At 38.2% G+C, this 144,179-nt stretch overlaps 3 protein-coding genes across 4 annotated transcripts in view; 1 reads left to right on the forward strand and 2 right to left on the reverse strand.

The window, feature by feature from the left end:
• Positions 1-19,466: 19,466 nt before the first annotated feature.
• Positions 19,467-116,535, forward strand: MMS22L (MMS22 like, DNA repair protein). Its single transcript, XM_032683930.1, has 24 exons — positions 19,467-19,648; positions 21,785-21,910; positions 25,104-25,156; positions 28,309-28,396; positions 28,493-28,670; positions 29,859-29,952; positions 31,949-32,079; positions 36,002-36,115; positions 37,877-38,056; positions 45,206-45,268; positions 51,948-52,067; positions 52,486-52,706; positions 55,143-55,652; positions 89,004-89,194; positions 91,570-91,720; positions 95,278-95,420; positions 96,182-96,324; positions 96,482-96,641; positions 100,974-101,143; positions 107,917-108,128; positions 110,480-110,646; positions 112,039-112,135; positions 113,294-113,461; positions 115,786-116,535. Exons 1-24 carry the CDS (start codon positions 19,476-19,478, stop codon positions 115,868-115,870), a joined length of 3,738 nt encoding a protein of 1,245 aa, XP_032539821.1. The 5' UTR covers positions 19,467-19,475; the 3' UTR covers positions 115,871-116,535.
• A 7,568-nt stretch (positions 116,536-124,103) lies between these two features.
• The window catches only part of LOC116785023 (kelch-like protein 32), a 38,800-nt gene continuing 18,724 nt past the window's right edge, over positions 124,104-144,179 (reverse strand). The window contains exons 1-5 of one of the 2 annotated variants that reach the window (XM_032684174.1): positions 142,952-142,985; positions 132,548-132,606; positions 129,929-130,121; positions 127,260-127,354; positions 124,104-125,451 (exon numbers count right to left, since the gene is read on the reverse strand). In XM_032684174.1, the coding sequence (XP_032540065.1) occupies positions 125,290-125,451; positions 127,260-127,354; positions 129,929-130,121; positions 132,548-132,568 (471 nt within the window). In that variant the 5' untranslated portion in view covers positions 132,569-132,606; positions 142,952-142,985 and the 3' untranslated portion in view covers positions 124,104-125,289. Of the gene's footprint in view, positions 125,452-127,259; positions 127,355-129,928; positions 130,122-132,547; positions 132,607-142,951; positions 142,986-144,179 lie in introns of those variants that run through there. The other variant, XM_032684175.1, reaches the window with a different exon arrangement.
• The window catches only part of LOC116784054 (kelch-like protein 32), a 56,853-nt gene continuing 42,748 nt past the window's right edge, over positions 130,075-144,179 (reverse strand). Inside the window, exons 3-5 of the mRNA XM_032682234.1 lie at positions 142,952-143,704; positions 132,548-132,606; positions 130,075-130,121 (exon numbers count right to left, since the gene is read on the reverse strand). Of these exons, the coding sequence (XP_032538125.1) occupies positions 132,598-132,606; positions 142,952-143,704 (762 nt within the window). The 3' untranslated portion in view covers positions 130,075-130,121; positions 132,548-132,597. The remainder of the gene's footprint in view (positions 130,122-132,547; positions 132,607-142,951; positions 143,705-144,179) is intronic.

Consider the following 144,179-nt stretch of genomic DNA (forward strand, 5'->3'; position numbering starts at 1 on the left):
ACAACCCCCTACATTTTTCTTTCAGAGTAACTATATCACAGATTATGCACATGGAATATATTTAATTTTTGAACATCATTGATTAACAAGGTGTTATAAGGACACTTCTTGTATTATACTGACACTTTGAGTTACATTTATTATGATTTAAGATTTTTATGAAAGGGCTCTGATTACTAGACAGGCATTCAGTATGAGGGTGTGAAAATAACTGAAGTAAACAAAATACTTTTTGTATATCCAATATTGCAAACTGTGCTTTGTACAATGAGTATTCCAAAGAATTAGTGCTTGATATATGAGTTAATTAGATAAAAAGAACCATTCAATTTACCTTATAATAAATATATTTTATTCAAAGTGCTTTTGAAAGCAACTATACACATCCTGAGTGTTCCTTCCTATGTAATCTCTAATCCTTGCCAATGAAATTAGTCTTCATTGATTTCCTAGCTCACTAACAAAAATGTCAAAATAGAGAAGATAAATGAAAACAGTACTGACCTCAGTTTTGTACTTCCTGTTCCACTTTACATATATGGCAACTTTATTCATAAAGTCACTTTTGGTGCCTTTTTTTTTTTTTTTCCCAGATGTTCCAGTCTGTCTAACACAGTATTTAAGTACATCAGGATCTCACTACGGTTTTAGTATTACGTGCCGAAGCTTATCTTTTTTTAGTTTAACACAACTTAATACTGCACAGACCAGAGTGGAACTACCCTGCAAATTTTAGGTTTTTTCATCATATGTACGTTCCACCTCTCAGGAGGCAATAGCATGTGTGGTCTGTACGGCAGCCATCCCTCCCAGAGCCAGACAGGTAAATGAATAATGATTTCTAGAAGTAGTATGGTTATAGGAATACTGAACTTTTTCTGTCTTCCCTTTACATGGGATGACAAAATAAGTTTTAAATTTAGGAACTTCTGGCATTGATTAACACAGTAAATATATATAAGCAGTAGAATGAGACTGAATCACAGAATAATTGACTAGTGTGAGTTGGAAGGGACCTTTAAAAGTCATCTAGTTCATCCTGCAATGAGTGGGGACATCTTAAAGTAGATCAGATTGCTCAGAGCCCTGTGCAGTATGACCTTGAATGTCTCCAGGGATAGGGTACCCACCATCTCTCTGGGCAACCACCCTCACCTTAGTGTTTCACCATGCTCATTGTAAAAATCTTCTTCCATGTATCTAATCTAAACTGACCTCAGTTTAAAATCGTTAACCCTTGTCCTATCACAACAGGCACTGCTAAAGGGTTTGTCCCCGTCTTTCGTGTAGGCTCCCTTTAAGTACTTGAAGGCTGCTACAAGGTCTCCCCAGAGCCTTCTGTTTTCCAGGCTGAAAAATCCCAATTCTCCCACCCTTTCCTCATAGGAAAGGTGCTCCATCCCTCTGATCAACTTGGTGGAGCTCTTCTGGACCTGCTCAAACAGGTCCATATCTTTCCTATGCTGAGGTTCCCAGAGCTGGATGCAGTACTCAAGGTGGGGTCTCATCAGAGTGGAGTAAAGGGGCAAAATCCCTTCCCTCATTCTGCTGGCAACACTGCTTTTGATGCAGCCCAGGATACAACTGGCTTTCTGGGCTGCAAGTGCACATTGATGGTTCATGTCCAGCCTCTCATCCATCAGCACCTCCAAGTCCTTCTCAGTGGGACTCCTGTCAATCTGTTCATCCCCCAGCCTGTACTGATACCAGGCGTTGCCCCAACCCAGCTGCAACACTTGGCCCCATTGAATCCCATGAGATTCCCAGGGGCCCACTCCTCGAGCTTGTCCAGGTCCCTCTTGGTGTCACCTGCAAACTTGCTGAGGATGCACTCATTCCTTTGTCTATGTCGTTGATGAAGAGACTGAATAGGACTGGCACCAGTACAGACCCCTGAGGGACATCCCTTGTCACCAAGCTCCTTGCTCAAGCAGGGTCATTCTAGAGCACATTGCACACAGTTGCATCCAGACAATTCTTAAATATCTCCAGTGAGGAAGACTCCACAACCTCTCTGAGTAATCAGTTCCAGTGCTCAGTTACCCACACAGTAAAGAAATTCTTCCTCATATTCAGGTGGAACTTCCTGTGCATCAGTTTCTGCCTCTTGTGCTATTGTTCAGCACCACCAAGAAGAGCCTGGCTCCCTCCTCTTGACACCCTCCCTTCAGATAGTTATATACTTTGATGGGGTTCCGTCTCAGTTATCTTTTCTCGAGGCTGAACAGGCCCAGTTCCCTCAGACTTTCCTCATAAGAGAGTTCCAATCTCCCAATTATCTTTGTTGACCTCCACTGGACTTGCTTCAGGAGCACCATGTCTCTCGTGTACTGAGAAGCCCAGAACTGGACACAGAACTTGAGATGTGGCCTCACCAGGGCTGACTAGAGAGGGGCAGAATCACTTCCCTCAACCTGCTGGCAGTGTTCTTCCTAATGCACCCCAGGATACCATTGGTCTTCCTGGCCACAAAGACACACTGCTGGCTCATGGACAGCTTGTTGTTCACCAGGAACCCCAGGTCCTTCTCTGCAGAGCTGCTTTCCAGCACCTGTACTGGTGCCTGGGGTTATTCTTCCCCAGGTGCAGGATCCTACACTACCTACTTTTCTGCAGAAGATTTTCTTGTGTGGATTTGCACCAAGTCACACACATGTGCTACTGAGATTCAAGAATGAAAGCTCAAACAGGATTTAAATATTACTCCTTAGTACAAAGTTTGTATACTTTTTTTTCCTCCACCCTTCCCTTTGATTCAAAAAAAAATGCATACTTTGACAGACTAAAGGGGTTATTTGTTTCTAAGTGTTGAAGCATTTGAAACAGGTAAAATCCCAATACATATTAAAAGATTTATTTATTTTAGTTTCCAGTATATCTGATTTTTATGCCCACCAGAAGGCAGGTTGGAAGAGCTAGAAAAAAAAAGGCATTCAAAGATCAAAAAGAGTAACTGTGGCAAGTATACAAGATTTCTCAAGATTTCTTAAGTCATAACCTCAAAATTATTTCTAAAAAAATAACTGGAAAAGTTAAAAGGCATAAGATGGAAAATAACGGAAAACTTAGATTTTTTCCTTGGAAAATTTATTTCAACAAAATTTATTTCAACATATAGCATATAAAATACTCTACCAAAACAAACTGTAAATGCCTGTGATGTTGTAAAAGGAATATTTCTTTAAGTGTTGTTTAGGTGAAGAATTCTAGAAAATGTGAAGAATCTGGAATATGAACAGGTCCTGTATGTAGAGTTTTATTACTCTATAAAATTTACACATGCATGCATTTGTGAATCCAATTTTAAATCAACACATTTTTCTGCCTATTTTTTCAGGGCTACATTGTAGGCAGTGCCTGCATACTTACCTGTATAATTACAGTACTCTCTACCTCTGAGCCATTAACTTCTATGTAAAACATAGCAATAAAAAGTAATGCTCAACACAAAATCTTTGGATCTACTAACATGTATTTCTGTGTCAAGCCTCATTCTCTTTGATGGGTCAGGACTGCTACGTGATTTTCAATTCTAGGTGACTGGCAAATTTCTCGACAAGGTTATCAGATTGGGGCATTTAAATTTAGTCAAAGCAGTAGATGTTTTGTGTTAGTTCAGTGGCTATTCATGAGCACATATAACAGGTATCAGAGGAGTTGTTACCAAAGATGATTCTATTAAAGTGCTACTACCAACTGTCAATGTTTTACTATTTATCACTTCATGTTCGTAGATACATTCCAATTTTTTTTCTTTTCCTAGATTAAAAAAATTGATGACACAGGGATAAAGTAAAATGACATAATTTTAACTAAAATTTCTAAGGATTTTTAAAGAAATAAGAAAGAAACCTAATTTTAAAAAGCACACAAAATATCTACCTGGCAATAATTTCTTAATTTTGTTGCCATTGATTATGAAGTATTGAGGGGAAGAAGAGGATTATTTGGAGCTATGAAAGTGAATGCTCTATTGTAAAATAACCATTTGAGAAAAGGAAAACAGTGAATACTATAAACCATAGAAAAATAGAGATATGAAGAGCAGAGGACAGTAAGGAAAGAGGAATGCAGGGCATGCAGTCCAGTTTTCTAGGGTAAGAGTAGAGAGAAGCATCAGTAACAGCTTTCCATCAGAAGCTCTTACTCCTAAAAGCCTGGCACCTGACCTGATTCTTCAGGATATGGATCAGGTTTCTATGAATAAGAAATATAATGAGTATATTTAAATTAGTTTAAATGAAAGAAACACCATATCTTTCCTACGACACCAAGCTTGACAGCATTTTTTGTAGACTCTAAGAGAACAAAAAGCTCCTTGAACCAAAGACTATTGTTCCTTTTTACATGGTTTCCTGAACAAAATGAGCTGCTTTGCTCAGCTCCCCTTGATCACTTCCAGTAACCAATTCCATCTAAGTCCAATACACGGCAAAAGGTCTCAGAGATTTAACATTCCTACAAACTTTGTGAAAGCAGGCAGCTGGATAGGGTGTCTGCTAGCTAAAAGAAAACATGAATGCCACTTTCGCTTAGCAGTGCAGAATCTACTTTTCAGTCAAGGTCCTTCTTTCAAATTCATTCTCTCTTGTCTAATAAAGGGTAAGTTTATACTGCAGCCCGAGTATCACTCAATTTAAATATCAACTCACAAATGTAAACACATAGGAAATAAAGATTAATTTAGTCTTACAGGACTATTTCTTAAACCAAAAAGCCCTAATTCAAAGTACAAAACCAACCAGTATGCTGCTCCTTCCACTCCCTCCATCTCTTTGGCTTGCAGCCTGCCACTCTCCCTTCTCCCCTGCACTATGAATCTCGCATTCCTGCCTGCAGGGTGGCTCAACAGCAAATCTCAATACCTACCGGCTCCCCCAGTCATCCCTCTCATACTACTGAAAAACCTGGTAGTTAAAACCTGCTACGGGAAAACACAGATGTGATCACACTTACAGATTTCTGCAGAACTTAGTGCTGCCCATCTGTATATCAAGCACCTCTCCCAGAACGTACCAAGCAGCTCCCAATATGAAGGAATCATTTCAGTGTTACCCTTTTTTGCCTCTAGATTTTAACAGATATTAAGGGGAAGCAAGGATGCAGTGGTCACACAAGGTAACTACATGTAAAACCTAAATTTAAGTGGAAATTAAGATCATTATAACATATATGTGCTGAGTTTAAGGCACATGCTGCTTTTGGCAGCTGTAAGAGCACTGATTTCCTGGGTTTTTTTGCTAGGATTTAGACGCCAAACTTCCACAAATCCCATTTTAATCACCAAGACAGGATATCTAGTTCTCACTGCTCTTGATCATCAAGAATCATGCACATAAACAATATCCCAAAATGGTATGGAATTGAAGTATTTTATCCATCTTCTACTCTTGCTAACATTCTGCCAAAGATTGCTGCAAATAGCTAGAGAAATGTATAATGTGTAAGGAAATGTGCCCTTTGCTACTATGCCACGTTGTTTGCTTTGTAGTAGGAAGTTAATCTATCCATCTATCCTTTAGATCAGATATTAGGCGTAACAGTTGCTTTAAACACATCTGAATAGGATCAGATCAAAATTCCAACTAGTTCAATATCCAGTATAGGTTGAAAGCAGCAGTTAGAGAACACTGTTAGTAACAAGAGATGGATCTTATCACTTCTATTATTAATGCAACTTAACGATGCAGAGTTTAAATGGAAAAAATCTTCTATTAGCCTATTGTTTCAAAAATCTACTATTCAAAACAAACATGGTGAGAGACTGCCGTTCATGTTTGCAACAGAGTATGGGGAAGACATCCCAAATATTTGTTCAGATCAAGGTAGGTCCTGAAGCAGAAGTAGACAGCAGTATTACATCAGCACAAAGCTGTGTTCAGTTTAACTGATGTTACCTACAATGTAAGATGTAAAAAACAATTGGACAAAAAAATTTGGACAAAACAATATGCTAATTCAGTGATATTGTTTTTTGAGACCCTAGCCAGTGTACTTGCACTTCAAATATGACATAACCAGCTTGACTGATCCTTGTTTTAGGGTCAGGAAAAATCTTGTGGGTTAATTATCATATTGTTTACTTATAATGGATAGGTGGCTTTTGTGTAGCTATGATTATCTGGTACATCTAGCTGATTTCAGTGCTAATAATAGCTTGCTCTAAGAAGTATTAAGATACGGTATTGATTTCAAAAAGACTATATCACTGTGCTAATATACAAGAGATTCAATTAGTAAAGATGTAAAGATGATTGGCAACATTTATCTAAAAATGCTCCTGACTCTCCTGTGAATATCTAAAGTATGACTTAGCTAAATACATAAAATCAAGATCAAAATACACAAAAACATTCAGAAATGTGAATTCTAAAACTTCAGAAACAAGAAAAAATTTCCAGAGAACAAAAGTTCATAAAATCTGGTCTCCAAACATCTCAAACTACTGTTACTAAATAATCAGCTGTTATTTTTTAAAACCCCTAAGCTAAATCTATTTTGAAATAAATTGCCAGATTTTCACTGTAAGTTCTCCAACACATTCTGTTCCATAACCTGGCAAATTTTTGTACTCAGTCTGCTTTACTGAGCAGTAAAAAGGTGTTCTCTATTGGTAAATACCAAAAAAGTTGAGTGACAGTCTAATAGTGACATTTATTCTCTTTTTCAAGTCTCTCAATAAGTTTCCCGCTGGATTTCTTTTTAATTGTTTCTGCACGCTTTATGATATCATATTAAAAAATTAAAATTCAACTTAAATAGGCTCCAAATGAGGTCAAAACAATTTTCATAATTTCAACCAACGATATTGTCTCTGGTGTTCATTATGCTCACACCAGAAAAAAAAAAGTTTCCTTTTTTAGTGTAGGAAGAATCTATTCTGAAATATATGACTATACAAATGTCTGCCTCAGTGAGCAGCTGTCCATCACACTGAAATAAAGCTGTAAATTTTCACCAGTGCGGTAAATGGTTAGATCTTAGGGTTTGTTTGGTTTTCTTGCTAAGAACCATATTTGTTTGCACACCAGGACGAGAGACTATGCAAGAGCTTTTCCCATCAAAGTGCAATATATGCTATACACTCAGAGTTGCCAGGGCTGCTTACAATTCATCACTCAGTGGAACGCGTATATCATTCATTCAATGCACCTCTGAAAATGCATTTTTTTCCCAAAGAAACAGTGGTAGAGAGGGCCGTTGCCTCACTCCTTTCTTTAAGATGGGCTTTCACAATCTCCTGGAACATTCAGATTGCATTTGTACTCAGTGTTGAAGTGGGAGAGGTTATTTTTCTAATTTAGCCCACAGAGGACTGCCATATACTGAAAACCACATCAATCTGAGCAGGGGATAAATTAGAGTATCTTTGGAGTGTTGTTTTACTGGATAAGGTTTACTAAAAGCGGCTAGCTCTAAATATAATTATAGCACAATTTTACAGCTATTACCAGCCTACTTGAAATTATTAGGTTTAATCTGTTGCATCATACCATTGCACAATTTTCATTTTTCAAACAGAGTGGCTTCCTTATTTTGGTAAGCATTGTTAAATCTATTAGAATATATAACATGTAATTAGGTATGATTCATCGCTTATGCCCACTAGTTAATTTGAGACACATTGTCCAATACAGTTTTCATGATAATGTATTTTCATTTCTGTTGTTTAAGCTTGATGTGAGACAGCTGTCAATTTATTCTCATTGCACGCTACTTTCATTGCTCCAAGCCTAAACTTCACATGTCAGACTGACAAAAAAGAAAGTTTAATGTACTTCTTAATCTTACAAGCACAGCTGGCAAACTACAATACAAAACTCTCATCAGGAAACCCAAGAAATCTCTAAAAAAAGACATAATTTCTTGTATTTTCTGTATGTGTGTGTTTACTAAAAATATTGTAGACAGAATGAAATATAAGAGATTTTACAGAGTGGAAAATTACTCCAGACAGACAAACTTCTGCTTCTCTCTTGCCAGGAAGAAATTTGCCTCTGGAGATTTCAGATCTAGTCATCAAATATCATCATCACCCTTCTATCTTGTAAAACCTTTCTCTGCCAAAGGATTATTATAACTCATATTCAGATCATACTATGGACATCTAGAGATAGGATCATCACAGTAGCATTATTTTCAGTTATCATACAGACCTAGCCCTTTGAAGGTTAGATACCAGATAAGGGAACAAAACTCCAGCTTTTATCCATGACAGACACTGCAAAATAGTTTCTTTTCATGTTAAAGTTTGTTAATATGAGGTCTTCAGCCAGGATGTCTGTTTCAGCAATATTTATTTAAGTTGTTGCTGTCAAAACAAAGATTATGTCATTTTACACCCACATTTTACAAATTAGGTAGCCAGGGCATCTGCAAAATGAAGGTTAAGATCATTACTTTGGCAAAGGCTTTGATATCAACTGATGAAAACTGATCTGTATATGTTGTCTTACTGTACTGGGTAACAGCTCATCTTCAGATAACCTGTACTGAGTTCTAGATGCATTTTTAAAAGTATTTGTTTTTACTGGTTCCTACTAGGTTTTGGAATGCCTTTAAAGAGAAAGGTCATCCTTTCTTCACTATTCCCTTTTTCCTACAGAGAAAAAACAACACAAAACTCATAAATCTACTAGGAAATAGTTTTATAAATATATTTTTAGTATAGTTAGTAAAAAAATAGTTCTATGACACAGTTCAGACAACTTTATCCCACACTCTGAATTAAGTACCATGGCTGATGAAATCTAAATGGGCGAAAAGAAGCCTCAGGGCTATATAAGTGTGTTGCTACCATGCTCTAAGAAACAGAGCAATGGGAAATCATATTAAAGGTGTGCAAAACACGAACATGGGAACGTGATCTGAAATAAATGATAAACAAAAGAAAACTAAAGAACACATTTTGAATTTGAAGACCTCAATGCAGAACTCCTTTTAAGAATTATTATTTTGACAAATTTCCCTTGACAATCTCGAAATACACAACAGTTATAAAAAGACATTTTATGTAAAAGATGTTTCATGGGCAGCGCATTAAATGATCCCTTCTACAAACTGTTTCTCATTTTAAAAATCAGCTCTTTCCCCACCTCCTTTCAAGAATTTCACTAGACAGATGCTCAACAGACTCCTTTTCATTGACCATTGGAAACACTTGTTAATCTCCACACTTGCTCATAGCAACTTGTTTTAAAATGTTTGCTCAAGTCTTAGAGTATCTAGGAGCCTCCTCGTGTCTTTAAATAAGATGTCACTGGTGCATTTTAATGACATACTAAGAGAGAAAACCTGCATTAAAATTCATATAGTCCAAAGAATTTGAACTTTAAATTCTGTACAAAGTAGGAAGATTTCCTTTTCTATTACACAGATGCCCACATTCATATCCACACAAAACATTGATATGCTTTCCACACTTACAGCCTCTGGACTCTTTAGGAGAGTTTGCTGATTAGTGAAGCAGGAGTCCATCCTAGTGTCCCAACATTAGTGCAAGTTGGAGAGTGATAGCTGGCCTCAAAGAACTACATTCTTTTCAAATTAACTGCCTTCATTCAAATACCATCAACTACAAATCCATGTAGTGGTGATAAAGAAAATGTTCTTGTTTAAAAAATTCTGCACCAAAAAATTTGTGATATGATTTAGCCAGAGGTTCGTACTAAGCTTCATGTTGGACTGCTTAGTTGTGCTTTCCACTTCCCCAAGTATACCTTCATATTTGATACTACCAACACAGTACACTGTGTGATAGACAGAAGCCCAACCTCCAACATACAGAATATGTGTTTATTGCAACATGTTTAAAGCACTGCCTTTTCCAGGACTCTGCAGTATCTTTTCCCCCTTCACTCTTTGAACAAACTCCTCCCTGATGTTACCTATTCTCTATAGTCTTCTTCCAGCCTGGCCTGGATTCTGAAGCCTGTACACATTTATGCTCAAAACTCATAGCTTTTGAGTCCTGTTTATTTCACTCACGTGACTACATCCTGCCTTGTCCAGAAACCCTTCATGGATCTCCTTGCCATTCAGTCAACACAAAGGATTTCCACAAAGCATTGACTTAGCAAATTCTAACCCATCCAGGTTTAAGTTACACAAATATCAAGAAGAGTAAATTCAGAGAAGAAGGAGAGAGAGAGAAGAAGAGAGGAGGGAGAGAGAATTATAGCTACTGCCTTAGGCCCAGCACAGACCCAGCTACCACAAGTCCAAGAACTGTAGGGCTGCAAACCACGTGGAGCCCACTCCTCCCAGGTGGAGCTTTGGGTCTACCAACCACTCTGGGGCTGGGTTAGGGGCTGTGGGGAATGTGCTGCGGGGCAGTGCTCTCGGGGTGTCAGTGACAGCTGCACTAAAGGCTGTCAAGGAGGCGGGATATGGGGGGAGGCAGAGCACAATTCCACATTGGCAGGATCTGATCTGCCCCCTCCACCCACATACAGAGTTGTTTCAAGCCAGTAATAACTTTAACAACTTTTTTTTTTCAATCCCTCACACCACATCACAGCTTTATAATGTCTCCTTTTTACACAATCTTTCTGATGCACCACAATCACTCTCAGCTAAAGCTATTCCTTCTGGCAAAAAAATCCCTCAGTCTACAGTTGGACTGATACAATCCCTCAGCTGGACCTACAGAGTCTGTAATGCTACTGTGTACCACACACCAGAAAGAATTTACCTACCTGAGAGACAAAAAGCTTTCAGAATAATTGTTTTTGTATCTATGGTCTTTTTTATGAAGTATTACATAGGAGAAGCAAAGGTAATAAACAGAAGGCACTGAACAGAAATATTTTGAGGATAAGTTCTGCTTCACTTGTACGTACTCTCCTTCTTCCTCAGTTTCCTACTGGCCTAACCTGTCAACTTCCCAGAATCTAGATGGAATTCTATTTCAAAGAAGTTGCTAAGACTTTAAAAGTCTGTGTTACTAGGGATTAGAAGGGTGGCAGTTAAAATTATTAACTGCACACATTTTTTGTATCACTACTATCAGATAGAGCCCTTTATTTTGCCCTCTCTACAAGCTCAGAATAAAAACCCACAGTGTTTTCACCAATACTCTTGCAATCTAAACATTGCAAGAGACAAGAAATGGGATACTACAAGAAAACAAAGAAAAAAGATAGTGTGATATGAAGGATAATAGCCTCACTGTTGTCAATGCATGTAGAAACAAAACAAAGGAATTTTAAGGAGGGATGCTTTGGGAATAGTAAAAGTCTCTTGAGCTTCTAAAAAAGCATGAGGAAAAGTTTAAAAAGAAAGGCTGAAAAATTAGTCAGCAATGAAAACTGGAGTTTAATGAGGATATGAGTAGTTCCTGGGATGAGAGTTGGTACGGAAAATATGTATAGATGAGGAGACAGAAGAAAAAACCCTTGGAAGCAGCAAGATGCTTTTGTGAGGTATTAAGTATTTGTGCTACTATTTTTTCTGGCCTACTATGGATGCAGATAAGAACTGCAAAGTTTTATGGATTTACATCTTATAGAAGATTGAGTATGTGAACTCATACAGTACATCATGTTATTTCTAGCTTGGCTTTGCAAAAAAAGCCCAAACTGGTTTATAATATGAATATTTATCACTATCATCTACTTTACATAATATATACATAGGTTTATATATAAGTTGGAATTCATAATATTGAGTCAATTATACGGAATTTGACTGACTAGAATGCATACGATCAACTCGCAAAATATTTCCTGGAAAGCATTAGTGAATGTAAATTCATTTGAGATTTTGATCAGATATTCTGACTACTGTCATTCCACTGGCATATATCTTTCAGTGGGGAAACAGATAAATTTGGAATTAAAAATATTATCAGTAACTCTCCACTCTCAATATCTGTTTATGTTGGTTAACTTTATTCTTTGTCAACCAACTTAAACAATGACTCAAAAGGGAGGCATCTTGGCATATGTATCTATTATTCCTTCTATAATGTAGTTCCCACTGGTTTTCATGCAAATTATGCATATGAAAGGATTGCATTACTAGGCTAGATTAAGAGAATACATTTGAAAATACTTAACATACCACTTCAGAACCTCATATTTATAATGGCACTTGAACCTGGAACAATATAAACAAAAGCACAAAATACAACTCCTAGAAATATACTATGGATGGATTTTTCTAAACTTTTTGTTAGAGATATCACTAACAATTGCACTGAGTTAAAACTATTTTGTTGGCTTTTTCATATATGAACAAATAAAGAAATATGAATGAGAACATTCAAAAAAACTCGCAATATTCCTATACCGGAGAAGTTACATGCCAGTAAGAGGACAGTGAAAGGGTTACATTTCAAATATATGAACTAGATGTCTCTTTAACCATGCAAAGGTCCTAAAATTTTCCTCAGTAGCCACTATGTCTTTTTTAAAACATTGTATTAATCCTGATCCCCTGGAAACATTGCCAGTCATCTTTAACTCTTCAGACACATTTTTTATTTTGACTTCAGAAGTGTTGTTCTCCTCCCATGCCATGACAACTCAAGGATGGTATGAACTGCCTTCCTTTGACACAGGAAAGATATTGGGCCCTTCCTTTCTCAGAACTAAAAACTAATGGACCTCCACTTTAACAGATTAGGTAGACACCAATTGGTTCTTTCCTAGATCCATAGCTCAGAAGCAGAGTCAATCTTCTAGGCTAGTTAGAACGGGCTAATTTTCTAAAATTTATTTTGTAATCTAAAACATACTGCTGCACAGTATGATGGCTCACATTCAGACATTAATCAGGTTAGTCACAGGCACTTACCGTGAGAGATAAGGCTATTGGAAACAATATCCATGAAGACTCCCACTAGGAGCATAAACCTTTTAATTAAAAACCTATTTAAACACATGTTGCATCTTTTCAAACTGTACTAGAATGTATCCTGGGTTAACAGATGTCATTGCACTCACAATGTGCACATCATATTGTTAAGGAAACATCATATTTTCTTAAGGAAACAAGATTTTCTAACAAAGTGACAAACCACCTTTCATAAAGTGAAAATACAGAAATTATGTGGCAGTTGGAATATCACACCTAAATCCAGAGCACTGCATTTCAAGAAAGTAGAAAGGCCAGGGGAGAGCAACAAGAATTAATGAAGTACAAGAATTTTTTTTTCTATAAAGCAGAAAATAACAAACAGGGATTGTTTAAGAGAAGAACACGGTGAAAACATGACTAAGAATCTCAAATACATAAGAGTGTGGTGCAAAGACGAAAATAAAATCCATGTACCACTAACTAACTAGCAAAGCCTAATAGGTTCAAGTAATTTACTTGTAGCAAGCTAAGTTTAAGAGCAGAAAGCACAAAAAACTAATGGGAAGACTAGTGAAATGCTGGAATAGATAACTTAGGTAAGTAACCATAACAAATCTTTAGGCAGACAGGCAAGCGCTCATTTAAAAAGGCAGCTTCGATTCGTCCTGGCTTAGAAGGAAGAGTGAGGGAGTGGGTATGACACCTTTTTGGAGTAATTTTTAAGTGTATGATTCTATGCTGAAGTGACCAAAGAAATATAGCTATGTAGTGATACCACATTACAGTACCATTCGCTGTGGGATCTTGACTTGGAAAGAAAGTCAAGACCCAACCAATTTTTTCATGTACACAACCGCTTGGATTCTTATACAATCTATGGATCACTTAGCTACATTGATCCAATCTGCAGCTTCTTTATTCAACAGTTTAATGCTAGTTACTTCCAGGGCTGGACTATACATAACCAATGCCTAATCTAGCCACAGGATATAGCATTTTGCTTCTTAAGAGGAATTACTTAGTAACTTGTCCCATGGCCTTGAGGCCAGACAACAGTAGCAACAGCTACTAATAACACCGAATTCCAGATGTAGAGTCTAGTGGAAATTTTTAAAGGAATTAGCTTTACAATACTTTGTTTTAAAAATCTAGATGTACTCCCAATTTTTGATCCCCTATCTCTAGCTTACTATTAAGTTGGGATCATTAGTTTGTTTGATTGTTGTTTGTTGTTTGGTTTTTTTTTTTTTTGGGGGGGGGGGTGTTTGCTTGTTTGTTTTTAAGCCTAAAACTTTTTATTGGCAGATCGACTTTAATTATTAGAATCAAAATCCTGTAAAAAGGGCACAAGTCTTTGGAGAGTTAATACAAAGTAAGTAAAGGACCTTCTCTAGTCAACTATTTTGTTTCCAGTAAAAGTATATATGATTGCTATAATGTAAGAACACAGGACAAGTGTACAGCTGACAGCCTAATTAGCAACTAAGTATGGAAAAATTAATATTTTCCAACTTCATTTCAATATTCTTGCTTTTTATTCTATATTAAGTAGCATATAGAAGTAGGAAAGTTACATAGCCATGCATATTTCCTACATTTAAATCACTTAACACCAGGTAAATGATCCAAGGAAAGCAGAACAAACCTGCATCATGATTCACCTTTTGGATAGTGAGAACTAAACTATTAGGAAAAGAAACGTTTTCAAAATGTATAAAGACCATGACACTTGAAATAGGTACAACAGCAATATAGCGAGTATCAGGTGTTCTCAAAGTTTCTACAGATAACAAAGTAGCTCCCACTCAAAGCATCGTAATTTGACAAAGTTACAAACATCTGTGCTTCAAACAAAATCCTTTAAAATACATCTCACCTATACGCGATTCCTCTCTGATAATGTGTACATATTGCCCTTTTCACAAGCTTTACAAAGAGGTACAAAACGCAACACCACCTCCACCCTCTAATCAGTAAAGGTGCCAAAAAAACACGGTCCCAAAGTGAAATGAGCCCCCGGTTTGCCCCTTGAGGTGTCCACAGCGTACTCACCATGGCGGGCTAGTTTTGAAGACTTTCTTCCCCTCCCCCTGCACCTATGCACAACGAGGGAAAATGGAGAGCAGTTTCAGCATTAAATTTGAACTTCCCTGCTTTTGTTAGCATGAGTCACCACCTTAACATTATCTCAGCTGTAGACTTTTATCTGTGAATATCTAAACCCTGTCTTGTGGAAAACTAATTACTGAGCCACTGAGAGGCTTCATAATGTCCTGCATTTAAGTCCTGAACATCATACATAATGCATAGGAAGCAGTCTCTGCACTCTGATTACAGAACACTGTCATTAAGAGAGCAAATTAAAGATGTGAATAATTCACTGGCTGAGCTTATTGTCAGTGCTGCATTGTGAAATTAGAATTTCTAATAAGTACTGCAATTTTTTTAACCCAATTAACACAGAGAACATCTTGAGTCTGATTAGTACAATAAAAATTATTACCTTATTCTTTTGCTTCACAACAGCCAAATTAAATACTGTACTTAATTATGCAGCATTCATCTCTTCTGTGCTAGAAATAATAATAATAATAAAAAATTCTCACTATCGCTTTAATAAGACTTCCGATATTTAGAGTGCAACCAAAAAATAGAGCACATGAATCTCGTGCACAATTTCTTATCACGAAGTTACTGGCTTTTTTTTTTCCAAAGACTTTGAAAATCGGTTTTAATATCGGCAGTCAACCATGATGTCACTGCTGAAGTCTTCTCTGGAAACAAAAACGTATTCAGAAAAAAACACCACAAAATGACCCTTCCGAGCAGGCTCTGAATATATATTGTGAATTAACTTTCTCTGGGTTGATGTGAAGGTAGGAAAAAAAAAGCATTACCACTCACTGCCTTGAAACTGAATACACAAATATACAAACATATATATATACACACACACACACATATATATATATAGGCTGTTTCAGAGAAGATGCTTAAGAAATATACTATGAAAAAACAGGAGCTGGATCAGCTCTCTTACCTCAGTTCCCTCTTGGCACGGGATAGATAACATCCTTTCATCCCAGGAAGGAGAAAAGTCCAATTCAACATCCAGCGTGTTGATTTTTTCCCACACGATGCCTGCTGCCATGTTAAATAAAGAAAATCATCACTGAGGATGCAGCTTTTGTCTCCAAATATTTGAATACTGCCTTTTAGTGACAAGGACCCCAGGAACCTTCGCACATCTGGCAGCACACACCACTGGCTGCAGCTGCTGCAATGGGATTTTTCCTCAACCCTATTTCATTTCCAGCTCCTTTTCTTCCCCATCCTGAGGAAGTTTAATCACCGAGCATGGCTGGGGAAGAAAAAAAAAAAAAGAAAAGAAAGAAAAAAAGGAAAGGTGGCATTGCAATCCCAAGCTTTCTTGGTTCTTTCCTAGAGACAGGGACTGCAGCAACCACCTTGCATCTTTGTCTAGTTATTTTAGCATGTGCGTGCAAGAGGGGAGGAAAAAAAAAGAGTGAAAATTATTCAGGCATAATGCAATAGACATAAAGAGAGACAAAAAGACAGGGAGAGAAAGAGAGGGGAAGAGAAAGAGGGAGAGAGAGGGAGAGAGAGGAAACAGAAAGACTAAGAGAGGGAGAGGGGGCTGTCAGTGCAGATAAATCTGCATATGGAAATCAGGGTTATCCTGGGTACAGTTTTATTTAACCATGATGTACTGTTTTTTTAATTAGAGAGGAATTTAAAGAAGGAAATGAGAGATTCTTACAGACGCAGGAGCAAACGAAGCATTTTGAATCATACCAGAGTTTTCACAGCAAGATGTAGCAGCAACAACAAAACTTTTTATAGCAACTTTCTTACTAGAAGCAAGTTCCGTGCACCGCTGCTACCTTGCACCCGAAAGCTAGGCAAAAGTGGAAAAGCATTCATTTTGAAATGAAATCAAACCACAGCAATCCAAAATAATATAATATTTTTTAAAAAGATCAGAAGCCACTGGGTGCATAGTATGTGTTTTAAGTTATGTCTTGCTAGGCACAGGTTTTAGGACTTTCACCCTAGACCTATTCAGTCACCCTAATCTGTGGTGACTGACATACCCAATGAAGGTGCTTTAGTAAATGATAGGAGTGTTACCCAGCTTGAATTTCAAATGCACTAAACAGTACTTGATGAGAATTTCTTGTGCTTGGAGATGTTGAGCATTACCTGGCAGACAAGGGAAGGTTGGATCTGGGTCTATAGGGCATCAGAAAAGACCAGAGGGAGCTTTTGCCCATCTCTGTGAGGGAGCATGGAGATGAGTGAACTGAGAAGGCCTAAGAGAAGAAGGAAAATGAAGTTATGAAAAGGCTGGACAAGAAAGAAACCAGAGAAAGGTAGTGGACAATTGGAGTACAAGGGAACTTAAAGGAAATATGAGGCAAGACTACTTACAAGAGCATGTAGTGCCAGGCCAAGGGGGAATGGGTTCAAATTGAAAGAGAGTAAATTTAAATTAGATATTATGAAAAAAAATCTTTACTGTAAGGGTGGTGGGACACTGTAACAGGTTGCCTAAGAACTTGTGGATGCCCCATCCCTGGAGGTGTTCAAGGCCAGGCTGGATGGGGCTCTGAGCAATCTGGTCTAGTGGAAGGTGTCCCTGCCCATGGCAGGGGAGTTGGAACTAGATTATCTGTAAGGTCTCTTCCAACCCAAACCATCTTGATTCCATGATTCTGCGAGTACAAGGGAAGCTACATCTGATGTGGGCACTAAGTAGCTGTGGCAAGATGGTGGTGTTCAGGTGAGAGGTGGCCAGACACCACTTGTGGTAGTTGGCCGGGCAAGGGACGGCCACGGAAGCAGGGAAACCAAGGCAGCTCCGGGACACTGAGAGGAGCAGCCGCCGCCGCACGCAGCGACTCGCCCTGGGGTGGGCGGGGCGGAGCAGAGCAGGCGACGTGAAACTGGTAGAGGAAGAGATCGCGCGGGAGGGAGGAGCAGGAGCAGAAGGAGGACGAGGAGGAGGAGCAGGAGAAGGAGCAGGAGCGGCCGCCCCGGGAGGAGGAGCGGCCGGCGGCCAATCGGCGCCGCGGCGCGTGCGCAGTGCCCGCGTGACGGTGGCGCGCGGGACGCACGGACGGGCGGCGGGCGCGGAAGGGGCTCGGCGGCCCCGCAGCGCAGGTACGGCCGCTGCGCTGCCCAGAGCCGCCCGGGAGCGGGCAGTGCCGCTGGGCCGCGGGCGCCACGCGAGCGGGTCGTGTTCGTGGCCGCTCCCCGGCGTCTGTGCTGCCCGCCGGCGGCTCCCTTGGCGGCTGGGATGCTCCTCTTGGCGGCTCCCTCGCCGGTTTGCAGCTTCTGCCCGCGCACTGCAGCCCCCTGAGAGGTTTCTCCTGCGTGGGTGGCCAAGAAAGTTGCGGTGCTTAAAATCGTTTGGTTTCGCGCGATCAGAGGTGTGATAGACAAGTACAGAGCTGATGGGAGTTGCGGCCGGGAAGAGCTGCCCTTTTTGTACCTTTTCTCCCAGTGTTTTGTGTCGTCTGGGGCGGTTTCGATACCCCAAATTGAACAGGCTTTCCTTAGAAATTCACGTGGTTGAGGGCATTCCCTTCAACTGCCTCGCCAGCTGTGCCAACACCCCTACATAGGGGCCTGCTGTAAACTGGAGCACTGAAGTCGTTCTTTCCCTTCTTGCTGCTCTGCAGAAATGTGAATGGATGGGAGAAAGTAGAACAGAAACTGTTTTCTTTTTTTTTTTTTTTTCCTTGAGCTTGTTTTTCAGTCAAGCCTGTACTACCCACTTCTAGCCGTGGTGTAAACTTGTTTCTGCAAGAACCGTAACAAAATCTGCCAGCAATGAAATTGAAAAGTTTATTTAGGCTTTTAGTTATATTGTTTGCATATTTTTGTGGAACTCTGTGACACTTGTTGCCTGGTTCAGCTCTTTTAATATGTTGTATATGAATACGCTAACTAACTATACAGTGAACTTCTTTTGGACGTGATAATCCTTCTTTGTTTCTCTTTTTTCAGATTCCTAGGTAATTAGACTTTTTTTTAATAAGAATTTCTAACTATGTGAGAATCAGCTGTACAGTAATTTTTTGAGCTTTAAAACTTTAGCATTTCAGGGTTCTGTAATTGTCATGTGGGGTGTATTTACTGCTTCCTAGAAGGAGCTTAAGCTGTAATGTTGCCTTAAAGTTATGGGCAACTGGCAACCTGTAATGCATGATGTATTTTCATAGCATAGCTACTCTGTTCATAAAATGAACTGTTGCTGAAAGTAGCTCACCCACGCCTTGTAATGCATTCCTGCGTTTTTTGCCCCATATTTTGCCCTACTGCTAGTCTAACCTTGTGGCTAGTTAATTTAGATAGCTAAACCAGAAGGAAATGGGTTCAGGGTTTTTTTTAGTTACCGATTTGAGTTCTTTAACAGGTTGTGACGAAGGAAGATGAAGTTGCACAAAGCGGCAGAATTTTGAGGCACAGCATGAAACCGTGATTGCCTTTCTTGGTGTTCTCAGCTTTTAGTTTTATGTTACAATTAATCGGATCTGTGTTCTCACTTGAGCTGAAGGATTATGCAGAGTTGTAACAATGAGAAATTTATTTGAAGAAACACTATGGGTATTTTAACATCTGTTTATTTTCTGGGTCAGGTGGAAACAATGGAGGATGAATTTGAGGCTTTGTCCACACGCCCATTTCTTACTGAGAGCTTGGAGATGGCAATGGAAGTGGAGAATGAGAAGCCACCTTGTTTTTCTTGTGCTTTTGACAACCAAAATGGAGGGAGAAGCTTCTCTGCAGAGTCTTATTTAGCAAATGGGTCTCTTAAGAGGTATGAGATTTTTTGTGAATTACAAATATAAGAACCCTTTAAGATGTTCTTTCCACTCATGTTTGGTGCCTCTGAATGCTGACAAGTTTCCAGATCAGTTTGTTCCTCAGCTCTTATGGTCCTGAGATCAACTTGGTGGTATACCAAAGTGGGAAGGGCAGTTGTGTTGATAAACAGCTTTGAACGGTGTTCTAGGTCCAATTCCTAGCTTTGTGAACTTGCTTTTAAGATATTGAAAAAGATATGTTTACCAGCCTGTTAGGACACTTCAAAACTGGCCTGTTGGGCAACAGCATCTGAGATCACTTAAATCTCTGAAGGGGCTTCAGCACTGCTTTTCCCAGTCGTATGCTCTATTAAATGCTGGCCCTTTCTCTCTTTTCCACACGATAGAAACAAACTTGCTCTGCCCAGCTGCCCCAGATTGCTGGGACTGTCCTTTGTAGCTTTAAGACCATCTTTCTCAAAACTTTACCTTTGCCTGCATTCTTGATTTAAGGTTCAGAATTTGCATGCTCGGCAGGTAAGTATTTTCTGTGATATTTTAAAATGTTACTTTGGTTTAGTTATTATCTGCTTTACTGTCTGTGATCCAGCTTAGTTTTCTGTGCTGTTTGCTCATCCTACAGGGGTTGTCTTGTTTTTGCCGCAAAAGCCTAATCTTTCTGTCTGTCTTCCTGCCAAGTCTCATATTTTGTGTTATTTTGTTTATAACCTTCACTTCCACAGCCTCTTCTGTAAAGCCTAAGAGGGGGTTCCACTGCACCTCCCCCATTCCCTGCCTTATTTATGATATATTTTAGTTGGATCGTAGTGCGTTCATTCAAATCGATGTCAAGTAGAGTGCTGAGGGAGCCTGTGTCTGCATGAACATATCAGTAGTGGATTCCACAGTGACAAAGAAACATTTCACTGAAATAGTTTCTGTCATTAAAACTCACTCAGGAGCTTGTATGTAGGCAGGCTTCCCAATCACTAGTTGTGATGATATTGTTCTCCTGTTGTGTATTTACATTGTCTACCTGGATTGTAAAGTCTTGGAAAAGCCTATATGTGAGGGACTCTTTTGTCTTCATTACTTAGAACAGGAATAGCTGGATTTAATTACTAAAGATTTCAAAAGAGTCCAGTGTTTAAGAAGTTACCAAGTGAACTAAGGTATTACGGGAGATTAAGCCAATTATTTAGCAGATACTCTTTTTGCTTCTGAGAACTAAATTGGTAATAGTGCATAGTTCAAGCAGAATATTAATTTGGTGTGTAATGTAATAAAAACTAAGAGCTTGACTAGTATATATTTTTTTAGTTTTTAGAATAGAAATATTTCTTACATATTGGTGAATTGAGCTTCATCTCTGTGGTAGTATTTTATGAAGGGCCATGGGAAAATTCTGAAATAATTTACTCTGATGTTGTTATTATACAGCTTGCTGTCCTTTTTTTTTTTTAAAGGACATTAATGAAATATTTTTCTATTTGCACAATTAGTAATGTTTTAACAACACAGGTGTCTGATTTTCTACACTTTAAATAATATCAGAATTACCATTTTACTCAAATTTTTATTTTTTTTTAGCCAGAGTGAAGGATATTTATGGCCTAATGTTATTTAAGTTATAATGATGAGGTAATATTTTGACCCTCATCTGTTCACTTGCCTAAAAGTGTGTTTTTATCAGTTTTCTGTATAAATATTATTAAATGTATATAAAGGAACTAATGTATGTTCTGGCATTAGTTATTAGGCATGTACTGTGTATTGAGACAGATATCAAACATACACTTATGGTGGAGCATGCGAGCAGCCCTCTCTGTAAGGACTGATGTGTGCATCTTATGTCTTGGCCCCTCTGTAAGGATGAAGATACTTCAAGGTGGTAGCTTGTTAATTTTTATTTGTTTCAAAATATGTTGTGACCTGTGACTATATTCTGTTTTCATGCTCTTGAAGCTAGGTGTTGTCATATACTATGTATCATATTGCTGTAAAAGGTAAACTGTCTTTTGAGACATATATAGGGTACATGTTGCTGATATATTCAGAAAGTATTGGTGGTACCTAAGCCAGCTGTAGGTTTTGTATTCCATAGGTTTATTATTGGGGAATGTATGAATATTGTTGGCTCTATTTTACAGGGTTTTGCTGAGACTAGATCCTTCTCCAAATGACTATGAAGAAGATGTAGTGGAAATGTTTGGCTTTCAGTGGGTTACTGAAATGGCGTTAGTTGAATCCTGTGGATTTCTCTTTGGATTACTTAGGTATGACAACGTTGTATTTTTATAATTAATCCGTTTCTGTAGTTATACCCACCTTAAAGATGTAACAAACTTTTCAGTTTTTTGATAGTAATAACATAAAAGACTGTGGGCTATGCAATGCATCTAAAAAAGATTATGCTGTCTGTTTAATGCTCCAGTAAGTGATGGATAAGGCAGAGATGGGATTGCAGGAAGAAGTACATTGTGTCACTGATTTTTAATATTATGTGACTTAATAATAAGTTTCTCAGTAGTGTGATACATATCTTAGCCATCACTAGATAAAGAATTGGTAAGTGTAGTTATTACAAGAGAGTGTTGGGGTTAATTTAGAAGGCTCTGGCTTCGGAATATATGAACAAACTATGTAAGATTTCCTTGAATGAGGTTGCGCTACCCATATAATTGAAGTTGTCTTTTGAAGATTTTTAGTCCCTTTTTGTGCATAAAGGAAAGTGGAGGTTAAAAATCAAATACTATAAATGCTGGATGCAGCACTTTCTTCAATTGTTTGGATTAGGATAGCTTCAGCAATCTCTTCAGATACAGTTACTCAGTGTTTGACTAATTCAATGTAGATGCTTAATCTGGTCAATGCAAATACACAGATCACCGATAATCCTCTTTGCTACTGATAATCCTCAGAATGTACAGCACATACAGAGAGTGGATGGGAGAGAAGCTTTTGTATGATTCCACAAATATATGTGATGTATTCCATCATTCCTTTCATTGCAGTGGATTCTTCCATGCCTTTAGGGTTTGACCAAGAGCATGATGTGAAACATGATTAATAGGGTCTGGCTTATTGAAACACGATGGCATAGATGGCAGGAAGTGTATTAAAACCAGTGTTAAAGCTTGCTTATTTGATGCAGGCTTTGACTTTACCATATTTAAAAAAAAACAACAAAAAAAAAAACCAAACAAAAACCCACAACCTGAAAACAAACTGATAATGAAGATTTAACTTTAACTTAGTTAAAAATTTCAGCATTTAGTCTAATTTATTGACTGTTCATTAACGTAAAATCATGGGGCAGTGACACAGCAACACAGTTGGTCTGTTGAATTAAAACAATTTTTTTTTTCTCTAGTGTAAACTGCTCTGTATTTGTACTAGAGATGAACATAAGGCATAATGTTTGTCATTTTTAAGTTATTCAAGTTATACATGTTTTAAAACCTACTGAACTGGTAGGAATAATGGATTTCAGCTAACTCTCGGCTATTGAAAGTTTGGTTGCTGAGCTGTCTTTTGCTGTGACAAGTCCCTCTGGAAAGATATTCTCTCAGTTCATTTGTTTAGTCATAAAATGGAACACTTTCATTTATAGACCAGTTGACAACTGAAAGTAGAATAACTCCTTTTTTCCACTGTAGAAATTGTATGTTAGCTATAAGTTACAATAGTTCTCGAGGATAAGCTGGCTGTAAATAGTTCAATTTATGAAGTACAGTTAATATCTTTGTTTAAATACATGCTTACAGAAACCTAGTCTTTTTTAATGTTTAAGTATAATATTAAAGATTGTAATTTAATGTTTTTAATATTGTAATAAATAATAATAGTATATTGCAGAACTGCAAGTTAAAGCAGTAATCGCATACTAATAATACATGTGATTACATGATCACATAATTTTCATAGGATAGAAGTGTGAGTGAAAGTGAATGAGAGCTATGTAACCACTTAAGTGAGTATATTAAAACAATATATCTTTGATTAATAAACAGATGTACCAGTTTAACTCTCAGAATATTTATTTGCAAATCAAATTATTTAATGATTAAAAACCATGAGGATCAATCTTTCAGGTACAAATGCAAATTGAAATTAAAATTATTTATTTAAATGATGGTACTTATGTTACACTTCTCATGCCCGGTTTGTGCTTTTATTTTATTAGCTCACGGCATTTTGTCTTTTGTCAATTCACTGGGGAGTCTTTTTTTCTTTTATTTGTGTGTGTATGTCTCCTTTTTGTCACTTTCCTTCTCTAACCTTCAGTCTCAACAGCTGTGTTTCATAAAGTCCTCCTATTTCAGACTTCCTCCTTTTTACATGGTTGAAATACTTGAAAATCCAAGCAGAAATTCAACTTAGATTTGAAAATAGACCAAAAAGCTCCACAACCCGTTTAGAGGGGTGAAGATAATCTTGGCTAGCTGATGTGATTTTATCCAACGAAGAAAGAACTAAGGGAGATAGTGTTTGCCCTTTAATATGCAGGTTGCAATTTGGACTTTTGGATCTTTTAGGTGCCTCCTAGTTTTCAGGGTTTTTTCCATAAGAACATTTGATCTATGTTGGATCCAAGTATCCTCTTTTAGAATCCTTCAGTAGTTGTTGCTTTGACTGTGTAAGAAATAAGGCAGAGAGCCCCCTCCTCAATTTATGCAGCATTTTCTTTCAAAAGTCTGACTGACACAGTTGTGCTTTTCATATATTCAGTTTAGTGCTGCATTATCTCTGTGGAGACTGTACTTGAAGACCACTTGCAAATAACAGTTGTTGCAGAATGTGGCCAAGTATTTACCTATGTTACACCTTTTTTTAAATTTTCATTTGCAGTGGCAGTTGGCTTCTTTAAAAATGTTCTCTTTCCTCTCCAAAACTGAACTGAGCTTTAACTTTTCTAGAGACACTTTCTCCTTTTCCTCTACTGTATTTATTGCTGTTTATCTCTTGTGCTGGAGTTCAGCAGCTTACCACCCTAAGCGGGAAAAGCTGGTGACAGAATTTACTGGAGCACATTCACAAGTGAATTAATTTAGTGTATACTGAGTGTATGCCATAAGGACTAACTTTCAGCCTTATTCCATGGTCAAATATGAAGTTGTTATGCTTGTGGAAAGATCACTTGCAGGGAATGGCTTTTGGGGTTTTATAGTGTGTATGGTTGTTTTTTCCCTCCCCCAATATTTAACCAGTTATTGCAGTATTTGGTTGTTACCGTGCTCAGTGTTTTAAAACCAAGCAAAAATTCTGTCAGTGTCATCCCTTCACGCTTGGATGTGTCTTTTGCCTACCACTAACAGTCTTTCTTAAGTTACATTTCTGATGCTTTTTCAGAACTACAAAGCAAGAAACACCTCTCACCTTTCTCGGTTCTATTTAGGCCTTACTAAAGTGTAGTTAAAGAACTTTTACCTATATAAATGCTATAAACCTTTGTATTCCTTTAATTAGGCAGCAGATATACAGACTGGAAAACCTAGTACAAATGAGTTCCTCTGATTTTGGTAAGTTTTACACATTTAATTATTTAATTTGACTGGGATATGTATCTGACAACCTTTTAATTACAGAAGTATATTCTCACAGATCACACTTGTGCTTTGACTCTTGACTAAGGACTTTTGGAGTGTGCTGCAGAACAGCAGATAACCAGCATAAAACTGCAGTAAGGGTAGAAATACAGGCAACCAAGTGAGATACAGTAGTATCAAAATAGGTAGTGGAAATGTTTGGAGTCAGTTTGTAACCAGATTTGCCTGTATGGTATATCACAGGGCAATCCTTACTGACCTTTGTGGGAATGTTGCATTAATGTGACTTGAGCTAAGGTGTCAGCCCTAAGGTAGAATTTTGCAAAACTGATAACTCATTTAATTAAGAATGGAAAGTTGCATCAAAAATCCCAATAGCTATTTTAGTTACAAAGGTAGTGGTTTGGGATTTTTTTCGGTGTTCCCTTGGCTTACATTTAAACTAGTTATATTTGTTTAGAGTTATTTACAAACTTAATTTATCTTTGCAGTAAGATTGATAAAATGGGATCACTACAACATTCTTTGTTTCAATTAAATACTGAAGCACGAGAAGCAGTATGTTTCTGAAGGATTATTGCAGCCTTGGGCTTATTGTAAGTTTGAGGGCTGAATTACTTAGCAGGTTGAGAAGTTCAGTAATTACTCAGAAATAAAATGTTTGTAGTATCTTCTCATTACAGATGAAGTGCTAGTGTTCTATGAATGAATATTTTTAAACATTATTTTGTTTTGATATTGTAATTTTCTACCATTTAAATAATTTTTGTGAAATTATCAAGCTCCTTTCATATGCTGTTGTTGATTGTATCTTAAAAGTCTAATTATGTTGACATTTAATACATATGTGGAAATAGCCTGTTTTAAATTACATTTGAACTTTTATATGGTAGCTGGACACCAAAGAACTGTTCTATAGTTCTTTTTCCCCTTGAATTTAAGCATCTTCTCAGTTCACTACTTTGTATCCTATTGCAGTAAAGCTAGTAAAATGAAAAAGCCTGAATTTTTTGCTTTGCACCAGGCTTTCTTTGTGTATTAGAGCAAGTCACACAGCTGTGACTCACTTCCTCCCTTACACAAGTGGGCTATGAGCAGAAGAATTTCATGAGGATTGAAATATTTCAAGTGATCAGGCAGGGTGATGTTGGGTATTATTGATGTCTTAGATAAATGTACCACTAGTTAAAACCCCAGTTAAGAGTTTTAGCTCAGTAAATCCTTGTTGCGCTGTGTGTTTATATAGTTATCAATATCATACATTTAATTTAGTTTCCTATCATCTGAATGAGCTTTGAAGACTGTTTAATGTGGAAGCCATATAAAAGTTCTTCTTGTGCTCTGTGTTGTTCTGTCTTTTTTTTTTTTTTTTTTTTTTGAAAATGCCTGTTCTGTCCTTAAGAGCACTCTGCTGTTCCTATTGTGTTCCACTTATTTCACTGCTCAATGATTTATGGTAGGATACAAAAGATTTTGTAGTGAAATACTAAAATATAAAATTTTGCTTAAACAGAACTTCTGAGAACTTAGGTTACAGTATTTGTTATAGCTACAAAGCAGCTGTAATGTCTATAAATAATTCCTTTAGAACCTATGGTTCATTAGCGTGGCAGATGCTATGGCATTCTTGTGTGGTGGGTAGACTATACACTGAAATGCTGTGGTACTTGTACCAGTTGATATGTTTCACCCACTGAGTGTTGTTGCTCAAAAGATGTTGAGACAGGCTTATATACTCAAAGCTTTATTTGTAGAGTCTGTAACAGGTGACATACATGAACTTCCAGGTTATCTGGATGGTATGGGGTGAAACAAAAGGGAGAGCGAGGGCAAGACAAAGAAAGGGAAGACTCCCCAGTGGTCAGGTGGGGAGAGGATCAAAGACAACTGTTTTTACCTGGATGTGCAGTCCAGTATAGTAGGTGACCAAGAGTTTTTGCCACACAGCTCCTCTCGTAAGATGCGCTTTCATTTGACCCTGCTCAAACTCCCGATTTGATGCTTGCTTTTGATATGCTCTTAATAATTGGCATGTGCATAATCAGGTGTATGTGTTGCAGGCTGACTGGTTGCTAAGCTTTTGTGTGTATATATATATTATTTGAGCAGTAGTTATTTGGTATTTAAATTACTATATTTGCTTTGTTATGCACTAAGTTTCATCTTTCTCTAATAAAAGCTGAAAGCTGCAAGGCAAGGTGTGGGAATAAATAAGGAATGATTCCTACACCAGTGGCAGTGGCTTCTAGTGAATCACGGAATCACAGAATATGCTGAGTTGGAAGGGACCCATAAGGACCGAGTCCAACCCTTAGCCTTGCACAGGACCAGTCCCAAGAGTCACACTGGACTGCCTGAGAGTATTGTCCAAACCCTTCTTGAGCTCTGTCAGTCGTAGTGCTGTGACTGCGTCCCTGGGGAACCTGTTCCAGTGCCCAGCCACTCTCTGGGTGAAGAACCTTTATCTATCTAACCCAAACTTTCCCTGACTCTTCTGTAATGATGGTGTTTGAGCTTGCAGGTGCAAGGTGAGGATCGTAACGCCATGAGAGCGACAGCTTCAGAGAGCACAGGAAAGGAGACACATAGCTGCAAAAACTGGCTGAAAAGATGCAGAGCTGCAAGTGAAAGGCAGGATTGTGAATGAATGGCTCTTAGTATTACACACCTGAAGGCACTGTGCAACAATATGATGTTTCCTAGGAAGAGAAGCTGCAAAGCATATTTCCAAATAAATCTACCTATTTAAGTCCCCCAAGAGAAAAAGGTGCTGATAAATTATTTTATACATCTTCACTGAAGGTGTCTTGGAAGCAGTCAGGGAACAGAGTAGTAGGGCTGAATTATTTTTTTCTAGCATTGAGTGCTTACATCTGTCATCTTTCCTGAGGGCCACTTTTTCTCTCTGTATCTGGACATGTGCCTGAGATGGTAAGATAAAGAATGAAACCTCTGGTAAGATGACATTTAGAAGTGGGTGTTTGCCACCAGCCACCTCACAAGTTGTCCTCAGAAAAGAGAGTGGCTTTCAAGTGACCTGGTTTAATTACTGTGGAGAATGCAAATGTTAGACAAGCCATGGGTTGGTCACATCTGCTTTAAACTATTGGTCTCTTTTACTTCAGGTCAAGCTGCAAACTTGCACTCTGAAGCAGAGAGCATCAGGCATCAGTGTATTAAGTTTTTGCATTATGTGAAAGTTTTCATCTTCAGGTGAGATTTGCACACAATTTACTAACTTAGGTACCAAGCTTTGTGTAGCTGCTTCTTACCTGTTTTCTAATTGTGTGTATTTTTATGTATATTGAGGTACCTGGAACCCCCTAAAGTGGAAAATGATGGAATGCTGCATCTGTATGAAGAGCTAGAAGCGCAGTTACCGTCAGTATTGGTGGAAGAGCTTCATGCTTTGACTATGCACATGGGTCACCTTTGTGAACTCCCTAGTAGTGTCCTGGCAGCATTTACTATTCAACATCAGGCAAAGGTTGATGTCTTCTATAATTTTAATCTTTTTATGTGACATTATGTATTCAACTTGCTAAGTTTTGGTTTAATATAAGTATCTTTGCTTTGGGGTTTTTTCTCCTCTATTAATTGCCATCCTGCATTTGGCATACTCAACTAATGAATTCTGGTTTTTTTCTGTCCTTGTCTTTATTTATCTATGTATTTTTATGTTCTGTAGCTTCAGAATTCTTCCTACGCTATACAAATGATAATACCAATTAGAGGTAGATAAGTAGGCTTGAATTAGCATAGCATGTTTAAAAAATTCCTTGGTGTTTGTCCCTACTGATGCTTACAGTTTCTGAACTTCCAGGTAAGAGGAGCATTTCTTTAAAAATACATTCTGAAATCTTGCTCAGAATAAGAAAAGATCTTGTATATAAAGAAAACTGCAGATGTGGAAGGAGGCACTGTAGCATTAAACACTGGTGAAGTATACACCATTAGGATTTGTGCATATGTATGATAGCTAATGTTTTCAGATCTTTTAGAAAGAAAAAAAATTATTTCGATCTTGGGTTGTATAAACTAGTATCTGGAAAGGAATGATCCACTGAGAAGCAGTATTTTGAATCTTTCTGTTTGTTTAGCTTGTCAGTAGAGCCACTGTTGAGCTGATGAAACAGTAATTTCAAGTCAACTTTAAGGAAGAGAATATTGAAATTTTGGAATTGTTTTAAAAGCTCACTTTAGCAGCTTGTGTGCTACCTAATACTTTTCTGTTAACAGAAGAATAACTGAGGGTGTTGTAATTTGTCAAGCTTGAATCAAGACTTCATAAACATCCTCCACAGACAGAATTAATTGTCATGAAAGTTTTTTATTTCTTTTTTTTTCCTTTACCTGAATGACATGTTTGTATGTTGCATTGTATTTGATCACAGATATCTGTAATGTTCACTGCAGGCCATCTTAGAGTCATTAAGGATCATGGAATCATTAAGGTTGGAGAAGTCAAGTCCAAATGTTACTATAGCAGCTCCATGTTCTCCACTAAACCATGAACCCAAATGCCACATCCACATGTTTTTGAACACTTCCAGAGATGGTGACTCCACTGCTAACCTGGGCAGTTTGTTCCAAAGCTTGACCACCCTGTCTTAGTACAGAATCCAGAATTCACTAAAAAACTGTTTAAGTAAATGTGTGTAATTTCTAATCACAGGTCTTTCCCCCATCATGGCATTTACTACATCTCCATTTGGATATTAATTGGCTAATACTGGAAGTCCTTCATGTCCTAGGTGAAAAAATGATGAGTAAGTATGCAGATTTTTTCTTTGAACTTAACTCTTTACATATGACTTACCTAGTTTTCTCATCTAGTTTGTTCAGAATCATGTGCTACTTTTGGTGGTTTTTAAGCATAGCTGTATTTAATGAAGTAAACTCAAATATGGTAAAGGCAGGTTCTTTGTGAATCTTAATGTGGTTCAAATTAAATGAAATTGTATTAGGAATTTGTTCTGTCAAAACTTGACCAAGATGACAGTTGGTTCTCAATTGATAAAAAGTACTAAATATTTAGTGACCATGCGCTTCTTGACATCACAAATAAAAATGCATTTGCAGATATCCAGAATGCATGGCAGTGAATGGTAATTTGATGAAAACAATGGAAAAGTGTCCAGGGATGGACTGGAACAAGAATTCTCAGAGCAGAGAATTTGTGTTATTAACTATGTGCAGCACTAAGAAAATATTGGGCACCAGAAGAAGCATCGATCAGAGTAGCTTGTAAAAGTACAGCAAGAAAAAGGCAAGGCAATATCTTTTTAAAATTTTTTTAAAAAGGCTTCAAAAGGGCAAGAAGTAAATTGATAAAAGTAAGCAGCTCATATAAGTTAGATAAAAAAGGTCATAGAATGCAATTGAAAACCCCAGCAGCTTCAAAGTAGTTCAGTTCGCTGAAGAATTGCTAAAATACAGAAGAGAACTTTTGTTGGTTTTTTGAGGTTTATGTCTATTTTCCATGTCCATTTTACCGAAATAAATCACCAAAATGTATTTTGTTCTATAATCTTTGTGTCACTACAACCAAACCTTCCTCTCCCCAACCCCGCTCTTATTATAAATTATCAATATAAGTTCCATATAGGAATTGCAACAGTTGAAGTAATGTTGAGGTCTAGAAAGAATGCACTGTATGTTTAGCCCAGGTAACTGGTACTAAATCTGAACTCTTGGATTAGTTTTTGCCAGCTCTGAGTGCTGTCAAAACGCAGCCTTGCTCGGATTAACACATTGTCTCTGTTCCTGCACGTCTGTGTTACTGGATGGTGTGTGGGTTGGCTGCTTGTTCTGTAATTCTAAGTTTCTTTTATGATCTCTTGCAAGATAACCTGTTTTCCTTTTATAGGGCATTTTAGAGAAAGGATAACAAAAGTGTTGGAGGCAATTTATTGTCCAGAATTTAGTATATATTTCTAGATAATGTTCTGAGTAATAATGCAGTAACCTATCTTTGTAAGAGAAAGCTTGTGCTTTTTAACAATAAAATTTACTAGTAAAGACAGTAGTATCTCTGCTTATATTATCTTACCTTGTATTCTTATGTGCCTTTTAGAATTTTTTAGGTTTTTATCTCATTCTGTAAAGTATGCTGGGTTGAAACTTTACACTGCTGAGACCAGTGGCAGGATAGTGGGTTCAGGGCTTCATCTTGCATTTCCAAGAATAAAATACAGGCTCATTCTACATATCATCTGCTCCACTGATGTCAAGGGAGTCGTATTGTTGAAAAGCCTGTGGGATAAGATCTTATAGCCTCTTAACTTTACCATTTTATCTGTGTTAATGTCTACAAATGCTCAAGTTGGAACATGACCATGCCAGCTTTTTACATCAACACATCCAAAGGAAAGTGTTAGACCTCTCCAGAATTGTTTGTCATCAGCTTGCATATCTGCAAAACATGTCACGATTCCAGAACATGCGCACTGGCATGTGACAAAGAGGAACTTGAAGATAAATAAATCTTTATTCCACCACAAAAACTGTGCCAATAAAAGGCTGTAAAGTGCCAAACTGTTTTACTGTCAACCTGAATAATACTAGATTTCTGTGCAATAATGAAGGGATTAGCTTGATTTTAGAAAGGATCAACTTTCTCATGTGAATTTGTAAATTAAAATTACATACAGGTCAACAAGCCAATTTTAAAATATATATATATAAGAAAAAAAATCCTCTCTGTCTTATGTTCCTACAGCGAAACCTGGAACTAAATTGGTCTAATTTTCTTTTGTGTTTTAGGACAAGTTGTATATGCTAACCATTTCATAAATCTGACCGGAGAGAATTTAACCAGTGTCAGTTTATTTGAAAAACACTGTGGAAATCTCATATCTGATTTAATAAGCTTGTCCATCCACAAATATACAAAGGTAACTCCTTTTCTTTATATAACACACGGGCAGTTAGTTGCTTGTATTGGGAACCATATGAATTAGATATTGCACCAAGGCATAGATGACTTCTTATTGCTAAGTTTTAAATGTTAGGTATGGCTTTGTATCTCCATGTTTTAAAGAGTGTTATTTGTTAGAAGCTCAAATTGTGTTATATTTATTCATGACCATCTGGCAGTTGAATGAGAGAGTAATATTGAAATGCACTGTGTACAGAGCAGAAGTGAGTGCCACATTTCCTAAGTTCAGTGTTCCAGGTTTAATGCCAAACATGGCACAGTCTAAAAGGTTTAGACAGATGAAAAAAAGAAAGTCTTTTCAAACTCTCTCAACAGGAACAAAAAGAGAATAACACTAATCCTGGCAGTAAGCTAACTGGACACTTAGAAAATGTCATATTACAGTTTATTGTTGACCTGTGCCTATTTCCACAACCTCATCTTTCTATTACTGTGCTTTTACACTTGTCAAGCGAAAACTTGTCCTTCTTTTCTTTTTCATTCCTTCTATAGCTGCAGTATTTTTCTCCCTATTTTTGAGCACTCCAAAGCTGGAAAGTCACAATAGCTCCACAGAGCAGCCAGAAAGAGAGCTGTGTAATCTTCTTTGTGTTATTGTGAAACCGGCTTTAGATGGGCATGTGTGATCCATGAATGCAGGACTGAACTCTGAGCAGTGACCACTTTATAATTTATATTTTCGTAGTACAAAAGCATGAGAAATGGAATCTCCCTTCTTTCATGTTACTTTTGAGGGTGAGGGGGATGGCTGTACTAGCATTTGATAACTGTTCTTTTAAACTACCTTCCTGTAGAGCTGTTACCTTTTAAAATCAGTTTCGATCAACGAAATTATCAGATAATACTACAACCTCCTCCCCTGTCAAAAGGCAAATAGATGAGTAATTTTTTTAAAAGAAGATTCAAATAGTATCTGTTGAACATTGTGCTTGATGATAGGCTTTGAAATGTCAGATGATAAAATGACAGATTTGATACTTCCACAGAGCCACATTACAAAGAGAGAAGATTGTTTTACCACTGCTTTTTCTTCAGCTCTCCCTACACTTGGGGCACAGCTTGAACCAGTTCTATTTGAGACTCATTTCTGGAGTGAAGCTTGCACTTGAGCTGGATAACATCTCTTCAGCTGGTGGCTCCTATAGTATGCAATCATTGCTGTCATACAGTAATGGAAATAACATCCCTCAAAATTGTTGAAAATGCAACTGGTACCCAGAGTAGATGACACCATCAGCTCATCACTAAAACACATCATTAGAGTTTTGGCTGAGAACATTCAGGACTGCAGCTTTTAACATTCGTGGGTATCCTCGGAAGGAGGGACATAAAATCTAGTCCTCCAGATGCATATTTTCAGATCTATTTCTTGGGCAGCTCTGATATTAAGATGCTTGACTTGGGTGATGTACTGAGCTCAGTGTGCTCCGAGACCCATTTGGCAAAGAAATATATATCCTTGGATATCTTCCATTTTCAGCAGCCACATTGCTGACACCAGAGCTCTGTTGTCCCAACAGCACCACAATTTGAGGTTTTAAACATGCTTACCAAGGCACTGAACTCACTATGTTGTGAGAGGAAATCCAGAGTATCTCTGAAGAAAACAATATCTTGGTTATCCTTAGTCTAACCAATATCCACATGGTGTCTTGCTTTGATACTATTGGCCAAACTCTATCCTGAATGGATACTGCAGGTCTGCAGAAGAGATCCTGAAATATTGTAGAATAGCACAGTAGTAGATGCAAGCAGTAGATGAAGAAACCTAGTTCCTGCAACAACGGTAGTCCATGTAGAAAGCATGAAACTCTCATTTGTAAGGTAGTTTGTATACCTAATACTTTCATAAAAACTTGCACTGTTATAGTGCATCTGTAATACATAGACTGTTCATTTCTGATAGATCTGTTTTGCTCTTAGGTAGTGAGTTATTTTTGAGTCGCTTCAGTTTTGGGAAGTTAGTATTTAAATAATGAATATTAAAACAATAGACTTTAGTGGTTACACCGATGTTTATTCTCAAGATTATTTTGGCATAAAATTAATTCAGGATGTTGAGAGATTCCCCTAACAGATCTTTAACTAAAAGCATAAGGAGAGACAAAGGCATGTGAAATACTCTGAACAGTATACGTGGAATGTGTGTAAAGAATTATTTAAAGAATTTTTTAAAATATTTCAGTCTTGACCTCATGATGCTCTTAAATTGATTGTCAGGGTCTACCCTGACAATTTCATAGGATAAACAGGATCCTTTAGCGAGAGAAAAACAAATTATATGTCACATTTATAAATACATATAATTCATATTTATAATAAAGTGTTCAGTATTTAAACCTCATTTGGAGCTGTATGAAATAGTAGTTATAAACATATTATTCTATGATAAATAAAAAGTTTGCATCCTAGTGGAATATTACAGGGATTTGAAACTATGGTGATATACTTGTTCTCATTGCGAAAGTGTGGGTTTTTAGTCATTCGCTCCCACTTTTGTAATGTCTCTTTCACACAGCTACTGCTGTCATTAGCATTGCGTATTTTGATAAAATTTTTAATTTATACCATTAGGTTTCCAAATTTAGAAACTACTTTAAATGCCAGTGTGATTTGAGAATAGCTGTGCATGAATGGATCAGGAAGGGCATGAGGATATAAAAATTCAGGATCCATCTTATTAGATGTAGATGTCTAAGAGTTGGCTAAACTAGTCACCTGAGGCTCTTTTCATTGTCAGGGAAGGATAGCAACAGTTCTTTCTTCTGCAGTGAGTGAGATGAATTAATCTCTCTAGGTGCCTCTTCCCCTCTTTGTTTTAGAGGGGTGTAGGTTGGTTATTCAGACTTGAACTACTCATTGTTTAGGGATAAAGTGAGTATGAGCTGCTTTGTCTTCCCTCCTTTCTTTGTACATTTCTGCCATTGTGTCCTTGATGAAGGTAAAAGGTGCTGAATTACACTATTTAAGCAAAGGTTTTCTCTCAGTTTTTACCACCTCTGAATATGGTTCAGTGGATTCATAGGTCCTAGGATAGAGGAAGTAAAGTTTTGTCTATACTATGATTATTTCAAATACAGTTCTGGTAGATCTTAAAAGCATTAAAGCATACAGAGATTTTTTTTTTAATGTATTTAGCGCTTCCTTTTGCTGTTTTACTTACTTCATTTCACAATTCAGGGAATATAAAATCGAAAGATGAATCACAAGAAGACTATTTTGCATCTGAAATGCATCAGTCTGAGTGAATTTTGTTAAATATGGAATAGTAATCAAATAACGTACATGACTTGAAATATGCTGTTTTCTGCATATTAAAAGAATGCCTTGCAGTAAATTTACCGAAAAGCAGATTTTGTGAAATGTTGTGGGAACATTAACATCCTCATGCCAACAAAAACATATTCTACTAGCATTATGCCTAGTCATTAAGGATTTTTCAGTTAAAAATAACAACAATAGCTATTAAATAATTTCAAATATTTTTCTTCCTGAGAACATCAAGAAAATCTAATCAATCATTTTTTCTTTTCTGTCAGACAATGAATCAGTATTTATTGTAATTGCTTTTCATTTAGGACTTAGAATGCTGTTTTTATTTGATTAAATAATGTTTGAAAGTAGATCAGAAGAGACTAAGAAATAGCACAACCTGTAACTTATGTAGAATTGGGAAAGACTCTATTGTATAATAGAGATATTTTAGATGTTAATGAAATAATGCACGTTTAAATGTGTACTTGTAACTATATTATTTAACTGCAAAAAAACCCCCAAAACCTCAAACTAAACAGCCAAGACAAGAGGAAATACTGATATATAAAATGCAATTTCAAAAATAACACTTCTCTGAATAATTTTATTCTATATTCTTTCAGGTGCGACCTTCTGAGGCTCTTACTAGTCACCATTATCCCTGTACCTGCATTAAAGAACTCTGGATTCTACTTATTCAGCTGCTAGACCACAGAAGTAAAGGATCTCATACAGAGGTAATGGAAGAATACTGTTGTATATTCTTGCATGTTATAGATACAATACAGTCACAAATGTTCCCGTGTTGCCATGAATGCGCTAGTTCACGGATCTGATGGTAGAACTGAACTTCATATTTGCTTTAGGAGGACTGCATGCTAACTGTGATGCTTCAGGGCACCATCTTGAACGTGCGTGAAGTCCTGACTCCAGGTTTGCAGTGTAGTGGTTGTTATGACTTAGGGCACTGATAAGGAGTGCTCCTTGTGCTGAAGAAAGCAAAGTCATATATAAGAACAAAAAAAAAAAAATCCGTCTTTAGTAATATTTGAAAAAAAAAATTATTTGCAATTTGCATGATATGTCATTCAATGATTCATCTCCAGGCATTAGAAACGTGGGTACAGTCAGAACAATGATCCATCTAGCCCATATTTCTGTCTTTGATAACTATCTATACAAGAACGACCTGGATTTTGGTTTTGAATCTTGTAGTTGCCGACTTCTTCAGATGCCCCCTTATACTTCTATTGGAAGAGCAAATCAGCAAATCACTACCCGTTCTCCTTCTTTATACTAATACAATTTTATATGCCTCTTCAGTTTGCTTTTTTTCTTGTATCTCCTACCTTCTGCCTTCTAGGCTGAAGAGTCTTACTGTATTCAGTAATTCTTTCTTCAGGTGCCATTCTTTACCTAGTCATCTTTGTCACCCTTCTCTGAATCTTTTTCCACACTACATCTTATTTCGAATGACAGAGTGCCAGAATTGCATGCAGTATTCCAAGTATGGGTTGGGGGGGCATATGATTTTATACATTGCATAATGATGTTTTCTATTTTGTTCTTTTCCTTTGCTAATTTTTTCTAGTGTTTTAATTTTTCTTGACTGCTGGTTAGAATTGAGCTGAGTTTTCTCTGAATGAATATTAAGAAGTGTTAAAATCCTTTGAAAGTTTTCTAAAATAATCTTTATAAGAACCAAAGTGACCATCTGCACAATGAGTACGGTTCACTTAGTGTGGAATGAAGTACTTCATTGTAGAGTGTTTGTACTGATAGCTATTTACTTGTTATTGGCTACAGATGTAAAGGTGGACAGCACAAGTGAAAACTTTCTTGCTGTTAAGCATTTGCACTGGCAAGCATAAGTTAGGATCAGGACCCAGCTAAGGTGGGTGAAATACAGGTGCAAAGTCCCAGAGAGCTTCTCTAAAACTAGTGAAGATAGGCACAGGCTGTAAGAAGAAGTGATATTGTGATACAGACAGGAGTCTGAGCCAAAAAGAGTTAATCAGTTTGTCATTGCTGGAACAGACTGCAACAAAACAGTTTGCTGTCTTTCAGACTGATTCTCTACCATCTAATATATTCCTATTGGTTAGGTTACTCTGGCATTAGAAGGTTTTGGAAAATATGTCCCAAAAAGTCCACATTAAAGAGCTCTAATATCTATCTCTCTTGTGTGTTGGTGCACTGTCCTGTCTGCACATCATCAATCTATCAGCTTGTAATTTTGCCTTTGAGGTATTGCACCGTGTTCTTCCTCATGACTCAACCTTGTCCTTTCACATTGCTTTCTACTGACATTTGAGAGAAGACTTTCTAAAGTACCTCCGGGTTTTCTGTGCTAATACTGACCACTGCTTTTTCTTATTTTCTTTAAATGACTTGTTCTCTGTAAAAGCAAATTAATCAATAGGACAGTGTTTTAGAGAAAATTGTTAACACAGGCTTTTATTGAACAGAGTTCAAATTAACTTTTGTATTTTCTACAGTGTTTCTGGAGCTTGGTGAACAAAACTCTAAAGAATATCTTTGAAAGGCCAAGTAGTTCAGAAGGGATGTCCGGTTTTGAAGCAATTCAATGTAAAGACCCATTGAGTTTTAGCTGGTGGATTGTTAGTCATCTGGCATCACTCTACCAGTTTGACCGTAATGGAAATCTAGATGAAAAGGTGGGTATACTTTTTTCTAAATACCAAAGAGTTATTATAATTGATTTTGATCTCTTTGGTTATTTTTATTGATAGAAAACAAATAATGTTGTAATACAGGAATATTTGTACTCCTTAAAAGAAATCCTTTAAAGTTGGTGGTGTTAAGATGCGGTTTGTACAAGTCAGTAAACATTCTAGGAGCCTCTGACATATTTACATTATATACCAGATATTCAGTAGATTACTGTATTAAGGAAACTTGAATATCCCAACTACTTAGTGGCACATATACCTAATGATGTAGCATATGTTTTAAAACTGTCTGCCTGCAGCATAAATGCTTGACTGGGTTTGTTATTTTAGGAACTGAACACATTAGTTTGTAGTGTATGAAGTATATAAATCTCAAACATTGACTGTGTAATTATTAATGCCCCTTTTTTTCTTTAAAGCGATAGCCCTGCTCTGGATAAATTTCAGTCTGTCTAATTGCATGCCCTTTTCATCACAGCAATGGCACAATAAGATGCTGTCACGTGAAATGGGGAGATTTCCTTGACCCTCAGTGTTTGATTTGTCTGTTGGTGCTCCCAGGAAAGCCGAGACCCTTGTCCCTGACCTGTGTGTCAGCATCCTGTTATGGGGTGCCTTCACCAAACAGTCCTGCTGGATTGGAGAGCAATTCCCCTGACTTATTTAGGGAAATACACCAACAGGTCTTCCCACTTTATGACCCCTCAGCAGATCTTCCACTTTATTCAAGTGTGTTACCCGCTGCCAGCGGCTGCCAAAACCCCTAAATACCTTTGTTACTTCGTGGTGTAAAGTTCCCTGCTTCAATTTAGATACAGTCAAAAAATACAGAGTGCATGCCCAGTAGGGGGTAGTCATACCTTGCAAACAGGTGACTTTGGGATGGAGGTGTGCACTAATATTACAATTAGGCTTTAATGAACCAAGTTCATCTGAGGAGAGAGATTTTGCCACAGTTGTTGGCTCAGCAGCAGGACATCTCCTACCTCCCTTGGTTGATAGGTGCTGTGCCGTTTGTCAGGTGCAAAGTACCATGTAGTTCCCCTCCCTGGAAGGATTTCCACAGAGCCTGGTTGTGGTGTCTTCACTTCATCCTCCGTTCCACCCCTCTTAGCAGGTGCTTACTGTTGTATGGGGAATCACTGTGGAGCTGCCAACTGTATTTCATCTAAGGACTAGCAGCTGTATTTTACCCTGTAATTTCCATACCATTATAATTTCTGTTAGGGTGTGAATATAACTTCTCAGTTTCCTCTAATTTTATCCCCAGTCATCTTTCCATAGATGCATATATATTTGTGTATACAGCTTAATTTTTATGTTGGTGTGCTACCAATAGACACTGTCTAATAGTTGTTTAATTTTAGGCTTTGGTTTAGGAAATTCTGGCAGTAAGTTGCAAGAAAGCCTACAGGCTAGAGCAAGCTAATCCCTGATTAATCAGTTCTTGTGTGTGGGCCTCATTGTGAGAGATTTGACATTACCATGCATTCTGTAAGGGGCCTAGATGAGACCTGCACATCCTATTCCCACACCTGCAAGATGTATGCATACTTGGTACTGATGCATCAAATTCCTTCATGAGCCTCACTGCAGTTTTCTACAGTTCAGAGGTCATGTAAACCCTGACCCCTCTTTCAACCTCTTACTCTGAGATTCATCCTGCCTAGTTTTAAATTTCTAATAATTAATTGGGAAGGAAATAGGCACTTACTGAGGCAATTAATCCATTTTTAGAGGTATGAAAGCTGCCAATTTTTCTTTATTGACTATAGAGGAAGCTTATTAGAAGGCAGATAGCTGAAGACTCAGAAAATGAGGGGGTTTGGGGTGGTCCTGACATGGTGTGTTTTCTGGTTTTTTGGTTTCTTTCCTCGCTGATCATGTATTTTGCGTAGGGAGAATCCAGTCATGCCATCTTCTGTCATCTGTCCTTCTGTTCTTTTATCTTCTGCCTTATTGTCGTTGTGCTTGTTTCTGTTGGTGGTGGTGGGGTTTTTTTGTTGATTGTTTTTTTTGTTCGTGTGGTGGATTTTTTAACATTTCAGCTGCATTGCTTATATTTCCTAATTTACCAAGCATAAGCTCTGTATGGCTTCTTCCACAAACGGGGCCCAATTGCCCTTTCTTGTGAACTGTCTTTTATTATTCATAATTTATTAGTGTGTATTAAAATGGGAAAGGTCTTATCCTCTTTCTCTTAAAATCTGTACCATGATTTCCATTCCTGACTTAGGATGTGTTTGTGAACAGCAGATGTGTAAAAAGGGAAGAGTGATCACATAGGTTGAGCAATTTGTTTTGATAACTTAAAATCCCCTCCTTTGTCTTTAGGTCTTCAAAAGCATTAGTATATAGAGAAGTAAAGAAAAATGTTGAATTTCTGTCAGTGCTTACAATCCTGAGTAAAATTACTTTCTTATAAAAGTAAGAGGTACTTGTTACTTTTAATCTGCAAATTTGTAAATAACAAAAAAAATATAGGGTAGGTGTGGTACTTCAGTCCTTGAATACTTAGTTGAAAATCTCATGACCATTTCTGGTCACTAGAGAACTTGATGCAGCTGGGATGCTTATGCTTCTGCTGCTTCCCAGTTGACAGGTTCTTTAGGATCATGCGGCAAAATGTAGCAACTTCTTACAAATTCGTACAGTGTAAAGTTGCAGACCAGATCTGATTCTTACACTGAAGGTTGTCTCAAGCCCTGCTTTTGCCTTGCTACTGTGTGGATGGGAGAGGACCACAGTCCATAGTGTGTTTCAGAGGAGCATTGGAAGATAGATTTACTCCACTCCCTGCTTATTAAGAAACTTAGATGGAGAGAAAAGGTTATTCCCAGGCTGAATACAGAAATCACTGTGAAACAGGCACTTATATTGGGGTTTTTTTCTGTTTAATGCCTTAATCCAAATGCAGTGATACTGTTTACTTTGATCATTGGATTTTTTTCCCTGTATCTCATACCGATAGATTATATATTTAGCCTTGTGAGAGATTTTTTTTTTTTTTTGCTCCAGGCACTGTATTATTTACATAAACCAAAAAAGAATGGAAAAAAGGATTCCCGTTGTTCTTATTTTAAAGTAGGAATCTGAGACACAGTGTCAGGAAGTGACTTGCACAAGATTCAATAATATTTTTTTCCTTAGAGCCCACCTTGGAGAAGAGAATTTCCAAGTCTTGATTTGTAAATTATGACACCATCCTGTGTGCACTCCTTGATGTTTCTGGCTTTGCATTTCTGAGTGTGGCTGCGAGTTTGTCCAAGGATCTCTCTTGTACAAAAAAATCTCTCAGTAACATCAGTGCATTTTCACTCAGTAATGTAATCTGTCATAGATAGTTGATGGTAACCATTTACTTAGGTCCTGTCCCCCTCCCCGAATTGCAACCTCAACTATTCTTTGAACATTATAAGGTAAAATAGTGATATAAATTTGTGAAGTCAATAGAATTACATCAGGGCTCAATGTAGTCCTGTTTTGTTGGTTAAACACCTGATGCAATAGCTTCGTGACACATGCTTTCTTTTAATTAACTGTGATAGAGGTGGGAGGGTGATGTGTCATAATGATGGTTATTCGTGTGCTCTGTAGCAAAAATTGCCTCTAAGGCTATGTCATCTGTGGAAGATTTTCAGTTTTTTAATGTGGTCTGCATGGCCTTGAGGTTGTTATGAAAGCTTTTAAAATTCTAAGTAGGTTTCAGACTTGCTTCTTTTTTTTTTTTTTTCCCCTTTAGCTCATATAACGCAATTTCAAATATGCAATGATTCATATACATTGAATGTATATTTCACACACATGAAACTGCTTCCTTCTACTAGAAAATTTTGGCCAGGTTTCTTAGAGACTCTGTTCTAAGGGATGTACAGTACGTGTCTCTTTCCATATCTCCCCATTCAGGTCCCACTTCACTCTTCTGAAAAGCAGGATTTGTACATTTAAAACCCAAATGGGACCTGATGAGAAAAATTGCTACTTCTGAACATTGCAGGGGTCAATTTCAATATCCTGTGGGCTAGGGTAATATAGGCAGAGTTACTTGGGGCTAAGAATTCTTGCCTTTGAATAGAATAATCTGAAATGACTAAATGGCAAGATAAGCAAACATGGAACTTCCAGCTGAGAAACCTAATATGGCTTTTCCAGGTAGTCAGCTTAGTTAATGCTTTCAAAAGTTTCTTCCTGCATACCCTGGGGGTCTCAGCTCAAGTTTTTGGTTTTTGCAGCACTTTCATGGACCCTAAGGTCTCCAGGTTCTGTTGACTTTTAGGACTCTCTGAGGTTGGAGGGAGAATGTTTTAAGCCACCAGGTTTGGAGTAGGAGATGTAGGTTCTACTTATTTTTTGACAAGAATGGATTGTAAACAGTTGTCGTGCCATATTGCCAGTGCAGTAGGGAATACTGTTAGGATGTAAATCTTTTGGGATTTGAATGAAACAAGTCTGTTAAAATGTAGAGACAATTGTGGGTAAAAAAGATTGCAGCAGCTGGTTGCTGGTGTTCTTTCCTGAGTTTGGGCTGAACCTGGGTGCACTCTTGTAATCAATTCCAGTTGGTGTCAGGAGTTTGCCCAGATTACTCCAGGATCTTGTAAAGTGATCTGCGTACTGCAGATGAGCTGGAACTTTGGCAATAAACACCTGTTGTATAACACACGTATCCTTGGACTATGATATTGCTACAAACATTCTGAGCAGGTCGATGTAGACATTCAGCGGTCTCATAGACATTTAGCATAACTAATATCTACTCATTACTGATAAAACTAGTCAACTGCTAAAAGGCCAGATTTACTTGGAGTCTGCAGTAGGACCATGCCAGTGTGTAGGTAGTCACATAACACTGGGCTCTAAAATGCAGCAGTCAAAAATCTGATGTAAATACTAGCCAGAACTGTCTGGGAATCCTGGGTTATATTCACTATTGAAGTGCTGCCTTTACTCCTTGGCAGAATGCTAGCTCTGATGCAAAGCCTTTGGAATCAGTAACAGCTTAAGTCCTGCTCACCGCCTGTATTGGGTCTCACTGAGCTGGAGTTTATTTCCCCATAGTAGCCCTCACAGTGCTGAACTTTGCATTGGTAGCTAGAAGGATGTTGATAACACACTTGTGTTTTGGCTACTGCTGAGCACAGCATCAGCACTGTAACATTCCTTCCTCAGTTGAGGGCAAGATCCTTAGAGGGGACCCAAGTACATCAGCTGACCCAAACTGACCAAGGGGATATTCCAGACCATGTGGCGTCAGCTCAGACATAAAAGCTAAGTCAAGGAGCAGGAAGGCAGGCATTCCTTGTCTCCAATGGCTGCCTACTGAGGAACTGTCACACATGCTGAAGCCCTGCTTCTCAGGAGTGGCCAACCATCACTGCTCATGGGAAGCAGAGAATAAACCTGGTTATCTTTTGGTTCACTTTTGCACATGCAAGCTTGTGCTTTGCTTCTGCTTTAATAAACTACCTTATCCCAACCCGTGGGTTGTTTTCCACCTTACTCTCTCTCCTGTCTGGCTGGGAAGGGGAGTGATAGAGTGGCTGGATAGGCACCTGGCATCCAACCAGGGTCAACCCACCACACTGCCCTAGGCATGATGTGCCCTCTGCTGTTCTGGCACAATTATTTATGACCTATTACCTCAGTCAGACCCTCCTCCCTTTTTCAGTCTTTCTCTTCTAAAGCTCTGGGTCGGTTCACTGCTCTGGTTCACACTGCATCCCACAAAGAGAAGTACCAGGAAAAACTGAGCAAGTACATTCTACAGTTGTGAGGGCAGAAAGAGCAGCTGGCAGGATGAGGAAGAAGCAGTGGGAACTTCTTAATTGATATGGCTCAAGTTGCTGAATTGTGAAATCACAGCTTTAGTGTAACTTTCTGTAGATCTGTCCTTTCAGTTATATTTGTTTCATGAACAGTCTACGGACTAAGGCTTTCTACCGTTAGCTGTTTTTCAGAATCTTCTTTTTCTTTTAAAGCAAAAATGCAAAGCCACCAAGGAGTCAAACTGTGTTACACAAGTATTAGTGCATCTTTTTAAAAAGTTCATCTTTAAAATTATCTTGGTACTCTCAGTTCTGCCTGGAACTGTCACCAAGTCACAGCATTAATTAGTATAGTCAGACGAGGATGGAGCACAATGGTGTTGCTGCTGGAAAATAGTTATATTTCAATTATCAAAGCATAAAATGCTCTTTCTTGTAAGTTCTTTACTGGCATTTAAGGGACAGCTATCTGAAGAATAATCTACAAGGCTTAATAGTTATGATAGTGCAGGGAATAAGTAAGGCAGGATAATGATGAAAGTACTATGTTCACACATCTACTTATCTACACAGGCTATATACATAGCTGAATCTAAGATATGATTGTTGGACCTCCTAAAGTTATAAGTATGTTGACCTGGTTGCTTTATTTTTTTTTTCCTTTCCTCCCCCTCCCTCCCTCTGAGAAAATGACCTTAGTTGCAAAGCCTTCTACCCTTTTCTTTCCCACTTCGCATAAATAGATGTTTGGGTTTTTTCTCTTTTTAATATACTTTGGCATGCAAATCTTTTTTACTTCACTGGCATGGCCTGTTTGATTCAAATGGATAATCATCTGTCTTTGCAAGCTGAAGAATATGAATTATAGACCATATTTGAACTACTCTTACTGAATTGACCAAATCAATCATTCATGTTTGTCCTGGAAAAAATGAGTTAGAAGTGTTTTTTACGTCGGAAAAAAAACCCAAGCAAATGTGAGATGGTACTTTTTCTTCCTTCTTACCCCTTGTATCTTCCTTTTTACAGAACATTAAAGGAAGAAATTGTAAGACGTACTGCTTGGACTAATAAAAAATGCCTGAATATTTTGCTTCTCTATTAAAGGTGAAGGTTGAGATTGCAGATGAGTCACTTAAAGTGGTTCAAATTGCATACTCTTTATTTTTGGCTCTTTATTTGTTTTTGAGGGCTAATTTTTAGGACAGATATCAATTACATTCATATAACAAAAAAACTGTTTTCAGTGATGACTACAATATGCTGTCATGAAACTAAATATTTCTGGAAATATTTTGCCTGCTTATTTTCACATTACTACATAATGTTTCCTTTCAGGGATGCAAATGCTCTTTCTGTTGTTTTTCAGAAACAGAAGGAATCCAATTGGAAATTTGTGGAAGAACTCCTTAAAAAATCCACTGATGCTCAAGTAAGTGTATAAAGGAAGGAATAATGAACAAGGAAGTGTCAGGGATGGTTTCAGGAAAAGACAGTGCATGAAACAAAGTCCAACTAACAAGTGTATTTTTGGAATTTAGTGTTTTTATCACTGGTAAATGAACATCCTTGACATACCTGAACTATGATAGTATACAGTCCCCTCCTTGTTAGCAGTTACTCTTGCTTTAAAGTGGTTGTGCTTGATGCTAAATTGTCAGATACCAAAAAAAGATAATTATCCTGGAAGGATAGGTATATGGCTACTCAGACAAGATGTATTCAGAATAAGAACTGGAATCTTAGAAAAGGTAAACCTGATACTGAATGTAAGGATATCAAGTTGAGGAGACATGATGAAGGAGATAGTCAGTTGCATTGAAAATTCAGCTATATCCTCATCACAGCAGGAAGGTGACTTGCCTTGCTGAGCAATTTGTCTTACAGGCTTGAATCAAACTCTTACTGATAAGGTTCTAGTTTCTGAGCACTCATTTCATACCTTATCATTTTTCTTTCTGCAGAACTGTTAATGCAATGCTTCATGGCCCAGAGGTCAAAATTGACCTCCTTTTAAAATTCTTTTAAATATGCTGTTCATCATGTTTTAAAATACGTTACATTATAGTTCTGTAAATTTGTTGTAAAGTTGCATGGTACAAATCGCAAATGTTGTATCAGCAACACCTATAAAATAATTTCTTTATTTGTGTATGTTTAAGACAAGAATAAACATGTTTATTTTTTTTATTTGGTCTCATGAAATCAAGAAAAATCCCACAAAGTTCTGGGATTGAAAGCAAAAGAGGAATCAGTTCTTTTGTTTTTTTAAATTATTTTTACTGCCTTGCTTGTGCAGTAGCAACAACTGTAGTTGAAACTGGAATACGGAACAATACTTGTTTCAACTACATTTTTTACAAGAAAATATTGGTGGTTGTTGGGATAGCTGAAATGCTTACATGATTTTTCAACTTTTTAATACTCTATACTTTTACACTTGGTTATGTCTTCTTTCAGCTTAAAAGATTAACTCTTTCTGAGTGATTATACAGTACATAACTGAAAATACAAACTGTGCACATACATTAAAACCGCAGTAATGACATTACTTATTGGATGCTTACCATTCTGTGAGAGAAACTGGAGAGATTTAAATTAGATAAGATGCATAAAAACTGAGTATCTTATTAGCCACCTTCCTCTGTTGCATCCTCTGCACATCAGCAACCTGAGAAACAGTAATAGGACATTTGTAGTTAACATTTTTTCTTCAAAATATTCCTCTTTGCTTGTGAATGTTTATTGTTTTGAATAAAGATTACTTTGAAGTTGAATATACCTGGAATACACAGTTTTTGATGCTTCTGTTAAACAATTATTGAACTGTAGACAGTTTACAAAGGCAACTAGGTGGCCAAGTTCAAAAGTAAAGATCTGTTTTGATTTCCAAAGGCAACTACTGTAGGAATTAAACCTTCATTTGCCAAGGACATGATTGTAACTATTACCAGCCATTGAAGGAGCCATCTAGTTTATTTCCTTTTTTTATTTGTTCATTATCTTTTTCTTGCATTATGGAATTAGCTGCCTGTGGGAAGTGCTCCTTGGGGCACATTAGTTCCTATATGGGCATGCACAAGTGAATGTAGCACTCTATGAAGAAATGCATCCTGCTCCCTATCCCTGCACAGCAGCCTTCTTGACAGTGTCTAGGAAGGAGATTTTCTTTTGCCAGCATACATGTCCGTCTCCTCTGTTGATCTGTCAGCTTCAAGTAGCCACTCCTACAGTTTATCTTATCCTTTGGCACCTCTTGAGTATTTTTGAGTCCAGAAAACGTAGGAATGAGAAGCACAATGAGATATCAAGAAGTATCAGTAATGAAATGGAATATGGAGAAGCAGGAAAAAGCAAAAGGGAGAATAGTGCTCTTTGAATGAACAGCAGGACGAAATCGATGATACTGCTTATTAACAGTTGGCTTGAGTTTGTTACTTAATCCTATCTGAGCCATCCTTTTCAGCATATACTCTCTGTTATCTATACTACAGATACACAGCAATAACTGTGCAATATGAATTAGAAGAAATAATAGTGCTGAATCACTCATTTGCTAGAGAGAGCAGGAATTGGTGGTTAGCAAATTCATTTTTAGGTATGTAGGAGCTTAAAAATTAATCATGTTTAGTACTATGTCCATCAACTTCATAATCCACTTGTGCTTGTTGCTCCCTATCTTCAAAAGCTTGTAGACTATACATATTCAGAAGAAGAATGGGAATTTACAAAGAATGGGGGGAAACAAAGATGACATCAACTATGCATAGTTCTGTGTGTTCCAAAGTATCTGAAAAAGGTACTGAACATATATTTGTAATGTAAGTTGATAATCTCCTACCAGTAACTATTCTCTTCACATGAGCTTCAAATTCTGTGTTGTGAAAAGATAATTTAATAGGCACTGTTGCAGCCATTGAGGGTAAGGGAGCATCGTGAAAGTAGAGAAAAGAATGGTCACCTCTGATGGTGAATCAGCAGAAGCTGGAGTTGCCTTTAACATCCTTAGGGCGGTTAAGTGTTGGGATGCAAAAATGACTAACCAGTGTTAAACCTGCAGCGTTTTGGTAGTTTCAGTAATCCTGTTGTGTTTAGTGGTCACATGCAGACAGGAGAGAGCCTGAGCTACCTTCATCCAGAATATGCTGGATCCTCCTGAAAAAGGTGTGCATGTACAGGTGAAGGTGGTAGAGGGGTGCTGCAATGCCCTGTCACCAGGTAGAAACTCCTTTATAAGGTTACACTCAGCCTGCTGCTGAGCAAGGAAAAGATGTGAAGGTGCTGTTCAGATTAGAGGATCAATAGGGATGGGAAATAAAAATACTTTATTTGTGAGAAGATATGAGGAATCGTAGGTACGTGGGCAAATGTAGTGTGCTGCTTCCTTGGATATATCCTTTCATCTTCAAGCAGTTGACCAAAAGTTGAATTCCTCAGCCAGAAATTGCTCTCTTTTTTAATTCTTAATGGATAAGAGTTGAAGACAATTGCTCTTGTGAAAAATCTCCCATCTGTATCACAAAAAATGGGCATTTTTGGGGAGACTAGTTATATGAAGTGTTTCCTCCTGTTGTAATTTGGAATTCTCTTACTTGGCTATAAAAATAGTAAAGCTGGTTTACAATTATATTCGTACTACACAATGAAAATTGTTGAATATTAGCATAGCTGTTTTTGTCTGTGGGGCAACATCAAACTGACTAAATTTGTGCAATGTCAGTATAAGATGAATGTGTGTTTATGAAGTTTATTGTGAGAATCAAAAGCTTTTTAGTTCTTAAGCACTAATAGCAGTCTCTTATTAGACTTCTCATTTTAGAACATAAGTGCTTCTTGTTTCATTGCTGCCTCAATTTTGTTATACCTCTACTGTATTTTTTGTTTAATTCTACTTTAAAAAAGATAGAGAAGTATTTGTTGTATTTCTAGAAAACCAATTTTGTTACTACAGTAGGAGGTCATAAAAGAAAAATGTTGTGTTTCAATAGTACTATCATTTTGATAGAATCTGGTGTTTCTCCCTTCTGCGATAAATTAAAAGCTGAGTACCTCAAGAGTTCTGATAGTATTTCCAGCAGTGCAAGAGACCATTTTAAGCAAAAGAGCAGTGAGAGAATCCATTAATCCCAGGGATGTTTGAAGTCTGGAGAACTTTTTCATATTAAATTTGAGATAAAGCCTTCATTACGATCTTGGTTTTAGAAACTGTTCTAAAACTATTGTTGGACAGATAAATAATGGTTCAAATTGAAGCTGCTCACAATGCCATGTTTATTGTTGAATTAATTCAACTGAAACAGTCATTGTTTGTTGAATTAGATTCTAAACATAATCCTAGACACAACATAATAGCTTTAAGACTAAAGGGAGTGTGTTTTGGTGTGTGTGGGGGGTTACATCTTTTGTAACTGGGTAGATCCCTCAAGAGAAATAGATATGATCAACTGTGGTTTTTTGTTTTATATCAAGGCTCCTACTTCTATTAATTAAAAAATACCAGCTGTTCTGTCCCTTGTTTTTTGGTGCAAGATTGTGATTTTTGGGAAGTCTACTGATTTAATAGTTAGTTTTGTGATATCTGAAAAAATACTCGAGTATCTTTTCATTTGTAGGCATTTTTATTGTATTTGAATTATTATTCTGTATATTTTTAATGAGTCTCTATTGGAGAGTTACTTTTCTATTTCGGTGGGTTTTATATGTTATTCATAGTGTCTTGAATATATAATTTTCTATGACAACTGAGAACGCCTTTTGAGTTTGCAGGTTGTTTTAGAAATGTACCACTTTAGAAGCCATATGTGCATGAGAAGAGAAGGCAGGCATGGTTAGAAGTTATTGTAGGTGATTGTATAATTGTTTACAGAATTTTGATAAAGTGTAGCAAATGAGGTTTTCCACATGAATGTGTAGCCAGGTAGAGACAACTTAGTGAGTGAGATTCATATGTGTGGCATTTATTCCTATGAAAACAGGAATAAAAGCAGCTCTAAAACATAGTAAGCCATAAGAAGTAGTATTGTGGGTAAGACCAGAAGTCACAGAATCATGTGATTTGGTTTGGAAGGGACCTTGAAGATCATCTAGTTCCAGCCCCTCTGCCATGGGCAGAGACACCTTCCATTAGACCAGGTTGCTCAAAGCCCCATCCAACCTGGTCTTGAACACTTCCATGGACAGGGCATCCACAACTTTTCTGAGCAACTGTTTCCAGTGTCTCACCACCCTCACAGTAAAGAATTTTTTCTTACTATCTAATCTAACTGTACCCTCTTCCAGTTTAAAGCCATTCCCCCTTGTCCTATCGCTACAAGCCCTTGTAAAAAGTCTCACTCTTCCAGTAACAGGTATTTATTGAATGACTTTTTCAAACAAGAACAAAAATAACCAAGCAACCCCCTAAAAAGAACCAACATAACAAAACCCAATACAACCTAATGTCATCTTTTCCCATCACCTGGCATTAGTGATTTATTTAAGAATTTTCTGAGTTGGGTGAGCTTGGGATATAACTGAGGACCTAGCACTGTAATTGAAATTGAAGGAGATAACTTCCCAGTATTTATCTGAGGCATAGTTGTTTTCATTCCCCTTCCTAGGGCTATGATTTTGAGTCATAAAATTAATCCTGTATAATTTTTTTATATTTCTTACTCCTTTTATTCTTCCTTAGCTTATTTTATGCTGTTACAAATTCCAGGCCTGTATAGTATCTAGATTTATTTGAAAGCTAGAAGTAGGTCAGAGTTTCTCTTGTCACAGAACAAGTTGCTACTATGCCAGAGATGTGTTAGACTTACATGTGTAAAAGTCTACCCTTAAGACAACTACACATAAGTTGTCCACTAAACCACTTTTATAGTCAATGGAGACAGTAAAGCCATTACAGGACTACTAAAGTAGATGTCTAAAATAAACTGGATTAAACACATGATTTCAGCTGGAATATGAAGCTCCTAGTATCCTATCTCTGATGCAAGTCCAGTTTTGTCGTCATCAAAAGCTGGATGAGAAGAATTTCACTCTCAATATCCCAGAATTACAAGCTGAGTGCTTCACTGTGTTTAAATTGTTTGGTACTTCCTGTTTTATTTCCTAGAAACCTTCTTCCTTTTGAATGCAAAATTTGGAACACAAAAAATGTTGTGTGGGAAGTCTTTTGTACTTTTTGTTTCCCCAGTGTTCAGAGTCTTATTTTACCCTTGACTTAGAATTGTCTGGAATGTTAGCAACATAGCCATGTTGCAGAGGTTTGAGAAGGAACATGATTCAGAAACAAAAGATTTTCCTCTTTGGAATATTATAAAGAGAAATATGAGTTCTTAGACGGTTGCACCTTCCCTCTATGTCAGTGGTGAATGAGCTTTCCTTGGGACATATGTGACAGAAGGGCTGAAGTGTTCAGCTGACTCATGCATTCAGTATGGCTACTGCCCCATTTACTGTTTTGAGAGGTTCTGTACCATGCAGTCATGTTTCAAGTTAGGCTCACAATGTTGAGCTGGCTGTTACCCTAATGTGTCTACAGCTCTGGAGAAAAGGAGGCTCAGGGGAGACCTCATCACTCTTTACAACTATCTGAAAGGAGGTTGCAGCCAGGTGGGGGTCAGCCTCTTCTCCCAGGCAAGTAGTGACAGGACAAGAGGACACAGTCTTAAGCTGCACTAGGGGAGGTTCAGGCTGGACATCAGAAGGAATTTCTTCATAGAAAGGGTTGTTCGACATTGGAATGGACTGCCCAGGGAGGTGGTGGAATCACCATCCCTGGAGGTGTTAAAGAAACAACTGGATGTGGCACTTAGTGCTGTGGTTTAGTTGACTTGGTGGTGGTCAGTCAAAGGCTGGACTGTATGATCTGAGAGATCTTTTTCAACCTAAATGATTCTGTGATACTGTGACACAGTATTACATTGGCTGGATTACAGGATACAATTGTCAGCTTTTATCTTCTAGTTTGTTGCTTGTATTAGCAGATGCATTTACTCAACAGTATATAATTAAAAATCATTTTTGTATTAGGAAATTACTTTGAATAGTCTGTTAGTATTGGGTTTATGTGTAGATAAGGTAATGCTCCCCTCCTAAAATTAATTTCTTACTTCCTTTTCCAGACTGGTGTGTTGGAGGAACACTTAAGAATGCATCTTCAGTGCTGTTTGACTTTGTGTAGTTTCTGGGATTTGAACCTATCTATTGTCACCATACTCTGGGATTATTACAGCAAGAATCTGGTAAGTAGATGAATATATGAAAATACAGAATTGCATTTGGGCAGTCCTTGAATTTTACTCATTTATTCAGATTTTCCTGTAGCCAAGCTTGATTGCAAATACTTCTGTAAAACTACCTAGTCAATGGCAGTATCCCTAAACTTGCTATTTATTTAATGAAATCATGTGTAAATTTATGCTTTGATCCATTACATTATGTGTCAATAGAATAAGTCATAATTTTAGTCTTACTTTTCATCAGGACTACTGATTTTAAGATCTTGTAAAAACACTTTGTACATAGTTACAATAAATTTTTATTTTCTAGTTGTGGTAGGAATATATCCTTTTGTTTGTGTGAAGGATTGCATCTTATTGCATTTGGAATATTAGCATTTACTGTTATTTATAATCTTTCTGTTTTCATTTATTCTTTTAGAACAGTGGCTTTACTGTTCCTTGGCTTGATCTGAAGGATCTGGCAAATGTTAGTAAGACTTCTTTGTCAATGCTTGAGTTGGTGAAATGTTGCTGCTGCGAACAGCAGATCCCTTCTCTGTACAAGTCCCGCAACAGTTACTTCATTTTTCTCTGCATTTTGGCACGGGTGATTAAAGAAGAAAACAGTGACATGCATCCTTGGAAACAAATTAAAGGACGGTATGGCCACTATTTAGTTTCTCTCCTGTTGTAAGAAGTGTAGTGAGTCAGTGGCCCTTCCAGCCACATGCAAGACGGGCGGGTACTGTGCCCATGAGAAGGTAAGGTGGATGAGGGATCTAAGGTGATTAATAATTTAAAGAAAGCAGTTCCCTGAAGTTTCTGTTGCCAGCTGAGGCTGTAACAGGGTCTAGGAGCTGGGTCCAAGAATCACTTGGTTTGTGGTGATTTACTTCATCTTGCTGTCCAGGCATTGGGTACACTGGCAACCTGTGCAGTGGTACAACCCAGCTGCCAGACAGGTAATGTAATAAAAGCACAGAAATTGTATTTGAATTGCATATAAGCCATGTGTTGTCCAAGAACATGCAGACTGACACTTGGTAGGCCTGCAATTTCATTTATATTTAGTTTCTTTTTAATGACTTCCAAAATTTCTCACAATATTTTTTGTGAGGGTTTTAATTTTTCACTTTATTTTGAAACATACTAATTAAGAAGTACAGTCGGTCATTATATAAAAAAACCCATAAAATATATATGCTTTAAATCAAACTCTTCCTATTTTATATGCTTACTGAATCCATGAGAATTTTATTATAGTAATGAGATTGTAGTAATTATTACAAGGGCTAACTTTTAAAATTTTTTCATTAGATATATAAGACTTAGAATTAGTTTTGGTTTACAGTTTTGATTTTTTTAAAAAAGATCTTATTAAGTATTAATAAAATTAATTAAAATTTTAGTAAATATTAGTAAGATATTCGTGTGCACAAGTAATAAATATGTAAGAAACTGCCCATGTGTACGCACACCACCAAGTTATGTGGTGTTTTTTCCAAGAAAGCAGGGTTGTCTTGGCTATCAGAAAAGTATACCTGTCAAAAATATAATGTCTGTGTACACTTCACAAGTTGTTATAGTCAGTAAAGTTAAAGTTTGGGTTTTAAAATCACTACAACTTCATAGAAACAAATATGTTGTTGGATTTAGTATCAGTGTCTTGCTTTATTTTGTGATTTTAATTACCCTGCTCTGTTCTAACTGAAAGCAAATTATTCTTACATTTTTGTGCTATTATAGCTTATTGCTTTCCCTGATTTAAGAGTGGGAATAGTAAAACACAACACTCAGTGCATCGGTCTGCTCAACCAGTATTCGTAATTTCTACCTTGAAAAAATCAATTACACAAGTAGCAAAATTTAACAGCCTACAGCTATGATTTTGGGATGAACTGTGTTTTCAGCGGCTAACCAAGCATTAATTGATGCATGAAAAATGTAAATGCCTGTCAGTAGTAATTTACTACTAAACAACATTAATTGGATTTGCTGTAATTTTGGTGGCTAGATTTGATAACTTCAGCACCATTTCCAACTATTTTTCCAGATGACAGAGTAGGAAACCAGCATTTATGGATGTTTAACTACTGTATGGGGAACTTACTTTAAATTAAAGGTGAAGGATATACCCAGGGTTTTAAACCTACAAATGAAAAAGTTAAGCAAGCCATTTTCATCTTACTCCTCTGTTGTAGGAATGGTGACATTTGTTTCAAAGTCCAGATCCAAGCAAAGGTCACAGAAAAGATGCCTTTGTAAAAGCTTTCTGTTTTTGTCAACCACTTTAAAGTTGCAAAATAGCAGTGCTTGTCACCATCAGCTACTTATGACTTGAGCACTGTCCCATAAGCAGTACAGGTAAAGTTAATCATCTTCCTGCTGGAGGGAAGTTTCTCTTCCAAACGCCTCAGTTTCCGTTTTCTTCCAAACTTGGAGTCCACAGTTCCTTTCATAGGTATGCAATACAGGTTGATACAGACTTTAGAGAAACATTGTAGAGAAAAGGATTTTCTTTTAGAAATCTTCCTCTCCCTTTTACTGCAGTGATGGTTTGGTAGGTGAGACTTTGATCATAGCAGCTGTGGCAGTATGCCATAACAGAAATCAGTAGCTGATTTCCACATGGAAATAAGGGAGTTTCTAGGGAAGAGGTTGGCATACAGGAATGATTTACTGTTGCAAAGAGCTGTCATTTGGCAGCTTCCTTTACTAGCAGCCCTCATGGGCTAAACTTGATTAATACGAAGGCATGGTATGGAGGACACCCATCACAAGTAGAGAAGGTTTAGATGTTTACATCGTGCGTAACTGTGTACTAGAGGTTGGATAGGGAAGAAGGGTTAGGCTGCACCTCGTATTGGAAACACTTAACATGTAGCTTAAAATAGGAGCAGAACATGAAGGAGCACATTTGTTCCAATAGCCAAAAGAATAGAAGAGGAGAGAGAAAAAAGGGTATTTAAATGTTATTGGAAGAGGATAACTGTAAACTAAAAGCATGAAAATACAATTTCAATCTCTCAAGCAGATAGAAAAGTTAAGAAACTTACTCTTTCCTGTTTTCTTGTTCGTTTGCTTTTTTTAATGTAGAATTTATTCCAAGTTCCATCGGAGAAGAATGCAGGAGCTGACAGAAGTGGGGCTGCAGAACTTTTTTAACTTATTCCTCATGCTGGCAATTGTTGTGGAGACAGAAGATATAGTGAGTCGAGTGTTGGATCTTTTGGATTTCCTGGCTCCATCCTCCATCACCGTGTCTCAGAGAGCTCTCATCTGGAGAGGTCATTTTGGTTTCCTTTTGATTTATGTTGAGAAGAACATGGACGTTAGCGTCCTAGCTGAGAAAATCTCAAGTGCTTTCCGTGAGAAGGCAAAGGAGTTTTTAGTAAACAAAAATGACTACACGCAGAGACACAATCTCTGGACTCTACTTTCGACCTACATTGATGGTGTCCAGGAAGTGTTTGAGACTAGCTGCTACTTGAGCCTTTCTGAGGAAAAGTTGCTAAATGATGGCTTTACAATGCTGCTGCCTGCTTGTCGAGGAGCTGAGCTGAGTATGGTCCTGAATTTTCTTCAGGTTGTACTAGCCAGACTTCGGTAAGTTATTTAGTTAAATTGTGCATATAGACTGGCATGTTGTTTTTGTTTTTAGGGTTAAAGTGTAGTTCATATTAATTTTTTTATTGAAAAGGAAAGAGAAATCTCTGGAGGGATGTGAATGATATGTTAAATTTCAAAATCCACCAATACTTCAGTGCATTTTGAAACTCAGAAATGTTTCCTTACTGTTTCAGGAGATTAGGTTTGACATCCCGAGATTTTGTTATAATTTAGTGGCTCTTTAGAAAGTCATCCAGTTGCTACTATTTCAGACGATATCTTTCCTTTGGGACAGGGAACTTCAAAATTTTCTGTACTAAATTACTTAAGTTGGAGGGGTTTGTTTTTTTGGTTTTGTTTCATGGCTGAACGTATTCTGTTTTTCAGACTCTTCATTCTGTGTTTTTTCTCTTTCACCAAGGTTGCATTCAAATACCACAGTTATGGAGATTTAAATACTTGTCTGGGGTTCAATAAGAAAGAAGGAAATCATATTTTACCACTTCAAGCAGTTTTGCTTTGATGTACTAGTTCATTTTTCAACACCCACAGTGCCCTTCAATAAGCATATTTTTTGTCTACTGATGCCTTTGAGAAGCAGTCCTCCAGTTTGAAGCCCAGACTGCCTTTTTTTTATAAGATATTAAGAGGCAGCTATTGATCTGCCATTACTTGAAATGTGCAAGACTGAAATATGTGTAAAGAGCTGTGGAAGAGTACATAATAGGAATACTGAGGCCCATATGCAAGATCTCTCTTTAACTAGGTCCTTTGTTATTGTCTAGTAGTTTGACTGCAGCTGTCAATAGCTTATAGATCCAAAGACAACTGTTTTTCAGGCAGTCTTTTGAAAAAAGATGAAGCACAAAACTAAGTTTAGTTGATTTATTATTTATTATTTCAGTTCAACTGAATGTATTTCCTGGAATAAATTGGAGACTTCAAAAATACTTTGACATTTTCTCCATTAGCTAATGCACAGCATTTGTTTTGTTGTTTTTAAAGATGAAATAGGGAGAAATTTGAGACTAGTGAAGAAGTTGCCTATTTCGTAACTTGGCATTATTTCAAAAGCTTTCCAGGACTGGGGGTTATGTGGCCCTCTTGTAGCGCAGAGAGGAGAGCATAGAAGTTCATTCCAGACTTCTCAGCTCACCACAAACAAGGTACAGGACAGTATTGGTACCTTTTCTTACAAAAACCAGTTCTGCTGAAATATTTTGATTATCAACATGCTTAAATAGTAATTGATATGAGAGAGATTATTAGAGTCTTGCTTTTAACAGTTCTTTATTGCAGCTTCTGTATTTGTACATTTGGTTACTGTTACCAGCCTATTTATCTCATCTACAGAGAAACTGAATTCCTTAACATTTAGTTCAATCTGCACTGGTGCAACTTCACCTTGAATATTGTGTGCAGTTTTGGGCACTACAATATAAGAAAGATATTCAACTATTGGAGGGTGTCCAAAGGAGAGCAATGAAGATGAAGGGCCTTGAGGGAAAGCCATACCAGGAGTGAGATCACTTGGTCTGTTCAGCCTGGAGAAAAGGAGACGAATGAGAGACCTCATTGCAGTCACAACTTCCTTCTGAGGGGAACAGGAGGGGCAGACACTGATCCCTTCTCTGTGGTGACCAGTGACAGGACCTGAGGGAATGGGCTGAAGTTATGTCAGGAAAGGTTTAGGTTGGATATTAGAAAAAGGTTCTTCACCCAGAGTAGTTGGGCACTGAAACAGGTTCTCCAGGGAAGTGGTCACAGCACCAAGCCTGTCTGAGTTCAAGAAATGTTTGGACAATACTCTTGGGCACGTGGTGTGACTCCTGGGAATGGTCCTGTGCAGGGCCAGGAGTTGAACTTGAGGATCCTTGTGGCTTCTTTCTAACTTGGCATATTCTGTGATAAAACACTTTGATCTTCAGGTTGTATTTAACACAAAAATATTACTGATTCTCTCTCCCACTTGGACAGACTCGCTGAAAATAGTCCTCTGTTGCCATGCAAGTAAAACAATACTAAAATCACTTTCTTGGTTCAAAAGGCGTGGATGACTTTGTGCTAACCATATATTCAACTATTGATGGCTTGACCAGACTGATTAGGCCTGGTCTGTCTGCAGACTCAAAAAAGGATGAAATGGTTCAGTGCCTGTTTTTAAAATCCAGGCTGATATAAGCTTCTAGGCCTTTATAAATGTAATTCCTCTGTACACCACAGTCTAATAATTTTATAATTGTATGACAGAGAATTTACAGGTAGGAAGGAAGTGAGATTACTGATTAAAGAGAGAAGCAGCTCCCTCTAGGCTGTTAGGAAATAATAACTTCATGTGCCACTTTCTGCTAACCCCAGATGATGGCTCACAGGAGCATTCTTTATTGCTGATTAAGTAGCATTATGAAAATACTGACTTGGTTACATTAACTAAATGCCTCAGTATTTAAAGCTTAAAATAGCAAATAGTTTTAGCAATCCCCCTTAACATATCTTGTTGGATTGCTGGAATCTCACTCCAGGTTTCCCAATTGCTTTTCTTTGAGGATACTGTAAAAATTCCAGTCTTTCATTTTCAGACTGAGGTGTAGCCAAAAGGTCTTCTTTAATTATAGCTATTCATGCTGCTATAGTTAAGGGTCTGTCAGCATTTCCATTATAAACCTTTATTTTCAAGGGTTCATAACACAGCAGCGAAAACTTGCTCTGGGCTAAAACTTGGCATACAAGGGTTTGAAAGTGCGCTTGTTTTCTTTCCTTTTTTTAAAAGGCATCTGAAAAGAAACCCCCACCTTCACCGTTGTTACGTTACTGTGTTTTAAAATAACCCTTTCCAGATTTTTCTTGTATTTTACTTGTCTGCTAGAAAACTGCTAGTAGCTTTTGATTGTTGTATTTACCTATGCTTAGACTGTTTAAAATAAACTTTCTTAATCCACTTTTTTTATTGATTGTTACCATTATGATTATTTTGGTGTTTATATATTTAAATAGAACTATGATTTGGCTGGAGAATTCGTTTTTATCAGTTTTTGACACGTGGCGACTGGATAAGTGGAATCAAGATGCTACTTGCTGGCACTTGCAAGTATTTGATCTTCATAGTGAGATTCAATATGAAGTGTAAGGTTGTATTTTAATACAGTCTCCTTTTTAAAAACAGATAAAATAAACCATAAACCATCAAGAAACTCCCAAAAATAAAAATGTGAAGTACTTGCTTCCTATGTTTGCTTGAAGAATTCAGCTTCTAGCTCAGACATAAGTTTTTGCTTTTATTTTTTTTCCCATTTTTAAGCAGTGTTTTAGAATCCTGCCTTTTTTTTTTTTTTTTTTTTTTTTTTTTTTTACTGAAAGGTGAATGCAGGATGTTTGCCCATGTGTGCTTTCATTTGTTCCAGAGCTCTCGCACTACCTGTCATCTGAGTGTCTGATGGCACAAAAAGAAACCCTAGGTTAATAAAAATATGGCATTAAATGGATTTGACAGAACTTGCTGTAAAAAATGGACACAAGACTCGGTGAAATCTGCTGTAGGTTCTGGCACTTCAATATGTTCGTCTTAAAAGAAGCATTTGAAATACACTAAAATGTCTTTTATTGCAATTGGGTATTGCTCTGACATGAGCATTCTCTTATTGTCATCATCCTGGCATTTAGGTTTTGTGGCGTGTTAGCACAAAGTTACAGGACTATAAAATGTGAGTACGTGCCCAGGTGTAAAATAGCTGCTGTGCTCCAAACATCTTTGCCTAGTTTCAGGGAGACCTACTACTAATTCTCATAGCAGAAATGAGAAGTACCACAAACCTAATACTGTAATAAGCAGTAATTTTATTTTGAAAACAATTCTTATGTATTTATGCCCATTTCTATTTTTTACCAATTTATAAAAATATTGCTGTGTTAATTTCATAAGCTCTTACAGGAATACTGACTAGGTAAACCTGTCTCTAGTTAAAAGTTGCATTAATAATTGGGCCGTGGATAACAACAGAACTGAATGTTTCCATCTGTAGAGTGTGTTTAGCCTTGAGGTTGTAAGAGAAATCACGATAGGAATGCATTATCCAGTATATCTTTGCTATGGAAATGTATAGTCATTTGTAATTTTTTTTTGCGTTGTACTTGCCATCAAAACAGCCTGTGGGAAGCTTTTTCGAGACCAACAGAGGCCTCTCTCCCCCTCTCTGTTACCGTGTAAGTCAGCAGATAAGCTCAGGAGGAGAATAGAAAGGTCCTCCCTCCTTTTTTTTCTTGCCCCTCAGGGGTTTTAGTGTTAGTCTTTGCAAAATCTTTTTTCTGATGTTGAGCTTCTGAAAACTATATTCAGAAGAGTTTGGAAGAGCATAAGTCTTCTCTTACCCATCCCATCCTGTGAAGATATTTAAAGCTACCAGCTGTGATGCTCTGATAAGCACAGAAGGCAATTCTGTGACTAAGCCACTGAACTGAGAGTCAGATGATGTTAGTTTGGCTCTAAGATCTCCCAGGCTTAATGAATGACCATTAGAAAGTCATTAAAAGTTGCTATGAATTTTGTTTACCTGTGTGAAAAACATGAAATAAATCCTTCCTTTTTCACTTCACAACATACATCTTATGCTTGGGAAGCAAGTGTGCCTTGCTGTGCTAACTTGACCTCTGGCTTAAAGTATTTTTAGTGGGGTTTCTTTTGAAATTCAGGTATTCCATTAATAAAACTGATGTTTGAATGACTGCAATAAACATCTAGTCTCTAAATGCTTTAATGCATGGGAAGCAAGCACTGCTGTAGAATATAGCAGCATTTTGAGAGGTTTGTTGTGTCTAAATCCTTAAAAATAATCTGTTACTGTCTTGAGGGAATACTGTGTGTGTTCTTAGCTACAGTTGTTGCCTTAAGGTGTGGCTCTTATAATTAAAACTGAATTTTCTTTTCTGCCTACTTTATGTGGGATTTGAGATTTTTTTTTTCCCAGGTTTTTATTGAGGTTCTTAAATAACATTTTACACCTTTTGTCCCTTATATTCTGATCTTCAAAGATGACTAGATAAAACTCATGTGTGTTTGGATTGTTTCCTCTGAGAATATTACTGTGCTAAGGAGTGAAATGAGGTAGAGTGTGCACTGCAGCCATGTACCTGATACTTTGCTTACAGAAAGTTCCTGTGTATGTATAGCATTGGTCCAGGTTTGCAAGAATATGCACTTCCACTTTTCACTGTCCATTTCCTTGAATCTGTAGGTAGCCACATTAAAGCTGAATAATTGATTAAAATCAATTTTATATTGATGTTTAAGATGTATTAGAGAGCCTCTGAAGGAGGAGCTGGGGACAGGGCTGGAAAGGTATATCCTACGAGGAGTGTCTGAGGACTTTGGATTTGTCTGGTTTGGAGAAAAGGAGGCTGAGGGATGACCTCGTTGCTCTCTACAGCTTACTGAAGAGGGGAAATGGAGAAGGAGGTGCTAGGCTCATTTCCCTGTAACATGACACGTGGGAGTAGTTCAAAGCTGAACCAGGGAAGGTTTAGAGTGGACATTAGGAAGCATTTCTTCACTGCTTCGGTGGTCAAGCACTGGAACAACCTTCCTAAAGACTTGGTCAATGCCCTAAGCCTGTCAGTGTTTAAGAGGCAATTGGACAATGCCCTTAATAATTTGCTTTAGCTCTTGATCAGCTCTGATTTGCTTAGATAGTTGGACTAGATGATTGTTCTAGACCCATTCCAGCTGCAGTATTCTATTCTACTCTGTTCTATTCTAGAATCACTTTAAGAACAGACTGAAACAACAAAAGCTATCAAAAAAGCTTCTAATTGTTGATACCCAAAAAAAGTCTGTCTTGGTAGACACCCAAAGCTAAAGAAACTGAAGTCTAGTATTCAGCCATCAATCATGAAGATACACAATTCTGTCCCCTGTGGTACAGGTGGAAACACTTTTCTGTGTTTCATCCATTGTACCCATTTTATCTACCAAAAAATAATCCACATAAGCTTTCTGTAGCCTACCTGACAGCAGTACAAGACTTACTGTTGTGAAAGAGTAAATCCATGAAAAAAAGAGTGAAATCATATCCAGGTGTACTGAGAACCTGCTGCTTGGGACCCTGCAGTTGTTTAGAGAAATATGTGCTCCTTGAAGGACATAAAGTACAGATTTGTTTTCTGATGGAAGTGTCTCACTTCTGAAACTATTTTCCCCAAATTAACTCTCCTCTCAGTTTTCCTTCTGTTCTTCACATGAGGTGAGAGAATGGCTTTTCATATGGAATATTTTTTTTTTTTGTGGATGTTAAACAAAAGAAATATTTTTGCCAATAAAACCATTATATGCAAGTAGCCTTCTAATCTCTTAATTTTGATTGTTTCTTCGTTACCTTACAAGATATATATTTCTTCTCTCTTTAGGATATCTCTTGTCAGATTTAAGGCTTATTTAAAATGAACAGAAAGCTGAAGCAATTTTCTTTATTCCATTTCAGTCTCCTAAGGCCTATTTCCCCCTGGTGAGCTCATAGCAACAGGGGGGTTTAAGGGAATTCAGCTTTCTGCAAATTAATGTCTCACATCATGAAAATTCAGGACCTTTTTTTTTTTCTATGTCTTGAAAAAGTAATACAGTGAGTGCGAGTATTATTTCTTGCCAGCGGGTGGAAGATGAATGATTTTGTCACAGTTTTACTGCTTGATGAGCAGTGTCCTGAGGGTCAGGCTTAAGTCTGTGTCACTATGCTGCTCATTACTCTTGAGCTAAATAAGGGCTGATTGGATCTAAATTGCCTAGCACATGGGCCACAGATGAGCTCAGTGAGTAGGGGATGACCTGCTATTCAGGCTGGGAGTAACCCCGGTGTGCAAATGCTGCATTAGAACACCGTGGGAGAATGAGAGGCTACCGACCGCTGCCAGCAAAAGAAATCGAAATGTAAAAACTCTTTGATGCTGCAGTGTTAGAATTTGAAATGTAGGAAGTGACAGGTTGATGGTACTTATCAGCTTTGGCTGGATTAGAGAACAGTGTCATCTTGCTTATATAATGACAGAAGAATAAAACCAGCTCCCAACTACTTGGTGGTGTGGAGCTGCTGCTGTCAGAGTCAATGCTGCCTCCTACTGACAGTCTGTGCAGGAGGATGGAGAAAGCGGATGGTGAGCTGGCTCCAGACAGCTGCTCAGCCTCTCTAGCACCAGAGTGCAGTCTGTGCCCCTGCCCACCTGTGCCCATATGTTTCTGGTCCCTTAGCAGAGAATTAGAAACCTGACTGATAAAATAGCAAGTGTACATTCTGGGACAAGAGCAAGCCACTGTCTTGGCTATGTCAAGAATGGTTGGACGAGTCAATTATGTGCACTGAACTAAACATATCTGTCTCTGCTTTGCCCAAAATATTTCTCCTTGTACTCGTCTTTATTGCTAGCCCCTGTGAAAGCAGTTAGTCTCAGGAGAGGAGAATTAATTTGTACCCATGTGTTTTAAAGAAAGTTGACCTTTAAAGAGAAGAAAAAAAATGTGAACCAACTCCAAAGAGAATCCTTGTGCTAACTGAACACATGAATATACTTGTCTTAATGGAGGAAAATGAAAAGCAAGCAAAGCACCTGCAGGTGCTGGACACAACACAAACTGTAGTACTCTGTGCAGTTCTGAAAGATTCAGTTCAGTGGTTCAGTAGAACAAGCTTTCGGGTTTTGTTTCCCCCCACCATTACTCATTTTTTTGAAAACTAATAGCTACAGTGATGAATAGCCACTTGCTTAATTTTTTCCAAATTTATTTCTGCTTCTGTTACTGACAGCTGTAACTTACTGGTGTCAGCTTCTCTTACTGCTCACTTCTGGGACTACCTCATCAGCAAAAACAATTTGTTGTGCTCTCTTGAAAGCAGTGACTAAATGAAGAGAAGGGATGAATCTAAATACATTATGTGTTTTCTGTTTACTCTTTTCTGGTTTTGTCTTTTCTGGGTATATATTATTTGATTCTTCTTCCCCCGGGATGTTTTTGCTTAAGATAAAATTTCTTCTTGGACATAAGACAACTTCTACTGTACTTTTTTCTGGGTATCATAACAAAAAAAAAAAAAAAGAGAAAAGGAAACAGCAGCCTTAAAAGTACAAATAGTTTTTCTGTAAGCTGGTGTGAGTCTATGGGAATGAGAGAGAAAATTTTCATAGAAAATATCAGTAGTGTAATGCTTCAGTGTTACTTGTATTATCTTACTATTATTAGTGTTTAATGGCATCACTTCAGTCACTGAAAATGAGGAACAGTTTAGCACAACTAGTTGTAGTAAATGAAAATGAGTTACAGAGTTTGTCTCAGTTTGCATGTAGCCGAAAATTAGAGGATATTTCTCTACGTTTGTATAGAAAACAAAACCAGAATTGAAAATTATTTCTATATTTTGAAAGAAATTATCATCAACAAGAGGAAATAGTGAAGGCCAAGTGCTGAAATCAGGAAGGAGAAATGCAAATACAACATATGGAATGCTTGGCGTGGCAGGTGTACTGCCCACGTGTGGGGAGGTAGTATGCACCATGAGGTGAGAGAAATGGGAGATCTGCACATCTGGGGTTGGTTGAAGTGAGGGAGCTGCCACAGCTGCTACCTCATCTCTCTGTTCTGCCCTTGCTTTTAGACTTTGCTACCTGCTCAGCACAGATGGCTGCAAGATCCAGTATTGTCCCTGCACTAGCAAGTTTCTACCTGGTGCAGGGGGAATACCAAAATTGTTTGTGAATGGTAGTTCAGGTGGATTCCCTTGTATCTTAAAGGGAGTGGGAGGTGAGCGTGGTACTTAAGTTTTCACTACTGTTTACATGGATGTTTATTTATGTGAGTTTGTAAGAACATAGTGGCTGCAAGAAAATCTGAAATTTGGCTGCATCTGATGGCTAACTTTTAACAGTGACTTTCTCATGTACACAACCGGTACAATATGAGGAAGCAGGACCTAATGTGACTTGAATATCGTTGTGGGATGTATTAATAAAAATCCTGCTGGTAAGAGGAGCTGCTTATTCTGTCTTTAGCTGGAGTATTCTGTATGCAGTTCTGGACATGTCAGTTTACAAAACATTTATGAATAAATTGAAAATTGGAAAGAGTCAGAGAAGTGAGTGATAAGAGTAGGAAGTTTGTGTAAGTTTGATGGAACTGATTTCAGCTAGGAAAAGTTGAGGAGACACATGCTAGAAGTTACCTAGTATATAAAAGGATGTTGTTCTTCGTGCCAGTGAAGATGGAATTGGCTTGATTTGAGGCAGAAGTTTAGTGTGGTTACTTATAGTAGGCTGAAAATTTAACACTCTTGCAGGCTTCAAGAGACACTTTTGGAACTGATTTTTTTTTTTTTTTTTTTAAGACAATGAATTAGACAAACATTTGCCAGAAAGGAGTTTATATGATCTTACCAGACTGGTGAGATGAACTCCCTGAATCACTGTCAAAGTGCTACCAAGTCCTTCACTTATGTTTCTGTGGTTTGATATTAAGGAGTGCTCAATGCAACTGGTGGTCAAATAGTACAGATGCATCCTAAACAGTATTCTGTGCTTTTCCTTACAGAACAAAAACACAGTGAAATTAGAAGGTAATGAAAAATAGTACCAGAAACTGTAATCTGCCATAAAATTTAACTTTGGAAACCTGTCATTCATTTTGACTTGTAGTATCTGCACTCTTTTTAATCTCTCTGTTCTACTGGTGGGGAAGAACTGAACCTGTGTAGTGCTCCTGTGTCCTACTTGTTCATGGAATTTCTGGAGTGGGAAAGTGAAGATGGCTTCTACTGTATGCACAGAACAGTGGCCCTGCTGAACAGGGTGATGAGTTTTCAGTGGCAGTGTGTTTGAATCTTGAAATCTTCTAGAAAACTACTTTGAAAATGCTTTTTTGGACATTTTCTAAGGAAAGCTAATTGATAAAGGGCATGGTAGGTGTATACTGTCCTGTTTTATTGGCTTGGAACAAGTCTAAGTGTCACTAATTGCCAATGGCTAAATGCTCCAATTTTCTTTACAGATGTACTAAAACAGGGATGGTGAAACTCTTGGCAAATGAGTCCAAAATAGTAGGCCACCATATCCTCCCCAAAAATAAACTGGGAAGAGCAGAGGATACTATGCAATGTGTACATCTGCATCATCTCAGGGTCTTATGGGGGTCCCTTCCTGACATTTTTACTGGGTAGAGAAAGGTAAAAGCAGTTTGTAGTTTACTTAGTTGACTGATAAGCTGAAAGTACTGTCTATTCTCTCCTCTTTTTTCACAACCAGAAGGCCCTGTTTATCTCTAATCGGGGTTAATTAAAGCCTTAGGGCCATACAGAGTCCCTGCCAATGGCTGTAAGGTACAGTCATAAACAAGGCTGCAGCCCCTCACTGTAGGGAGCTGAGAGGTAACTGTGCGCCTGTCGCAGGCTCTGATAATAGAGCTGTGCTAATGCTGTCTGAAAATACATGAGGGAACTTCTTTGGCCAAATAGTTCTGTTCATTTATTAATTTCTTGGCTGTTATCGAAGAGTTGTATGAAGTGTTTGGTTTTATGTGCATGCTTGGAAATCCCTGTTAAGAGGCAGAAAGCTCCTGGTTCTCTCCATGGTAATGCAGGGACTGCACAGGCAGCCACGGCAGCCATTATGCACGCAGCAGGAGCGCTCACTGCAGCCGGGCATGTGTCATCTTTTATTGAGGGGCAGGAGTAGCGAAGAACAGTCAAGTACAGATGTGCCTGCCAGGACAATGAGGTTTCCTTCTACTGCTTTTTTGCAGTCTTGTTTTCCTTTCAAAAAGTCAACCACAAGAATGAAAAACGAACATTTTCATTGGCATTCTTTTGTTTTCCTGGGCAGGAATATATTGATTAGCTATTGGCGGTGTGCATTTGAAAATACTTCAATAAGTATTCCAGGTATCTTGCTAAAATATTTTAAAGCTGCTAAAGATTTGCTCCCAGAGAATTCCTTGAATTCACACCACACCTATATATTCAAGGGTATTCTAAGACAACTTGATTTGGTGATGAAAAACTGTGCGTGTATTTGTTCAGTGTGTTACATTTATATGGAATTTTGTATTAGGTGCAAGGATGACATCAGAAAGTAATGCCTTGTGATCATCTCTTAAATAATAATTAACTATAACACAACTATGATTATCCAAACATCATAGGGAGAGTGAATATACTCAGGCAATCAAGGGATTTTACAATGTGATTATTAGGCATTGGGGAGATGTGACCCTGTTTAGGGTAACAGGGAGCTGTGGTTAATTGATGTTAGGATAATCCAATTTTTATTGTTTTATTGCTCTGGGACCCTAGGCTTTGCAAGAGTATGTGTGCATGCACTTAGAAGAAAAAGAAACCCCGAGCATATTGAATTATAAGCCTAAAAGTGAATCTTGAGGTTATGGTTACATTATCTTGATGTACTGAATTACTGCTATGATTATAAGTGTTGAGAAATCATTTATATTGTCTGTAAATCATCCCCATTTAACATCACAGTGAAAATTCAATACATCTTGATTCTGAGTATTTTGTAAAGGTATCTATTTTCCTAAGACATGAAAAATGACTAGCTTTTTCCAAGTCAAACTGAAAAATTGAAGGTTTTTTTTTCCTGCAGCCAAGAAATTTTTATTGTTTTCTTTCTTGAAGGAAAACCTTTGTGAGGTGTACAGTTTGAATGTTATGACAGAAAATACAGTGGATACAGTCCCCCTTGAGCTTCATTGTCTTCAAGTTTAGAATGTGAGACAAGAGGAAATGGTACCAAGTTGTACCAGGGAAGGTTTTGATTGGATATTGGGAAAAATTTCTTCATGGAAAGGGTTGTCAAGCATTGGAACAGGCTGCCCAGGGAAATGGTGTTGTCACCATCCTTGGAGGTATTTAAAAAGCATGAATGTGGCACTTTGGGCACATGATTTAGTGGTGGGGTTGGCAGTGCTGTGTTAATGATTGGACTCAATGATCTTAAAGGTCTTTTCCAACCTAAACCATTCTATGATTCTACGAGGTTGTAAACCAGAATTTCATTTCGTTGGAGTTCATTATGAAAGGGTTTCCACTGCACTGCTGTGGCACTGAATCTCTGGAATTTCTAATAGCTCAAACTGCCCTTTAGAAGACTTGACGATTAAGTGTAGCATTGCTACTGTCTAACTGAAAGTTTTTTCTCTCTCACTCTTTTTTTTTTCTGTTCTCTCTCTTTTTTTTTTCCCCCCCTCTCTTCCTTGAAACAGAGTAATTTCTGAAAACTCTTCAGCAATCCTATCTCCATGTAAATTAATACTGTAAATTGTGCTGCTAGTGAGGGTGGAGGGAGTAGTAAGAGTGGGTGGGGGGAGAGAAGAATTAAAATCATTCCAATAAATGGTTTAATTTATGCCTCAGCAGTTAAGCATGCTCCTGGTTAACAGAAATACCCTTCAGCTACACAGGATTTGGGAGGGTTGGAGGGCACTCATTTGCACATAAATAGCCATTAACTGATAAATTCCCAGAGGTCTCCTGTTGCATGCTAGTGGTTCTGACCTACTTAGCTAGCTTAAATTTGTTTTACAGAATTATTATAATTCCATCCTTGGTACTTAAACTTTGTGATTAATGCATGCCTCACAATACAATTAAAGTATAATTACACAGTTTTACAGTTTGCTATCATGGTGTTATTATTATTACAAAGAGCTGGATTTTGCAAATATTAGAAGAATTAGGGTTCTGATACCCATCACTTTGCTGTTATTAAGTGATTATGTTAAATGGGACCCCTTTATGTCTGAAGAATGAAGTGGAGAGAGGGGAATCATTAACTAACACATCAGATGGTTTCTAAGTGATTGAGGAAGAGATGTGTGGTGAGTTTTTTACACATCTGTAGTTGACAGGTGCAAATACCTTTTGTTCGTCTTTGCCAGCTGCCTATGACATGCTCTAGCACATCTGTGCTTTAGTGCTTAGAAAAAGTTTCATACGAAACATCTCATCTCTGTAATCTTAAAAAATCATTTACATGTGTTAAACATCTGATTTTATTATACTTCATTGAAGCTTTTTTTTATATGAACAGGTTTTTTTATACTCTTACTAAAAGCATGAGCAGCCAGGTACAGAAGTTCAGTAGATCTGTGCAGTGTAGGTTAGGGTATGTGTGCAAAGATGATACAGAACTTTCTCTTGTGCTCTGTTAACTCAGAGCAGTTCTCTGAGAGGGATCTTCCTAACTTATCAGTTTGCATGCATGAATGTATCCTATATTTATACTGGCTGCAAATAACAATAAGTCACAAACACCGGTATTTTGACCTTAACTGTAAGGGTTACCTGGCCTTCCCTGTTTTTGGGACCAAACTTAGTTCTCTGGCTACTATTCATTCTTGAAGAAGAGATCCTTGAACTAATGTTACTTGTACATGACCCAAAAAAAATCGCTGCTGTACTGCGTAATTCTTATTACATCCTTTTTCTTTTCTAGTGCAGCTGTATCAGAAGACTTAGGTCTTTACATTAATAATTAATATAATTAGCAAATAAAAGGACTGAAAAAATTTTTAATATTTCCCCTATTCCAGTGCAAATTACAAATATGATTTTATTTTGTTTATCTGTGAATTTGTGTTATATTGCAGATTTCACTGGTGGGAAATGGGTCAACTGATGCATTTTTGGAATTACACATTCTGTTCTTCTAAAGCTCTAGGGTTATACTATAACATTTTTTATCTATAATTGCACAGTGTAAACTCCCTATGTGGTACAGAAATTGAATGTTGCACCCTCAAGTCTTATTTGATCCAGTGTCTTGGTTTTCATTTTTCCTTAGTTTAAAAAAACTTGTTGCTTTTGTGGTTTTCTGGTTTCCCTAAGTTGTGCTATTCATTTCTTTAACAATGAAAATATTTCTTCTTTTTAATTCCAGAGAACCAAGGAGTAGAAGGCAAACAGAAATCTTTTCCTTAAAATTACTCCTTTCACATTTGTAATTTTTGTCTGTATTTGTGCTGCTACAATGATATAATGTCTGCTTTTGCTGTTATCATTTGCTGTCATTGAGCTCAGAAAACATTGGTCATTATTACTGATGCATGGAAGCGTGCAAACAGGTAGTCGGTAATTATACTTGGAAGAATGTACTATATTTCAGGGCTTCCTACTTGAATATTCCTGAATTGGTTTTATTTCTAGCCTTTAAAAAAAATACTGCATTGAAGTGATTTAAATCATTTTCATGTGGCACTGCAAAAATGCAAAGGCACATTACCAGAAAGAAATGGTCAGCAATAAGAGCTGTTTTGCAAAGTTGGCTTGCAACAACTACCACACTATGTGGAGAAAACAGTTATCCTGTAATAATAAGACTAATGAATTCAGAAATCCATTGATTGAACTGGCTCTGGGTAGATTATGTGCAGGCTTGCTTCGAGGAGAGGAATTTATGAAATGTTTGCCGCATCCAGCAAGCACTGCTGCTATAATACAGCTGCCTCCTCAGTGGTTTGCTTTGATCCTGTGGAATGAAAGGACAGGAGGATCAGCTCAGGTCTAAATGAGATTACAGCTGGTTCGGCAGCTTATCTGGTCTAATGCCAACTAGTGTGGCTTTGCACGTCCTAAGGGGTTTACAACAGAAACTGTTTATTGAGTATCATCGGTTTACTCAACACAAGCAGGCTAATCCCTCCCAGCCTCAGCATGTTGTAGGATTGTGTATGAGCCAAACCAAAAGCTGGTGCAGCCAGGGCCTCCAGAGCCCTTTGTCTCGCTTCATATTGATTTTTTTTACCTGTGTTAAAGACAGTAAAAAATAAAACCAATAACCAGCCCTATTGTGAGCAAAAGGTTAATCTGACCTAAAAATCTTACAAAAGCGTCTTTTAACCCTAGAAGGGATGGTAGTCTTTCTCTGACTTTTCACTCAAGGGATTTTCTAGTTTAGGGTTTTGAAGAGCAAAAATAGGAAAAACAGCTTCAACAATTAACTTTGTGTGTATTGAAAGGTCTCCGAATTCTTTCAGCAGCTGCATAGAAAACTTGTTGTTTGTGACATTATTAATGTCATCTGTGGTAGGTGATGCTGCATGGCAAGAACATGACATGCTGAACATAGACAGAGTAGTAGGAGCTGGCAGGTGTCCCAAGGCATGTGCTACCTTTTCTTTATAGTGGTTTCTATATGCCTTTATCAGCTATTTTCTCAATGAAAAAACCCGAATATTACAAACTAGGCAAGTGCATCTTAAGAAATTAGGAAAAGTAACAAACAGGCCCATCAAAGCAGAATGTTTTGAAAAACTATGTGCTGCAAGTTTTTAAACAGCATCCCTTTCTGTTCTGATATAAAATACAATGGAATATTGGATACAACAGTATTTTATTGAGCGTGTGACTTGTCTGAGGTGAGTCTTTTTTGGAAAACGTTACAGCATGGGTCAGATGATTATAAATCAAATATTTTTGTAGTATAGAGAAATAATAGATTAAACTCCAGGAAACCTTGCAGAGTAGTAGCAATACATTTGCACTGAAAAGAAATGCAGTACGTTACCAAGTCTACATTGTTTGGATTATTATTAAATACATGTATTTGTACACTGTGCATATTATTGGGGGTAATTAAATTAGTTTTACCGTGATGCAGGAAGAAAATTTGTTGGCATACATATCTGTCATCAACTGCATGTTGCAGACTTAAACTGGAAATTGTTTTGAAGACTGTTGATTACTATCTAAAAGAAAAGATGACAATAACTTTGAGGAATTCTGAAAGGCTGTTTTCTGTTTACTTCGTCTGATTGGAATAAATGTCTATTTTAACTATATGTAAGCAAAGAGGTTACAATGGATACCATGGAGGTATTATGAGTGTTCTGTGGGGAAATTGCTAAAAATGATGTGTAAGATAAAATGTGAACCTTGCTAATACTTAAGCCTAATGGACAAGAAGTGTACAAGTTTAAAATGTAATAATAATCCATCTATTTGTATTTTTGTCAAATCTGGTTTTAAAGCAATAGGTTGTTCTCATGTAGTATTACAGTTTAGCATGTTTGGAGATAAAAATTATTGTTGGTAATTGCTTAAAGTCTCTTTGTTCAATCATCAGAACAGTGCAAATCCAAACATTTTGTCAGACTGTGAGAAGTTTTGCCTGGGTAACGCTTCCCACACATGCAGTTCACCAGATAAATTATGTGCACAGTTTCACAGCATAGCTGGTGCTGGGAGTTAAATGGATGCCCAGTAGTAGAACTTGTAAAACATTTTCCTGTTAACACTACCAGGCAGAATTGACATTGTTGATGGTACCTTTAATCTAATATACTGTCAGTTCTAATAGTGATTTTTACTGTGTTTCAGAGACGGTGATGATATAAGTTTTTAGCACACCTGCCATTCTTCCTGTATGGCAGAAAATTACCTCTACCGTCTGTATTACCCAGTGTTGGGAACAAAGTAGGGGATGTTTTGTACCCAAAGTAATCTCCTCCACTGAAAAGATATATTATGTGAAAAACATCCTTTCATACAACAAATGCTCCATAAAGAACAAAATCGATTTTTCAGGAAGGAAATAAAATGCTTTGTTTTGGAATTTGGAAACAAGTTAGTTCATTATCTTGAGTACAAGTTTGCCTGCCTTCCAAAATCTCTTTTCTCTCTTGGAGAGAAAGATTTTCCCAAACCACTTGCAGTATATGATTCCCAGCAGGTTGCTAGAGAGTACCCATATGCATATAGATTTTGATTTTCTGCAAAGACAGCTAGAGAAGCTAGAGCAAGACAGTTTCATTTAAGAAACCCCACACTTTATTTTAACTACAGCTCCTCTCTCTATTACAGTCTTGTGTTAAGTTAAGAGCATTTTTGAAGTATTTTCTCAGGCTTCCTACCTGAAAAATAGGAATGGCACAATAATAACAGTGCTACAGGTGTAATAATAAGGCAGGTGTGTTAATGGAAATTATATTCAGAATCCCTAAAGACATAACTGTGGGTAGTAGTACTTCTAGTTTTTGTTTTCAGTATTTGGGGTTTAATATTTTGATACTGTTCCTTTTCTTCTCCTCAGGACTTTGTGTAGTTTTCGTCAGAGTCCACGTCTCCTGATCCCATCAGAAAATATTAATTGAGGTGGCACCCACTCAGCATTTGAATTTTTGCAGCCAGACTGGCTATTTTACCAGTTTGTTGAGTACCAGCTTGGTACTTGAGCCTGAGTGAGGACATACTGAATGAGAGAAACTACACATCTAAAACAGGACTAGATAATGGCAGGCACTTGAGACGTGGTGAAATTGACCTCAGTAAACTCGTTTCAAGCAATTTGCCAAACTGATGATTTTTTTTTAATTTTTTTTTTTTTTTTTGCATAGCTAAGAAGAATTTCAATGATCCTTACATGGCCATAAATTTACCATCACATTTCTCAAATTTTAAGCTCTTCCAAAATATCTGTATTCTTTCGATATATTTGAATGAAACACTGTGAACTTAAATAGAGATCCACTAGAGTACAGTGTGTGTGTCCGTTGTTCCCCAGTGTGGGGAGTCCATCAGAACTGAGAGCCCATTTAACTACTGGGATCTGAATTGTAACAAGTCATAAGCTTGAGGTCAACCTGTTAAGCTTTAGTTTTTATTTTAGCTATCTGTACTGTGTGAAAAATGACTCTTTTAAAAAGTGTAAACAATAGCTTACAGAAGAGCTTACGGAAGAGCTAAAGGCTGGATTTTGGAAATTATTATATCTAAAAATGGATTTCAGTCTGGCCTTCAGAACCATTGCTTGGGATTCCAGTCACACTACATGATTATAGTTTCTCATGAATTTTTTTTTTGCAAACAAAAGACAGTAAGGAATTGGTAAAAATTCAGAAAATTTGTTATATCTGAATCTGGGCTATTGTGTAGCTATAGACAGCTATATTTCTAAGATAGGTTGTAAAATTTCTCTCCTTGATGTTATTGAAGGTTAGCATTGCTTTGAGCCAGGGGTTGGACCAGGTGACCTCTAGAAGTCCCTTTGAATTTAGATTTTTTGTATGACTGTAATTTTTTATTAAAAATGCACAAAACAAAACAAACAACAAATCCAACAACAAAAACAAATGGAAATCACGTTTAACACAGAATGTCTAGAAGATGATAGATTTTAGAAGTTCTACTTGAACAGAAGAGTTTTCTGAAAGATACCTATTTGCAGTCTGCAGTTTGTCTGTGTAATTAGTAACATGACTTGTTTTTCACTTCACCATTTCTTCTTTATTTCAGTTTGTCAGATAAACTGGCATTCTAATTGTCACTATAAATTATATTCCTGTATGATCCATTTTATAATGATGTGAAAGGTTTCTGTATAACTTCATGAGTGATTTCAGCCAGAAATGTGCCCTTGCCACAAAGAATCCTGATGGCATCCTGTGCTGTAGTAGGCAGAGAATTAGCAGCTGGTAGAGGGAGGGGATCCTTCCCTTCTGCTTATCAGTGGTGAGGCCACAGCCCACAGCTGGAGTGCTGTGGCCAATTCTGGGCTACCCAGTCCAAAAGAGATACAGACATGTTGGAAAGAGTCCAGTGAAAGGCTACAAAGATGATTTTGGGGCTGGAGCGTCTCTTCTATGAGGGAAAGCTGAAAGAACTGGGACTGTTCAGCCTGGAATGGAGAAGGCTCAGGGGGATCTTCTCAATGTATAAAACTATCTGAACGGGGAGGGCGCAAAGAGGACAGAGCTAGGCTTTTATCAATGATGCCCAATGACAGGACCAGAAGCAATGGACACAAGAGGGTCCCTCTGAACATCAGCAAACACTATTGTTTTTTTTGGGGGGGGAATTGGGTTGTTGAGTTTTTTTAGTTTGTTTGGTTTTGGTTTGTAATTTAGGAGGTTTTTTTTCTGTGAGGATGACTGAGCACTGGTACAGGTTGTCCAGGGACACTGTGGAGTCTCCATACTTGGACTTATTCAAAAACGATCTGGACATGGTCCTGGGCAATCAGCTTTACGTGGCTCTGCTTGAGCGGGGGGGTTGGCCCTGCTTGAGCAGGGGCTTGGACCAGATGGTCTCCAAAGGTTGCTTCCAACTTCAACCATTATGTGATTCTCTGATTTCTCAGCAAGAATGGAGAACATGGTTCTTGTACTCAACAAGTACGCATTCAAGGCAGGACTGTTGCATGTAGTACTGGGATATTGTTTGATGTGTGGCATCTTTTTAGAACTTTGCAAGCAAAGAGCTCACTCAGAAGGTCTTGATGGGGTTAAGTGGATCTTTCCTTTGAATGTTTTGAAGAAAGATAGTCTTTAAGAGGGGGCAAATGGTGCTAAACTTATTTGCTGTGACCCTTGAATCTCTGATTGTAACTGTCCTACTCTGATGGCAAAAAGCAAGAGTCATGGAAGGTTGTTAAAACTGATCCTGTGTACCAGCAGAGATGTGCTGTTTTCATCTAAATACCTAGCAGCTAATACTGTCTGTTCCCTATGCAGCAGGTATTAGCATTTATATTTCTAATAAGCTCTGAACTTGAATAAAGATAATCTGAAGTGATCTGGACTCCCTGTTCTTTCAAATATAAAATTGTTTGGAAACCAAATTAAGTTTCCTATTAAAAAAAAAAAAGAAATTATGTTCCTCATAACTTAAAGTTACAGAAATGTAATTACAATTTCTCAGTATTTCTCTAAGAAATGTTTTATATAAAGATGTCCAGTGCTTAAAACCAGCAACTTAACAAAACCCACAAAATGAAGGGCTGAAGTGTCTCATGGTCAGGGCTGATCACAGAACTTCCAGTGACTCCCCCTTCCCATCAGTGTGTGTGAGTGTGTAGTGTTTTCCTTTTAAACTCTTAATTATGTGAGGTGACATGCCTGCAGTGCTGCAGAGGCTGAGGCACATTTACTGTTCTGACGTTTTACATGTGAGACAGGGAATTTATTGGGGAATTTTTTCTTAATTTGATCAAAACTAATTGTAATGTTAGCTGCAAATATTTCTATTCAAAATAAGGCTTATAAGAATTGAAATGCAGCTATTTTAAGTTCTGTGAAATGGCAGTGATTTATAAATATTAAATTTGCTTTAGGTGAGGATTTTTGCATGTATGTCAACTAAAAAAGGAGACTTCAACAGCTTAGGATAGTATCAATTTCAGTGCAACCTGTTCAATTTTTTTCTTTATTTTTCTCTATTTGTTCTTTCAGATGATTAAAAAATTCTGAATCTGACCTATACTGAAAGTCTGCTTAGGGAAAGTAAATGTCTTTTTAACTGTTTGCATTTTCTATATTGTTTCTTTGGAAAAACTGAGCAGGGACCTGTTCAAAGCAACAAGATGACTCCCAGTGCCTTGAACAGAGCAGAATTTAACAGAGACTGCTTGGCTGAGATCTGTGTGTATGGCTAAGCCCTGCTGCTGGAATGAGTACCTGGACTCACTCTCCTGGGAACTTGAGATTTTGGGACAGCAAAGGGTCACTTTGTGTGTTATGTCTTCCAGTTTGTATTTTGCATTAGAGACACAAAGGAAACTGCAATCTTAGCATATGCCTGTGTAGTACAGGGGAGAAGCTAACTTGGCTGAATACCAGTGAAGGTAATAAAGGAAAATTGCGGTTGGGCTCAAATCAGCTGTCTGTTTCTCCCAACAGTATTCCACAAACTGAAATGTGAACAAGTTGCATTGAATTAACACAGGTTGTGTTGTCTTTGCTGCTCTTGCAACCTTATCTTTGCTAAATGTGATTAGGAAAAGAAAACAGCTCTCTAACACAAATTTGTTAGGGTGGCTGAGGCAGATGTAATACTCCCCCCTAGCAGACCTAGACAAAGCAAGCGAGAGCTTTGTTGCTTGCATTTAAATTATGGTCATAACAACTTGTCTTTTCAGTGATGCAGTTAAACCCACTGAGAAGGGTTAAGGAGAAAGTGCTAAGTAATATTATGCAGCTTTGAATGTTTGGCTTTTCTGTACCTTTGTGTTTTAGGATTGTGTGTCTGTTCCTGTTAATATCTTTACTTTGTCTTTGAGAATAGTAAAGATGTCGGGGATTTCTTGTTCTCCCTGTGTATTTTAGAAGTATTACTGAGTGCACACAACATGCTGTCACAGTGAACACAGGGTTCTCTATTACTGTGCTTAGCTATAGAGAGGATTATATTAAACTCTGTAACCTTGCTGGAGCCCCTTTGTACATTACTGCTGTATTGATAATCCTCACATGATTCAGCTGCAGTTGAAAACCTTTTATTCACAGCATTAACACTTTCCATCCCAGTGAAGATTAGAATCTTTGATATCAGGAGATGAGCCCTTTGAGGTGCAGATAATTTTTCTATTTATTTATTTATTAGTGTGGTCTTGCAACTGTTGCTTTGGATACTACTTCACCTGGGCATATACAGAGAATACTCATGAAGCCTAAACATTCAAAAATGGGTAAAATGATTTACTGATGAATGAATTAGTGATTAACTAAGAGGCTGTATGCTGTTTGATTGTTTACAAAGTAGTGAATGCTTTTTTGAAAAATATTTGTGTTCTAAAAGAAACACACAATAACATTTTGGAGTAATTAGGGAAGACATTTCCTAGTGTTCCTCATCCGCAAATGAAGATACGGTATTATCTATGAATTGGTTGCAATGTAAGATGTGTTGACATTTTCTATTACTAATACAGACCTGGTAATGAACAGGTTTCCTCTGAAATCTGAAGTTAAATGCATAGAAAAATAATTGGAACTTATTGCCCCATCTTCAGTATTTCACATTGTAGAATCACAATTTTGGTGACTCTTGTTTTGCATTTCTTTTAAAGTAAAGGGAATCCAGCCAGTAGAAAAGAATTCCACACTTTATTCTCTTTCCTTTGTCCATGATTCTGTTATGTGCTAGTTCTTTTCCAAATACTTGCTGTTTCTTGTAATGTAGTAGAAATTGTTTCAGGTAGACTGCTGAGCTGTTTTCCATATATTTAAGACCTTAATCAAGCAACCAGTGGAAAGTTCTTGCAAGTGTTTATATGACAGTGTTCACTTGCATCTCACGATTATGGCATCTTTTTGGCCTGGATCATTGCAAACCTCGCAGAATCCGCATTCAGCTGAGAGTCAGAAGGACAGGACAGGCTGATCATAGCACATTCTAGGTCTCTCTTCTGCTATATAGTGCCTGGGGTAATGGTCACTGCAGGAAGAATGTGATGAAAGAAGTGGTATAACATAGGAGGGAGAACTGGCTGTGCTTGGAGGCCACTTCATTTGTGGGTTTTATTTTTTTTCTTTCTTAGTTAAATTCTACAGCAGTTGCTATGCGTCCACTTTCCTTTTTGAAGGATATCCACATTTCTTCCTGCAATTTCATGAGTTTTAAAATACCCTTGTTTTTTTAATTCTCTTGTCTCTACCAAGGGTGTAGGTGATATCCTGAGAACTTTTATTGCTCTCCAGTGAAGGGCAGGAATGTTTAGGCTAGTACCGCTTAGGCCTTTGTGCAACTTCTGCCATCTGGTAGAAAAAAAGGTAAAGGAGCATGTATGAATTACACCTAGATTTTGAGTCTTCTTTGTCACACCTATATGCTACTGCCTTTTGAAAGTGCAGAAGGTGAATTCCCAAAGTATCAATATATTTAAAATTTCAAGAGATGGCTGTGTTCAGAAATGCTGCAGATTGACAAACTAACATCCGTTACTCTGAATGTTTAGTTTGAAAATTTTGAAGTGGGTTAGGTCATACTTGCTTTTGCCAGTTTTAGTGATTCCTAGATTTGGAAAATTGTTTAAGCAGTGAGAGATAACTTTGGTGATGATATATCATAATGCATTATTGTTTCCATATTGCTGTGGAAAAGATGACTGTCTTAAAAGCCTGAGACTTTCAGTTCACTTTTTTCCTCTGGTACATACTTTTTACTCTGTTACATTTAAATCTAAAGAATTAGTCAAGAACATAAATCTACTAAATTTCTCTGTATTAGTTTCAGACAAAGAGCCCCATTTCTCGAATTGCATTTCTCTGAAGAAGACACAGCCAAGCTACTTTTTGTGTGAAAGCATTCCTTATGTGAAAAAAACTCACTTTTAAATATTTAGGAACTTTGACTTTAAAATTTGGATAGTGTGTGTCTGGCATTTTTGCTTATTATGGTATCAGTTGCAATGGTTATGTTTTGGGAGTTTTTCTTTGTTTGTTTTATTTTAATATAACCTTAAACTTGGAAAACTATAACAGAGAGTGCTAGTCTTGACTAACTTTTAATTTTATGTCAAAATGTAATGTAATGTAATCAAATGCTTTTAATCATGCAGTTTATAGACTGACTTGTAGAAGATACATGAAACAAACAAAAAACTTCAAATGGAAATAGTAAAAAAAATCTTCTTATGAGAATCTTAAAAAAATCATAAGCACTAGGTTCCCTATCTATTGATAGCATAATTATTTAATTACAGACATCTTGCATCATCTGTTCAAACACAGTCTGCGGTAATACAAGAAAATATTGCTGTGATACTTACGTTATAACATTTAAAAGGATCTGACACATTTTCCCCTGTTTTTCCTATGTTTTAGTGAATATTTCAAGTAATTCCTGGGAAATGAAATAGTCTTCAAACCACTAGAAGGAAAAAAGTAGTTGTTTAAAGCAGTTAGCTGTTCCTAAAGTGTTTATAACTTCAAAGAGCTTTACGTAATTTCCTGAATAAGTTTAGTTATAAATAAAGATCATTTAGTTTAGGGTGTTTTCTGTTATTTAACTTGGGAAGGTGACCCTGAGCTAAATTGCAATGTGTAATTTGAATGCCCATGGGCTGCCCTTCATTGGTTTGATTGGGAGAGATTATCTGGATTTCTAATATACTTTAATTACTCTGCTTATATAAATTGCCACATTAGAAGCTTCTTAACTGTTGAGTCTGTTCTGTCAATGATTCACTAACAATAGGAATATACTAGGCTCTTCCACTGAGATTTGAAGATTTATACCATCAATGAAAGAACTGGAATGGCTCTGTTTAAACCTACTGTATCTTCAATAGTAAAGGGTATGTGCTGTGCTTCTACTCAGGCAGCGATTGATGTGTGATAAATTGAAAGGGTCTGTAACCTTTTTTATTTTGTTAAAAGGCGTTTTTTCAATTAAGGGAACATAATGCAAAATATGTTTTAAGATGTTTGGGGGCGATGTGTTCCTGATGTGCATGTGGAAAAAAAAACAACAAACCAAACAGTATGAGTAGGATTTTTGGGTGGATGAAGATAGAGTATCTTTTAGCAATGGATAGCTAAGGTTTTACAGAGAAGCTATTGTAATTGAAATCACAAAATGGGTAAGATTGGGAAGGGACCACAATGAGTCATCTGGTCCAACCTCCCTGATCAAGCAGGGTCATCCTAGAACACGTTGCATGGAATTGTGTCCAGATGGTTCTTGACTATCTCTAGTGAGGGAGACTCCACAACCTCTCTGGGTGGTCTGTTCCAGTGTGCCATCACTTGCGCAGTAAAGAAGTTATTCCTCGTGTTTAGGTGGAGCTTCCGGTGCATCAGTGCCCATTGCCTCTTGTCTTATTGCTTGTCACCACTGAGAAGAGCCTGGCTCCATCGTCTTGATAGTCGCCCTTCAGATACTTATAGGCATTGATGAGGTCCCCACTCAGTTATCTTTTCTTGAGACTGAACAGGCCCAACTCTCCCAGCCTATCCTTGTAAGAGAGAAATATTGCCCTAATGTCTGCGTGCATCTCTTACAGATCTCTCTCCCTACATCTATATAGATATCTACACACACATTTATAAACAAGTCCTTTAAATTGTGATCTAAAGCACCTCAGTCCTAGAGTGCCTTAGGCCTAGAGGCTTCTTTTGACCTTTTACTCCCAGGCACCTGCCTGTCTGACAGCTCTGTTCAGATGAGCTAGGAGGTTAACAGCACTTGAAAGACTCCTACTCTCAAATGGTGTAGGGTTCTTCCAAGATAAAGTAATCTGATAGCCTAGTAACAGGTCCAGCTGACCAGCAACTCATTTGACACACGCGGTCTGGTACAACAAACTGCTCTTGCCTCCTCTGTGGTATTTTGTCTCCTGCTAGCCTACAGAAAATGTGAAGTGAAGGATTGAATCCTATGTGTGTCTGGTAGGCCCAGAGACGTCTGATTCAGTGTCAGGAAGAACAGAAATCTGTGTGCTTGCAACCACTTGTAGAGTACCACGACTGGAGATGTGCACTCGGGAATCTTGTGTTTCTTTTTTTTTTTGTTTTGTTGTTTGTTTGTCATTTAAATCACAGACTACAGTCAGAATGATTAAATATCTGTTCCCGAGTGGTTAGAATGTAGTATGGGAGATGTTTCCTAAAAGACCACAGAGAAAAAAACTCCAGGCCAATTTAGTATAGGAGACAGGTGAAGAGAGCAGGAGCTTTAAGGAGTCCTTAGGTCCAGAGGAATACATACCGCGCACCTGTCTAGACACTGGTTCTACGATTTTATAATAATATCCATCCAATCCCAATTTGTCCACCCCCTGGTTCTGCCCCGTGGCACACCCCTTCAGGAACTGAGTCTGGGGGCATTTGGGACCCCTTTTTCCTCATCTTCATCTTCCTCGAAGCATGTACAGTCCTTGGAGTTCCTCCAAAGTTCTGGGCTTGAAGGTCACTGTGTCTGTGTGATATCTCCTGGTCCAGGCCTTAAGGTGTTTTTCTACAACTCTACCTTGAAAAGAAGACTAAACAGCTAACGGAATTTTGAGGGATTGATATGAGATGGGGCAGTAGGGTTTGGTATGTGTTAACATTATGCTACAGGATAAGGGATATAACACAGCTACATTAAAATCTACATTCACTACACAACTACTTCTAAAGTCTATAAAAATTAAAAAATCAAAAAAGCTCTGAGACATCAGTGAGAAGAGTGTCATGGGCTTCATTCCTTTTTCTGGGATTTCACACTTTTACCCAGTAACTCACTTAATGCAACACTCACAATCAAGAGCAGAGCCTGAGCCCAAAAACAGTATCAAAACTGGATTCATGTGCCCTCCCCCTTAGGCTGTGATTCATTGGTTGTTACATTAAAAAAAATGTGTATTCTGTTTTTGAAAATGAACATGGCTACTGCTGTATGGTATGCAGCCTTCTTTTTTTTGGTGTGGGTTAGTCATGATCCGATTTCTGGGCCCCAGTGACAGAGATTGTGAGTTAGGTACAAAGCCCAAGGCTCTTGTGTAGCTTAATTGCAGGCACCTAGGGAACTTCCTGGTCAAAAGAGGGTGATCTGACTAAGTGAGCAGTTTGGGATGTATTATTCAGGAGTCTGAGATCTGTTTAAACCCTGCTTTTTAACCATTACACCCTTGTATCCCTTTGGATCTCATCCAACATCTAAGATGTGTCACTTTGTGTATGCTTCGTATTGTTGTGTCTAATGAAGGTGTATTGTGACACTGATATTTATGATGTTGTGCAAGTCTGTGCTGTAAAGGACTTAAGCACCATGGATGAATTTAAGCATTTGATAAAAATCCCGCACGTTAGAGTTCTGAGAAGCATCCCTTTTTCCTTTTTAGCCTTCCCTACCTTATCGCACTGATCATTGATCATTATACACATTCATAACCAGGCATATTATTCGGACATTTTCTTTTTTCAGTAAATGTTTAAACGTGGTTTATTGAAGCAAATTAAAATGAAGGAAGAACACTGAAACATCATTTAATAAATACTGAGCTGATAGGGGCATGTTAATGTTTCATAATATGGCATCATGATTTTTCCAGTTCTGCTTGTACAGTCAGCAGTACAGCTCTCTAGTGGTGATGCTGTTATTATGTCTTATGCAGTGCTGACACATTATAAACTGTGGGATCTTTTTTCAAATGTTTCTTTTGATGGATGGGAAAATTTATTTTTTGTCTTAAGTTTCTCATCTTGCTTAGCTTTTTGAAATCTAGTTTTTAATTCCACAAAGGTAGGTGAAAATTCTATGTTCTTTTTAGGGTTTTTTGAATTATCAAAGAGTGAAAAGGCTGTTGCTCAAATATGAAGAAACTTTATAGATACTTTGTATGTATATTGCAGATCTGGGAGCAATATAGATTGAGAGATTCTGATTTGAGGTGGATTGCTGCTTCTGTCTGGTTCCTATGGCAGTCGTACCAGTCTCAATATACTGGCTGCTATATAAAGGGATATAAAAAAGAAATTACATCTCAAAAGCTTAGAAAACAGATTTAAAAGAGGGCTTGGATGTTTGAATCAGACTTGGGCAGAATTTAGTCACCTTCCTTCTTGCATGTTTCACTGAAACAGGCTGAATATGAAAGTATCTGAAAGTGTATAGGTGATTCAGGTTTAAGCACTGAAGTTCTCTAGGTACCAAAACGTGTGTGCTCAGAGGCATGAAGGCTATTTTCACGGGCCTTAGCTGTTTAGCATCCAGCTTAAGCACTTTGAGGCCATAAAGCAGATGTTTTAGCACTTAAAATTCTTGTAAGCGTGCTGTCAGTGCCCTGACTAAACACACTGATGACCAAGAGTTCAGTGCGGAGCTCTGCCACCCAGCACACCTGCATTTATATCTATGGCCAAGGCAAAGGAGGTTCACCATTTTGTACATTAGGTCAAGTGGTCACAATCATTCACCAGTGATCAGGAAGCCAAAAGCCTTTACTATGAATTGCCTAAAACCCACATCTATGACTTGCCCCCAGTCTCTAAGAATGGTTAGGCTGGGGCACTTTCTTCTTGGGCCGTTGTAGAACCATTGTGCAGCTAGTGTGCTACTTCTGTGAACCCAGATGCATTTCTTTTGCATGAATCTGCATGTATAAGAGAGGTAGGATCATACAGTTTCTTATTTGGCACAGTGCTATGGTACTTCATTGAAAGCAGACTTGAACTTAGATGCAACCATTTTGATTTTGCCTTTGTGAATGCCAGTATTATGGTCCATACTGAAACTAATTTTCCTTTATTAATATTTTAAAAGATTATGTATAAAAGCACTGAACTCACTCTAAAGTGTGTGTTCCTTCACATTTTGTATTATATTTTATGGTAGTGTAAATGGTTATGATTTCAGAAATGTTACATGTATTTAGTGTCAACTGCATATTTGAAGCACAGATAAAAAATAAATAAATGTCTGTGAACAAATTACTAGGTAGAAGCTGAACAGTGAGTTTGTCAACATGAAAGTTGGTATCCATAGGGATCAATGAGTAAGTGCTGTAGTTGCAATTTTCTATAACTAGCATGTAATTAAATGGCATAATAGTCAACTAGTTGAATACTCATACTGGATTATTTTCAAAGGCATATGGAGGGCACACAAGGATCCTTTTAAGCTTAATCTTGGATAGGACTAGTTACTGGAAATGTGTGTGGCTTCTGCTGAAACCTCACTTCCAATTCTGGTCACCATAAGAAACAGTTCTGGTAGAATGACAGGAAGACATCAGTAGAGGTATTAAAAAGATATTGATGTTTTAGGACATTTGAAGGAAGTGAAATTAGATGAGTAATTTTAAACTAAATTCTAAAATGGTGTATTAAATGTTGTTTGGTCACAGAAAGCTGAGTGTACTGCTGTCTAGCAGAGATCTGAGTTTTGCACCTGTAGCAGTAGCACAAATTTTGAGTTTAAATCTCATTGCAGTAAGATTTATACAACCACCGAAAACATGACTAGATAGATTTCTACAGGAAAGCCCAATCTTCTGTCATACTATAGTGCTATATAATTTCTTTGTATTGGCAAATAAGAAGGGGGGAGGGAAGGAAAAACACCTTTCTGTCTGAAGTATCAACGCTGGCACTTCTATTTTGGATATTATTTTAATACCATGTTTATTGTGTAGCTTGTTGCTAATCTTTTCAGCAGAAACACACATACTTTTCATTGTATTAATGAGACTTTTTATTTTTAGAGGATTTTCAGCTGATAACTTGTTGTACACATTTCCGAGTAGCTGACATCACCCATGTCCAGGATTTGTTCTTCTGTTTTATGACATCAAAATTCTCACTTTATTGTTCTCTGCATCAGCTAATCTCCATATCTTTTTGGTTCCATATGCTGAAATCTTCATAGCTACCCCAGAGCTGAAGAAGCCTCCACTTTCCTCAGTCACTTCTATTCCTGTTACTACATCTGTGGTTACATTAAAATAGAACCAATGCACAATGCGTTTGCTGCCAAAATATCAAAATCAGAAACTGCCCAGAAAGCCAGCCATATCCTGGGGTGCATCAAAAAGAAGCATGGCCAGCAGGTCAAGGGAGGTGATTCTGCCCGCCCAGAGGATGCTGGGGACCTGAGCACAGGAAAGATATGACCTGTTGAAGTAAGTCTAGAGGAGGGCCGTGAAGTTGATAAGAGGACTGGAGTACCTTCCCCTACAAAGACAGGCTGAGAAAGTTGGGGCTGTTCAGCCTGGCAAAGAGAAGTTAGCATGGAGACCTTATAGCAGCCTTCCAGTATCTGAAGGGGACCTACAGGGAAGGCGGAGAAGGACCCCTTGTGATAGGGCAAGGAGTAATGGTATTAACTGAAAGGCAATTTAGGTTAGATATAAGGAAGAAATTCTTTACTGTGAGGGTGATAAAGCACTGCGCCAGGTTGCCCAGAGAAGTGTGGATGCCCCATCCCTGGAAGTGTTCAAGGCCAGGTTGGATGGGGCTTTGAGCAACCTGGCATAGTGGAAGGTGTCCCTGCCCATGGCAGGGGTGTTGGAGCTATGTGATCTTTAATGTCCCTTCCAATCTAAACCATTCTATGATTTTATGAACTATGTTGATAATATCAGTGATGTAAAAAGAGGGAGAATGTTGGGAAGAGAAATCTCCAAATTTAAGTATTGTTCCAGTTCCATTTATCGGCATAGGGCACAAAGCACCTGTTACCTCTCTTTGAATCTGAGTGTGATGGTGCTTTGCTTCATTTCACTTTGCCTGAGTTTTTCTTGAAGTAACTGGCGTTTGTAGTTGAAATTCTAAGCATCAAAACCATTTATCATTTTAGAAATACTCATATATCTCTTCCCAATTCCCTAGTTTTATCGAAGGATGTTGGTCCTTCAGGTGGTGTTTTTTAAATATTTATTTGTTTCAACATCAAGAGGTCATTCAGGTCCTTTTAAAAGAGTTTTATGAGCTTAATCTTGGCTGTACTGGGCAGCTGAGTTTTGTAGATGCTGTGGATGGCCTAGCTTGGACTGGGAGCTGAGAAGCTGGGGGGAAACTGGTATCTACATTCATAGCCTGTGAGAGTCCCTGGTGGTGGTAGCCCTTGGAGATGCTGATAGGAAAGAGGTCTTCTATCATGATGGGAAGTTCTGAATCCTTGTAGATCAGATTAAATGACATTGCATTAAGTCTGAATGTCAATATGTGTGCAGTGCAGATTATAGACTAGTAGTGATTTGAGAGTTTCCATCATCTAGGCAGGCTGCTGAATTTTGTGTTTTACTCTTCTGGCTTGACCTAAAGTTTGGCTCCATTTTAGTAATGCAGGCTTGCAAGGTCATGTTTTATGATTACAATATCTACATCTAGAGAAATAAATGGCTGCAATTCCTTACCCAGGTGTAGGATGTAGAAAATAATCCCATATGCTACTACTGTACCTATACATCCAGCACAGTCCTCATTGAGGTGGCACAAACATTCCCCTCTTTAATAAACCCAGGGTTTATTTGATCTGATGGCAAAATGCGAAGAAAAATATACCTCTTTTTACAGAAGTAGGAAATTTGTGATTTAAAAATCACATATTACAAGTTACCATTGTAATGGGGCAACTGGTGGTTCCAGAGCTCTTAACGCAATGGAAAGCTAAATGTATAAAGTTTTGGAAATGGAGTGATGTTTGATGGTATGCTTGTCTAGTGTTAGAAAAATATAGAAACCCGAATAAAAAGTAAAATTGCATTTATTCGTATTTTTATAGAGTTAAAAAATGTGCTTGTTGGTAGAAGTAGCTGGCTACATCAACTACAGCATATATTGATGCCTCATGGATTCTAAGTATTTACCTTATTGCAAGCATTTGTGCAGGTTACTATGAATAAACATAAATACTGATCTGTACGTGTTGCCCTTCCACTGACATAGAGATATATTACCTTACTTTGGAAGTCTGTACACCCTTCTACTTTGCATAGATGGCTAAAGGAGATGCAAGGCACCCGTCTTTGGAGAGGCAATTTAGAGGAGAGAAAAATGTCTTTGTGCGATTTTACAGCATAGTCTGGATGGCAGTAGGGCAGATTTTGGTCCCAGAAGTTTTATTCTCTGCATTATGAGGCATCATACATTCCTTTCTTAAAATAAAACAGAAAAGCCCTTTGTTTTACTGTTAAACTTTTTTTTGTAATTGGCAAAAATAATTTTTTTAACTTGTTTCTTTAGCCTTGCTTTTACTTTTTCATCATTTATCCTCTAGACCTCACTATATCTTCACCCTTTTCTTTGTCCTTTTTTTAATAAGGGGATGCTCCCAAAAAAGTGTTGCTTGGCTTTTTATGCTAATCTTGCTTCTGTTTCAATTCATGTTGACTTGGAGAATATGCCTTGTAAATAGGAATACCACCTGACATACTGAATACAATCCTCAGTTTCTAAACATTGATTGTTTTCACAGCATCCTTAAAGGGTAAGCTGTCTTACTGTCCAAATATCATGGCTGGGAAACTGAGGCTAACAAAGGCTATATGATTTATGTGAAGCCACAGTGGGAATAAATGTTGGGTTTAGAATTCCTGGCTTTTGTTCTTGTGTTTGGATTCATGCCTTCTCTCAAAGAAATACTTGATTCCTCCTAATATTGCATACCTTTCCTTGTCTGCTAAATGTAACCATTCAAAAAGTAGCTGATACTCAATTCTCTGTCTGTCCTGTTGAAACTAATGAATGCCTGCTGGCAGGCATAAGGTATCGTTACCTTTGGCAACCAGTATGTTTTATGTTTTAAATTATGTGTTTTGCAGAATTTTTGGATACTAATTTGATATAATGAGATGCGCTTCTAATATCAACCCTAGTATGGGAAGGCCTTGCAGCCAGCCTACTCTTTATTTAAAATTATTCCATTTCAGATGTCCTAATGAGTGCTGTGAGTTGTGTAATTCTTTCATAATTTTCCCATGTTCCCAGAAGGGAACTAGGAGCTGGAGTTTTTTCTGTTTTTGTTTTGGTTTATTTCAAATTAGGGTAAGCATAGAATAAAGATCTAGGGGAAGATTTTTGTGAAACAGTTGCTATTGTGGGAATGGCAGTTAAGAAAAAATATTGTAGTCTACAAATGTTAGTGTTTAGGCAAGTCTCAATGCCTCTGCTGTTTACTGTTATCTTATAAATATCTTGACTCTGACTTTGCAGTGCTGTTTATAGAATTTAATAAAGCAAATGTAATAATGCTGCCTGTGCTTTAATGCACAATCTCAATTGAGTTGACCAGAAGATAAATAGGAACAGGAATGATAGTGCGTTCCTACAGATTGTTTTTAATAAGCATGTTATTTAGTTGATCAGCCCAGTACTGTAATGCCTCCTGTCCTCCTCTACCAGACAAATTTATTAATGTTCCCCCCCCATTTCTCTGAGAACATTGATTCCCTGCAGACATATCTCTATTAAACCTCTAGAAAGTCACAACTTCCAAATTAGATTAAGTAGCAGGAATGGTACTAGAAGAATCAAAGAAAATTGAGTGCCTTATTGAATTCATGCCACATTGTCTGCAGAAGAGATGGGAGTTATGTGTAGTGGTAACTTTTGTCTTTACTGTACTAACAAAGCTGTGGGCATTGCTGTCAAACCTAATTGTCTGCAGCGCATCAGGATAAAATGAATCTTTTATCTAAACTCTTACCTATTGAGGTTTTACAAATGAGAAGTAGATTTTGGAAGGAAGGTTTACAATTGATCAAAATCATTTGCCATTATTTGCTGTACACAACCCTATCCTAAAAATTCTAGTGAAAAAAATTTTAAAGAAGCACCTGGCTTTGGATTGGAAGCAGACTTGCTTGTCATGCTAGTTGCAAAATGCAGATATTCATTTTAAAGCTGCCAATTTCTCATTTTGATCTGACATATTAAAAAGCATATAATTAATGGTTGACATTAGTAATTAACATTAACTTTATGGTGCTTAATATGCCATCATTCATCTATCAAATAACTGGTATGCATAATGTCTTTGCATAAAGGTTTTAATTGCACAAAATGATCCTTCAGTTCCCAGGCTCTACAGTTTAAAGTAGTTGTAAATGCGTTTTAAAAAGATGTGAATTTTTCATTTATTGAACGTAAACATTGTTTTTGTTTCTCCCTAGGAGTGTGCACGAACGTGTAAGCCAGGGACTTCAACTAGGGAACACAGCCCCAGACGCACAGCTTCCATTAGTGGCTAAAGAGCACCACCTTGCTGTCGCCAGTGCTCTCTGGAGAAATTTCTTTCCGTACTTGAAGAGCCAGAGAATGTCACAGATGCCACCTTCCCCTCATCTTGCTGATACAGCTGCAGGTTAGCCCTGACCCCCCCCCCCCCGCGACTTACTGGACTTGGTGCTATTTTCGGGGTCACAAACTTTCAAGGATTTTGTGTTTTGAGATACTTAACTATTCATAAATGCAAAAAGTAGATTCTATGCTAAATATTTTGACACAAAGAAATATTATACTGTTGAATTCCTTAATAGAATACAAACAGATTGAGAACACCAAAAGGGTTTGAAGATGTACAAGCCTGACTTCTTTTTCACTGCTAGTCACAGGTTATTATCAACATTGCAAATGTTATACAATATAAATAAAATTATGTTTTTCACTGTATCCAGAATTTACATACTTTTGTAGAAGTTTATTATAATTTTGTGTTGAACTATTAATTATGGTTGAAATACAAACTAAATATTTTAAAATAATATTTTTCATTTGAAGACAATTTTTAAAAGGTTGCATATATGACTGTTGTTTTTTGCCAAACCGTTATGGTCATGGTCATAAAAATATTTCATAATTAATTTTAATTATTTATGATGCTTTACGCTAGAGGTGTTTAATCTTGAAGTACAACATTCCATATGTGTGTGAACTCCACATGCAACAAGTCAGAGTCAGCTTGGCAGTGAATAGAAAGGTGTCCCAGTTTGATCTTTAAAATCAGAAGCTAGCATTGTATTCTGCAGTTAAAATGAAATCTTGTATCCATTTAACTAAAATTCAGAGGAGTACAATATAAAATATTTTTCCCATCGTGATATGAATTAGATAAAGTTACACACTCAGGGGTACTGAGTTGGTAATAGAAAAGCTAAAAGATGCTTCATTTGAAGCAGCTCTGTGGTAGTTAAGAGGTAACATTAATGAAAGAGGCAGTGTGCAACAGTAGTGGTCTCACCGCTGAAGAGTATGTGAGAAACAGCAATACAAATCAAAGGAAGAGGTTGTTAATGTCAAAACTTCATTCATGTCCTACACACATACAGTGTCATATCTTTTTTTTTTATTTTATATTAGCACAGTAAAATAGCAAGAGCAGCAACCTATTATAAACTCCTCTGAGAAGCAGGGGAGTGCAGTTGTGACCTGCTTTATAGAGATGTGTTCGATAGCACTACAGAGGAAAGCAAACCTTTCCCACACTGTATGAGCTTCTTACCTTAGAGGTTGCAGCCCAGAGGACAGAGCAGCTGTCACAGCTCTCCTGCTCCCCCTGCCAGGCAAATAGCCTGGGACTCACATTTCTCCCATTTCTCCCCAAACTGTGTTATGGCTGATGCTGCAGAAATCTCTGGAAAAAGGCTGCCACAAAATGTTTCCTTACCTAAGGCAGAGTGGGGACTCTGTATGACTTTGTTTTTTCCAAGGCACATAAGGAAATGTGAACTCCTTCATGGCTTAAGGTAGTCTGCCCCTATACCATTAATTAAAATAATTTCATTGTTGTTTCTGAAAATTAGCCTTTTCCATCTAATTCATCTTTTCAATGTGTGTAAGTTTATAATTATTTTAATATTAATTTAAAATTAACTTGAATTGGAGACTTTGGGAACTAGTGAGCCCCTTTTTCATCGCCCTCTAAATTCCTGACTTGTTTAATGCCTCTCATTTCCTATAGCCTAATAATCACTCAGCATTTCAGATTGCATTTTCTTTCTGAGTTTTAATATATGTGTTATTTGCAATATAAAGAATGCACTGTATTTTTTATTCTAGTAGTGTTAGATATAGATTGTTCAGTAGACATAACAGAAACAGCAAAAGGTTATGCTTCATTAACAAAATTCTGCACAAAATACTGCCCCAGTTTCTAGATCTGCAGCTGTTACATGAAGATCCTTTTCAAGAGTAAATTTGTCTACAGTGCTTTATTTGTATGGTAAATTTGATACATGAATGTCTATTCCAAAAATACAAAGGTACCAGCTTTTACTGAGTGAATTCTTTACAGATACAGTTCTTCACTCTGAGAAACGTGTAAAAAAACTGAAAGAAATAGATAAAACTCAACCCTGTAAAGCACAGTAATACGTGTACAAGAGAAGATGTAGAGGATGAAGGTAAGAAAGGGAGGTCAAGACAAAAAAGCAGGTTTTAAGACACAGTTTTTACTGCATAGGTGGTAAAGTTGTACCTTCAGGATTTATAATATGTGGGTTTGTGAATCTATTTAAAATTGCATATGTTTGGATCCATTTTCCCTCTTTTGCAGCCAGTGTGTCTTGTTGACTTAGAAACTGCTTGGGATAGAGACTACATTTTTAGTGTGGGTGCACTCTCTGTTAGAACAGTTGCCCTGGCTGCACATTATTAATTGTAATTAATTTTCAGTGCTTTTTAATGGAACAGGAATGTACCAAGAAACTATTAAGATGTTTTTTCTCTCTTTGAAAACAGGTTTTACTCTCTTAGCTTTGGATATACCCAGCAAAGCCCTATCAGATCTCCAGCCACAGCCTGTTCTATCAGTGATGCAGCTGTTTGGATGGGATGACATGGTGTGGCCTCAGCTGGTGTCAAGATATCTAAGTCATCTAATTCAAAACAGGTGAAAAATTGTGACTGCTTGTTCTTCCAGTACCTTCTCATCCTTCTTTAGATGTGTGGAAAATGTTACTTCAAATGTTAATGTTTCAGTAAGGTGGTCCAGGTTCTTTGCAGCTTTTGAAGCACCAGGACAATCCAGTCAGATTTTTATATATATGAGAAATTTTATTCTCTCTGAGTAAGCCTCTGTGGACCTAAGATAGATGGCTGATGGTGGTTTTTGTGGCATGCCTTTTTCCCTGCCTTGCCCGTTTCTGAATCAGGTTTTGGAAGCAGGGGAGGTGAGAAATGAGAGAGAAAGAGGGAATATTTCTGTGTCGGACTGTATTTGAAAGTGAAAAATGTTGCACATTTTTAGGGTACACAGTGTACTAAGGAGCATAACTGTAAGTCAGGATATGGTAAAGATTATTTAAGTGTGATTGACAAAGATGAGGCTATGGCCTTCTTGCAGGGAGGTGTTAAAAAACATTGCATTTAGTTCCTTGTGTGTCAGTGTGGAACTTGGGAGTGTTCAGTCCTCTGATTTGCCATATTTCTCTTTTATGATCTTTATAGGGTGAGTTTCATTCAAGGTTACAGATACCTAGCACATGCTGAATGCAATAAGAGTTAGGCACATAAATTCCCTTTTATAATTTGAATTTTATAGTTTGAATCTTCTTGTTCTTCAGACAAGATCAAGAAAAACATTTTGATGCCTAAACTGAAATTTTGGTATTATTTAGGTTCTTAAGATTAATTTCCAGTTCCCTCAGTAAACATTCAAGTAAGTGATTGAAAGCAATTGCTTAAGTATTCCTTAGCAGTATTCATTAAGCACCTGACGTATTGTTAAAAATGTATACACAGATACGTTTTTATGCTAGCTGAGGTAATGTTTATGGTGTATGGAACCATGGCCAAAATATTCCTTTTTCCAGGTGTTTAGAAGCACGATTGCATTAGCAAGTGCAGAGCACACACACATATCAAGTTTCTCATACAGCCCTGCTGCCAAAATTTCTTCTAAAAATGCAGTTATCTGGTGTACATTATCTGAGAGGTTAGAGCACTTGTGCAGCAATTTGGAAAACCCATGTCAGGTGGGTCTTGCACTCTGATGGAATTCAGACCTTTGTTTCCAAATACTACCTTAGAAAGGAATGAGAGGGACTTGACCTCCTCTAGCTGATTGTGCTGGTGGACTAACTGACAATGTCAGGTTCATGGATCCATACTGAGAGAATTAGCAGGAGTATAATTAGGTGACAATGGACATTTGTCTTTTGCTTATTTGTGCGTATGCTCTCACTCTTTCTGGTTCTCTCTTATGTGTTCTCACTCTCTCACTCTGTGCTTTCCTGAATCTCCTTCGTGAATCTGGAAGCATGGGACAGAATGCACTCATGCAGAGGCAGATAATTTTACCCCTAAACTGTTGAGTTTTCCATTGCCCAGGCTCAAGGAAAATTGTTACCCTTAACAATTTCCTGAAGCCAACGAGTTAAAAACTTAAGTATCTGAGAATAGGTAAAGGTATGTCCCCACCTTACTAACAGAGCTGTAGGGTGCTCAGATTCCTGGTGAAAGAGCAATGAGTACCTAAGGTAAGATATTTTTGGTAGAATATAGAGGTATCATGCTCTAAACACTGTCATCTTGAAAGCAATTTTTTGTAGCATGATTCATGTACTTATTTACCTTAGGCACTTGTAGAGCCAAAGTTATCAAAGTATCTAAGTGATGGGATCTTTAGACTTCATGGTTTCTGCACTCTGATAATTTTCACATCAAACATTGTCAGTTAAAAAGTAAAAAGATTCTTTTGTTTCCAATACATATTCTGCCAGCTCTGGGAACATACACACAAGCTTTGGCATTTCTTTCGCCGTAGTGCCTAAAAGTTTCTTACCACAACCACATTGTGTGGTGCATGATAGTATTATAACCTGTTTAAACTAATTTTGAGTGTGTGAATAAGATCACTGTTTTAAAAGGACCACTTGCCATGCTTCTAGCCAGGTAGTTATTGTTCTTTCCTTTCTAAGGATTAGGAGCATATTCTTCTCCAGTTTTAGGAAGATGCCAAAGTCGCCCACCTACCAGCAAGCAAGAGAAATAAGAGTGAGACTACAACAGAAAGTGGTTTTTTGAGCCTTTGTGGCCAAGTAGACTAGCTGTGTACATGAAGATTACATGAGAATTAAATTGTTTACACATTACTGCAAAGAGCATTAAGTCCATAAGCATCCTGTTTTTTCTTTTTTGGTACTGGAATACAATGTTCATTTTTTTCATTTTATTTCCTTGCATTTGGTCTCCTTACTTACTTTGTCAGTAGTACTTCATCAGAGATCTTGAGACAAAATATAGAGTTGTCACTGGTTTGAAGTAAATGAAGCATAAAAAAACCCCAACTTTATTAATGTTGTTTAGTGAGAAGCAGAATCCAGTTTGGTTTCCATCTGGAAGTCTTGACTTTCTGTTGCAAGCATGAGTAAAAATCAGTAGAAAATAAGTAGAATTACATGTACATATATCAAGAAAAGAGTACAAACATTTTTCATTAAAGTTGAAGTACCTACGACTGACCAGGGAGGAAATCTCTCAAATAAAAGGTGTAACTATTTTCAAAAAATTTCACTGACCTGAAGCACACGTGGAGCTCATCTGATAGGAACTGGAAACAGAATGCAGAATAGACCTGCTGTCTTTTAGCAAGGCGTTTCTAAAGAATTAATGATGTGAGGCTGATATGCTTGGGAAAGAGTGACTGTAGCAGCTACTCATTGTAGTAAGGCAAATAAAAGCTTATAATTACGGAACAGTAGAGTACTGAGTGACTTTGGTCTGACACTTCAATGGTAGAATGATAACGAGTGTTTGATTGAAAGTATATATAGCAAGTTTGTGTGATCTTTATACTTGTGTGTGTATACATGCATAAATGTATACATCTGTAATGTACTGCCAAGTATAGTGGTTTCTTTCCTCATCTCCAAGGTGCCTTTTTATATTTCCCTTTTCATGTGTTTTGAACATAACGCATCTTTATTTGCTAAAGCTGACCTTCTCCATCTTTACTGTAGTTCGAACGAAAGAGATTTCAGAGTAGTGTGGGGCACCTGGGCTAGCTTTATATGAAAGGCTGGAGTAGCTTAAGCAGTGTCAATATGGAGTTCCAGGCTGCTTCAGATATACTATCTCCAGCATCGTACACTGTCAGTTTAGATAATACTGTCAAATTACCCATTGTTAGAGTAAAACATTTCCCACTGTGTGAATTTCCCTCCACCCTGTTTTATGTAACCAAAACATATGTACATGTGTATATATGCCTTTAAATTACCATGGGTGGCATTACCAAATTTATCATGTTCTCTCTGTTTAGGCATCAGGATATTGTGAGCAAAGTCTGTAGAGTATGCAAAAGCAATGCCAATTGACCTTTCTGTTGCTTTAATTGTTTCTGTGCACTGTTTCTGTATGTCTACAGCCAAATGAGACACTCTGCTACCCTTTTTGCCTACTTTTATTAGATCACCCTACCTTTTTCTTCCTCTTCTACCTATGCAGTTCACTGCGTGAAGCTTTTTCTAGTATGGGATATACATCCTATGAAGCTCTGACAGTGCGTTCTTGGTTTCGATGCATTTTGCAAATGTTCATAGATCAACCAAGTGGTGTTCTGGCCAAGACAGATGCTGAGCGAACAGTTGGTAAGTGTTCACATTTCCCTAATGTTTGCAGTAACGATTCTATATTGCAAAGCTGGCAAACATTTTCAGCTAATTACAAAATGTATTTTTGTTTGTATTCCTTTACTTTTACCTAATTACAAAATGTGTTTCTTTACACTGCTTGTGCTATTTTTTGATAGTTTGCCTGCTCTGCATATGACAAATTTATCACAAACAAAGATAAAAGAGCTTGTTTCCTTGGAAGCAAAGAATAAAAATGTACTCCCAAGGAGACAAGCTATTTTTCCCCCATGGAGAAACTGCTCTAAAAAAGTGAATCTGAAGTAAATAGTTAGAAATCATGCTGTGAATAGCCGAAAAGAAAAGGGAAAAAAAATCTAGTTGTAATTAATTCTGCCCTTTTTTGTGTCGGATATTTTGCTTTCTTAGAGAAATATTTCATCACTTCTTCTAAAAACACTGCAGTTCTAATTATCTTTAGAACACATCTTCTAGTGACTATCTCTCATACACATTTTGTAGATTTTGAAAAAAATACCCACCAGTACCATGAAAGACTTGGTTATCCATACTTAATACTCTTTATTCTCTTATAACTCTATTAGAAAAAGAACTAGTTTGGACATGTGGTCTTTGTCTGGAGAGATACGGTTAGTTGCAGAATCCTTGTGTTTTGGACATTTTAAAATAATGTTTTACTTTATCATTTTGGGACTAAAGTAAATCTAAAAGCATAACTGTATACTATATTTACTGCTGTGCTCTCTTGTAATAATCAGGGAAAGCCTATATGGAGCAGCTGACTGAAATGACAAGACTGATTTTTAAACTCTCAGAAGTAGAAAAAATTCTTTCAAAGGCTCATGTTGAAGAATCAGTTTTCAAGCAAGACCCAAAACATGCTCTTGTCCAGTTCATTAAGGTACTGTACACCTATCCCTGTGTCAGTTTCATAGGACAATTTTAGTGAAAAGGAACTATATATCAGACTGGGGGTTGAAAAAGAAATTACTCAAAAAAATCTCATGAGAGACTTAATAAGTTTATTTATATTTCTGTCAATGTTTTTGTTTTCTCAGGCTGTTGGTAGAACTTACAGTGGCCTTCAGACACTCCCTGAGAAATCTACCATGGTAGCAAAGACTCTAGAGTATTTAGGTGATGTATTAAAGTATGTAAAACCTTACCTGAAGGTAAAAGGACCTCCAGAAGGTCTGCAGCTTACATATTGGATCATAGGTAATTATTTTGCAACCTCTTTTTTTTTTTTTAGGAAATAGTTTTAAGGCATCAATAAAATAAATTATTAATACTTTTTTTCCTGTATACTATCCATATATATATATATTTCCTCTATAGTATTTAACGGTTTAAAAAAGAAACTCACCAAGATGTTACAATTAGATATTTAATTATTTTCTGCAGATTTGCTTTGATCCTGATGTCTGACCTCCTTGTGGTTTTTGTTTATGGGGTTCTTTATTACACCTACAAATCAGTATTTTCAAGAGTAAGATGTTTTCATGTCTTTCACTACTGAAAACTAAATGTTTAACCTAAACAAACTCAGAAACAGTGACAAGAGTCAGTTTTTGACTATTTAGCCGTAGTGAAAATCGTTATAAGTCATAGCAGTTCCTGAAGTTACAGCAATTCATGCCCACAATGGATTTGCTCTTCCCATAGGGGGTTGTGAGACCTTTTCATATGTGGTCTTTTGTTGTCTCCTTCCTCTTCCCACTCGTATTTTAAATGAAAGTGATGAGTTCTGAATTTTTCCTACAGAGCATGAAAGTAGATGTAAAATCTTCTTAAAGAATTCCAAGTTTTGAACCATGTGGATTGAGGCAACATGCACTTGGTGTTAGGTATCCAAGCTATCGGGAATAGCCTGGCTCACCAGTGAAATCACTTGCCAGAGGACCACTTATTTAAATGAATTTTTCAGTTGCTGTGTAGTATAAAGGTAGAAATGGAAGTGCAGCCAATGAGTCATAGAATTCAGCAAACTGTAGGTAGATTTGGTTAGGGCCAATGTGGAGGGGTAAGGTAGAACTTAAAACTGTTTTTTCAGGGAGTTTAGGTTAGATATTAGGAAAAGATCCTTCACCCAGAGGGTGGTTGGACACTGGAACAGTCTTCCCAGGGAAGTGGTCATGGCACCGAGCCTGCCAGAGTTCAAGGAGCATTTGGACAATGATCATAGGCACATGATGTGATTCTTGGGGTGGTCCTGTGCAGGGCCAGGAGTTGGACTTTGATGATCCTTGTGGGTCCCTTGCAACTCAGGATACTCTATGATTCTACGATCAGCAGTGTTATGACAGGCTGCATCGTATTTATTGAATTTATGTTAGTGGCCAAGTTGGCTTAGGAATGTAATTTGCTTTCTTTGGAACTGCTTCTCTTACATACATTCTGTACTTTACTAAAACTCAATTCTAACATTTGTTCATTAAATGTGTGGTAGTGAAAAAAAGTGGGTTTCCCCCTGGAGTTAAAAAAATGGTAACCCCCGAGGGGGTGGTGTCACTTGATGTTGACCCAATCAGCGCCCCTGCAAAATTTAAACATATCATACCAGACCGGAAAAGAAGGATGATGATGTAGTTGGAGAAGTAGTGGCCATGTTCTGAGACCACGAGGAGAGAGAGAGGGGCCCGGAGCCCCGCTGGGGGGGCCAAGGCCCCTCAGCCCCCGGCTGAACTTGCAGAAACTCGGAAACAGTGTTAAACTGGACCAAGTTCTGTGACTGAATAGCTGGGGGAGTCTTTCTCCACTGTGAGTGGGCAGCAGGAGCAGCAGCAGAGACAGCACTGAACAGAGAACTGTGGCAAAAAGCCAAGAAGATAAGAAACAAGCAGCAAAGATGGCATGCAGCTGAGCAGAGAGACACAGAGATGTCTGATGGAGGGAGAGAGAGGACTAAGCTCAACAAAGACAGTTTTGGGGTAAGAACTGAATCAGATCCCCCCCAAACCCCTTTGAGACCCCTCCTAGGAGGAGGGGGTGGACTCCTACTTGAGGAGAGTCTTGGAATGCAGCAGCACCGGAGAGAGGAGCTGAGAAGCTCAAGACGTCCTGGAAGCTGGACCAGGATGGCCGGACAGAATGCGGGGGAAGTGGCCTTGTTCCCCCCCCACTGCTGCCAGGCTGGCAGTTTTGAGACAGAGCAAAGGAGCTCTGATAGAACACTTAGGGCAAGGACTGAACTGAAAGCTGCCCTAAACGTTCTGACTCGGGATAAATCCCCTGAGGAAGGGACTTTCACGAAGATGCCCTGCACTTCGTGATATGACGTGGTGAAGCGAGCATTGCCACTGCTTCGCAGTCCACAGGAGAGAGACCTTCGCTTGGAGCCGAAGGGCTGAGAGGGGTGAGAGGAGATCCCCTTGTGTGTAATGGAAAGAGATCCAGCTACAACAATCCAGCTACAACTGCTGCATTGAGGAGGAGAGACTGCTGCCCTAAATGTGGAAAGGATCTTTCCTTCTTCCCTTCTGGACTTTTATTGGAGAGAGATTTGATCCAATGTAAATAGTGCTTTATCATAGGAGAGATAGTTAGGATTGTGTATATAATGTATTAGAATATTTATTTGTGTAATAATTGTAATATAATTCCCTTCCCCCCATATTGAGTCTTGTGTTTTGTCTGGAAAACCCCTCTCACACTGGGATGAGTTGTGGGAGGGAGGCTTGGACTCAGAAGTTGGATTTTTGGAGATTTCAAACCACAACAGTGTGAAACCACTGGATAGGATGGAAAAAGAAGAGTGCTGTGTATTGTCAGCGAATTGTGCCAGTCTGACCCACTTACCTTTAAAAATAGAGTAAACCTTGTGTATCTCAAAGACAGAGGTAATAATTTGCATGCACATGCAGTTTAAATCATGATTATAAGAAGCACAGCAAATCATGACCAAGATCAAAAGGTGCATCAAATGTAGTGGAATTAGGGTTTTGTAAAATACTTTACTTTTCTATTGCAAGATCGGCATATTTTGATGCACAAGACGTATATCAAATTAAATGTTTTCAGATATCCAGATGTGGGTTGGAGCCTTGGAAAGTAATTTTAGATTGGTATTTTCCTTTTTAGATTGGTATTGTCTTTTCTGTTCTTTGCAGTAGGAAGCGATTAATCTTCAGTCATGCTGTTGTGTGCAAGAAATTGTCCTTTTCTTTTTAGTTAAGAAAACATAGAAAAGGTTTAAAAGAAAAAATATTTAAGTGAATTTCAATCACTGCTTCACATTCTGTGGGCTTGTTAAATTATAAGGACAAAGCAAGAAACTTAACAAATCTAAACACCTCCCATCTGTGGTCAGATTGTGTCTTGTACTGTCCCATACATCACAGGAGCGATAATAGAAAGAGTACTTTAGCTGGAATGACCATGTTTCTTTCAAAGCAGGAAGCTTAGACAACATTATTAGAAGTATTGTTAGGTGATCGTTCTCTTTCTCTATGATTGATCATTGTGTTTTCTTTCACTCCAGAAGATTAATGTTGTTTTGCGTTGTTTTTAGAGATGGTAATGAATGACTTTTATAGATTAATAATATCTTGTAACAGCCTAATTTTGATTTTTCATTATTTTCAAAGTCTTAAACATGTTTGCTTGGAATATTCCTGTATTTTCAACCCAGGAAACCTCTCCTTGCCTCTAATTAAATGTAAAGTTAAGAATGTCTGTGGGAACCACTACGTGGAAATTTTGTTTTATTTAGTGTGTGTTTTGAGTATCAACACTCTGGAGTATAGTTATTTTCTCAAGAAAAATTACACCTCACCTGCAATAAAGAAGTTTCTGAAAGTTAGGGTTTTACACATCAACACCTTTTTACTTTTTTTTTTTTAAAGATCTTAAAACTGGCTCAGAGCTGTGCAAGTGATACGTTAATGTGTTGAAAACAAGAAATATGTTCTCTGAGGCTCTCAGTTAGTGAACTGAGAGCCCGCAAAGATCTGATGAGACCATGCTGGTTTAATGTAGTTGGCTGCCCCTTATTCTTTTTAATCTGCTGAAATTAAATACAATTGGAAGGATATTTAATGTTTTCCTAACATTCAGTTCCCACGTGAGTAGTTGCTGATGTGGCCACAGTGGTGTTAGATAAATGTGAAGGAAAGGCAAAGGCAGCATATCTCTGTAAAATGGGATGAATGCACACAGCAAGGTAAATGTTTAAGTGTGTGTGTGCTGATGGCAGTGGTGTTATGGATCAAGTTTAGTTAAGTTTTCTGCATGGATGTAAGAAACTGTCCTTTCTTTAGCATTGCTGTACTTTTCCTAAAGCAGCTTCACTGGCTTAAAACCTTCTAATTGTAATATATTGAGTCAATTTAGCACTTTTTTTGGATAAACTCTAAATGGACTTTTGGATTTGTTTTAATTTTATTTAAGGGATGCCATGGAATGAATACATGGGAGCGAGACATGTCAGTTGCTGTTGCTGTTCTCAGATTATCTAATTTAGCATAATTGTCTCTTTAGGCTTTCTTATTTTTCTTTCTTAATTGTAAATTGCTTTGGGATTTATTTTTTTTTTTTTTTTTTGCCAAACAGGATGTCTGGTAAAGTTCTGGGCACCAATACTGGCTACTTCCAAGGCACAGCAACTCTTGTTTCGCATTGTGGATTGCTTATTGCTGCCACACTCTGTGCTTCAGCAGGACAAAGAACTGCCTGTGGCTTTGCTGTCTGCCATTCAGGAAAGCCTGCCTCTTTATCTTCAGGTAAATATCTGAACTCTATTATCAGCAGACAAACGTATCTTCAGGAAAAGATTCATATTGCAGAGGATGTTTTCCTTTACCCTAATCAAAACAAGCGTTGACTGAATTTAAAAAAGCAGCAAGAGGAGTTTTTATTTCTTAGAGAAGTGGAAAGAAAATTGCCACCCCCTTGGCTTTCCTCTCATGGCATGCAGCTATGCTGTAGTACACTCCAGAGCTTCTAGTCTCATCACTGTATATGGAAAGCTTTTAGACAGCCTACTGGTTACACTGGTCTCTGATGTGAGCGATTTCTGAAACAGTGGATCAAGTAGTAATAATATGTAGTGAGACACTTTTTAGGTCATCTTTGACCTAACCGTACATAATTATAGATGAGATAGTCTTTTTTTGTTGGTCTTAGGAACAAAAAAAAATCTTCTGCATATTATGGCACTGGTTTGTCTTTATGCTTTGAGAATGTGTTTTACTGAATCAAGTTTCTGCTGCTTACTCTTATATGGCTAAAGTGCTCTTGCCCATTATTCCTCCTATTCTTCCCTCAGCTTCCCTGTCACTCTTGAAACCATGCAAGGCTTGCTGGTGTTGTAGAAACATACTAATTCCTGCTGGTGAGGAAAAGAAAAGAGTGTATTTTTTAAATAAATAAGTTGACATGTTTTCCTTGTAGATCCTTGGGGTCTTTTTTCCTTACCATTTTCCCTTCCCTCTTAGTCTTCATTTTGATTGCAGTCTTAACTGACTTCTTCGCAAGGCTGTATTGAAAAACAATGCAGTGGTGACATTGTAAACATCCCTCGGATTTATTCCTTTTGAAAGTAGTTGCCTTGTGATCGATGACATGTCATATGGAAGTAAATATGATTATATAATGATGTGCAGAATATGACTTGCTTTGCTGCTCTGTAGGTATTTTCAGAAGCTATATACATGTAGGACCATCTGGACAATGATATTACCACAGAGTGTGACTGTCTGTTTGCTAATTTAGTATTTTAGTCAGAGAGCCAGTTTCTCTGGAGTCTGCACAGACGGATGTAGTCTTGAGATGAAACCACTTGAGTTGGTTTTGAAGTCTAAGTGTTGTGGACCCTTGTTTCCTGTTTTCTTTGCCAGTTTCTGACTTCCTGACCTCACTTTTGTATTCTTCAGCAGTCTGCTGCATAGTCCACATGCTTTCTGGCTATGCTAGATGATCTTACTTGACCAAATAGTTTGTTTTAGACAAATGCTGCTTCTAGAAAATGAGTAAATCTTCAATTTGATGAACACTTGGTAAGAGAAGACAAAGAGGAGAATTCTTGACTTATTTTTCCTGTTTCAATTTGGGACTTCTGCATTTTATTAAGTGTTTGTATTTACAAAGTTCCAACATTTATAAGTACTTCAAAATGCTTTATTCATTCAAGAATACTTCCTTCCCTTTTATTTGGAAAAGTGGCAAAATTCTGATTTAGAATCAACTCAAAATGAAAATATTTTAAGTTCAGTTTAGAAACAAAATATAACTCCTCTGAGATTCTTTGAGATTGAATGGATTCTAGGCACTCTCTGACATCTCAAGTTATTATTTTACAATTGGCTTAAGACTAAATTCATTCCCTTTCACCACCACCACCATGTGCATTCCCATTTAATTTGCTTTAATGATTCTGTGAATATCAATTTATGAGCTGAACCAAATAGTAACTAGCCCCACAAAACAAACAAACAAAAACCAAAAACCCAAATGGGCATGTCAAAAAAGAGTGATAGAACAGTTTATGTGGGAGGAAAAGCATGTAAATATGGTGGGAGGAAAGATGGAGAAACAATTCTTGGGAAATAACCTCACCTTGACTGAGTTAAACTGCAGGTGAAATGTGTGATCAGAGCCTCCTTGGGTGGCTACCCTGTGCCTGATGCTTATTCATGGAGGTGGAGCACTGGCATTTTAGTGTAGGAGCCTTAATTCACCCTAATGTTAGACTAGCATTGTTCTATAGATCTGTTCCTCTTAATACTCCAGCTTACAATTTAATCTTGTGGCAGTTACATGAAAATAAAGAAATAGGCGTCTGGAGACCATGCAAAATATCTTACACATGCAAATTCTTTATTCATAGTCAAAGTATAAAAGCCCTTGAGTAGAATTTCTACTCAACAGTCTTTTCAATTTTTATTTATTTACTGGAAAGTTCCAGGCTCCATCTCTTTTTCTTTTCCTTCAACTCCTTAGTATGGGCTGCTCCTCCTTTGTCAAAAAAAACCTAGAGATCTCAGAAGACTTCTTAGTTTTGCTAGCAATGATTTGCCAAAAAGTCTCTCTTTCCAAAGCATTTAACAACTACTCTTAATGTGGTTTTTTGCAATCGGATATGTCTGTCACGTATTGGCCTCATAAGTCACCAACGTGCCTGTAACAAATGTGGATAAAGCCTTCCCAGATCTTCGTCCGCGAAGCCCAGCCATGATGATGATAATGTGGTTTACTTGATCCAGGTTTTAAAGGGATTTGAAATAAGTCTTAGTAGCGGGTAATTAATTTCATACATCCATTGATGCAGCAATCTTATGAAATCCTATAGAATTCCTGGATTTTTCCATCTTTTAGGACAACATACAAAGCTCCTTCTCTTCCCACACAGTAGTTTATTACTACTTCCCATAAAGTAGTTTATTACTACTTTCACAATTCATCAAAACTGATGACTGCATCTCATCATCCTTCTTTACCCCAAACATACAGGTTTATTTTTAATAGATCAAAATTAAAGACTTCTTTTAGTTCTACACTGGCACACATAATTGTCAAATGCACTAATTAGAGCTGGACATTGCATTTCTCTCTCCTTGCTTCAGACTGTCTGTATTTACTTATGTTTGTGTTTATATAGAAATTTGGGGTATACGGTTGTGCCTTTTGACAGCTATTGGGCAGCTGGTCTGTTCTCCACTGTACATAGAGCTTATCTAGAAGTTTTTTTCAAACTCAAGTCTGATGCTACCTTGTCAAAATAGCTTAGTTCTAGCAGCTTTTAAACGTTTTTGTTTTTTTTTTTTCTTGCCTAAAGAGTTACTGTCTGGATACTATTTCTATCACTGTGCATCATCTGTTTTGATAATATTTGATGACCTAAGAAAGATTCTATTGAGATATAATGTAAAAATTGCCCTCAGAGTTGTTTGAACAACTGACTTCAGAAAGTAAAGCATGAAGAACATGAATGAACAGCCATTTTACAATTTTATGGGACTGTTCCTAATTATGAGACTGTAAGGCATGTAAAATTTAACCCTAGGTATTTCACTACTGTAAAAAGCAGTTCAGTTGATTTGTATGATAGTGGATTGCTGAAGCCTATCATAGGAAGTTTCAGATTGAAATGGCTCTTGGTAGATTTCTTGGAGAATGATTTGGAGAAATTTTAGTACACATTACCAGAAATATGGGAAAGAACTGAAGTGGTGTATGAAACTTGTTTTGGAGAAGAAATATTAGTTTAGAAATGTCTTGCAGAATACAGTGTGGATCCATGGAATAAGCATTTTATACATAGTGATAGGAAAGGTAAGATACCCTGCTTGATTTATCAGTGTGAATCCTGTCCGATACAGAAGACTGTTGATTTCTATGTAAATACAGAGAGTGGTAAAAGAGCTTCATTCTAAATAGTGCTTGGCACATACATTTTCCCGTGATTTTAATGGGTCTGTGCAGGCTCAGCATTTGTCAGAGATCAGACCTTAGAAGCCCTCCCATGAGCCACATCTGTGGTCCGATATTTGAGCAAGCTTATTAATACATTTTGTGAATTATAGTATGTATTTAATAGGAATCGTACAACATTAATTGGTGAGCAGCAGATTTATTCCAACAGCAGGACTTATAATATAAGTCATCATTAGGTAGCTTGGCATTTCTGCAATGAATAGTTCCAGTAATCCATACTAATCGGTTCTTTGCTCTCCACAGGTGATTTACAGATACATAGATAAATCAGAAGAGGCAGCTCTGGCCACAAAAGGTTCCTGCAGTGAACACGCACAGGATTCAGTTGCCTTTCTGCTAAAATGAGGAGCAGATGATGTCATGCCTCTCATCTCCTCTTAAAATGTCTTTGTTTTTTTTTAACCTCAGAAGATGGCTAAAGAACATAGTTAAGAAAAAGGAAGCTGCGCTATCAGCCCTTTAGAGTCCATCTGCTTTGTAGAGATTGTCCTAGGGGTCTGATGAGATTGATTTCAAATCCCTGCTCCGGAACTGCAGTCCAATAGCATGAGTTTCTTTTTTCTCTCATATGAACAGTATTACTGGTTAATTACGGGTGGGATTTAAAAGAAGAAATTTCTGTGTGATTACTTTGTTGTTTTGCCATTGTACCTGGAGATTTGCAGCTATTGTGCGATGTTGGTAATTTATCCCTTGTGCCACTTGGGATATGGTGTTGTCAGACTTTGTTCAGGTCTGTTGCTCTCTGCACTTTGTAAGGAAAAGGAGTAGTCCACAATAAAGAACACAGTGTTGAGCTGAATTCAGTGGGCCTTTGTGTCCAAAAGATAAATCTAAGTTTTTTTCTAGTTTTTTGGGACGCAGTTTCCAAAATCAATTTACTTCAACTCAAAAAACAAAAATGCTTTTATGAAGGATCAGGCTAGGTTTGTTGGTTCATTTTCAAATGAAATTACTAGGTCTGCAAAAATTAGTCAGCATTCTTTCAGATATCTAAATTCTAATATTCTTTTCTTTTTATTGCTATTAAATATCTCTAGGATCATTTCTTAAAAGCTCTTACTACTTAATAACAACCAATTTCTGTTTTTCTTGATACTGTGTAGCATTTGTTGATCTTCAATTTGAAGAAGTCTCATTTTAGTGACTATTGTTAGTTTTTCACAGCTCTTCACAGGTGCTCTGTTCTTCATGTATTCCTTCAGGTATCCTCTGGAATATTGTGATATTCTTTGTGTCCCTTTTATCAGATAAATTAATAGACTTCATCACAGATGTTTGGGGATTTTTAGTGTTAAAAGTCTAGAGTCTTAGAAGTGCCAGTTCCGATATTTGGATTATGGAATACGTTCTGTCTTTCTGTATGAGCTGTACTACAGAAACACAGGCAACTCTTCTTTATGCCTGATGCAATATCGTATTGAAAACATCAAACACTCAAGCTTACATACTAAATAGTCTGTCATCTGTAACAGTCTCTCTGGGTCTGCTACTTGCCAAGAAGTAGCAGACTTCTTGTTTTTAAGAATTCTGATATAGCAGCAGCTGCTTTTTCCTACAAAATTTTGTGCTATGTACGCAAAAGGAGGAGAGAATCTGAACTTTCAGTCAAAGCCTCGGTTGAGGAAGTATGTTTTTTTATCACTGAGTCTTGCTAAAATTACCAAGGAGCCCTAGAAATGTGTGAAGTTAAATCCTTAATGCAACAAATCTGCGTTCAAGAGAGCCACCTACAGCAAGTCTTCAGGCAGGTAGTGAAGTGCCTCATTTCTTGAAATCTCATGTTTCCTGTATTTGTTTACTGTGGAACCAAAAGTGGGAACTCCCCATTTCAAGACCCTGAGCTATGTCTCAGCCTGCATTTTCCTGAAACAATTGTTTTGTCACATTCCCACAGGCAGGTATAGATGAAAATGTTTTTGGGGAGGGACTCCAATTCAAAAAGGTACAGAAATACTCTTTGTCAGTATCTGGGAACAAAAGCAGTTTAACTTGAACTGTTCATTCCTATATTAGGGGGTATTAATTTACCTTAGCAACCATAAATATTCAGGCAGATACTCCTTCTACCAAAACTGGAGTCTAATAGAAGTTTGAAGTACTTTTGTGCTTGACCTTGCTTTACATCATTATTCTTGTTGGACAAAACTGTTCTCAAGAGGCTTCTGTTTGTGCTGCTGACTGTGACCCTTGAGATGGAAGATCAGGGGAGTTTATTTTTTTCTTAGTGATTTGTTCTTCTTTCTCTCAGGAATCAGGGGGAAGGAAACAAGTTCTTAACTTCCTCTTATGGCAACCCATACTAGTAAGAGTACTACTCTTTTTTTCAGGGATGGATCATGTATATGTTGTGTAACTACAGGTAGTGTTCAGATAAGCACTTTCTGGGCAAGTACTTTCATTATAGATTTTTCTCTGGATCAATATAGCTTATATTGGATGAATAACAACAGTTTTAGCCTTATCTTAAACAGAGTTTAATACCCACTCTAAATCCCTTATAAATGGTGCCTAATTTACCCTAATTTTTTCAGACTATGAGCAAATTTCTTGTTGTTGGAGCTCAATTGTAAGTGCTCATTTTTCTGCTATATCATTCATACAAGAATTTCACACTGTCTTTTACAAACAAGTGAGATATTTATTCTTTTTCTCCCTTCTTAAATCTTACCTGACTAATATACTTCGTTAGACCACATACAGGATTGAAAAAGAAATAAGGAGCTTTCGGGCACAGAAACGTTCTCAGGTCTGAAATGCTAAAGTTCTGTTTTAAATTTGAAAGGGAGCTTGCGTGTCCCAAAGCTTATCTTCCAATATATTAATTAATCTAGTAAAAGATTTTTCTCTCTTTTGCAAGCCTTGCCTGCCTCTGTCTTCATTTGCAGACTGTCATATCTGCACCAAATTACTGATGCTTATTTAACAGGCAGTAGTTACTCTGTGTGCAGCAGTTTATGCAGCGTGTAGTGTGTATTTAGCCTACAGTTGCTAAAGATTTATTCAAAAGTATTGTTAAAAATTTATTCAATTTCTCACTTTCTATAATTTTCTTCTACAGGGCCTGTCCTTCATATGCTGTCAGTCTCAAACACAGGGTGCCTATTTAAATCAACTCCTTGGGAGCATTATTCGACACTATTTTGGACGATTTCTCCCTTCTTCTCCGACTGTGCCTGGTACTGGACAGCATCCTATGCTGACTGCTTTATGCAGTTCCATTACAGCCCCACAGATGCTCCGTCTACGGAAGACCACTTTGCATGTCATAAGGTAAGGACTAGTGAAGTAAAAAACATGACTTATTCAGATTTCAGAAATAGCTAATTAGAGAGGGAATGCCTCTGTTTTCTTCACAGTTAACTGATAGTATGGCTGTAGGAAGAGCCTGTGAGTTGCTGGGCAGGGAGCAAAGGAAGGACAGCGTGTATACATCAGGAGAGTAAAATTGGAAAGACTTGTGAGACAGTAATTAAGGATAAAGGTTCTAGGCCATAAGAAAAACTACTGCATGAGGTCACATGAAAAGGAAGTAATTTTCTAGAAGAATTACATTCCAATATGCATCATCATACATTTGTGTCTCAGATTGTATTTAGGGTCACAGAGGGGTAGTGCTTATAGCTGCCACAGTTACCTGTGCACAGTTACCTGCGCTCTGTAAGTGTCAGGGTATACACAGGTGTGCCAGCTACCCAGGGGAAATGGAAAACTGAGCCTGTGGGAAGAGGAAGACATAGAGACAGGGAGATGGTACAGTGCTGTCACTGCTCACACAATGTCAACAGCAGCTATAAATCTGTGTCCCTGCTGCTGAAAGGTTGAAGCTTTGTTTTATATACTGCAGAACAGTGAACAATTCATACTTTTTGTCCATGTTGGGAAAGAAATTAAACCCCATCGAATGCAAGGTGATTGCTTATATCCAAGGTAATTGGATTTTTATTTGTTAAAGAGTGTGTATACGTATTGATTAAAAAAATAATTTCAGAGTTGATCTTGAGTAAATATAATAGGCAATTCTGTAAGTAAAGTCTGTATTGTCACATATTAGAGGAGTGAATTAAGATTTCACAATCTTAGTTCTGACATGTTTTTAACTTATGTATACTCAAACTTTGTCACCTTAATTAAGTTAGTTTTGAATGTGTGCATGCATGTGTGAACATTGAGATTGATAGCGGAAAGAAAGTTCCAAAGCTGTAATGGCACTTGGTGATTTTTAAGATGTGAAACATTCCTTAGGGATCTGGGAAGAATGTGGAGGAAGTGAGCAACACTGATTTGCAAACTGTTGGGTGGTCAGGAGGCAGTTGCTGGGTCTGTAAACAAATAGGTACAGTTTTCTGGCCACTTTGCCATATGGAAGCTAGTTAATATATTGCTGCCACACAGAGGAAATGGAACCACACCTTCAGGAGGATATTATGTCAGAGCTACAATAAAAGAGCTAAAATAAAGCACCCCACTTTTAGTGGAAGGGCACCCCCAAAAAAATGTGGGAAATTTTCAGAGTAATTAATGGGATAGAAGATTTTAGAGTTGCTAATATTAAAGTAAGACCACATAATGTAAGAAATATAGAAGTAAAGTTGTTACAGCTTTCATTTGCCTAGTCACACACATAGCTTCAGTGCTCTGAAGCTGTCCAATGAAGTACCCAGAGCTCTGAAAGTCAGGTTCCATTTGAAAGGTGTAAGAGCACCCCTTACTGAATTTTAATAATGATGCTGGTTTTTTAATGGATGCATTGCTCAGTAAACATGCATACCTTGTTTGAGTAGATAACAGTAACTAATATTAAATATCTAAAAAGCTTTTTTTGAAGGTTTTTGGAGTGTTGTTGCTGACTAATGAACCAATCTTGTATTCTTTTCACCTGCACTCTTCTGTCTGGAATGCTTCAATTTAAACTTATTGTCTTCAGATTTCATTAATTGATGTCAAACCAACAGTAGTTTGTATTCTTGTATTCTTTTGTGGAAAAACAACAAATCAAGGTGTTTGAATTGGAACACTCCCTGTGTGTGATGTTAAAATTTGCTCCTATTGCAGATCAACCTTTTATCTTTATGCCAGATTTTATACTGGAGATGATTGTGTTAATTCTGTCAGAGCAAAAGCAGTCATTGGTGTCCCGTTACAACATACTGTTGTCAAAAATAAAATAACAGTACCAGTATAACAGCAGAACTGTTACCACAAGTTGGACTGTGAATTTACAAAAGCACAAAAGCTCAATAACATAGTTGAATAACAGCTGCATTATGGATATTGGTTTAGGATCTTAGAATCTCAGCTCCTTCATTTATTCAACTCTGATGCTGCCTTTGTATTTTAACTTTTATAGTCACACTTGGCTTTTTAACTGTAATTATGATAGCTCTTATTTCTCACTTCCCTCTCAACAGAAGTCAGAAGGCATCACTGTCCTCTGACAAATTGGGAGTCGTTGCTAAGACTAAGACAAATAGAATCCATTATTTGAGCCCAGATAAAGATAGAAATCTATGTAATAGGCCTCTTGCTGAAATATTACAGTTATTTTAAGGTATATGGTCCTTGCATTGAATGGAAAAAACACCAAATTATAGACTTTGTTCTGGTTTGCTTTGTCTTCTCAGTGAAAACTACATGCAGTTCAAAGGCAGTGCTCCACCTCCTCGCTTGGCCTCCGTTCTTGCTTTCATTCTTGAAGTACTTCAGAGAACCCAGAGCACTGAACTATGTGACATTGAATTAGTTCTCCCATCTGTGTTGAAATGCATGGTATTGGTTAATGAGCTACAAGGTGAGCTGTTTGTTTGCTTTAAGTACATCTCTCCACACCTGTAGGATGTTTTTACTGCCGAGCATCTTTCATTCCAGTATTTAAGACTCTCAGATGAGGTGAATAAGATCATCTGGCCAGCTAAACTGGACAAGTTTTTTTGGTTTTTTTTTCCACTGACTGGTCTGGGACTTCTCTCTTTGAGGCAGAGAAGTCCTGCCTTGTTTTGCTCTCTGATGAACCAATCAACTTCTCAAATCTCTTCTTCAAAGAGCATTTCCTTTCTCCCTGTCCTTCTCATCTAGACTTGGCAACTGTGGAAGTTTTCTTCCACCTAAAACTTTGATACCAAGTAAGACTGGCGTGTGTTCTCCCCATAGATGTATTATAAATGGATTAAAAGTAGCATGTTGCTCTCCGAAGGCATCTTTGAGTCTTCTTTCTTTTTTTAGCATGCTTTGTTTCATAGCAAGAACTTCTTTATTTTTAGTTTCTTAAAAAACGAAGCACTCTGTTCACTTTATCATTATATAATGAATGTGCATAAGCTGCTAGTAGAGGCATTAAGCAAAATTGGGATTCACTTCTGACTTCTCCTGGGAATTTTCTCTAATAAAGTACTTTTTGATTCTGGTCTATAACAGTTTCAAGGACAAGATGTACTTAGGAAATTAGCTGAATCATCACACAACTTTCTTCCCTCTTTTGCCATTACGGCCATACCTGCTGGAAGCTGAGAGGACCCACCTTGCAATGGGCTGGGGATTAGAATGTGCTGGAAGTGTTGTGCTGCTGTAGCCACCAGCTCACTGCCTGCCTGGATGGGCCTCTGCTACACCCTTCTAGAAAAGTCCTTGCAGCCCAGTTCCACCTTTATAAAGGAAGAACTGTATCTTGCAACTTGAGTATTTATTTAAAAACAATTATTAATAAAATAATGAAGGCTTGTTTGTTTGTTTGTTTCCCTTAAAAAACAAGTTAGGGTGGATTTCAGAACAATATTCACCGTTGAAAGTACTAGATCTACATAACTTAGGGCAGGATATAATGCTATGACTACCTTTCTTTTAAATAAATAGGAATGATTAAAGAATATAAACAGAACTTACATTTAAATAAAATCTCTGTTTCCAATAAGTGTGTATCTCTTTACATTTACTTAAAAAGACCATTGTGTACTTAAAAATCTGCATGTTTAAAGGATAATAGTGGTGAAAATAAGACTTTTGCATAAATCTGTGACTCATTCTGTTCTTTATAGCCAATCTAACTGTTTTCACAGTAATTTCACTTGCCTCAAAGTAAAATGAAACCTTTTCTTCTCATTTAAAAATTTTAGTCTTCATGAAAGACATTCTCCAGATGGTCAGTTCAAGAGCTCTGTGTGAATCTTGTGATTTTTTTCTTTTACAGTTAAAAAAATATCTACAGACATTGTACAGAACGTGGTAGAAGGCTGCCAAGCAGGGTCAGGAGGAGAACATGCCACCCAGCTGACTTCTGTATTTAGGTAACCAGAAAATATGCCAATTGGCAGCGAAGCTGCTGCAAGCCGATTGACAGCAAACATGTTTTTTTTAAATAGCTAACTATCCTTAACATACTGCATTGTTGCTTGTTTATGGTATTTAAGTAATGGTACTTTTGGCACTAGTTTTGAACACAGCTTGGCCAAAAAGCCAGAGGAAAAAAATAGAAGAGGGAAACATACCTACTTTCTTATGGATGAGGTACTGTTTTCAAAGATATATAGTAGGGAGGTATGTTGCTGCTGCAGTGGGAAAAACTCCTCAGAAATGGTGATGGTCAGCGTTAGGTGCTGTGAAAGATGTGGGTGCCTAATTTGAAGTGCATATAATGGAGATCGAATCTTCATATAGCAAGCTTAGATTTTTTATTTGCTTTTGCAACAATGATAATGTAAATTATGCTTATTCCATACTTATGCAAAATTAATCCTGTTTCTAACATGGATACAGTAGAAGAGCTGCATGACCTGACACCTGAAGACATTCTGCAATCCTTAAGCACTGCTGCTGTATTAGGTCAGGTCTAGATGAAAGCTTCAGAGAGACTCTCCAAAATAAGAATGGATGTTTGTGGGCATGACAGTCTGTACCTGATTTCGCCACCTCCATGGGATGTGTCATCCCTAGGGTGTTACTTCTGATTTGAATGTAATCTGTGATCTTGTAAGACCTCAAACCCTCAGGAAGGCAAATGAGTGTGCTTCCATCCTGCGGTCTACCCTGCTGAAGGTCAAGTGGAGCCTTACAAGAAATGCCAATGTGATTTCTGCAGATTTGAATCTAGAACTCTTGTTCATCTTTTTTCCTTACAAATATTATTTATTAAATAATAAATACATGTTTTCATTTTGCATTCAGACACATTACAAAGTGCAGTCCTTTGGAACAAGTCATCCCTGGTGTAATAGCAGCAGAATCTGCCAATTTGCTTAAAAATAAACGTGTGGGATTTTTAGCATTAGGCTTCAAAAGCATAGCTTTGTTTAAATAAAGTATCCCAAGTAGTGTAGTCCAGTGTAACAATATGAAAATTGTCATGCAGCTAGATTGCTTGTTCTGATTAGACTCTTCAGTTGTTCTTGGCATGTTCTCTGCATCTAGTTTTGACCCTGCATTAAATGCCTCTATGTCCCCCTCAGGCAGTTTATCCAGGATTATACCGCTGTCTATGATCACCGGGTTTTCAGCATACTAGAAACAGTGGCAGTCTTGGATCAGATGTTAGTTACCAGCCTGATTCCCACAATCACACAGTCTCTGAAGGATTTGGAGTACAAACAAGGTCTTGGAAGAAATGCTGCACAGAGGTTTGATTTTTATTTAATTTTGGGTTTTGACAATGAGCAGTAGAGGTTTATTCTCTTGAAAAAAAGCAGTTTTATGACAGCAGCACAGATAATGAGTCATTTTTTTAAGGGTGTTCAGCCAGAAATCTGCCTTAACTCAAGCATTTTGTGGTTTTAAGCCATCTATATTTGCTAAATATTTCCAGAGGTGTTTTGATACTAGGGTCTGCACACCTCAGCAGAATTTATGTGAAGCCACGTTGCCTCTGCTCGCTCCACTGTATGTTGCAAAATAGAATAAAGAATTCCTGCCCCAAATAATTTTCCTATCAGTCCCTGTTTTAGAGGACTTTATGGGTCATATATAAAATTATAGTATATTCAAGTATGATCTGAGATACTTGGAAAAGAAATACCCATAGCTTAATTTCAGGAGTTCTCTCATAACCTAAACATAGAAGAGTTGTCAGTGTCCAGAAAAGGCTGGCTCCAAAAGGCACAGCAGACTCATACTTCCTCCATCTGCCCCAAGAACTTAGGACAGAAATATTTGACTTGTGAATCCATCTGGCATTAGGTGGAAATGGCACATGAGGGGAGCAGCTTTGCACAGAGTGTGGTGTCTCTAGGTGCGGATGCAGCACTGTACTTTCAGCACCTCTGTACGAATACTGTTGCAAAACTCCAGGAAGCTCTGCCTAGTGTGGCACTCAAGCCAAAAGGGCTTCTCCTTTTATTTGCAAAACTCCAGGAAGCTCTGCCTAGTGTGGCACTCAAGCCAAAAGGGCTTCTCCTTTTAGTACTGCTCACTGGAAGGCTGCCCTTGACTCTCGGTGTTGTCTGGGACGGGACCTGGCCCCAGTGTTTGCATTAATGCACATCCTGGGACTAGTCAAAGGCTAGGATTCTAGTGACACCTCACCCTGGGGAAGTTTTAAGGTGTGTGTTGGCAGAGCCGGGACTATAACAAGTCCAAAAGACAGAGTTGTGCAAGATGTAACCCATGAGACTCTAAAGGGTAGTCACAAGGTTTTAATTTTCCATTTAACGAAAAATATATTTAACTTATTTGTAATTGTATTATTCACTTTTTATTATCCGGTACCAACAAATACATTTGCTTTTATTTAAGAGAATTCAGTCAGGGTCAACTGAATGTACCATTATATGCAGGATTTCCATACTATCTGCTTTTCATATTTTGATAATGTATTTCATAGCCAATTTTTTTTTTGTTGTTAAATTCTGTTATTATGGTAAAATTCATCCCACAATCTATAAAATACTGAAGGAATGCAGGTTGCTTAAGCTTCCTGAAATATATGCTTGGAGATTACTGATTACATTTTTTTTTAGCCTCATCACTTAAAACTGTGTATTATCTAATCTGTTGTCAATGTTTTGTATTAATAATTCGTATTTATAATATGCTCCATGACGCAGCAGTCTGAGATGATCCATGAGCATTTTATTGTAAGAACACTAATATCTGATTTTCTCTCTTCAGTCCTGGCCACTAAATAACATTATATTAATATATTCTCTGCAATTACTGTAGACACAGAAGTGCAAACCCAGGTATATATAAAAGAAGCGAACTTCAGAAGTTGCATTATAGTGGTGATGTCCAGTGTTGTTATTGCAGAGAACTAGTATGAAAACTTCAGTTTTGTTTGCTCAAGTTGATATTTCATGACAAGAATACGTAATTAGAAAATACCTAAATGTCAGAGACAGTACCTTAACAATAATTATATTGTCTAGGTTGGAGAGTATTAGAATGAACTTAAGGTGAAAAGTCTCATCAACACATATGCACTCTTCTGGAAAATCAACTTGAGTGACAGTTCCCTTCTGAATTCCAGGTTTATTTTAAAACAGTTGTTGTCCTTGGTTGAGGATGTTGGTCTAAATCTGTGTTAGTGCCAGCCTGCACCTTAGTGCCAGTGGCTCACATCACTGGGCTGTGGTGTGAGTCAGAAATTTCTTAGGCAGAAATAAGAGAGCAAACATGATGAAGTCTGAATGCTAATCTCATCTAAGCCTTTTAAAATGAAGAATTTCTATTTCACAGCAGTTTACTAAACAAGTAGACTTCTAGGCATCTTCACTACACTTCTAGTCATGAGCAATGCAATTCTTATCCTTCTTCCAGTCTGTCCATAGTAAAAAATTCACAGCAAACAAAACAGTTGAATAGGTGGGGGGTAGCTCCCATGTTTTAATATCCCGATATGTAAACAATGATTTTGGGAATTATGTGCTTTTACTCCTAGGATGTGTGAGATTGTTTAAGTAATGTGTTACATTTTTCTTGTTTGTTTTGTTGTTTTTTTTCTCAACAGAGAAGCCTATAAAAGACTCTTATCTTACCTCGCAGAGGCTGGACAAAATGAGATACAAAAACTGGAAAATGAGACAGATGAGTAGTGTGCTGGTGATTAATTCTTTCCTCTTGGATGTTGTGACACTGTCAATACCTAAAACTATACTCTACGACACAGTAGACAAGTTCTTTATCTTACAATGGAAATACATTTATCAATTTTGTGGTTGTTTTTTTCCCCCAATTTATGTATTAATTTTAAAAATTTCTGTGGTATTTAATATTGTCATGCATCTGAAGATTAACTCAATATACTGATGGATGGTGACTGAAAGATACAGCTAATTTATTACATATTTAAATGTCTGTATGAACAGAGCCTCTCTTGCAACATACAAGACAGGATTTCAAAGAATTAATTTCACAACTCAGTTCACATTGAGACCTGTCCCTCTTAACAGTGTACTTTCAAAAATCTTATTCAGTCTGTCCATAAGAAAATCTTAACTTTGTACTTCCTAATTTATTATTTTAGCAGAATAAGAAAAACCTGTGCTCTCTAGTACTGAACTTGTTGAATGCAGTGTATTCACTGGGAGTTCTGCCAGTATGATGATGTTGATGTTGTGCCAGTATAGTGTTGTTAAGAGAGAGTTTGTGCTTATGTTGCACAGAATGTATATAGTTGTCTTAACCTTCCACCTGTATTAAAACACTTAAGTCTTTCAGATTCCAGTGTAAAATCTCTCTGTTGTCTTTGTGGGTAATATAAGAAAAGGTGGGTTCAGATTTCCCATTTTCTCCCTTTTCAATATTATGTTCTTAAAATTAATCCATAATTTCCAGGGATCCTATGATCTTTTCATTAACCATGACACTGTTAATTATCCACTTAACTTAGACTAAATGTGAGGGAAAAAGAAGAGAGGATAAACTTCTAATGGAAATTATCAGGATAAACTTATCCTGCGTATATAGGATAAACTTCTAATGGATATTATCATAATCATATATTATTCCTGTTTGCCTGAAAAGTTGGATTTTCAACTATTTTGCTGTTTATTGATCTTTCTGGGATGGATCTAGCTCTGTAACTTTCTCTACATTTTTCTTCTCTAAAGTTCTCGGGGAACTTTTATTAATGGCTGTGGTATCCACATTTTTCACTTCCCTAGATAATCAGTATTTCTGAAACTACTTACTGGACTTTGAGAGTGGTAAATCTGCCCTTCATGGCAACGCTGGTGAACACACTCTTACTTTTAAAGTTACTCACATTTTAACTTTACAGTGTTAATGGGAAGGAAAGATTATTTTTGTGTCTAATAGCTCTGCAAAAATCCCTAAAATCTTTGTTCAGAACCGCTCCTCTTTCGTTACAGTAATCTTACCAAGTTGAACTAGATAATCTTCTTGCCTAAGTCGGCTATCGGTACTTCAGATAATGCAGTAACTAAAAGCCTCTTTAGGCTACTTAATAGTGCAGAACATAGAGGTTCTTTTCATTATGAAAGTGACTTACTGAATTTGCATTGTAGCTTCTTGTAAGCTTCTGTACCTGGTAGGAGCTTTATTCATCTCAGGAGGACTGTGCTGCTAAAATGCCTTTTCTTTTAAAAAAAAAAATACACCCCCCCCCCCCAAGAGAGATTGAGATATCTTTGAGATTTGAGTCCTACCACCCAGTAGATTACAGAACAAGTGTCTTACTGTAGTATTACTTCCTGAAAGTAAAAACTGTAACTTTTAAAAGATGGAGCAGATATTATAACAAAGCATTTAATGATGTGTTTAGTAGGTTGTTAAAGACATATTTAATACTATCTCTAGTGGTTGGAAGTTTCTGAAAAAGCAACAGGACTTTATGTAAATGCACAGCAGCTTCTGGTGCATGAGAAACTAATTTAAACAGTTTGGAAATTACCATTCTTCTCTGTCACAAAGTTAATGTGAGCAGAAATACTGCATTTTGCATCATATTCATCAACCACTGCCAAATGGGCAATCTGGTTTGGTCTCTTTATTTGGTATGGACATTTGCAGATATGACTAATAGTTCTGACAATATTAATGAGAGGAAGGCTTGCAGAGTGCTAGACTAGGCTGACTTACCAAGTATACACCAAAACAACAATCCAAAATTATGTCTTGTTAGATGCTGTCTGTATAAAAGCTGCTTAAGACAATGAACATTATTTAAATTAAACCTTTCTGTAATATTTTACATATGAACAGTTTGGTTAAAAAACTAAAAGCAAGTAGATTCAGACTGGTTTAAGGAAGAAATTTTTTATGATGAGGGTAGTGAAACACTGGAACAGGTTTCCCAGAGAGATAGTAGATGCCCCATCCCTGGAAACATTGAAGGTAAGGTTGCATGAGACTCTAAGCAGCCTGATCCAGTTGAAGATGCCCCTGTTTATTGCATATTGTTGATGTATTTGCTTAAATATTCAAACATTACCCATCTTACTACATTTGGACAGATGGACACTGCTGCAATTCTTCTTTTACCCAGCTCATTCAGGCTTCTGTGTCCTCTCACAGGCTTGGAGCAACACCATTCCTAACAACCCTACCGGGGTCCTTCCTTCATTCTCTTCTTTCCAGCCAGCACCTGCCCACACATGCTGCTTCAGAAGGCAGTGCTGATCATCAACCTGCTGTCTCACAGAAGCATTCAGTATTAACAAAGGGCTGAAAGGCAAAGCACTGTTGGGTGCAAGACAGTGTGTTAGAGACTGCTTTGGTCTGAGTTAAAGTCAGATCTGATGTGCCAAAGCCACACGCTGCAGGTGAGCAGGCTGACTGTACTAAGAGGTCACCAATCCAGACAGCTTTATATTGCCACAATTTTGATCCTGAAGTGTCACCATGAAGTGGCAGCCTGATTTCTGCTTTTATAGGCTCTTCCTTTGGCCTGCATTTTTGTAGCACTAGGGCAGCATTTTACTTTTCGGAAGGAAAGGGTCTCTCACAGTATGTTGTCTAAAAGTAACACTGCTTGCAAGGACAGACATTTACTGCAGTTGTAAATTCTGCAACTGATGGAGAAGAGATGCTGAAAATAAAGTTGTAGCCAGAGTACCTAGTTCAGAGAAATTTCAGCATTCAAACTCTTCCATATAATGAAAAGCTAGTGGCATTAAGCCATTTTGAATGTTGTCATGGTTTAACCCCAGCCAGCAGCCAAGCACCGTGCAGTCACTCACTCACTCCCCCACCAGTGGGACTGGGGAGAGAATTGAGAGTGTGAAAGGTAGAAAACTCATGGATTGAGATAAAAGACTGTTTAATAGGAAAAGCTGAAGCTGTGCACACAAGCAGAGCAAAACAAGAAATTAATTCAGTCCTTCCCATGGGCAGGCAGGTGTTCAGCCATCTCCAGGAGAGCAGGGCCCCATCACATGTAACAGTTACTTGGGAAGACAAATGCCATCACTCCAAATGTCCCCCTCTTCTTCCCCCTACTCTATATACTGAGCATGATGTCATATGGTATGGAATATCCCTTTGGTCAGATGGGGTCATCTGTCCCAGCTGTGTCTACTCCCAACCTCCCAAGCATTCCCAGTCTCCTCACCAGCATGGCAGTACAAGAAGCAGAAAAGGCCTTAGCTCTGTGTAAGCCCTGTTCAACAGTAACAAAAACATCTCTATACTATCAACCCTGTGTTCAGCACAAATCCAAAACACAGCCCCATACCAGCCACTGTGAAAAAAATTAACTCTACTCCAGCCAAAATTAGCAGAAATCTTAATCAATTACTCGTAACTATGGGATTGCTGTTTGTCAGTGGAGTTTTAACAAAATATTTAATTTCAGTAAGCTTTTTTTCCCCCAAGCCTGGTGCATGGTTTGTGACCAGTGTCTCCCTGCTGACAGGAGACCTGTCTGAAGGACAAGGGGCATGAGCCTTGTGAGCATTTCTTTGCTGATGTCATTGGCCAGAGCACCGTTCCAGGATAAAAGAGGACTACTATACCCTTTTCTTTCTGCAATATATAGAACTGAGATCTCAATAGACAGTATTTCATTTTTATATTTTTCCTATTCCAGAATTCAGGATACCAATCACCTCTGACCCATTATCATCCTTGTGCTATGAAACAGATGTCCAGCATATTATGAACAATGGCAGACAGAGAGAAGTCTGGCTTATCTTCCCTTTAGTAACCTTAAAATGATAACATAAAAAAAGACACCTTCTGTTCAGAATTCACATGCAACTTCCATTAGTCCCACAAAGTTGTACCTCTATTTTATAAGAATTCCTCATGTGTTATTGTTATTAAAGAGCAGAAACACGGTAATTTAAGTTACTCCTTGCTTTCATTTTCAATGACAAAAAAAATAGAGAGGGAGAAGGCACTTGTTTCAATAAAATAGCTTCTGAAATAGAAAAATTCACACCTTTTATGCTGGAATAAGAGCAGCAGGCCTATAGAAAGAATAAGGTTCTGCATATCTGTTGTAATTGCACAGAAGAGGAGCTGCCAATAGCATGCACTGCTTGGCCATTTAAGGAACTCTGATAACTGTCCACTTAAATGCAACGTATTTCCCTCAGGAAACAGAAAAGAGGTTTTATTGTGCTCTGGTTTTCCTTCTTTCAGTAGCTTTTGAAAATTATGTATGCAATGGGTATTTTCAGTTTAATCATATTTTAGAATTTCTAACTATTATTTAAAACTCAAATTCAGTGTAATCAGCCCATCTGTTAGCAATGGTTATAAAATTATGTTGAAGATTAAAAATCTGATGCAGTGTCAATATGTCCTAGCATAATTAAGCTTGTTTTATGATGAATGACTAGGATATGGCTTTTGCCTGTTTGAGCAGCTTTAAAATGGTAAACCTTTTGCAGGCTTAATATATAAAGTGTGAAGGTATGTATAGAACAACAAAAAAAATTGTGAAAACTCAGACCCTGTATTCATAGATGTGGTATCATTACAGGCCTTTGGAAATGTCAGCAGAGTAATTCCATGTCACAACCAACTTCACTGCATCTTCCTGTCCATCAAACACCATCTTGAATCTACCCTCCTCCTTGTAGAATGACACCAAAACAGGCATTAAAAATGCAAGCTTGAATTTCTTATTTGTTTTAGAAAGGCCCAGCATGAACTGCATAGGCACTGGTGGAAAAATTAGCACAGCATGAATTGAGGGTATTGCTAAAAATACTTACTCTGTTCTTCAGTACTTGAAGCATTGCAACATTAACATTTTAAGCATTTTAATTCTGGCATTACTGTGAAACAGCTATATATAATCATCTCTATTGGAAAACTATTCTTTATGTGGACACTTTATCCCTCTGTAACATGTCCTTGGGGGGGTAAGGGAAATCCATTTTGCAAAAATAAAACTACATAAGCCCTTTATATGGTCTATGTGCTAAACTTCCTGCAAAGTCTTCCTCCCCTACAAACTCTGCCTGCAGATGAAGTGTTTTAACCTTGCCCTCTTAATTTATTCTACATTCTAATTTTCAATAAACAGATGCCGCCTCTTTTCGCGCTTGTTTCCACATTGTTCCACATTCTGCCTGTGTTGTTTCTGCATGTGTGAATATTCAATTATCTCTTTCTCCATGATTCTGCAACTGATGTACTAAGTGTCTGTACAGGTCTGGGGGAGGGTAACTGGGGAGGGCAAAACTTAAAGGAAAAAGAGTTACAGAAATTTCAGCTATTCTGAAAGTCAGGTACTTTGCCCAAAAGCTGCTAAATTAAGAAGAAAGTCATAAGCCACAACTAGAAATGCAAGGATTACAAAACCATTAGTGCACAGAAACGGAATTGTTGCACACTGGCTCATAACATGTGAGTCTGCCTTTGGTCAGCACTTGGGTGTGAAATGCTCAAGAGACACTAAAGGGGCAGAAGACGCTCTTGGTGCTGCTGCTTGTGGAAACTGGTTATTTTTTAGATGAAAAGCACAAAGCAGCTGATGTCTTTGTGGTTATTTATAGCTAAGAAGAGCTGTTAACACATTTTAGGACTCAAAGGTTAAGTATGCTATATAAAGGATTGAATATTACTAATTATGGGAGTGGCCCAAAAGAGGAGATTGGGGAACAGCTCTTTAGTACAGCTCTCAGGACCTTGTGGCCCAAAAGTGTTAGCTGCAAATTTAAGTAGCTGTAATGTATAAATCTAAGGACTTTGGGGCACGGAATTACACTGTCTTCCAAACTCGGCAGTCAGTAACTGCTGCTACATTACTGACTTGTAAGGACACCTTCCCTGAAGCACTGTGAGTTCTCCCTGGTTGCAAACTGCCCCATTACCTTGCACACTCCCAGCTGGATGAAAGACTTGTGTTGCCATCAGCTCTCACACTGCACTGATCAGACACTCTGGTAACAGAACCAGCAAGCATGGAAATATTCTTATTCTGGACAGCTTTAAGGCTTTGTGGAAAAACTGAGCTAAGCTGCATGTCAGAGGTATGTACCAAAACACTAGGCTAGGTAGGGACAAAGGTTGGGTTCAGAGTTGTATGTTTGCCAAAAATGGCACAAAATTTAGAGGCAGATCTGGAGCTCACACACAGGAACCTGCAACTGTGGCAGTTTCAGAAGCCTGAGACACTCAGTGGAAAGATGGCAAAATGGGGACATGGTGATTGAGAACCTTCAGCTCACTGGGGCAGCCTTTGCCGCCTGGAGTCCTGCACAGGGGCAGGTGGCAGGTGAAGCCATCCTTGTTCTCCCACCCCAGCTCCTCCCTAGCTGAGACCCCTCAGCCACAGCAGGACGCTCTCTGTCTGCTCTTGCATCCACACCGTTCTCTTCTTACCTGGCAATAACTAACCAGGTTTTGCTCAACTGCCAAGGGCTATGTGGTATTTTCTGACTTAAGATGCAGTAAAGCATCCCCTTCTGTCTTGTAGGTCCTGCAACAAAAGCAAAAGGACACAGATAGGAAAGGAAAGTGGCACAAAAACTTAGAGGCTGAGGGACTTGTCAGTAATCAGTGGAGCCGGATGATTAAGAGCCAGAGCAGAATCCTGACACTAATAAGAGCATATGTGTTGTCCTGAGGCTCTGTGGCAGAGGTACCCCTAACTAATATAATGCGATTGCACAGCTGTTTAAAACTGCTATTCACAGTACAGACAATTGGTGATAACAAGTGGAGCAGTAAAAGCGTCTAAAGGGCAGAACAAACATGACAAATAACTTTCTTGCCTTTCAGACCTCGAACCAAGAGGCACATGCTGCTTTGCATAAGGAAGCTGCCCCCCGTGCATCTCAAATGCGGGTCACTGTTGCTGCTTTTTGTCACCGCTCAGTTGGCCGGATCCATCGTAATCCCTCCCCTTGTTCTCCAGGAGCAGCAGTTTAGAAATTATTCCATAGCTGGAGCTGTGGTAAAGTATGAGGCCTAGAAATAAAGGCCTCCAAACTAAGTTGAGGCATACAAATTCATAGTTTGCACTATTGCCAGAAGTGCACTGGGCTTTACAAAGGCTGAGAAATTAATCCTCCCACCACCTACAAAATAGGAAGTATATGTCAGTTCTGCCCCCAGAGCAAAAGCTGATCACCTACCTGGTGTGATAAGTCCAGGATGAGGCTCAAAGCCCCTGCACACACATTTTGATTATGTTAGCCACCCTGCTCTTGAGAATGAGACGTAATATGTTTGTATGCCTGAAAACTACACATAAGTCAAAGTTCGAATACTTGCAGGCTTTGGGCCCTGCAGCCCACACAGGAAAACAGTTTCTAAATTTTAAATGGCCTGTTAGGAGAGCTGTACCTTGCATGCAGATTTTCAGGAGATCAAACAAATTAAACCAAGAAACTAAAACATATCTTGATGTACAGCCTATACAGCTTTCATGCAGTATAGAGAAAAGTACTGCCTGGATGTAGGCTTGCTTGGTGCACAGAGGGAAGCAATGTTAGCGACTCAAGTCAGCGCAACAGGCAAAGACAGTGCAGCTGCACCTCTTCTCTAGGCAATGAGAGTGAGAAAGCTTAGCAAAAAAAACCCATAAAACATTCTAACCTGATAAGTACTGGAAAAGGAAAGGTGATGTTCCATGAGTACACTGCCCAGCAAGAGACAGAAATGGCAATAAAGTTACTTCCCCGTAACCAGAACCTTAGAAATGATAAGATGCATTTGATTTGAAAACACTGCTCCCTGGACAAAGTCAAACCTGTTCCTGTCCAGCAGGCGTGGGCTATTGCCACAGCATATTCTGCAGGTGGCATTTGCAGGAGCATCAGTAGGAATTTGACAGGTCTGCTCAGACCGCAGTGGCAGGGACCTGATCAGTAGGTAAAGCAGAGAAGTGCAGACTACCCATAAAACAGAAATAGAGGAAGATTTAATAACATGCTTGGTTAATATTTACAAACATTGAAAATTTTGTTAGCTATGTAAATAAAACACAGAAATAAGAGACAGGGGCTGCAGTAGCCCAGCAAAGCCAAAATATACCAGGTTAGAGTATTTGTTGTGAGCTGGCATATGCCTGGAGAATGGAATGGAGACACACTATATAAATGGAAAGAATAAAAAAATAAATATTGACATTGTTCTACACCTGTTTAGCCTCTGGAGACCAGTGATTTGTGGGACCATATGTTGGACAAAATGAGACTGTTCATTGATAATTGTAAATGTGGTGACCCCTTGCAAACTGGATATTAAAAATATTAAGTAAATGGCACATTTTAATTATACAGTAAAGAGGCTGATCTCCACCATTAAAAGACTGCAGCTGTCAGGAAGAATTGATCATATGACAGAAGGTAACATTTATTTGATAGTAGACCTTGGTAAATGACATCCCAAACAATATTTAGATTCTCAGACAAACAAATTCAGTTCAGACTTGAGTTTAACCATGAGGCATCAGTTTCTTTCTCTTTCAGCTGAGACAATTTTTATCTGTTCCCCATATCCTATAGGGCTTGTTTGCTTTTTTGCTTTGTTTTAATCTGTTTTGAAGTATTTAAATTTAAAATGAAGTATTATTACATGAGAAATTGTAAACGACAGAGTTCGGGAATTGGAAGTCAACACATTTGTTATTCTTTTTGCCAAAGGTATCAAGTAAGTTGCATAATTGCCAGAGTATGATATTATCTTTATCAACATAAACAGAGCTTTCTATCATCTTTGAAAGCGCTGTTGGTGAACAACTGAACATAAAGACCCCAAAAAAGAGCATCCCAGAAGGAGCTGAGAGCATCCACAATGCCTTACAAAGTTGCATAAGGAAATGAAGTAGACACATAGCAAGTAGTCACCAGCAAAAATGCCAAACACTCTCATGTATGTGCTTCTACATCTGAGGCAGAGGAGAGAAACTGCAGACAGTTTTTGTAGCGTCCTTCCTGCTTGTTGTGATCTGACCTTAAGACAAATGTGTGATGGTAAAGCAGCAGTCCATGTAGATTGATTCTTCTCATTGACCCAGAGAAACCCTTCTATACACAAGGTTTGATGCTTTCCCCCTCCACTTCTGATTTTGTGAAGCGCAAGGAGTGTCTCACATTGTGCCAATCCTATGGTGAGGCACTTGCAAGGTCTGAAGGTTGGGGCATGTGAAATATGGAGCTGGCAGAAAGCATGCAGCTATTCCATTGGAAGCGAAGGGGAGTGTAGGCCCATAGAATACCTCTTCCTTCCCCTCCTTGCTAACATCCAGCACCTGCAGGTCAAAGCATGCAAAATATTTTCAGGATCACAAAAGAAGGCTGAAACAAATGTGCTGGCACACACCACATGTATGTACTATTAATCCCAACAGAAAGGTAGTTTCAGATGAGTTTTAGATTGTATTGGTGCTCTAGTGATCCCCTGGCTGTCTTTATCAACCAAACCAAAACCTGAGTGCTCAGGCACTCAGCAGCAAACAGTGACATTGGATCCTGCTTTCTGGCAGCAGAATGTGCAGCCACGCAAGTGGGTTACTCTGCACAGAAGGGCTCCTGCTGGCACAGAGCAGAAATGACTTGTCAGCTTTGGTGATATATAAGGAGCACGGCAGTTCTATAGAAGATAGAAATGCCAAAGAAATGACTGACTTAAAGAAAGTAAAGGTATATGGGAAAAGCGGATTTTTTTTTCTTCCAAAGGAGAAAACAACCTCAGTTTTCCTCAATTTGAACATAAAAGGGCTAGTTATGCTGGTTAAAGCCAGGCACTCTGCCAGCAGCTGAGAAGGGGCAGCACACACAGCTCTGCCAAATCACTCATTATACGGCTTTTCCCTTTGATGTGGGAATTGTCAGGCAGGCTGCCAGTTCACAACTAGTTTGGGGATGTGGACAAATGTCCATTTAAGACAGCAAGATCCCAGGATCATTTTTACTTGTCACTAAGCCGCATTTAAACCCAGGTGCAATGCTGTAAAGTACCTGTTGATTATAAATGAGCCCGTTGGTGGAGTCCGCCACCACCTCTGTCCTGCGCTATTACTCCACCTAAAGCACTGTACGTCAGCTAGTGTTAGCAAAGCCAGTCTGAATGACTTTTTCCAACAAATTGTTTGGTATAGTATCCAACAACTTAGTAAAACACAATTATACTATGACCAGAACATGTTTTTAACTGTTTATCTTGCATGATCTACTCTTTACGAACTCATTAGAAGACCAGCAGCTCGGCATCCTAAAGTATTCCCTTCTTATGCTAAGCCTTACTTGTAGTCTTATGGGGACAGTTTGGAGGGGAAATCCTAAACCCCCAAAAGTTGGAAGCTAGTGAAAATGTTCTTTATCAGCAAAAGGGCAGAAACTGAGATGTAAAACAAGAGTTTCTGTCTGTAACTGCCCAGCTGGTCACAAAGCGATGGCTGTGATGCAGAACTGCTTCACTCAGGAACATGCAGAAAGATAAGAATTCCTAACTTCTGTACAGGAATACCAGAAAGCCATGGATCTGTAGGTGAGCTGCTCTTATACAAGATGAGAGAACAGAAGAGTTTGTTGGACAACCTGTTGCCTACAGCAGGGATCAAAAACCTTCCACTGAGCTTTAAAGCAGTCAGTCCTAGGGCAGGTTGCAGGCTGACTGAACGTGGTCAATGAACAACTCATTAACTCTGGCTGCCCTTTAGAAACACGACTTGGAAAGAAAAAAAAATAAATCACAAGAAGGGCTGAAAAATTCTCAGCCCATGCCATGTCATCCATTTCTGCAACCCTTTTTCTTTTGAACCTGATTGTGTAACCTGTGACTATATACATGTTATTTTATCCAAACCTTACCAAAGGAAAGACAACTCAACCCTGGTTTACTGGAATATCTCAGAGGAATTGCATCTTTGGCTCATCTGGAAGTATTTTTAATGTCCACAGTATTTCCTCTCCGTGTTTATGCAGGTTCAGTGGCTGCATAAGAAATATCCTTAATCTCTCCACTTCACATATATTTTCCTTTTTTAATAACCTCTGTGCAAAACTTATCCTTGTGACATTATTGGAAAAGACTTTAAAAGAAGCATAAATCACTCACCTGGATACATGCCAAAGGCTCATTTGTCCAAATTGAATAGCCACCAACTAAATATATTCTACCATTGTGGACAGCAACTCCAGATTCATTTTGACCTAAAGCAAGGAAGGAAATAGAAACCACTTTCAGTGTTTGATTAACCCTTTGAACACCAAATGTTGGAGTTCTGTAATAGGATGCAAATGCACTTGGCAGTAACTTGACTGTTTCAAAATTCACAACATGTTGGAGGAAGGTGAAGTGTGAGGGCTGTTCCTTGCTCTACACAGGAGTCCCATACAGTGCTGCCCAGAGATGTCCCAGATGAGCAATAATGTGGCAGTGCAGGGACCATCTACTCTTTTCTCAATGGCACTGGTTTGCATACACGTGCTTCACGGCCTCTACCTGCCTCTACCTGTTCATGTTCAGACATGAACATCCAAACAGACACAGAGGCTGAGAGTGACGAGGGCCCCTCATGTGCTGCCCACACCTGTTCACCCCCACCATTCCTCCAGATACAAGTACGGTGAAAATGGCAGAAGCTGCTGCACAAGTTCATCCCCATAGCAACAGTCTCCTGAACAAGTTTGGGAGTTTTGAAGGATAAATACAGCCTTAGAAAAATCTGCACTACACAGTGCAACAGGCACATTTACTGCCAGTTGCACAGACAGAAAGAAAGGCTTAGATGCCTTCTCAAGGTGTAGGTTGTTGAAACAACCTTGCAGGCTAAGGAGAGGCAGCTATCTGTAGTAGGACAGGGGTCAGCTTCAGAATGAGGGTGCCTGTGGTGCCAGGGTTTTGCACTTGCAAATCAGATGACATCCTTCTCAAAGGCTGTCAGTTCCTCCAGATAATAAAATAATTAACTAGCGAGCAAAAGAGAGATGAAAAACTGGTCCTGTTTGACAATGTGTAACTCCTTTTTAATCTGTGCCTCTCAGTGTTCATCAAGAACTCTATAATGGCCTGACTTGGAAACCGAGCAACCCTTTTCCAGATCTCAGAAATTAAGAAACCCTGTGCAATATCTTAAAAGAACAAAGTTGCCACTAGAGCAGTTTTAAACCCACCAGGCAGAAAATGGCTTAAGGTGACTGCTTTATTTGTCAGACATTCATCTCTGACACAGCGTTTCTAGTTACCTTGAGCTTCTACGTTAGGCTCCTACAGCCTTTGTATCCTTTTCAGTGGTAGATCTCAGAAATTATTGCAATGCCAAATAAAAAAGGTTGAAAAGTGAGGTAGGCTCAGTTGTAGGACTCCTCTAGCAGTCTGAGCTGAAACTTTTTGGCAGCCAGTAGTTACTAGTTGAGCTTCAAGTTTGCTGCACAAGAGAATGGCCACAACATTAATGCTGTGCTATCCTGGAAATCCAACCTTTTGTGCAAAGCTACTGTTGGTGCTACTCTAAGAACGTGTCACGTGCCTGTCTTGTAGCCTGGCCAGCAGGTCGAGGGAGGTGATTCTGCTCCTTTACTCCACTCTGGTTAGACTCCACCTGGAGTGCTGCATCCAGCTCTGAGGACCTCAGCACAGGAAGGACAACTCACTGTTGGAGTGAGTCCAGAGATGGCCATAAAGATGATCAGAGGGATGGAGTACCTCTCCTACAAGGTAAGGCTGCTCAGCCTGGAAAAGAGAAGGCTTCAGGGTGACCTATTTGTGGCCTTCCAGTACCTGATGGGAGCCTACAAGAAAGCTGGAGAGGGCTTTTTACAAGGGCATGTAGTGACAGGACAAGAGGAATAGATTCAAACTGAGAGTAGGTTGAGATTAGATATTAGGAAAAAAATCTTTACTGTGAGGATGGTGAGGCACTGGAATAGGATGCACAGAGAAGCTGTGGATGCCCAATCCCTGGCAGTGTTCAAGGCCAGGTTGGATGGGGTCTGAGCAACCTGGTCTAGTGGGTGGTGTCCCTGCCCATGGCAGGGGAGTTGGAAATAGACGATCTTTAAGGTCCCTTCCAACCCAAACCATTTTATGTCTCTATATCTCTCCCAGGGATTCAAGGGGGTAGTACATCTGGGAATTGTATCAGGTGGAGGTGAACTTTGGTGGACTGGATGGCATGAACAGTGAGTTGCAGTGCTTTGCAAGTTCTGACTGTAGCAGTTCTTCCTGGTGAAAGTCAAGAGGAACTTAACAGATACTCCAGCTAACTGACTCATTCCTGATGACAGAATTCAAACAAGGACACCTCCTTTTGGGTATTTGATTAAGAAGATACTGTTTAGAAGTAAGGGAGGGTTAATGAATTTGAGTGAAATCTTTGCTCTATAACTCCAGCAGAAAGTACTACAAAATTATGTTATTATGGTAGAGATGCATCAGTCTCTTGTACATTCAGGGAGCTAAATCTATGACTGCAGGCAAGCTTCTGGAGAATCAAAAAACAGTAGTGGTAATATTATGAAAAATTATTTTTTACTGCTTCATTAAATTAAATTTATGTGCACTTTCTTAAAAATTTAGTGTACAAAGTGCTGACACAAAGGTTTTGTAGACCACTCAGTGCCAGAACTGTAATCGAAAATGTCTTGTTGGCTGACGATGGTCCATAAATCAGAAGCAATTGTAGCAAAGTCATGTAGTTCCAAATTCTAAAGGTGTCTAAAGAGACAAGAACTGATGTTTCTCTTCAATAGTAGCAAGTTCCCCTTTTGGTGTGCAATACTCACCTGTCAACATGTTGAAGTTGCAACGTGTCCACTGGTCGGCATCTATGCTGTAGGAGTCTATGTGCCGGACCAGGATCCGATCATTGTTGTAGTCAAGATCATTCCCACCTAACACATAAAGTTTCCTTTGGACAGCTGCCATGGAGTGATACACTCTCCTCTGCAACATTGGGCTACGGCTTAACCACTTATTCTGGAAAGAGAAAGAGAGAACTTGTCTCAGCACTGCTCAAAGACACACTTGTATTAGTAGTATAATAAACAGTAGCACATTACTGATGTTCTTCTTACCCTTGGTCAGGAATCACAAGTGCATGTATTTGTGTTGTTCACATGTTAGACATGTGTGCTGGTTATAACACTGACTAGATGTACTGGACTTTCAACATGTGGTTTACAGTTCTCACATTTAAATTCATTAATTTAATAGTATTTCTTGCTCTGTATTATTTCTGTCTAGATCATCAGGTTTCAAAAGTATTTTTTTTTTCCTTTATAACTCAGTAGCAAGTGCTACTTAAGCCAGACTATTAGATGCCTGCTTTGTATACAGCGCTACAATTATCTGTACCAATGAGCTCTGTTATGAGACAAGAGATTCTTCTACGTTTCTTTATTCAGAAGCTTATTTGATCTTATCCTTGGAGAATGAAGCAACAAGGAAAAATAATTTCCTAAAGAATCTTCTCAAATGATTAATGTATTTGGTTTAATGTTAACCCTTTATTTCTGGAAACTTACGAAGTAACATCCTTTTGCATATTTTTCTTACTCATTAATAATATTCAAAAATTCTACCTGTTATGGGGAGAGGCGAGAAGACATGGAAGATAAGGGATTAAAGCACAGTATTTAAACCTAAGAAAAAAATTGCTCCTGCTACGTTTACCGAATCAAACAACCTGGCAACAGATGAGATTAATTTAAGTGGAGGAAGTTAAAATCTGTGAGGAAATTCTTTGTGATACATGTGCTACCACTTGTGGTAACTCAAGAGCCTCTAAAACTTCTGCCTTTTAACCTCCACAATATATAGCTACACATTTCGATGTGTAGTAGTAGTTGAATATTAGGCATTAATGATTGCATTAGTAGTCCAGTCTCTTAACACCAGACTATAGACACCATCTGCTTTGGAAAGCCTGCCTGCATCCCCTGATTATATCTTTAGCTTCCTCCACTGCAGTGCCTGCCAGGTGAGCCGCAAAGCACTGCAAAGGCAAAGAAACAGAGGGGCCTGGTGGGGTCATTTCTAATAAGCCGATGTGTGAATACTAATCAGTGGTGGGGAAGCAGAGGTCACCCCAGCCGGCTTGTTGGCAGGTAGCTGTGTGCTCTGTGGCAGATGGCAGGCATTATCGACTCGCCACAAAGGCCTCGCGCAGAAGCAAACGCTGGTGCTGAATGATAGAGTTATTGAGATTCTGTGCGAGATGCAAGCAGATGTGATGGTTTCCAGTACCCACCGTAAACAATATGCCAGCTGAATTTTTAAAAAGAGCTTGTGTGTACAAACATGAAGCGGACCTCATTTGAAGAATGCAGGCACACAATTCCTCTGTAACTCTTTACATGCCAGGCCGGTTTTCTCACTGTCAACACAGCACGCTGAAGTAGCCCTGCCACCGGTATTTTGGGGTGCAACTTTCACATCAGCAAGTAAAGAATCTAAGTGTCAGATACACAATAGAGACACAGTATCTAAGTATGTGTCCCCCTCATAAGCAAAACAAGATTGCTGTACTTGGATTTAGGACAATCAGCATTTATATAACTGATGCATAAAACTGCACCTCAAAAAGAAAGAGGCACGTGTGCCATCGCCTGCTTTCTGCTTCAGGCTATGCTTTAAAAAGTCATACTATGCTTTAAAAAGTCAGTGGGAACCACATAGAAGCATCTCCTGGCACAATTTGGTTCCAAATACAGCAATCAAAGCCCCTATCCTACAATCAGCAAAGTCAAAATCTTCTACATGGGTGTAAATCAGGCTATGCAACTCTGATTGCAAGCTTAGGACTTTTAATTCCTAATACAAGCAAGAGGGCATAACCATGCCCTAACCCTCTGAAATGGTTACTGAGCCATGCTAACCTAATCAAAACACATACATAATGTATGAAATAATCCCTAAAAGATATTTTAGGTGCTTGGGTAATGAAATGATAGGCACCCTTGCAGGCAGTAGAGTAAGTCACAGCCAGGTAGTACAGTTCTCAAAATACACAGGAAACAAAAAGGCTCATATATGCAATTCAAAGCAGAAATGCCAATGACACGGAGCGGTTTTGGGACACTGACTTTGAGTATATGCTGCCCATGGCTGCTGGACTACAAAAAAAAATGAACAAGCAAAATAAATAGTGACAAATACAGGGGATTTAAAGCACATTTCTGTGTTTAATCTAAGATGGTTCTAATGCCTACAGGCTTAAAAAACATAATAAGTCATCAGGGTCTCCATTACTCTGTTAAATTCACACATCAGTACCCAGTGAATTTAAATACCACTAATTCAAATGGTCAGCGCTTTTAGCCTTACAAATCACTGCATGTATTTGCCAGGAGACCTGTTTAAAGCAAAACATTTCAGAAAAAACATACAACACGGATACCCACCTGCTTAGGATCATAGACCATGAGCCTGTTTTGATACTGCGCAGTATTTGTTACTCCTCCTATGAAAGAGTTTATACAAGTTATATTTTTTCATATAAGCAAAACCAGGACCGAGATCAGGTACAGCAAAACAACCAATTCTAGAGTTCATTTGCTGACATAAGTACCACAACTTCTGCTAACATTCCACTGCACTTTTTAATCTGGTTACAAGGTAATAAGTGGCCCTGTTTGTCAAACATACAGAAACACAGAATAGCAACAATTAACACCCTACACACACTTCCTTTGTAAAGCTAATTCTATGGGCTAAAAATGAGATAAAAACTGATCTGTTTTTAAATGACTGTGCATTCAGCCTTAGTCAAGACACTAAGATAAAACCCATCCCTATTCCAAGGAGTGTGCAGAGTGTGACAGTTTAAAAAGGAGGAGGTGGGCTTGCATCAAAGAGAAGAAAGAGGTCAGAGAGAAGCTCTGCCTAACCAGGAGCATGATGTGGGATACCACTGCCAGCTGGACAGAATGGAGGAAATGTGTGCAACTGGGCTCACCTACATATTTGAAAGAAATCCTATATTTAGTTTGTAGAGAGAGTATGTCCTGGTTTAGTTGTAGACTTAGGTTGGAAGGTTCCTCCATAGTGACAGAAACTGGTCTACCACTTACTTTCCAATAACAGTCAGAAAGCAAAGTATAAAGCACCTCAGAAAAGTTCAGAGTGGAGTCTGACCCAAGTAGATGCTGCAAACCATTTACCTCAACACAGTAAACAGATGTTTAATGCCCAATCATCCTGTTCTCCATTATTTTTAAAAGGTAAATCTCATTGAGTAAACATGGAAAACTTCAGTGTCAAGTCTGAAATCTTACCTGTGCAAACATGTTCCTGAGTGTGCTTAAACCTCCTGGGAAAACTGTGTCACTGCAGCACTGCCACAGGTCCCAGTCCCCCTCTCTCACCACCCTGGGCCCATGGGAAGATGGGGCCAGACGTAACACCTGCAAGTTGCACCTCACCTTCATCCTACCAAGAGGTCTGGGCAGAACTAGGGCATGCCACTGGCCACACACCAGTGTGACTCATACTGACAGACAAACATTTAGAGTTTTAATGGCACATGCCAATAGTGGACAAAATCCACAGCAATGAGAAGAACGAATTTCATCTGTCATTGCATTTGTTGATGCTTCTCTTCTGTTTCAGCCAGGTCAGCAGCACAGTGATTTTTATTCTTGCTGGTTGAGCTATGGCCAAACTGATGCCTCAAAAGATCCCAGAGAAAAATACTCCAGGCCAATTTAGTATATAAGATAAGACGAGCAGGTCCTTTAATTAGGCTCTTAGGCCCAGGGAAATACACACGATGCGCATCATGTCCAGGGAGTTCCACAATTTAAGGTATTATCCCAACCAATCCCAGATTTATCTGCCCCCCAGTTCCTCCCAGTTCTGCCCTCGGCACGCCTCTTTGGCAATTGAGTTAGGGGGTTCTGGGACCCCCTCTTCCTCATCTTCCTCTTCGTCACAGCACATCCAGTCCTTGGAGCTCCTCCAAAGCTCTGGGTTTTGAAGGATGCTTTGACTATGATGTATCTTGTTCAAGCCAGGGTGCAAATGTTCTTAAACAGAAAGAAGGCCTACCTTGAGGGAAGTCTAAACAAGCTACAGGAATTTAGATAGTTAGATATGAAATGGGGTAATAGAGATGGGTAAATGTGTAAACTACTGTGCTAAAGGGTGAACTAACTACAGCTACTTCTAAAATCTACAAAAAGCTAAAAATAAAAAAAATCCATAGACATCAGTCCCCCTTTTAGAGGTATGACAAGAACTCCATCTTGTCTAACCTCTACCACCTATACTTAACATTATACCAGTAAGATGACTGACACCTACAACACTAATCATACAATAAGCTATTATGCAGCTACTAAAATTCCTACTACTCATTCCTGCTGGATGAGCTATAGCTACTCATACTAAGGCTGCTGGGTTTTTTTTTCTTTTATCTCCAAGCTCCATGCTGGGGAATCCTCATTTTGCCAGTGTCCAGCTGCAGCTAGGGCAGCATTTTGGTTCAGTCATATCGTGATTTTGAAGCAACTCCCCCACCTCTCACATGTCATTATAGGCTGTATGTTTGGACAGGTGTGCATTGAAGTCAAACCAGAAGCTCTGTTCCAGATTTGCACCAGCTGTGCTCCACTTCTTAGTGGTGGCATAAGAGTGTGAAATAGTAACTGGTCTTTTGAATAGCTTTGTTCCATCTTAGTACTGGGAACATTTGGGCCAAAGGACCAGAACAAATCTAGTCCAAAGCAAAAGACGTGAACATGTACATGGAGTAAATATAGAGAACTCGGAAACAAAGTTTAGTGCTGATCTGCTCCTACTGGGTTGAGCTACTTGCTAACATAGAATTACCCTCTGATTACTCCAAATAACTTTAGTGAGGCTGAGAATTTGATCAATGGATAGCAGAAACTATGGATGTATCTATTTTAGAGTCCTCTTCAGCTGCAGCAGCAGGGAGAAATAACGCTGTTACTTGGGTGCATCTCAGCAAGCACCAACCTGTGCTGGGCCTGACATATGGACAATGGCACCAACTCCCAGCTCAGAGACACTTACAGGTTCAGAGAGAGCTAGGATGAGATGCAGTCTTTCCAAACCATTTCCATCACACTGTGCTGCACCCTGCTCAACACAGAACCTGTGAAGTGCGCAGACAAGAACAGGCATTGGAAACCAATGACTGCTCCTGTGTCTAATCTCACAATCTGTTATTTGTCTCTACACTGCTGTGCAGCCTCCACAGTCCTAGTGGCCATCAGCCACACGCACAAACCCATCTTTTCTAATATCTGTTTTGTAATTTGATTTTCTTTTACATACAGTTATTTTCACTCCCAGCACAATGTTTAAAATGAGATGTCAGATTAGCATGTTGAAAAATAAAAATCATAGTTATTTGGATGATTACCTCCAGAATGTTAAACTACAGGAGACACATCAGAAACACAATGCTGGGTCATGTATTTCCATTCCAAAAGGACAGCTTAATTTGGGGCGAAAGATGTGAAGGAAGAAGAGAAAGAAGAGTGTTGCTTCCTCATAAAATAATAAAATAAGCAAAATTATTTGCTTCTCTTCACAAAGAGCCCCTCACATCAAGTACACAGCTTACATCTTTTCCCCTGCAATATTGCTCCTCTCTGGTGTTTTGTCATTACATTCCCTTCACATATCGCTCTTCACTTTTAGATTAATCTGCCAAAATGAGATGCTAAGGATTTGCATACAGATTTGACTACACAAAAATAGATCTGGAATTAATAACAGTCTCTATATGTTTTAATTTCTTCTAGACTGGAGTACCCTTGCCTCCAGCAGTATTCTTGGCTTTGAAAGTCATCAAGCTGATTTGTCTGCTCTTAGGTTATGATGCCACATGCTGCTACACTGTCCCCTGCAATCAAAGTGCTCACAGAGATAGATTCCATGCCTTCCCCTAACAAGTATATTTTATAGATTGGCAGTTTTGATCTCCCCTCCTCAGGGGGATAATCTGCATCTTAACAGGTTTCTATAGATACATCTGTCATTAAATATGCCATCTTATATCTGCATCAATTTTCAAACTCTAGTTCCTCCTAACTTTGAAGTGCTATAGCAAAAGTTTAAAATTTTCTGCCAAAATTCAGATTTAACAAGTCTGCAATGCCCTCTTGAACTATTTTTTTAAAAATACTCCAGGCAGCTGGGAAAGGGCAACAGAACAGCAATATGTGTCTCAAAACATAGGAAAAGGAGGGGAAAAAAAAAGTTTAAATGGTACTAAAAATAATACATACTTTCTCAGAAAAAAAAATTGTGTAATTCTGAGAGAATTCCTTAAACTTCTCTGCTGTTTTTTCTATGAGAAAAGGAGAGGATAGAAAGAGAGACATCATAACAACATAAAGTACTTAAAAATACAAACCATGCTACCAAATTTGATGTCAAGCAATAGCAGCTAATGTGGTAGTAACCCAAAAGTTAACGAAAGAGAAGAAAAAGTCTGGCTGAGTAAATGAAAGAAAATTTACAATTTGGTCAGTGCTTGCTGGGTTTTATAAATAGAGCGATGGTTACGCCACTTTGACATGAACAGCTGGCTTTGAGGACTCCAGTTCCTGGGAGGCCTGAAGCACTCTCAGGACAAGTCTGTGTCTTGCTCTTACAGACATGAGCACACCCTCACGGAAAACCCATCATCCAACCTGTGGGCTTGCAATGTTTTTACACTGCCACAATCACTGTTGCTCATTCCTTTGCAGGCTGTAAATGTTTTTAAGCCCTTCAGGACCTGTAACTTCCTCGCTCATGCAACAGTGTCCGTTTATATGAGGAATTTGCTGGAGGATTCCAAGACACACCTTGTCCAGCCCTTTTCCACACATGGGAAACATTTTGGGTTGTTACAGCCCACCCAATCTGTCCACAAACTCCACTGAAAAACATCTTCAAGACACACACTTCCAAAAAGAGAGAAGGGTGGGAGGTAGTAGATTCAACACCATTTTCCCAAACTACAATTTATAATCCATCTTTATAACATGTCCTAGCAAGACCCCCATATGACTTGAGAAATCTAATCCAATCCAAATCCCCCAGAAAATCTCACAACTCTCTCTGAAGTCCCCAGTTGCTGCATGAATCTGAGTTCACTGGGAGATGTGTAAAACTACATATTGGCAAAGAGCCCCCATGTGTATTCCTTCCAGCAAATCCAGGGAATATATAGAAATCGACATGACATACACCCCAAGGTGCTCTTCTATTTTAGAACAGAAATCTCTCCTCTCTTAGGTGTCTGCGTGTTAAACACAAGATAATCCTTCCTCAACATGCAAGCAAGCCCATTGCCTCTTACTTCAGCCAGCCCAGGTGCACTGAGGGCAGCTGAGCTGGAGCATATTTTCCCACCCTAAGAAGTCCCCTGGAAGATGCCAACAGCAGCTCTAATTAATGCTGTGCCACTCCAGATGTAATCCAGCTGCAAGCAAGAGGGGCACAAGCCCTACATTTGTTAGCAGACTGCTTTTTTCTTTTTTTTAAATCATTAAAACTGGATGTTTACATTCAATCTAAGAAGAATCAGTAGCATCAAACTTATAATGTCCATGATTGAAAGGTATGAGATTTATTACCTTTATTCAAATACAGTAATAATGAGGTCTGTACATGTTCCATATACAGACTAAGACTGGGCCACTGAGGCAATTTTTATGTACTTGTTAACCTCCTGCTCCTGGTAAATCCCGTGCCAGCCACACTGTAAAACCTGATTTGGTTAGATTCTGTAAATTCTTATTATTCCAGATCTATTTTTCATAAAAGAATTTTCTAGGCATTACTGAGAAATTATTTTTCTCTTCACAACAGCATACTGATAGTAAGGTAATACTTTTCATTCTGAATCATTTGGAAACTCAGAATAATTCTCCAAGATATGTTATGACCATCATTTCCTCGATCAAAATCACCACCATTAGGGAGAAAATAACAGTTAAAACCCAAAAAGAATCTTGAATTTTGAAGAAAAATATTTATACCTTATACTAAATACAAAGCAACTGTACAGGGTTGGCTTGTTTACCCCTTCCCCCAAGTTGAGTTTTTATGTGTATGTCAAGATGTGATTTTAGCTCACACACTTAAGGTCAGACAACTCGGGCCTCTGCAAAACACAAACTCCAGCATAACACTTTTAAAGCATAACACTTTGCTTTAAACAAGACACTTCATGTGCTAATCTCTTGAGCACCTGAGGCAGGGGGAGCATCATTATCCCAAGATGCAGGCACAGGAATGGCCCAGAGCTGGAGTGCCTGGCAGAGGTTCCCTGCCCCTCACTGTCCCCAGGGGCACTACACCTATAGGGTGGAGGAAGGTTAACATGTCCGGAAAAGCAGATCTCCAGATTTGCATGTGCAGGCCATGGAGGATGCAGGGAAATGGGCATAGTTCAAGTTCTCGCTCTTATGGAAAATACTTCCCCGCTTTTACAGTTAATGATTGTTAGTAATGTTGAACTCCAAAGTGTTTGGTGAATTTTGTTTCTCTTTCACTGAAATACTTCACTTTCACTGAAATGCTTCACTTTTCAAGCACATGGCATCCAATTCATTTGTGAAATTGGTCATGGCATCAGATGTTAACTTGGGCCTGTAAGATTCATCCTTCTATAAAAGTTCCAAACCATCTGCCTGATGCTGCAATGTCAGTACAGAGAACTTATCTTTTGTGGTTTAACCCCAGTCAGTGACTCAGCTGCTCATTCACTCCCCCGGGGTGCAGTGGGGAGAGAATTGGAAGAGTAAAAGTGATAAAACTCGTGGGTTGGGATAAAGACAGTTTACAGGTAAAGCAAAAGCCACACACAAACACAAGCAAGCAAAACAAGGAATTAATTCAGCCATCCTCAAGAAAGCATGGATCTATCAAGCGTAATGGTGACTTGGGAAGACAAAAGCCATTCACTACAAACGTCCTCCCACTTTCTTCTTCTTCCTCCAGCTTCATATGCTGAGCATGATGCCATATGGTATGGAATGTGCCTTTGGTCACTGGGGGTCCCAGCTATGTCCCCTCCCAACCTCTTGCCCACGCCAGCATCCTTGCTGGTGTGGTGGGGTGAGAAGCCTTGACTCTGTGCAAGCACTGCTCAGCAGTAACAAAAACATCCCTGTATATCATCATGACTGTTTCCAGCACAATTACAAACACAGCCCTTATTGGCTGCTATGAGGAAAATTAACTCTATCAAAGTTAAAACAAGCGCATTATTTTGATGAATTTTTTTTTAATAAGAAAATAAAATTATGGCTGTGGAAAAAAAAAAAAACAACCAAAACTAAAAAACTCCAAACAAATGAAAAAAACCCCCAAAACCCAAACACCCAAGAAAAAATAATTATATAACAATATGGAGCCCAGAAAACTCAAGAGCTGAACCCACTTGTGCTGACCAGAGGGTCTGACTAGTTCTAGAGTGCAAAAGGCTCCAAGGCTCCCTCTTTTAACATGCTTCTGTCAGGTTAAAAACCCCAAAGAGGTGGTAGCAGCCTAGAAGCCCCTCTGTCACCTGAAACACCAGCCACCCATTTCCTATATATGCTTACACTTGTATAGCATTTTGTTAAGCTCACTTCCCTTCCCTGCTGCCTTTGTCATGATTTTATCCTCTATTATTTTTGAATCCTTGTCATATTTGTCCCAAAGGAGCAGCAAAGTAAAGCTGAAAATGACTCCCAATAATAGCAGAAACCCCTTAAGTTTAGTCAGCTTTTGACTAGCAAAGCCTTTAAGAGGGCAAGCAGCTGTAGCAGAGGCACTAAGTAAATGGTCATCATGCAGGTCATGCTTTGATGGCTCTCTCCACAAATACAAGGGCTAGAAACTTATATTATCACTGTTTAATTTATTCACTCACTAAAAAACTGGGCACATTTTCAGGGTTCCCTTGCCAGCTGGTAGTAGCAGACTGACTTTGAGAGTTCTTTGCTGATGACCCATATTTCCCAGAAAAGGCAGCAGGGATACAGCTCAGAAACATCTCTAACTCAGACTAATTTTTTAATTACTTAATTTTAGGCCACATACTTCAAAATTAGGTTCCCTCCTGCATTACTGATTACTTTTATGCTAACATCTTATATTCAATGACGAACAGTGAACATTTTCAGCAGTGACTATGATACAATAAAACATCTCTCTTGTACTATTCCCCCAGCCCTGAATGTACCACAAGCTACATTTTAGTCCTAAGCAATTAATTAATAAGAGAAAGCTAGCTACAGTTATTATATCTCCTTCTCCCTTTCATTTTAAAATAACTCTATTCAATATATAGAAACCAGTTTTCAATCTGTGAGTACATAATTCAGATCAATACACTACTGAACTGTAGCATGGTATGCTCTCGTACTTCATAATAACCTGTCTGAATCTAGCAACTCAAAACTTCTAAGCATTTTCTCAAAAACTGAAAAGCCCTGTCTATCTTATTACATTGCCAAAACATTGTTCTTGACTGTGGTTTTACAACAGAAGTTATGTTCATGGCATTTACAAATATAAACGGAACAATACTGACAAAATATTTTTTGTTGTTTTGCCCAGTTTTAAAGAGCTGATATAACAGGCTTCCACTTACCTCTTCCCCTGATTCTAAGCCCTATTAGAGGCATATCCTTGAACACAATATCACACTGCATCATTATATAAATGCAGGTAGTATTTAAAACAAACAGGCAGGCATGCATTTCACCTATGTAACTAAGCACATGAATTAATCCTCAGCATAATTTCCCCTTTCCTAGCACATCTGGAAAGATTAAATTTAATCTTCAATCAGTCCCACATTTGACTTAAAAATCCTATCAAATACTATCTTGTGTTTCGGATATTTTGGAGTTTTTGGGTTGGTTTGTTTTTTGTTGTTTGTTTGTTTTCAGGTTTTTTTCAATTAAATTAAGACAAAAAGTATTACTTTTTTCATTTACTGGAGGAAAGACCACACTGATGGATTTCTAGTGCACATTCAATGATTTTATACGAATATGCTTACCACAGTTTCCTAAAAAGCCCTGTTCTTCATAAATGGAGACTGACAAATGTAAACTGTAAGATGGGAAAAACCCCCCAATAACCCAAGATACAATAGTAGTAACCTCCATGCATTTGAAGTGCCCACCACAGACATACATCCCTCTTCACTAATAAAATAGGAAAGGTAGTCAATAAAGAGGATAATGCACTGAACACACCCAGCTGGTACCCTAAAACAGAAACCCTGTTCCCATACTGTACCTGGATCTCACTTCAGGATTAATACACAGCACAAACTCTACAAGATTCCTTAAATGATGGTTACTAAAGGAAGCGATGCAAATACCTGCCAGGGATCTCATTGATTTTCTGCATTTTGTCCTGCTTTAATTCCAAAGTCATCGTTCATGACTTAGTGTATGTTAGTAAAAATAGATACCTGCTAAGTCCCCTGCCAATGCTCAGGAATCCATTCCCACGAGGCACTTAATCCATACAGACAAAAAGGTACATTTGCTAACCTAAACAACATACTTTGAGAAGCACAGTGAAGGCCTAAGTAGCTAACTTAATCTTCCATTCATACACCATCTTTTCACCAGAGGCATTCCAGACCATATCAAAATCCCCAGAGGGGATACCACAGGGTATCTACGGTGAAGATGCCAATCACTGAACGTTACCTCAAGGGCTGGCCCCATTTACTCATTAGCTTTCTTAATAAATATTGTAACTATATAACCTTCCATGGAACACTTCTTAGTAAAAGGGGAATATTTTTCTAAGAAATCTTCTGTAGACACTATCGACCCTATTCCAAAATAACTAATCCCAGAAGTCATTACAAAGACTGAGTAGACAATGTCCTCAACCCCCATCAATGTAACATAACAATGTAACACATAACATAAAAACTACATCAGACTCAGTTACAAATGATACATTAGTTTAGGATTATAAAGCCTATACATTCATCTATCTGTGCCATAAAGCTAAGATTACATCCAGACAGTCCTGTGCACTCATTATAGATAGAGCCATGGATGATTTCTAACAAAGGTCATTTTGGCCTGTTACAATATCCTGATGAGCAAGTGGGTGCAATTCATACATCTGCCTTCAAGCCCTGGAACAGTACAAGCCAACGAGCACCTAATTTTCCATTTCAATATCAGGACTAAATGAATCGTAGAATCATAGAATATTCTAAGTTGGAAGGAAACCATAAGGATCGTGGAAATCCAAATCCTGGCCCTGCACAGGACCGGCTCAAAAATCACACCATGTCCCTGAGAGAGTTGTCCAAACTCTTCCTGAACTCTGTCAGGCTTGGTGCTGTGACCACTTCCCTGGGGAGCCTGTTCCAGTGCCCAATCAGCCTCTGGGTGAAGAACCTTTTCCTAATATCTAACCTAAACCTCCCCTGACACTTCAGGCAATTCCCTTGGGACCTGTCACTGTCAGAAGTACCAGATCATACTACAGAAACTGTCTTTCGTTTGTTTGTTTTTAGGAAGCACACAGAATTTATCATCTGAAATTTGTCCAAAAGTGCATTATCATTCCAATTCACTGTGATTTATGAATGGCAGCCATGAGATAGCACGTATGACATGCAACTTTGAAACACAGAGAGACACTTAGGAGAAATAAAATATTGTATAGGTATGTTATGCTCCTATACTTCTAATCAGGCTGCAATTCTTTGAAATAGTCATCTCCTAAGACAAAAGTTATCATGACATATAAACCATAGGAGATTTATTAGTTTAATTCAAGACAGTATTTTGGTATTTTGTTAGTACCTCAAACTGTGTGAAACGTTTTCTACCTGATATCCAAAGAAGACCATCCACCACATATCCCGCATGGCACGAGAGCGATCGATCAAAGGACTGAACAAAGGTCCACTTGTTCTTCTTGGGGCAATAGCGTTCCACTGTAGGTAACACTTGACGCAATTCATTTCTGCCCCCTACGGCATACAGGTACTCATCCACGGCTCCCAGCACAAAGTGTTCCCGACAGTTCTTCATCGGAGCTATCTCAGCCCAAGAGTTAGTGCGAGGGTCATATCGACAGACTGTTCTCACCGCACACGTGCGCCCTGTGGAGTGCTCTGCCTCTCCGCCAGCTACAAAAAGAAAGTCTCCCATGACAGCAACACAGTGGTGGCTTCTCCCTACAGGCATAGGTGCCAGCTCACTCCAGTTAGCAATCCCTGCGATATGAACGTTCTCCTGATCTACCGGATTGAAGTATCGCAATTCCTTCACTTTACAGACTTCACGTTTTTTCCCACCAATAATGTAGAGAGTGTCTGACTGGAAGCGGGGTTTTGTCCTTGCTGTTTGCCAAACTGGCTGTGCATAGACGCTCTGGTGGTAAGCCAAGGCCTCGTTAATGAGTGCTGTCGCAGTTTCACTTGCTTGGACAAGAGGATGAGTAAGAGCTACAGTATGCAACGTATCCACATCCATAAGGCCAAAGCGGACGTACTGGAGAAGCTCATCCAGGTACTGGTAGCGGCAGTTGTGTTCCAACCAACTTACAGCCAGCTAAAAGTGCGGGGAAGGAAAGGAAAAACAGAACACCAATTATTTGTGTACAATTCCGTAAAAATTTGGTCTTTTGAAAACTGCTTGCATTGCAAGAGGAGCTATGTATTTGCCTCAGTACTGGTATCTATCAATCTAAAAAGCAGTTATGAAAGCCTATTGGTCAACACAAAAAGATACCTACTAAAAAGCTACCTATAGTAGTATATACAGTGCATATACAAAAGCATTTTATTGCACCAGCCCCCCTAAAGAATTTCCACAGCATTATCAGTTGGCACTACTGCTATGCAAAACTCTCATCACGCAATCTGTAATGCTGTAGGAGACCATACTATCCCTGAATCAAGCTGCTGGAGTGATAATATAAACATAGGGACTATGGGATCACTGGATACCATAGGTACACCAGAAAGAAGTAAGACTAATATTAGAGGATTAGAAAGAAAAACCTTTTCTCCCCTCCATCTTTCAG

Source organism: Chiroxiphia lanceolata, chromosome 3 (assembly GCF_009829145.1).
Source record: "Chiroxiphia lanceolata isolate bChiLan1 chromosome 3, bChiLan1.pri, whole genome shotgun sequence".
NCBI classification, from domain to species: domain Eukaryota; kingdom Metazoa; phylum Chordata; class Aves; order Passeriformes; family Pipridae; genus Chiroxiphia; species Chiroxiphia lanceolata.

Coding starts and splice junctions, on each gene's coding strand:
- MMS22L (XM_032683930.1), top strand. CDS start 19,476: ATGGAGGATGAATTTGAGGCTTTGTCCACACGCCCATTTCTTACTGAG. Junction 25,157..28,308: donor AATGAGTTCCTCTGATTTTG/GTAAGTTTTACA, acceptor CTTTTACTTCAG/GTCAAGCTGCAAACTTGCAC. Junction 95,421..96,181: donor AGATGCTGAGCGAACAGTTG/GTAAGTGTTCAC, acceptor TGTAATAATCAG/GGAAAGCCTATATGGAGCAG.